This window comes from Carcharhinus amblyrhynchos, chromosome 1 (genome assembly GCF_965287045.1).
Source record: "Carcharhinus amblyrhynchos chromosome 1, sCarAmb.v2.hapA, whole genome shotgun sequence".
NCBI classification, from domain to species: Eukaryota; Metazoa; Chordata; class Chondrichthyes; order Carcharhiniformes; family Carcharhinidae; genus Carcharhinus; species Carcharhinus amblyrhynchos.
Window position 1 is genome coordinate 1,197,654 of NC_137324.1, and position 144,179 is coordinate 1,341,832.

Below are 144,179 nucleotides of genomic sequence, written 5' to 3' on the forward strand. Positions count from 1 at the left end.
GAGTCACAGGGATTACACACTGGACATTCCCACTCTGAGTCACAGGGATTACACACTGGATATTCCCACTCTCCCTGAGTCACAGGGATTACACACTGGACATTCCCACTCTCCCTGAGTCACAGGGATTACACACTGGATATTCCCACTCTCCCTGAGTCACAGGGATTACACACTGGATATTCCCACTCTGAGTCACAGGGATTACACACTGGATATTCCCACTTTCCCTGAGTCACAGGGATTACACACTGGATATTCCCACTCTCCCTGAGTCACAGGGATTACACACTGGATATTCCCACTCTGAGTCACAGGGATTACACACTTGATATTCCCACTCTCCCTGAGTCACAGGGATTACACACTGGACATTCCCACTCTCCCTGAGTCACAGGGATTACACACTGGATATTCCCACTCTCCCTGAGTCACAGGGATTACACACTGGATATTCCCACTCTGAGTCACAGGGATTACACACTGGACATTCCCACTCTCCCTGAGTCACAGGGATTACACACTTGATATTCCCACTCTCCCTGAGTCACAGGGATTACACACTGGATATTCCCACTCTCCCTGAGTCACAGGGATTACACACTGGACATTCCCACTCTCCCTGAGTCACAGGGATTACACACTGGATATTCCCACTCTGAGTCACAGGGATTACACACTGGATATTCCCACTCTGAGTCACAGGGATTACACACTGGACATTCCCACTCTGAGTCACAGGGATTACACACTGGATATTCCCACTCTGAGTCACAGGGATTACACACTGGATATTCCCACTCTGAGTCACAGGGATTACACACTGGATATTCCCACTCTGAGTCACAGGGATTACACACTGGATATTCCCACTCTGAGTCACAGGGATTACACACTGGATATTCCCACTCTCCCTGAGTCACAGGGATTACACACTGGATATTCCCACTCTCCCTGACTCACAGGGATTACACACTGGACATTCCCACTCTCCCTGAGTCACAGGGATTACACACTGGATATTCCCACTCTGAGTCACAGGGATTACACACTGGATATTCCCACTCTGAGTCACAGGGATTACACACTGGATATTCCCACTCTGAGTCACAGGGATTACACACTGGATATTCCCACTTTCCCTGAGCCACAGGGATTACACACTGGATATTCCCACTCTCCCTGAGTCACAGAGATTACACACTGGATATTCCCACTCTCCCTGAGTCACAGGGATTACACACTGGATATTCCCACTCTTCCTGAGTCACAGGGATTACACACTGGACATTCCCACTCTAGGTCACAGGGATTACACACTGGATATTCCCACTCTTCCTGAGTCACAGGGATTACACACTGGATATTCCCACTCTGAGTCACAGGGATTACACACTGGATATTCCCACTCTCCCTGAGTCACAGGGATTACACACTGGATATTCCCACTCTCCCTGAGTCATAGGGATTACACACTGGATATTCCCACTCTCCCTGAGTCATAGGGATTACACACTGGATATTCCCACTCTGAGTCACAGGGATTACACACTGGACATTCCCACTCTGAGTCACAGGGATTACACACTGGATATTCCCACTCTGAGTCACAGGGATTACACACTGGATATTCCCACTCTGAGTCACAGGGATTACACACTGGATATTCCCACTCTCCCTGAGTCACAGGGATTACACACTGGATATTCCCACTCTCCCTGACTCACAGGGATTACACACTGGATATTCCCACTCTGAGTCATAGGGATTACACACTGGACATTCCCACTCTCCCTGAGTCACAGGGATTACACACTGGATATTCCCACTCTCCCTGAGTCACAGGGATTACACACTGGATATTCCCACTCTCCCTGAGTCACAGGGATTACACACTGGATATTCCTACTCTCCCTGACTCACAGGGATTACACACTGGATATTCCCACTCTCCCTGACTCACAGGGATTACACACTGGATATTCCCACTCTGAGTCACAGGGATTACACACTGGATATTCCCACTCTGAGTCACAGGGATTACACACTGGATATTCCCACTCTGAGTCACAGGGATTACACACTGGACATTCCCACTCTCCCTGAGTCACAGGGATTACACACTGGATATTCCCACTCTCCCTGAGTCACAGGGATTACACACTGGATATTCCCACTCTCCCTGACTCACAGGGATTACACACTGGATATTCCCACTCTGAGTCACAGGGATTACACACTGGATATTCCCACTCTGAGTCATAGGGATTACACACTGGACATTCCCACTCTGAGTCACAGGGATTACACACTGGATATTCCCACTCTGAGTCACAGGGATTACACACTGGACATTCCCACTCTGAGTCACAGGGATTACACACTGGATATTCCCACTCTGAGTCACAGGGATTACACACTGGATATTCCCACTCTGAGTCACAGGGATTACACACTGGATATTCCCACTCTGAGTCACAGGGATTACACACTGGACATTCCCACTCTGAGTCACAGGGATTACACACTGGATATTCCCACTCTGAGTCACAGGGATTACACACTGGATATTCCCACTCTGAGTCACAGGGATTACACACTGGATATTCCCACTCTCCCTGAGTCACAGGGATTACACACTGGATATTCCCACTCTTCCTGAGTCACAGGGATTACACACTGGATATTCCCACTCTTCCTGAGTCACAGGGATTACACACTGGATATTCCCACTCTCCCTGAGTCACAGGGATTACACACTGGACATTCCCACTCTCCGTGAGTCACAGAGATTACACACTGGACATTCCCACTCTCCGTGAGTCACAGGGATTACACACTGGATATTCCCACTCTTCCTGAGTCACAGGGATTACACAATGGATATTCCCACTCTGAGTCACAGGGATTACACACTGGATATTCCCACTCTGAGTCACAGGGATTACACACTGGATATTCCCACTCTGAGTCACAGGGATTACACAATGGATATTCCCACTCTGAGTCACAGGGATTACACACTGGATATTCCCACTCTCCCTGAGTCACAGGGATTACACAATGGATATTCCCACTCTGAGTCACAGGGATTACACACTGGATATTCCCACTCTGAGTCACAGGGATTACACACTGGATATTCCCACTTTCCCTGAGCCACAGGGATTACACACTGGATATTCCCACTCTGAGTCACAGGGATTACACACTGGATATTCCCACTCTGAGTCACAGGGATTACACACTGGATATTCCCACTCTGAGTCACAGGGATTACACACTGGATATTCCCACTCTGAGTCACAGGGATTACACACTGGATATTCCCACTTTCCCTGAGCCACAGGGATTACACACTGGATATTCCCACTCTGAGTCACAGGGATTACACACTGGATATTCCCACTCTCCCTGAGTCACAGGGATTACACACTGGATATTCCCACTCTGAGTCACAGGGATTACACACTGGATATTCCCACTCTCCCTGAGTCACAGGGATTACACACTGGATATTCCCACTCTTCCTGAGTCACAGGGATTACACACTGGATATTCCCACTCTCCCTGAGTCACAGGGATTACACACTGGATATTCCCACTCTCCCTGAGTTACAGGGATTACACACTGGATATTCCCACTCTCCGTGAGTCACAGGGATTACACACTGGATATTCCCACTCTCCGTGAGTCACAGAGATTACACACTGGATATTCCCACTATCCCTGAGTCACAGGGATTACACACTGGACATTCCCACTATCCCTGAGTCACAGGGATTACACACTGGACATTCCCACTCTCCGTGAGTCACAGAGATTACACACTGGATATTCCCACTATCCCTGAGTCACAGGGATTACACACTGGACATTCCCACTATCCCTGAGTCACAGGGATTACACACTGGACATTCCCACTCTCCGTGAGTCACAGAGATTACACACTGGATATTCCCACTATCCCTGAGTCACAGGGATTACACACTGGATATTCCCACTCTCCCAGAGTCACAGGGATTACACACTGGATATTCCCACTCTGAGTCACAGGGATTACACACTGGATATTCCCACTCTGAGTCACAGGGATTACACACTGGATATTCCCACTCTCCCTGAGTCACAGGGATTACACACTGGACATTCCCACTCTCCCTGAGTCACAGGGATTACACACTGGATATTCCCACTCTCCCTGAGTCACAGGGATTACACACTGGATATTCCCACTCTGAGTCACAGGGATTACACACTGGACATTCCCACTCTCCCTGAGTCACAGGGATTACACACTGGATATTCCCACTCTGAGTCACAGGGATTACACACTGGATATCCCCACTCTCCCTGAGTCACAGGGATTACACACTGGATATTCCCACTCTGAGTCACAGGGATTACACACTGGATATTCCCACTCTGAGTCACAGGGATTACACACTGGATATTCCCACTCTGAGTCACAGGGATTACACACTGGATATTCCCACTCTGAGTCACAGGGATTACACACTGGACATTCCCACTCTGAGTCACAGGGATTACACACTGGACATTCCCACTCTGAGTCACAGGGATTACACACTGGATATTCCCACTCTGAGTCACAGGGATTACACACTGGATATTCCCACTCTGAGTCACAGGGATTACACACTGGATATTCCCACTCTCCCTGAGTCACAGGGATTACACACTGGATATTCCCACTCTCCCTGAGTCACAGGGATTACACACTGGATATTCCCACTCTGAGTCACAGGGATTACACACTGGATATTCCCACTCTGAGTCACAGGGATTACACACTGGATATTCCCACTCTGAGTCACAGGGATTACACACTGGATATTCCCACTCTCCCTGAGTCACAGGGATTACACACTGGACATTCCCACTCTCCCTGACTCACAGGGATTACACACTGGACATTCCCACTCTCCCTGAGTCACAGGGATTACACACTGGATATTCTCACTCTGAGTCACAGGGATTACACACTGGATATTCCCACTCTCCCTGAGTCACAGGGATTACACACTGGATATTCCCACTCTCCCTGAGTCACAGGGATTACACACTGGACATTCCCACTCTGAGTCACAGGGATTACACACTGGATATTCCCACTGTGAGTCACAGGGATTACACACTGGACATTCCCACTCTGAGTCACAGGGATTACACACTGGATATTCCCACTCTGAGTCACAGGGATTACACACTGGACATTCCCACTCTGAGTCACAGGGATTACACACTGGATATTCCCACTCTGAGTCACAGGGATTACACACTGGACATTCCCACTCTGAGTCACAGGGATTACACACTGGATATTCCCACTGTGAGTCACAGGGATTACACACTGGACATTCCCACTCTGAGTCACAGGGATTACACACTGGATATTCCCACTCTGAGTCACAGGGATTACACACTGGATATTCCCACTCTGAGTCACAGGGATTACACACTGGATATTCCCACTTTCCCTGAGTCACAGGGATTACACACTGGATATTCCCACTCTGAGTCACAGGGATTACACAATGGATATTCCCACTATCCCTGAGTCACAGGGATTACACACTGGATATTCCCACTCTCCCTGAGTCACAGAGATTACACACTGGATATTCCCACTCTCCCTGAGTCACAGGGATTACACACTGGATATTCCCACTCTGAGTCACAGGGATTACAGACTGGATATTCCCACTCTGAGTCACAGGGATTACACACTGGACATTCCCACTCTGAGTCACAGGGATTACACAATGGATATTCCCACTCTCCCTGAGTCACAGGGATTACACACTGGATATTCCCACTCTGAGTCACAGGGATTACACACTGGATATTCCCACTCTCCCTGAGTCACAGGGATTACACACTGGATATTCCCACTCTGAGTCACAGGGATTACACACTGGATATTCCCACTCTCCCTGAGTCACAGGGATTACACACTGGATATTCCCACTCTGAGTCACAGGGATTACACACTGGACATTCCCACTCTGAGTCACAGGGATTACACAATGGATATTCCCACTCTCCCTGAGTCACAGGGATTACACACTGGATATTCCCACTCTGAGTCACAGGGATTACACAATGGATATTCCCACTCTGAGTCACAGGGATTACACACTGGATATTCCCACTATCCCTGAGTCACAGGGATTACACACTGGACATTCCCACTATCCCTGAGTCACAGGGATTACACACTGGATATTCCCACTCTGAGTCACAGGGATTACACACTGGATATTCCCACTCTGAGTCACAGGGATTACACAATGGATATTCCCACTCTGAGTCACAGGGATTACACACTGGATATTCCCACTCTCCCTGAGTCACAGGGATTACACACTGGATATTCCCACTCTCCCTGAGTCACAGGGATTACACACTGGATATTCCAACTCTGAGTCACAGGGATTACACACTGGACATTCCCACTCTGAGTCACAGGGATTACACAGTGGACATTCCCACTCTGAGTCACAGGGATTAAACACTGGACATTCCCACTCTGAGTCACAGGGATTACACACTGGATATTCCCACTCTGAGTCACAGGGATTACACACTGGACATTCCCACTCTGAGTCACAGGGATTACACAGTGGACATTCCCACTCTGAGTCACAGGGATTAAACACTGGACATTCCCACTCTGAGTCACAGGGATTACACACTGGATATTCCCACTCTGAGTCACAGGGATTACACACTGGATATTCCCACTCTGAGTCACAGGGATTACACACTGGATATTCCCACTCTGAGTCACAGGGATTACACACTGGATATTCCCACTCCCCCTGAGTCACAGGGATTACACACTGGACATTCCCACTCCCCCTGAGTCACAGGGATTACACACTGGACATTCCCACTCTGAGTCACAGGGATTACACCATGGATATTCCCACTCTGAGTCACAGGGATTACACACTGGACATTCCCACTCTGAGTCACAGGGATTACACACTGGACATTCCCACTCTGAGTCACAGGGATTACACACTGGATTTTCCCACTCTTCCTGAATCACAGGGATTACACACTGGATATTCCCACTAGCCCTGAGTCACAGGGATTACACATTGGATATTCCCACTAGCCCTGAGTCACAGGGATTACACACTGGATATTCCCACTCTTCCTGAGTCACAGGGATTACACACTGGATATTCCCACTCTAGGTCACAGGGATTACACACTGGATATTCCCACTCTTCCTGAGTCACAGGGATTACACACTGGATATTCCCACTCTGAGTCACAGGGATTACACACTTGGATATTCCCACTCTCCCTGAGTCACAGGGATTACACACTGGATATTCCCACTCTCCCTGAGTCACAGGGATTACACACTTGGATATTCCCACTCTCCCTGAGTCACAGGGATTACACACTGGATATTCCCACTCTCCCTGAGTCACAGGGATTACACAATGGATATCCCCACTCTGAGTCACAGGGATTACACACTGGATATTCCCACTCTGAGTCACAGGGATTACACACTGGATATTCCCACTCTGAGTCACAGGGATTACACACTGGATATTCCCACTCTGAGTCACAGGGATTACACACTGGATATTCCCACTCTCCCTGAGTCACAGGGATTACACACTGGATATTCCCACTCTGAGTCACAGGGATTACACACTGGATATTCCCACTCTTCCTGAGTCACAGGGATTACACACTGGATATTCCCACTCTAGGTCACAGGGATTACACACTGGATATTCCCACTCTTCCTGAGTCACAGGGATTACACACTGGATATTCCCACTCTCCCTGAGTCACAGGGATTACACACTGGATATTCCCACTCTGAGTCACAGGGATTACACACTGGATATTCCCACTCTTCCTGAGTCACAGGGATTACACACTGGATATTCCCACTCTAGGTCACAGGGATTACACACTGGATATTCCCACTCTTCCTGAGTCACAGGGATTACACACTGGATATTCCCACTCTAGGTCACAGGGATTACACACTGGATATTCCCACTCTTCCTGAGTCACAGGGATTACACACTGGATATTCCCACTCTAGGTCACAGGGATTACACACTGGATATTCCCACTCTTCCTGAGTCACAGGGATTACACACTGGATATTCCCACTCTGAGTCACAGGGATTACACACTTGGATATTCCCACTCTCCCTGAGTCACAGGGATTACACACTGGATATTCCCACTCTCCCTGAGTCACAGGGATTACACACTGGATATTCCCACTCTCCCTGAGTCATAGGGATTACACAATGGATATTCCCACTCTCCCTGAGTCACAGGGATTACACACTGGATATTCCCACTCTCCCTGAGTCACAGGGATTACACACTGGATATTCCCACTCTGAGTCACAGGGATTACACACTGGATATTCCCACTCTGAGTCACAGGGATTACACACTGGATATTCCCACTCTGAGTCACAGGGATTACACACTGGATATTCCCACTCTGAGTCACAGGGATTACACACTGGATATTCCCACTCTGAGTCACAGGGATTACACACTGGATATTCCCACTTTCCCTGAGCCACAGGGATTACACACTGGATATTCCCACTCTGAGTCACAGGGATTACACACTGGATATTCCCACTCTCCCTGAGTCACAGGGATTACACACTGGATATTCCCACTCTCCCTGAGTCACAGGGATTACACACTGGATATTCCCACTATCCCTGAGTCACAGGGATTACACACTGGATATTCCCACTCTGAGTCACAGGGATTACACACTGGATATTCCCACTCTGAGTCACAGGGATTACACACTGGATATTCCCACTCTGAGTCACAGGGATTACACACTGGATATTCCCACTTTCCCTGAGCCACAGGGATTACACACTGGACATTCCCACTCTCCCTGAGTCACAGGGATTACACACTGGATATTCCCACTCTCCCTGAGTCACAGGGATTACACAATGGACATTCCCACTCTGAGTCACAGGGATTACACACTGGATATTCCCACTCTGAGTCACAGGGATTACACACTGGATATTCCCACTCTGAGTCACAGGGATTACACACTGGATATTCCCACTCTGAGTCACAGGGATTACACACTGGATATTCCCACTCTCCCTGAGTCACAGGGATTACACACTGGACATTCCCACTCTGAGTCACAGGGATTACACACTGGATATTCCCACTCGGAGTCACAGGGATTACACACTGGATATTCCCACTGTGAGTCACAGGGATTACACACTGGATATTCCCACTCTCCCTGAGTCACAGGGATTACACACTGGATATTCCCACTCTCCGTGAGTCACAGGGATTACACACTGGATATTCCCACTATCCCTGAGTCACAGGGATTACACACTGGATATTCCCACTCTGAGTCACAGGGATTACACACTGGATATTCCCACTCTGAGTCACAGGGATTACACACTGGACATTCCCACTCTGAGTCACAGGGATTACACACTGGACATTCCCACTCTGAGTCACAGGGATTACACACTGGATATTCCCACTCGGAGTCACAGGGATTACACAATGGATATTCCCACTCTGAGTCACAGGGATTACACACTGGATATTCCCACTCTCCCTGAGTCACAGGGATTACACACTGGATATTCCCACTCTTCCTGAGTCACAGGGATTACACACTGGATATTCCCACTCTTCCTGAGTCACAGGGATTACACACTGGACATTCCCACTGTGAGTCACAGGGATTACACAATGGATATTCCCACTATCCCTGAGTCGCAGGGATTACACACTGGATATTCCCACTCTCCCTGAGTCATAGGGATTACACACTGGATATTCCCACTCTGAGTCACAGGGATTACACACTGGATATTCCCACTCTGAGTCACAGGGATTACACACTGGATATTCCCACTCTGAGTCACAGGGATTACACACTGGATATTCCCACTCTCCCTGAGTCACAGGGATTACACAATGGATATTCCCACTCTGAGTCACAGGGATTACACACTGGATATTCCCACTCTGAGTCACAGGGATTACACACTGGATATTCCCACTCTGAGTCACAGGGATTACACACTGGATATTCCCACTCTGAGTCACAGGGATTACACAATGGATATCCCCACTCTCCCTGAGTCACAGGGATTACACAGTAAAAAGTCTGACAACACCAGGTTTTAGTCCAACCTATTTATTTGATAATATTCTCACAATCTTTCGAGGGGACAGCCTCTTCGTCAGGTGAATGGAGAGTTCTGGCCTCAGACAGATCATATAAAGCACAGACAGTTTAGAGATTACTGATTAAAATGCGAATCCTTACACCTAACCTGCTGTTCAAGACCTGAAGTGGTTGATAATGTGAGTGGTAGGAGCACTGATCACAGTTTAAAGAGATGTGTATTGTCTCCAGACAGTACAGTAAGTGAGGTTTTGCAAACCCAGGCAAGTCACAGGGGTTACAGATAGTGCGACATGAACCCAAGATCCCTGTTGAGACCGTCCTCATGTGTGCGGAACTTGGCTATCAGTCTCTGTTCAGCGACTCTGCGCTGTCGTGTGTTGTGAAGGCCGCCTTGGAGAATGCTTACCCGAAGGTCAGAGGCTGAATGCCCGTGACCACTGAAGTGTTCGCCAACAGGAAGGGAACAGTCTTGCCTGGTGACTGTCGAGCGATGTTCATTCATCCGTTGTCGTAGCGTCTGCATGGTCTCCCCAATGTACCATGCTTCGGGACATCCTTTCTTGCAACGTATCAGGTAGACAATGTTGGCCGAGTTGCAAGAGTATTTACCATGTACCTGGTGGATGGTATTCTCACGTGTGATGATGGTATCCATGTCGATGATCCGGCATGTCTTGCAGAGGTTGCTGTGGCAAGGTTGTGTGGTGTTGTGGTCACTGTTCTCCTGAAGGCTGGGTAGTTTGCTGCGAACAATGGTCTGTTTGAGGTTGTGTGGTTGTCTGAAAGCAAGAAGTGGGGGTGTGGGGATGGCATCGACATGGATACCATCATCACACGTGAGAATACCATCCACCAGGTACACGGTAAATACTCTTGCAACTCGTCAACATTGTCTACCTGATACGTTGCAAGAAAGGATGTCCCGAAGCATGGTACATTGGGGAGACCATGCAGACGCTACGACAACGGATGAATGAACATCGCTCGACAGTCACCAGGCAAGACTGTTCCCTTCCTGTTGGTGAACACTTCAGTGGTCACGGGCATTCAGCCTCTGACCTTCGGGTAAGCATTCTCCAAGGCGGCCTTCACGACACACGACAGCGCAGAGTCGCTGAGCAGAGACTGATAGCCAAGTTCCGCACACATGAGGACGGTCTCAACAGGGATCTTGGGTTCATGTCGCACTATCTGTAACCCCCGTGACTTGCCTGGGTTTGCAAAACCTCACTTACTGCACTGTCTGGAGACAATACACATCTCTTTAAACTGTGATCAGTGCTCCTTCCACTCACATTATCAGCCACTTCAGGTCTTGAACAGCAGGCTAGGTGTAAGGATTCGCATTTTAATCAGTAATCTCTAAACTGTCTGTGCTTTATATGCTCTGTCTGAGGCCAGAACTCTCCATTCACCTGACGAAGGGACTAACCTCGAAAGCTTGTGAGTATATTATCAAATAAATAGGTTGGACTAAAACCTGGTGTTGTCAGACTTTTTACTGTGTTTACGCCAGTCCAACGCCGGCATACCCACATCATGACTACTATCGACACCACAAACTGCCGGATCCAAGTGGAGAGGATCTCCAAGAAGATTGCGCATATCGACACAGACATCAAGTTTTTACAGAGATGCAAGAAAGCAGACAAGATACCAAAAGGACTACAGATCACGAACCCACTCAGGGCAACCTATAACACAGACTACGCTGAGAGACTTTGCCGTCGCACCTCTCTCACACTCCTCAACCACCTCATACACCAGCTTTACAGCAAACGTCGCACCCTGGAAACTAAAATGGAATACATTTTCTCAACTTGTACTCAGGATGCAGACCAACTGCGAAACTCTGCCAAGCAGATGAGACAAAGAAACTACACCACCTACATGCACACCAAGAATAGGAAACTTGAGAAACTCGGCATCGCAGCCAGCAACAACCAAGCCTCCCCCGGCACCACAGTAGAAAACAGCACTACCGCAGGGAGGTCTATTGTCAACTTGTCGGACTACACACTTCAACCAGATGAAATCGAAGTTCTCAGCCGAGGGCTCAATTTCTGCCCCACCACCAAAATGGACCCCATCAGTCTTACAGCGGACACAGAGGAATTCATCAGGCGAATGAGGCTGCGGGAGTTTTTCCACAAACCCCAAGAGGCCAGCAACGAACACAATGAGACAGTCGATGAACCAGAACAGCCGACAGAGAGATCCGCAGTGCAACAGCCTAAGAGGAAGGAATCCAATTGGACTCCTCCGGAAGGCTGCTGCCCTCGACTGGACTTGTATGCCCAAACCATCAGGAGGTGCGTTAACACCAGATTCATCAGCCGCACTCACAAGACAGCCCCGAACATCACCCAAGCACAACGCAACGCCATCCACGCTCTCAAGACAAACCGCAACACTGTCATCAAACCAGCAGACAAAGGAGGGGCCATCGTCATACTGAACAGAACGGATTACTGTAAAGAAGTATACCGACAACTAAACAATGAGGAACACTACAGACAATTACCCACAGATCCGACCAAAGAACACACTCGTCAACTCAACAATCTGATCAAGACCTTTGATCCGGACCTTCAGAGCACCCTCCGTGCTCTCATTCCACGTACTCCCGCATTGGAGATCTCTACTGCCTCCCAAAGATACACAAGGCAAACACACCTGGCCGTCCCATCGTATCGGGCAATGGAACTCTGTGTGAGAACCTCTCCGGCTACGTCGAGGGCATCCTGAAACCCATTGTACAAAGAACCCCCAGCTTTTGTCGTGACACTACGGACTTCCTACTGAAACTCAGCACACATGGAGCAGTTGAACCAGGGACACTCCTCGTCACAATGGATGTCTCAGCGCTCTACACCAACATCCCCCACGACGATGGCATTGCTGCGACTGCATCAGTACTTAATGCTGACAACTGCCAGTTTCCAGATGCAATTTTACAACTCATCCGCTTTATCCTGGACCACAATGTCTTCACCTTCAACAACCAGTTTTTCATCCAGACACATGGAACAGCCATGGGGACCAAATTTGCGCCTCAATATGCCAACATCTTCATGCACAGGTTCGAAGAAGACTTCTTCACTGCACAGAATCTTCAACCGATGCTGTACACTAGATACATCGATGACATTTTCTTCCTCTGGCCTCATGGTGAACAATCACTGAAACAACTATATGATGATATCAACAAATTCCACCCCACCATCAGCCTCTCCATGGACTATTCCCCAGAATCAGTTGCATTCTTGGACACACGCATCTCCATTAAGGACGGTCACCTCAGCACCTCACTGTACCGCAAGCCCACAGACAATCTCACAATGCTCCACTTCTCCAGTTTCCACCCTAAACATGTTAAAGAAGCCATTCCCTATGGACAAGCCCTCCGTATACACAGGATTTGCTCAGATGAGGAGGATCGTGACAGACACCTCCAGACCCTGAAAGATGCCCTCGTAAGAACAGGATATGGTGCTTGACTCATAGATCGGCAGTTTCGATGCGCCACAGCGAAAAACCGCACCGATCTCCTCAGAAGACAAACACGGGACACAGTGGACAGAGTTCCCTTCGTCGTCCAGTACTTCCCCGGAGCGGAGAAGCTACGACATCTTCTCCGGAGTCTTCAACATATCATTGATGAAGATGAACATCTCGCCAGGGCCATCCCCACACCCCCACTTCTTGCTTTGAGACAACCACACAACCTCAAACAGACCATTGTTCGCAGCAAACTACCCAGCCTTCAGGAGAACAGTGACCACAATACCACACAACCCTGTCACAGCAGCCTCTGCAAGACATGCCGGATCATCGACATGGATACCATCATCACACGTGAGAATACCATCCACCAGGTACATGGTAAATACTCTTGCAACTCGGCCAACATTGTCTACCTGATACGTTGCAAGAAAGGATGTCCCGAAGCATGGTACATTGGGGAGACCATGCAGACGCTACGACAACGGATGAATGAACATCGCTCGACAGTCACCAGGCAAGACTGTTCCCTTCCTGTTGGCGAACACTTCAGTGGTCACGGGCATTCAGCCTCTGACCTTCGGGTAAGCATTCTCCAAGGCGGCCTTCACAACACACGACAGCGCAGAGTCGCTGAGCAGAGACTGATAGCCAAGTTCCGCACACATGAGGACGGTCTCAACAGGGATCTTGGGTTCATGTCGCACTATCTGTAACCCCCGTGACTTGCCTGGGTTTGCAAAACCTCACTTACTGTACTGTCTGGAGACAATACACATCTCTTTAAACTGTGATCAGTGCTCCTACCACTCACATTGTCAACCACTTCAGGTCTTGAACAGCAGGTTAGGTGTAAGGATTCGCATTTTAATCAGTAATCTCTAAACTGTTTGTGCTTTATATGCTCTGTCTGAGGCCAGAACTCTCCATTCACCTGACGAAGAGGCTGTCCCCTCGAAAGCTTGTGAGAATATTATCAAATAAATAGGTTGGACTAAAACCTGGTGTTGTCAGACTTTTTACTGTGTTTACGCCAGTCCAACGCCGGCATACCCACATCACAGGGATTACACACTGGACATTCCCACTCTGAGTCACAGGGATTACACACTGGATATTCCCACTCTGAGTCACAGGGATTACACACTGGATATTCCCACTCTCCCTGAGTCACAGGGATTACACACTGGATATTCCCACTCTAGGTCACAGGGATTACACACTGGATATTCCCACTCTCCCTGAGTCACAGAGATTACACACTGGATATTCCCACTCTCCCTGAGTCACAGGGATTACACAATGGATATTCCCACTCGGAGTCACAGGGATTACACAATGGATATTCCCACTCTGAGTCACAGGGATTACACACTGGATATTCCCACTCTCCCTGAGTCACAGGGATTACACAATGGATATTCCCACTCTGAGTCACAGGGATTACACACTGGATATTCCCACTCTGAGTCACAGGGATTACACACTGGATATTCCCACTCTGAGTCACAGGGATTACACACTGGATATTCCCACTTTCCCTGAGTCACAGGGATTACACACTGGATATTCCCACTCTCCCTGAGTCACAGAGATTACACACTGGATATTCCCACTCTCCCTGAGTCACAGGGATTACACACTGGACATTCCCACTCTGAGTCACAGGGATTACACACTGGATATTCCCACTCTGAGTCACAGGGATTACACAATGGATATTCCCACTCGGAGTCACAGGGATTACACACTGGACATTCCCACTCTGAGTCACAGGGATTACACACTGGACATTCCCACTCTGAGTCACAGGGATTACACAATGGATATTCCCACTCGGAGTCACAGGGATTACACAATGGATATTCCCACTCTGAGTCACAGGGATTACACAATGGATATTCCCACTCTGAGTCACAGGGATTACACAATGGATATTCCCACTATCCCTGAGTCACAGGGATTACACACTGGATATTCCCACTCTCCCTGAGTCACAGGGATTACACACTGGATATTCCCACTCTGAGTGACAGGGATTACACACTGGATATTCCCACTCTGAGTCACAGGGATTACACACTGGACATTCCCACTCTGAGTCACAGGGATTACACACTGGATATTCCCACTCTCCCTGAGTCACAGGGATTACACACTGGATATTCCCACTCTCCCTGAGTCACAGGGATTACACACTGGATATTCCCACTCTCCCTGAGTCACAGGGATTACACACTGGATATTCCCACTCTGAGTCACAGGGATTACACACTGGATATTCCCACTCTGAGTCACAGGGATTACACACTGGATATTCGGTTTATTTAGTTGTTTTCATTTATTGGTGTCACAAGTCGCCTTATATTAACACTGAAATGAAGTTACTGTGAAAATCCTCTCGTCACTGCAGTGGCTATGGTGCCTGTTCAGGTACACTGAGGGAGAATTTTGCATGCCAGTGCACCTAACCAGTACATCTTTCAGACTATAGGACGGACTGTAGCACCCAGAGGAAACCCACGCAGACATGGGTAGAATGTGCAAACTCCACACAGACAGTGACCCAAGCCGGAATCAAAACTGGGTCCTTGGCACTGTGAGGCAGCAGTGCTAACCCACTGTGCCACCGTTTTAAACAAACAAGGAATTACACACTCGACATTGTCACTCCCTGCTGAGGATTATGCACCCGATATTCCCACTCCCTCTCAGCCACTGGGATTACACAGTGGACATTTACATTCCCTGTGGAGTAACAAGGTGTTACAGAATTGGGGGCCATGGAATCCTTTACCATTGAGAAAGCCAGTCTGTGATGGGAGGAGAGGTCATTTTGTCAAGTGGAATGATGGAAATATGAGAGATAGGAGGGTCAGTAATTGGGGATGAAATGTGGCAGCCCCAGGGCAGGAGAATGGATCAAAGTACAACATTTACTGTAACAAACAAAATTCTCTTTGGTTCAACATCATCTAATAGATAACTTAAGCTTAGTACAAACCATCAATTATACTTCAAGTATCTAATACTGTACTCCTTATACACCAATGATTGTGTGGCCAAAATCCCCTCCAATTCAATTTTCAAGTTTGCTGATAACATCACCGGAGTGGGTCGGATCTCAAACAATGACGAGATAAAGGAATGAGATAGAGAATCTGGTGAACTGGTGCAGCGACAATAATCTCTCCCTCAATTTCAACAAAATGAAGGAGATTGTCATCGATTTCAGGAAGTGTAAAGGAGAACATGCCCCTGCCTACATCCCGGGAGGGAAGTAAGAAGGATTGAGACCTTCACGTTTTTAGGTGTCCAGATCACCAACAACCTGTCCTGGTCCTCCCATGCCGACACTATAATTAAGAAAGCCCACCAATGCCTCTACTTTCTTAGAAGACAAAGGAAATTTGGCATGTCAGCCAAGACTCTCATATAAAGCAAGCACCATAGAAAGCATTCTTTCTGATTGTATCACAGCTTGGTCTGGCTCCTGCTCTGCCCCAGACTGCAAGGAGTTACAAAAGGTCGTGAATGTAGCCCAATCCATCACGCAAACCAATCTCTCATCCATTGACTTTGACTACACTTCCCGCTGCCTCAGCAAAGCAACCAGCATAATTAAGGACCTCACACACCCCGGACATTCTCTCTTCCACCTTCTTCCTTTGGGAAAAAGACACAGAAGTCTGAGGTCACATACCAACCAACTCAAAAACAGCTTCTTCCCTGCTGCTGTCAGACCTTTGAATGGACTTACCTTGCATTTAGTTGATCTTCCTCTGCACCCTAGCTATGACTGCAACACGACATTGTGCAGAGGGATCTGGGTGTCCTTGTGCAGGAATCTCAGGGAGTTGGTTTGCAGGTGCAGCAGGTAATTAAGAAGGCAAATGGAATTTTGTCCTTCATTGCTAGAGGGATGGAGTTTAAAAACAGTGAGGTTATGTTGCAGTGTATAAGGTGCTGGTGAGGCCACACCTGGAGTACTGTGTACAGTTTTGGTCTCCTTGCTTGAGAAAGGATATACTGGCATGTTTGACCAATCTATTAGAGTTTTTCGATGAAGTTACCAGGAAAGTGAATGAAGGGAAGGCGGTGGATGTTGTCTACCTGGATTTCAGCAAAGCCTTTGATAAGGTCCCTCATGGGAGGTTAGTTAGGAAGGTTCAGTTGCTAGGTATAGATGGGGAGGTAGTAAATTGGATTAGACACTGGCTCAATGGAAGAAGCCAGAGAGTGGTTGTGGAGGATTGCTTCTCTGAATGGAGGCTTGTGACGAGTGATGTGCCGCAGGAATCGGTGTTGGGTCCATTGTTTGGTACATTGGCCTTTATAAATCGGAGTATCAAGTATAAAAGTTGGAGTGTTATGGTAAGGTTGTATAAGGCATTGGTGAGGCTGAATTTAGACTATTGTGTACAGTTTTGGTCACCTAGTTACAGGAAGGATGTAAATAAGGTTGAAAGAGTGCAGAGAAGGTTCACGAGGATGTTGCCGTGACTTGAGAAGCTGAGTTACAGAGAGAGATTGAATAGGTTAGGACTTTATTCCCTGGAGCGTAGAAGAATGAGGGGAGATTTGATAGAGGTGTATAAGATTTTGATGGGTATAGATAGAGTGAATGCAAGCAGGCTTTTTCCACTGAGGCTGGAGGAGATCAAAAACAGAGGACATGGGTTAAGGGTGAAAGGAGAAAAGTTTAAAGGGAATATTAGGTGGGGATTCTTCATGCAGAGAGTGGTGGGAGTGTGGAATGAGCTGCCGGATAAAGTGGTAAATGTGGGGTCACTTTTAACATTTAAGAAAAACTTGGACAGGTACATGGATGAGAGGGGTGTGGAGGGATATGGTCCAAGTGCAGGTCAGTGGAACTAGGCAAAAAAAGGCCTGTTTCTGAGCTGTAATTTTCTATGGTTCTATGGCACTGGAAGGGGTGCAGAGGAGATTCACTAGGTTGATTCTGGATGAGAGCATTGGCTTATGAGGAGAAACTGAGTAGACTGCAGTTATACTCATTGGAATTCAGAAGAATGAGGGAAGATGTTATAGAAACATAAGATTATAAAGAGAATAGATAAGATAGAAGCATCTTTGCTGCAGAAGGCTGTGGAGGCCAGGCGTTGACTGTCTTTAAGGCAGAGATAGATAGATTCTTGATTAATAAGGGGATCGGGGTTATGGGGAAAGGCAGGAACAATTTAACTAAGTAATAACAAGCGAAACAAAACACGATTCTAATGGAATGTTTAGATAGATACAATACAGATTCATCAACTAAAACTACATAATATAATTCCGTCCATCTCAAAAAATGTATCACCGGGTTTTTGTGGCTTTCAAAATCTTGCAGAATGTTGTGTGTTTTTCACTATCTTCTGTTGATACCTTTATGATTGAGATGAGACTGTCTTTTAAGACATAAATATGGCTGTTGCACTATTAGTCAGTGACTGTCTATGTCTCTCTCAAGCTGATAACTGGCAGAGACTGGCTGTCTGGCAATTGCTGTCAGGCAGTGGCAGAGGCAGTGGCAGAGGCAGAGGCAGAGGGAGAGGGAGAGGGAGAGGCAGAGGCAGTGGCAGAGGCAGAGGCAGTGGCAGAGGGAGAGGGAGAGGGAGAGGGAGAGGGAGAGGCAGAGGCAGTGGCAGAGGCAGAGGCAGTGGCAGAGGGAGAGGGAGAGGGAGAGGCAGAGGCAGTGGCAGAGGCAGAGGCAGTGGCAGAGGCAGAGGCAGAGGCAGTGGCAGAGGCAGAGGCTGTCTGAAAGTGCCTGTCTAGCTGAGGCAGTGACCGTCTGGCAGTAACTTTCTGGTTCTTATACCCCTGATGACATACCAAAACACCCCACAACAAGATTGGTTTACAGGTTATCAAAACATCAAATTCAAATCTGATAGGCTGCTGCTATTCAAGTGCCGATTTTAAACTGATTAAAATTGAAAACATGTTCTGATCCAAATGCCTGAAGTCTGTTGCCAAGGCAACCCTGCAGCTTTTTGCCTCTGATATATTGTCTCAGGCTGTGTACTGGATGCACCTTCCATTATTCTGTACAAAACAATCTACATTTTCGAATAGAATTTAACAATTCTTAGCATTTTAGTTTTTTTTAAATTTTGCAAACACTAAATTAACAACATTGTGGAAATTTTCACAGGGGATGTTCACAGTATCTTCATTGCAGTATTACTGTCAGCCGACTTGTGACAGTAATAAATAAACTTTGAAAAGTGAGGGAGAGGAAGAAGAAAAAGAATGAATGAGTTTCAATCAGAGGAGTGAAAGACTGTAAATTGCTTTAGCATTAATACTGCTTCCCAATAGCTGAATGGGTTACCTGGCCTTCTCTGCACTTTGTTCCATCTTGAACCAGGAGGTCAGTATGAGAATCATAATAATAAGCATAGTGCCTCCTGCAGGCAGGTCGAAACATAGCAGACTCCAGACGTGCACCCCGCAATCCGGTTTGCGTAACCACGTTACACTGAAGTCTCCCACACAATGAATGCCTGTCGGGAAGAGAGGAGAATTTCACGACCATTATATTCATAATTTAGAGAGGACACATTGCTTCAAGAGGGCTAAGTGTGAATGTGTGTCAGGGCTGTTACGTGGAGAGCAAGTTGGCAGCAGGACGAGGTAAGTGGGAGCAGTGGGTGAGTGTCAGAATGTACCACTATCCCACACAGAGACAGGGCGTCATTCACAGGGACACATTGAAAGCAGGACCAACCCAGAATGCAACTCAAATCAGGGAAGAGTTGGGACGGAGTCAAAAAGAATTTGGCCTGTGCTGGAATCGGAGGAGTGGAGTCAGGAACAACAGTGTCCAAATCCATTTCTGACTCTGTCCCGGTACATTCCAGTTCCTGACTCTGTCCCGGAACATTCCAGTTCCTGACTCTGTCCTGGTACATTCCAGTTCCTGACTCTGTCTCGGTACATTCCAGTTCCTGACTCTGTCCCGGTACATTCCTGTTCCTGACTCTGTCCCAGTTCATTCCAGTTCCTGACTCTGTCCCGGTACATTCCAGTTCCTGACTCTGTCCCGGTACATTCCTGTTCCTGACTTTGTCCCGGTACATTCCTGTTCCTGACTCTGTCCTGGTACATTCCAGTTCCTGACTCTGTCCCGGTACATTCCAGTTCCTGACTCTGTCCCGGTACATTCCAGTTCCTGACTCTGTCCCGGTACATTCCAGTTCCTGACTCTATCCCGGTACATTCCAGTTCCTGACTCTGTCCCGGTACATTCCAGTTCCTGACTCTGTCCCGGTACATTCCAGTTCCTGACTCTGTCCCGGTACATTCCAGTTCTAGACTCTGTCCCGGTACATTCCTGTACCTGAATCTGTCCCGGTACATTCCAGTTCCTGACTCCGTCCCGGTACATTCCAGTTCCTGACTCTGTCCCAGTACATTCCAGTTCCTGACTCTGTCCCGGTACATTCCTGTTCCTGACTCTGTCCCGGTACATTCCTGTTCCTGACTCTGTCCCGGTACATTCCTGTACCTGACTCTGTCCCGGTACATTCCTGTTCCTGACTCTGTCCCGGTACATTCCAGTTCCTGACTCTGTCCCGGTACATTCCTGTTCCTGACTCTGTCCCGGTACATTCCTGTTCCTGACTCTGTCCCGGTACATTCCTGTTCATGACTCTGTCCCGGTACATTCCTGTTCCTGACTATGTCCCGGTACATTCCTGTTCCTGACTTTGTCCCGGTACATTCCAGTTCCTGACTCTGTCTCGGTACATTCCAGTTCCTGACTCCGTCTCGGTGCATTCCTGTACCTGACTCTGTCCCGGTACATTCCAGTTCCTGACTCTGTCCCGGTACATTCCAGTTCCTGACTCTGTCCCGGTACATTCCAGTTCCTGACTCTGTCCCGGTACATTCCAGTTTCTGACTCTGTCCCGGTGCATTCCAGTTCCTGACTCTGTCCCAGTACATTCCAGTTCCTGACTCTGTCCCGGTACATTCCAGTTCCTGACTCTGTCCCGGTGCATTCCAGTTCCTGACTCTGTCCCGGTACATTCCTGTTCCTGACTCTGTCCCGGTACATTCCTGTTCCTGACTCTGTCCCGGTACATTCCAGTTCCTGACTCTGTCCCGGTATATTCCAGTTCCTGACTCTGTCCCGGTGCATTCCAGTTCCTGACTCTGTCCCGGTCCATTCCAGTTCCTGACTCAGTCCCGGTACACTCCAGTTCCTGACTCTGTCCCGGTACATTCCAGTTCCTGACTCTGTCCCGGTACATTCCAGTTCCTGACTCTGTCCCGGTACATTCCAGTTCCTGACTCTGTCCCGGTACATTCCAGTTCCTGACTCTGTCCAGGTACATTCCTGTTCCTGACTCTGTCCCGGTACATTCCAGTTCCTGACTCTGTCCCGGTACATTCCAGTTCCTGACTCTGTCCCGGTACATTCCTGTTCCTGACTCTGTCCCGGTACATTCCTGTTCCTGACTCTGTCCCGGTACATTCCTGTTCCTGACTCTGTCCCGGTACATTCCAGTTCCTGACTCTGTCCCGGTACATTCCAGTTCCTGACTCTGTCCCGGTACATTCCAGTTCCTGACTCTGTCCCGGTACATTCCAGTTCCTGACTCTGTCCCGGTACATTCCAGTTCCTGACTCTGTCCCGGTACATTCCAGTTCCTGACTCTGTCCCGGTACATTCCAGTTCCTGACTCTGTCCCGGTATATTCCAGTTCCTGAGTCTGTCCCGGTACATTCCAGTTCCTGAGTCTGTCCCGGTACATTCCAGTTTCTGACTCTGTCCCGGTGCATTCCTGTTCCTGACTCTGTCCCAGTACATTCCAGTTCCTGACTCTGTCCCGGTACATTCCAGTTCCTGACTCTGTCCCGGTACATTCCAGTTCCTGAATCTGTCCCGGTACATTCCTGTTCCTGACTCTGTCCTGGTACATTCCTGTTCCTGACTCTGTCCCGGTACATTCCAGTTCCTGACTCTGTCCCGGTACATTCCAGTTCCTGACTCTGTCCAGGTACATTCCAGTTCCTGACTCTGTCCCGGTACATTCCTGTTTCTGACTCTGTCCCGGTGCATTCCTGTTCCTGACTCTGTCCCAGTACATTCCAGTTCCTGACTCTGTCCCGGTACATTCCAGTTCCTGACTCTGTCCCGGTACATTCCAGTTCCTGAATCTGTCCCGGTACATTCCTGTTCCTGACTCTGTCCTGGTACATTCCTGTTCCTGACTCTGTCCCGGTACATTCCAGTTCCTGACTCTGTCCCGGTGCATTCCAGTTCCTGACTCTGTCCCGGTCCATTCCAGTTCCTGACTCAGTCCCGGTACACTCCAGTTCCTGACTCTGTCCCGGTACATTCCAGTTCCTGACTCTGTCCAGGTACATTGCAGTTCCTGACTCTGTCCCGGTACATTCCTGTTCCTGACCCTGTCCCGGTACATTCCAGTTCCTGACTCTGTCCCGGTACATTCCAGTTCCTGACTCCGTCTCGGTACATTCCAGTTCCTGACTCTGTCCCGGTACATTCCAGTTCCTGTCCCGGTACATTGCAGTTCCTGACTCTGTCCCGGTACATTCCAGTTCCTGACTCTGTCCCGGTACATTCCTGTTCCTGACTCTGTCCCGGTACATTCCTGTTCCTGACCCTGTCCCGGTACATTCCAGTTCCTGACTCTGTCCCGGTACATTCCAATTCCTGACTCTGTCTCGGTACATTCCAGTTCCTGACTCTGTCCCGGTACATTCCTGTTCCTGACCCTGTCCTGGTACATTCCTGTTCCTGACTCTGTCCCGGTACATTCCAGTTCCTGACTCTGTCCCAGTACATTCCAGTTCCTGACTCTGTCCCAGTACATTCCAGTTCCTGACTCTGTCCCGGTGCATTCCAGTCCGTGACTCTGTCCCGGTACATTCCTGTTCCTGACTCTGTCCCGGTACATTCCAGTTCCTGACTCTGTCCAGGTACATTCCAGTTCCTGACTCTGTCCAGGTACATTCCAGTTCCTGACTCTGTCCCGGTATATTCCAGTTCCTGAGTCTGTCCCGGTACATTCCTGTTCCTGACTCTGTCCCAGTACATTCCTGTTCCTGACTCTGTCCCGGTACATTCCAGTTCCTGAATCTGTCCCGGTGCATTCCAGTTCCTGACTCTGTCCCGGTACATTCCTGTTCCTGACTCTGTCCCAGTACATTCCAGTTCCTGACTCTGTCCCGGTACATTCCAGTTCCTGACTCTGTCCCGGTACATTCCTGTTCCTGCCTCTGTCCTGGTACCTTCCAGTTCCTGGCTCCATCCGGGTACACTCCTGTTCCTGACTCCATGCCGGTACATTCCAGTTCCTGACTCTGTCCCGGTACATTCCAGTTCCTGACTCTGTCTCGGTACACTCCTGTTCCTGACTCTGTCCCGGTACATTCTTGTTCCTGACTGTCGTGGTCCATTCCTGTTCAATGGCCTTTCATTTCACGGTGTCATCAGTGTGTATCTGATGCTGTGCCCTAAGAATGTCACTTCCGCCTTCACAAATTCTGTTTTTGCCAAGCTTATGGCCAATCTTGGCTTCCATAGTCTCTCAAAGAGTCTTCCAAATGTCCATGTGATCTTTCCATTCATGGCTAAACAACACTAAGTCACCTATATAGACAGCATAATTTGTCAATCCTGCAACAACTCTGTTCATAAGTCTTTGGAAGTGTTTTTCATTCCAAAGTGAATTACTTTAAATTGATAGAGCCCATCTGAGTTTACAAAAGCTGAAACTTCTTTTGCTCTCTCTGACAAAGGTACTTGCCAGTAACCGTGAAGTCAGTCCAACTTTATGATGTAAGTAGCTTGTTTGTGTTTTTTCCACACAATCCTCCAGCCTTTTAATTGAGTATGAGTCAGATCTAATCACAGCATCGATATTCCGATAATGTTCGCAGAATCATTGAGTACCATCAGGTTTGGGGCCAACACGATCGGCGAACTCCACTCGCTTTGACAAGGGTCCATGATTTCTTCTCGTACATTGCCTCCACGTCCTTCTGAACCTGCACTGCTTTGAGAGGATTAAGCCAATCGGGATGTTGTTTTAAAACAGCATTCCCTACGTCAACCTCCTGTACTGTATTAGTCCTCCCCACTCTACTTCTACATAGGTCCTCACAGCACTGTAATAAGCTTTTCAATTCAGTGGCTCACTACCTATTCCAGTTTGTAAGGACTTCTTCATTATTTTAGTTTTCGGTCCATCAAAATCCACATCATTGGGATTTGATTTCTCACTCTGAGTGGCAGTAACTCATATTTCTTTCTCCAATTTCTTTTCCCTGTCAAAGTTATCTTTCAGTATGTTCACATGACATGCTCTATCATGTTTTTTCCAACTGGCAACTTTACCAAATAATTTATCTGCCTTAATTCCTTCTCAATCTGATAGGGACCATTAAATCTCACTTTAAAGGAATCTCCTACCACTGGTAATGGCACCAATACTTCAGCCCCACGGGAAAATGTACAAATTTTAGATTTCATATCTTCTTCTTGTTTCATTAAGTGTTGTGCCACCTTCAAATATTGTCCAGCTAATTCTTTCTCTCATCTCAGACACATAATCCAACTGTGAGATCTCTGACTTCAGGCCGACCAACTTTTCTTTAATTAAGTTTAAAGGACCTCTTACTTTGTATCTGAATATCAACTCAAATGGAGTAAACTAGCACACAATCCTGCTGTAAGATCGCAGACTTTTGACCCATTAACTTTTCCTTAATTAATTTTAAAGGTCTTCTTACTTCTATTGGTGCATTCTGGGAGAAGTCCGCTCAGCAACGTCTGCTAAGAAGTGGGAAGTGGAACTGTCAAGGCGCTGTGAGGCTGGACTCTCTCTATGACTCTGTGCTTCGGGGTTTAAAAAAAAGGCAGCATAGACAGGTTGGACTGAAGGGCTTGTTTCCATGTTGTAAACCTCTATGACTCTAAATAGAAAGATAGTCTGGCTCAACTCATAGCTAAACAGGTGGTGTAGAAGGGAACGTTTCCGATATCTGGACCACTGGGGTCTCTTCTGGGGCAGGTGGGGCCTGTACCAGAATGACGGGTTACATCTAAACCGGAAGGTCATAAATACTTTGGCTGGGAGATTTGCTAATGTCACAAGGTCGGATTTAAATTATTTAGCAGGGGGGTGCAAACATAAGCAAAAGTGAATTAACTGAAGGGGAACCAGAGAATAGGGCTCAGAGGAACGGCAGACAGACTTTTGTAATCAAAGAGGGTCTGGTGGACTGAAGTGCATTTGTTTCAGTGTGAGAAGTGTAACAGGTAAGGCAGATGAATTTAAAACTTGGATTAGTACTTGGAACTATGACATTGCTATTACGGAGACTTGGTTAAGGGAAGGACAGGATTGGCAGCTTAACATTCCAGGATACAGGTATTTCAGGCGGGATAGAGGGGGATGTAAAAGGGGTGGGGGAGTTGCTCTACTGGTTAAGGAGAATATCACAGCTGTGCTGCAGGAGGACTCCTCAGAGGGCTCATACAGTGAGGCAATATGGATAGAGTTCAGGAATAGGAAGGGTGCAGTTGCAATGTTGGGAGTTTACTATAGACCACCCAATAGCCAGTGGGAGATAGAGGAGCAGATATGTAGGCAGATTTTGACAAGGTATAAAAGTAATAGAGTTGTTGTGGTGGGAGATTTTAACTTCCCCTACATTGACCGGGACTCACTTAGTGCTAGGGGCATGGATGGGACAGAGTTTGTAAGGAACATCCAGGAGGCTTCCTGAAACAGTATGTAGATTCCCAATTTGGGAAGGGGCTATACTGGGCCTGGTATTGGGGAATGAGCCTGGCCAAGTGGTCGATGTTTCAGTAGAGGAGCAGTTCGGGAACAGGGACCGCAATTCAGTAAGCTTTAAGGTACTGATGGATAAAGATAAGTGTCGTCCTCAAGTTAAGGTGCTAAATTGGGGGAAGGCTAATGACAACAATATTAGGCAGGAACTGAAGAATGTAGATTAGAGGCAGATGTTGAGGGCAAATCAACATCTGGCATGTGGGAGACTTTAAAGTGCAAGTTGACAGGGATTCAGGACTGGCACATTCCTGTAAGGATGAAGGATAAGTTTTGGGACCCTGGGTAACAAGGGATATTGTGAGCCATGCCAAAGAGGAAAAGGAAACATTTGTCAAGGCTCGGAGGCTGGGAACACGTGAAGCAAGTGTGAAATATTAGGAAAGTAGAAAGAAACTGGGTCATGAAAAATCATTGGCCAGCAGGAATAAGGAAAATCCCAAGGCCTTTTATACATATATAAAGAGCAAGAGGGCAGCCAGGGAGAGGGTTGGCTCACTCAAGGACAGGGAGGGAATCTATGCGTGGAACCAGAGGAAATGGGTGAGGTGTTAAATGAGTACTTTGCACCAGTATTCACCAAACAGAAGGACTTGATGGGTGATGAGTCTGGGAAAGAGTGTGTCGATAGTTTGAATCATGTTGAGATCAAAAAGGGGGAGGTTTTGGGGTTCTTGAGAAACATTAAGGTAGACAAGTCTCCAGGGCCTGATGAGATATAAGAACATAAGAACATAAGAAATAGGAGCAGGAGTAGGCCATCCAGCCCTTCGAGCCTGCCCCGCCATTCAATAAGATCATGGCTGATCTGTCGTGGCTCAGTTCCACTTTCCGGCCCTCTCCCCATAACCCTTAATCCCCTCTCTTATCAAAAACCCATCAACCCGCTTCTTAAAAATATTTAGCGAGGTAGCCTCCACCACTTCAACAGGCAGAGAATTCCAGAGATTCACCACCCTTTGAGTGAAGAAGTTCCTCCTCAACTCCGTTCTAAAACGCCCCCCCTTTATCTTGAGGCTGTGCCCCCTAGTCCTACTGTCTTTTTTGAGCGGGAAGAGTCTCTCCACCTCTATCCTATCCATCCCATTCATCATCTTATACGTCTCAATGAGATCTCCCCTCATTCTTCTAAACTCTAACGAGTACAAGCCTAGTGCCAGAATACTGAGACAGACAAGGGAGGAAATTGCTGGGGACTTGAGAGAAATCTTTGTACCCTCACTGGCTACAGGGGAGCTCAGTAAAAAGTCTGACAACACCAGGTTTAAGTCCAACCGATTTATTTGATAATAGGCTCACAAGCTTTTGGGGTTAGTCCCTTTGTCAGGTGAATGGAGAGTTCTGGCCTCAGACAGAGCATATAAAGCACAGACAGTTTAGAGATTACTGATTAGTAATCAGTAATTCTAATCAGTGATTCTCATCAGTAATCTCTAAACTGTCTGTGCTTTATATGCTCTGTCTGAGGCCAGAACTCTCCATTCACCTGACGAAGGGACTAACCCCGAAAGCTTGTGAGTCTATTATCAAATAAATCGGTTGGACTTAAACCTGGTGTTGTCAGACTTTTTACTGTGTTTACGCCAGTCCAACGCCGGCATACCCACATCATTACTACAGGGGAGCTCCCAGAGGATTGGAGAATAGTCAATGTTGCTTCTTTGTTTAAGAAGGGTAGCACAAATAATCCATGTAATTATAGGCCAGTGAATCTTACATCAGTGGTGGGGAAATTATTGGAGAAGATTCTTCTAGGATTTAATCACACTTGGAAATAAGTGGACATATTTCCGAGAGGCACATGGTTTTGTGAAGGGAAGATCATTTCTCACTGACTTGATTGAGCTTTTTGAGAAAGTGACAAAGATGTTTGATGAGGGTAGGGAAGTGGATGTTGTCTACATGGACTTCAGTAAGGCCTTTGACAAGGTCCGTCATGGCACTCTGGTGCAGAAGGTGAAGTCACATGGGATCAGAGGTAAGCTGGCAAGGTGGATACAGAACTGGCTCGATCATAGAAGATTTTGATTTGATTGATTCATTATTGTCACATGTATTAACATACAATGAAAAGTATTGTTTCTTGCGCGCTACACAGACAAACATACCGATCATAGAGAAGGAAATGAGAGAGTGCAGAATGTGGGTTACAGTCAGAGCTCGGGTGTAGAGAAAGATCAACTTAATACAGGCTAAGTCCATTCAAACATTTCACAGCAGCAGTGAAGAACCTATTCTTGAGTTGGTTGGTACATGACCTCAGACTTTTGTATCTTTTGCCCAAAGGAAGAAGGTGGAAGACAGAATGTCTGGGGTGCATGGGATCCTTAATTATGCTGGCTGCTTTGCCAGGCAGCGGGAAGTGTAGACAGAGTCAGTGGATGGGAGGCTGGTTTGCGTGATGGATTGGGTTACATTCATGGCCTTCTGTAGTTTCTCGTGGGTCTTGGGCAGAGCAGGAGCCATACCAAGCCAAAAAGACAGAAGGTAACAGTGGAAGGGTGTATTTCTGAATGGAAGGCTATAACAAGTGGCATTCCTCAGGGATCCATGCTGGGGCCTTTGCTGTTTGTAATATATATAAATGATTTGGAGGAAAATGTAACTGGTTTGATGAGTAAGTTTGCAGATGACACAAAAGTTGGCAGATTTGCAGATAGCAATGAGGACCATCAGAGGATACAGCAGGATATAGATTATAGAATCATAGAGTCAGAGAGGTTTACAGCTTGGAAACAGGACCTTCGACCTAACTTGTCCATGCCACCCTTTTTTTAAAACCCCTAAGCTAATTCCAATTGCCCATATTTGGTCCATATTCCTCTGTACCCATCTTACTCATGTAACTATCTAAATGTTTTTTAAAATACAAAATTGTACCCACTTTTACTATTACCTCTGGCAGCTTGTTCCAGACACTCACCACCCTCAGTGTGAAATAATTGCCCCTCTGGACACTTTTATATCTATCCCCTCTCACCTTAAACCTATGCCCTCTAGCTTCAGACTCCCCTACCTTTGAGAAAAGATATCGACGATCTAGCTGATCTGTGCCTCTCATTATTTTACAGACCTCTACAAGATCACCCCTTGGTCTCCTACACTCCAGATCCCAGTCTATCCAGCCTCTCCTTAACCCAATTCATCAAGTCCTGGTAGCATCCTAATAAATCTTTTCTGCACTCTTTTTAGTTTAATAATAATAATAATTTAATAATAATAATAATAGTTTAATAATAAGAGGGTGACCAAAATTGCACACAGTATTCCAAGTGTGGATTCCAAGATTGGTTGGAGACTTGGGCGGAGAGATGGCAGGTGGAGTTTAGTCCAGCCAAATGTGAGGTGATGCATTTTGGAAGGTCTAATACAGATAGGAAATATACAGTAAATGGAAGAACCCTTAAGAGTATTGATAGGAAGAGGGATCTGGGTGTACAGGTACACAGGTCACTGAAAGTGGCAGTGCAGGTGGAGAAGGTAGTCAAGAAGGCATACGGCATGCTTGCCTTCATGGCCAGGGCACTGAGTTTAAAAATTGGCAAGTCATGTTGCAACCTTAGTTCAATACAGTGTTCAATTCTGATCGCCACACTACCACAAGGATGTGGAGGCTCTGGAGAGGGTACAGAAAAGATTTCCAGGATGTTCCCTGGTAGGGAGAGCATTAGCTGTGAGATGTTGGAGAAACTTGATTTGTTCTCACTGGAACAATGGAGGTTGAGGGGCGATTTGATAAAAGTCTACAAGATTATGAGAAGCATGGACAGAGTGGATAGTCAGAAGCTTTTTCTCAGGGTGGAAAAGTCAATTACTAGGGGGTGCAGGTTTAAGTTGCGAGGGGCAAGTTTTAAAGGTGATGTACGAGACAAGTCTTTTGCACTGAGGGTGGTGGGTGCTTGAAACTTGCTGCCGAGGGAGGCAGTGGAAGCAGATATGATAGTAACTTTTAAGGGGCATCTTGACAAATAATTAGGATAGGAATAGAGGGATATGATCCCCGGAAGAGTAGATGATTCTAGTTCAGTCGGGCAGCATGGTTGGTGCAGGCTTGGAGGGCCGAAGGGCCTGTTCCTGCCTTGTAATTTTCTTTGTTCTTTGTTCTATGTAACTTATGGCTGTGGGATTTTGTCACCACGCAGTACGGAAAAATTCCAGGACATTTTTCTTTTAACTCTTTAGTTCCCTGATTTTCTTTTGGCTTTTCCACTATAATGGGCATCACTTCTACCTGTGATCCAACTATATTGTGTCGAAGGATAAACTGTATTCCTGGAATAGCCAAGTTTTTCATTACTCCCACTATCAATTCTTCAGACTTGATTGGTCTTTCTAGCCTTTATCTTGCACAGGGGAACATTACTCCTCTCGCCAGTTTACCACTTTCTCGGGCGATATTTCAGAATTCATGGAAATATTTTTATCTCTTACTATTAGAGATGGCACAGTAAGAAGTCTCACTACACCAAGATAAAGGTTAATGTGGAATTATGAAATTCCAGACTGCTGCTCCTTTGTCAGGTCACCTGATGAAGGGACTGTAACCTGGTGTTGTGAGACTTCTTACTGCATCTACCCCAGTTCGCTGGAGCGGGCGGAGTGAAGGAGCAGTCAGGTAAGAAATTACCTGTTAAAAAACTGTTTAAATCATTTAAAAGCATTTTTGCGGGCTTTTTGTGTTTACCGCTTTAAGAATTCAAAGGGAGTGGATAGCAGGGAGTTGTGGGGGAGCAGGCTTTAAAACAGCGCCAGGTTTAAAAGGAGGCCTGGTGTAGACAGTGGGCAGCGTCGGAGCGGGCAGCGGAGTGAGAGGGAAGCAGAGTGAGAGGGAAGCAGAGTGAGCTGGTAGGGCTTAGGACCTAAGGGCTCGGGAGAAAAGGGCCCGGTAAGTTTGCGTTGAAATCGGAGTTCAGTAGTAATACAGGGAATAATGGAGGGGTATGTGATGTGCTGTTTCTGTATGATGTGGGAGCTGGTGGACCCCAGGGTCCTTCCCAGTGACCATGTCTGCAGTAAGTGCAGGTTGCTGGAGGAGCTACAGCTCAAAGTAGATGAGCTGGCCTCTGAGCTTCAGATACTGAGGCTCATCAGGGGGAGGGAGGGTGACATTGATAATGGGGTGCAAGAGACATCCATCCCCCCTGGACTGGCTAACTCTAAGGGTCAGGAACAGGAGGGGGCTGCTGAGAGGAGGAAGGAGGGTGGGGACCGGAGGAAGGAGGGTGGGGACCAAATGCCTCAGCCTCTCAATCTGCAGAACAGGTTTGAGGTTCTTGCTTCCAGTGTGGACAAGAACGAGGGCTGTGAGGTTGGTGAGCAAACTGCACACAGTACAGTGATGCAGACACAGGACATAGACAAAGAGAAGGTGAAAAGGAACGTAGTAGTAATTGGGGATAGTGTGGTTAAGGGAATTGACACTGTCCTTTGTCACAATGACAAAGAGCACAGAAGGGTGTGTTGTCTGCCTGGTGCTCGGGTCCAGGATGTCGCATCTGGGCTGCAGAGGAACCTGGAGTGGGAGGGTGAGAATCCGGTCGTTGTGGTACATGTGGGTGCCAACGACGTAGGCAAAATAGGAACAGAGGATCTGGGGAGGGAGTATGAAAAGCTGGGAATGGAATTAAAAAGTAGAACCGACAAGGTGGTTATCTCTGGGCTACTGCCTGAACCGAGTGCAGACGGGCGCAGGGTTGATAAGATTAAGTAAGTGAATGGGTGGCTCAGGGATTGGTGTGGGAGGAATGGGTTTGAATTTATGGGGCATTGGCATCAGTATTGGGGTAGGTGGGACCTGTTCAGGTGGGATGGGGTTGGCCTGAACCGTGCTGGAACCACGTTCCTGGCGAATTGTGTAAATAGGACTGTAGGTAGGGCTTTAAACTAATTGGGGGGGGGGGGCAGGGTGTGAGGGTAGGGTACAGGTAAGGGAAGAGGCCAAGGATGTCCCAATAATAAAAGGAGTAGGGGGCGTGAGTAAGGTTGGTGGCGTTCCGGCAAATAGGGTACAGGTGAAGGCTGGGATGAAGACACTTTATCTGAATGCACGAAGCATTCGGAATAAAGTGAATGAGCTGGTGGCGCAGATCAGCACAAATGGATATGATCTGGCGGCCATTACAGAGACGTGGCTGCAAGGTGACCGGGACTGGGAGCTGAATGTCCAGGGGTATCAAGTGTTTAGGAAGGATTGGCAGGAGGAAAAAGGGGGGTGCGTAGCTCTGCTGATTAAGGATAGCATCAGGGTGGTAGTAAGGGAAGATATAGGAGCCAAAGAGCAGAAAGTGGAATCGTTGTGGGTGGAGATTAGGAACAGAAAAGGGAGGAAGACGCTGGTGGGTGTCGTCTATAGGCCCCCAAATAATGATCTGGAGGTGGGGCGGGCTGTTAACGAGCAAATAAATGCAGCGTGCAGGAATGGGACGGCGATAATTATGGGGGATTTCAATCTACATATTGATTGGTCGACCCATGTTGGACGTGGTGGGCTCGAGGAAGAGTTCTTGGAATGCTGCCGGGATAGTTTCCTTGAACAGTGTGTGTTGGAGCCGACAAGGGAGCGAGCTATCTTGGATCTGGTGTTATGTAATAAGGCAGGTAGAATTAGGGACCTTGTGGTGAAGGATCCTCTTGGGGAGAGTGATCATTGTATGGTGGAGTTTCTGATGCAGATGGAGGAGGAGAAAGTGGGTTCCCGGACACGTGTCCTTTGTTTGAATAGAGGGGAGTACGGTAGGATGAGAGAGGAATTGGCGAATGTTGATTGGGGGAGCACATTGGAAGGTAGGTCTGCTGAGGAACAGTGGAGGATCTTTAAGGAGATCTCTCTTGGTGCTCAGCGGAAATTTATTCCGATGGTTAAAAATGATCGTAGGAGGAGAGATAATCAGCCATGGATAACGAAGGAGGTGAAGGAAAGTGTTAAATTAAAATCGGATGCGTTTAGAGTAGCTAAGAGTAGTGGGCGAGAAGAGGATTGGGAGAGGTTTAAATATCAACAAAGAATGACGAAGAAGTTGATAAAGAAGGGTAGGATAAACTATGAAGCTGGGCTAGCGCTTAATATAAAAAAGGATAGTAAGAGTTTTTATAAATATATAAAAAGGAAGAGGCTGGCTAGGGTGAACGTTGGACCCTTAGAGGATGAGAGGGGGGACTTAGTGGTAGGGGATGGGGAAATGGCTGAGGCCTTGAATAACTTTTTGTTTTGGTCTTCACGGAGGAGGACGTGAATAATTTGCTGGGTGTTAGCGATGGAAAGATGGTAGGAGTGGAGGGCCTGAATGACATTATTGTTACTAGAGAGGCGGTGCTCGACAGACTGGAGGGACTGATTGTGGACAAGTCCCCAGGACTGGATGGAATGCATCCAAGGGTGTTGAAAGAAATGGCGGAGGTGATAGTGGATGCCTTGATGATTATTTTCCAAACATCGCTGGATTCCAGGGAAGAGCCGGAAGACTGGAAAACGGCTAATGTTACGCCGTTGTTTAAGAAGGGTGGCAGGCAAAAGGCAGGGAATTATAGGCCGGTTAGTTTAACGTCTGTTGTAGGTAAAATGTTAGAATCCGTGATCAAGGAGAAAATAGCAAGGCATCTTGAGGAGAATTGTTTGATAGAGCAGACGCAGCACGGTTTCGTTAAGGGGAAGTTGTGTCTGACGAATTTATTGGAGTTCTATGAGGATGTGTCGCGGGCGGTGGATAGAGGAGAGCCGGTGGATGTGGTGTTTCTTGATTTTCAGAAGGCGTTTGATAAGGTGCCGCACAAGAGGTTATTATAGAAGGTTAGGGGGCATGGAGTTGGGGGTAGGGTGTTAGCGTGGATAGGGGATTGGCTGTCAAATAGGAGGCAGAGAGTGGGGGTCAATGGGTGCTATTCGGATTGGCGGTTGGTGACTAGTGGAGTGCCCCAGGGATCGGTGCTGGGGCCTCAGCTATTTACCATTTATATAGATGATCTGGAGGAGGGAACCAAGTGTACGGTGTCGAAATTTGCTGATTGATGGAACGGCAAATTGTGCGGAGGGTGTGGAAAGTCTGCAGAAGGATCTAGATAGGCTGGGCGAATGGGCCAGGAACTGGCAAATGGAATTTAATGTTGGCAAGTGTGAAGTTGTCCACTTTGGAAGGAAGAATGGTAGGAAGGACTATTACTTACGTGGCGAAAAACTGCAGCATGCGACGGTGCAGAGGGACCTCGGGGTCCTTGTGCATGAGTCGCAAAAACTCAGCCTGCAGGTGCAGCAGGTGGTCAGGAAGGCGAATGGGATGCTGGCCTTCATAGCGAGGGGGATTGAATATAAAAGTAGGGAGGTCTTGCTGCAGCTGTATAGGGCATTGGTGAGGCCGCAGCTGGAGTACTGTGTGCAGTTTTGGTTACCGCACTTGCGCAAGGATATTTTGGCCTGCAGAGGAGGTTTACTAGGCTGATACCGGAGTTGAGGGGGTTGAACTATGAGGAGAGGCTGAATAAACTAGGCTTGTACTCGTTAGAGTTTAGAAGAATGAGGGGCGATCTCATTGAGACATATAAGATGATGAATGGGATGGATAGGATAGAGGTGGAGAGGCTCTTCCCGCTCAGAAAGGATAGTAGGACTAGAGGGCACAGCCTCTAGATAAAGGGGGTGCGGTTTAGAACGGAGTTGAGGAGGAACTTCTTCACTCAAAGGGTGGTGAATCTCTGGAATTCTCTGCCCGTTGAAGTGGTGGAGGCTACCTCGATAAATATATTTAAGTCACGGGTAGATGGGTTTTTGGTTGGCAAGGGAATTAAGGGCTATGGGGAGAAAGCGGGGAAGTGGAACTGAGCCACTTCAGATCAGCCATGATCTTATTGAATGGCGGGGCAGGCTCGAGGGGCTAGATGGCCTACTCCTGCTCCTATTTCTTATGTTCTTATGTTATGTTCTTATGTTCATCTTTGTAGCCAATTTCTCAAAGGAAATGAAAAAGGCTTCTATGTCTCTTTTTGTCAAATTTTGGTAATTATTTGGACATATTTGTATGTATCCTTACCAGGGGTTTGTCTATGTTGAGTTTACTCATTACCAATTCTACCTGGTACTCTTCCTTCCGTTATTTGAAGTCTTCTTCTTTCAAATTCCGGACTGTGTCCTACAACCAGAGAACTTCTCAATCCGTTGAGTGGACCATACACTGTCCTCAGGGAAGCTCGGGAAGGTGGTGTCTGCTTCCTAATCAACACCTCGTGGTGCCTAGACATCGCAACATGGGTGAATTTCTGCTCCCCAGACCTAGAATACCTGACGCCAAAATGCCGCCCCTACTACACCCCTATCACTCTATCACCCACCCACATTTTGGCAAATGAGACCACAAGGCTGTGCTCCTGCTCCTGGCTTACATGCAAAAACTAAAGCAGGAGAGTCCATCAAAGAAAGTTGTGCAATGTTGGTCCGAGGAATCGATTGATCTCCTCCGGGGCTGCTTGGAGTCATTGGACTGGTCAGTATTTAAAAACTCTTTAAGAACTCGCTGGGGTCTTTTAAAATACTTCTGGATGAGTATATGGGATCTAATGGCATTGGAAGTTACAGATAGCTCTATGGCTTGATAGGTATAGATGTGATCGGCGCAACTTGTGGGCCGAAGGGCCTGTTTGTGCTGTAGTGTTCTATGTTTTTAGGTGTCCAGCTCACCAACAACCTGTCCGGTCCCTCCATGCTGATGCTATAGTTTCGAAAACCCACTAAAGTGTCTAATTTCTCAGAAGACTTAGGAAATTTGGCATGTCAGCTATGACTCTCACCAACTTTTACAGATACACCACAGAAAGCATTCTTTCTGGCTGTGAATGGTTCTTCAATCATGTTTAGTGATTAATTAACAGAAATACCTGACACACACTCTAAAATGAACACGCAGCAACTGATTTATTTAACTAATGAACATAAGAACATAAGTACATAAGAAATAGGAGCAGGAGTAGGCCATCTAGCCCCTTGAGCCTGCCCCGCCATTCAATAAGATCATGGCTGATCTGTCGTGGCTCAGTTCCACATTCCCGCCCTCTCCCCATTATCCTTAATCCCCTCTCTTATCAAAAACCCATCAACCCGCGTCTTAAAAATATTTAGCGAGGCAGCCTCCACCACTTCAACAGGTAGAGAATTCCAGAGATTCACCACCCTTTAAGTGAAGAAGTTCCTCCTCAACTCCGTTCTAAACCACCCCCCCTTTATCCTGAGGCTGTGCCCTCTAGTCCTACTATCCTTTCTGAGCGGGAAGAGCCTCTCCACCTCTATCCTATCCATTCCATTCATCATCTTATACGTCTCAATGAGATCTCCCCTCATTCTTCTAAACTCTAACGAGCACAAGCCTAGTTTATTCAGCCTCTCCTCATAGTTCAACCCCCTCAACTCCGGAATCAGCCTAGTAAACCTCCCCTGCACTCCCTCCAAGGCCAAAATATCCTTGCGTAAGTACGGCGACCAAAACTGCACACAGTACTCCAGCTGCGGCCTTACCAATGCCCTATACAGCTGCAGCAAGACCTCCCTACTTTTATATTCAATCCCCCTTGCTATAAAGGCCAGCATCCCATTCGCCTTCCTGACCACCTGCTGCACCTGCAGGCTGGGTTTTTGCGACTCATGCACAGGGACCCCCAGGTCCCTCTGCACTGTCGCATGCTGCAGTTTTTCGCCATGTGAGTAATAGTCCTTCCTACCATTCTTCCTACCAAAGTGGACAACTTCACACTTGCCAACATTAAATTCCATTTGCCAGTTCCTGGCCCATTCGCCCAGCCTATCTAGATCCTTCTGCAGACTCTCCACACCCTCCGCACAATTTGCCGTTCCACCAATCTTGGTGTCATCAGCAAATTTCGACACCATACACTTGGTTCCCTCCTCCAGATCATCTATATAAATGATAAATAGCTGAGGCCCCAGCACCGACCCCTGGGGCACTCCACTAGTCACCAACCGCCAATCCGAATAGCACCCATTGACCCCCACTCTCTGCCTCCTATTTGACAACCAATCCTCTATCCACGCTAATGGAACCTTAACTAAATGAGTGACATACCAAGTAAAATAAGATTCTTGTGGAATGCTGTTCAAATAAACACAATATCCATTCATTAACTAAAGAAAAAGTAATTATAGAATTTAGTCACTCTCAAAAAATATACTACAAGGTGTTGTGTCTTTCAGAACCTTCTGGATTTTCTTGGTTGATTTCTCTATCTGTAAGTTCTTTTTGATTTGGTACTTTTCACTGGTCAGATGTACATTCTCTTAAGACATATATGAAGCTGGCAGGATGGAGAGTAGCTTTCTCCTTCTCAAGGCTTAAGGGGTGGCAGTTGTTAACTTCTATTATCCCCCTTGCACTCTCTTTTATACCTGTGATGACCTATCAATTTTCCTACAATAGGATTGCTGATTTATTCAACACCATCAAATTCCAATATTATGGCTCCTGGGAGCTGAGAGCCTGCTTTAGATTGATTGGGCGAAATTCAAAACATTTAAATACCTCAAGTCTGTTACCAAAGCAACCCTGTTCCCTGGCCCTGGGTACAAATGTTTCAGTCTGGGACTCTGGATGTACTTTTCATTTTAAACCTCCAAGCACTGAAAAAAAAACAGCTTTTAGAGGGACCCGCACAATGTTTATTCCACTCTCGTATTTTTAGTTTTTTATGTCTTTACCAACATCACATTCACACTTCACAAACTCAATTTCACAACACATTGTACTTTCCTGTTTCTCTGATATACCCAAATGCCTGGTTAACTCTCTTACAAATTCAGCTTTCTTATGGTTAAACCCAATTTTAGCCTGCTTGCTAATACTACAAGTCTCATCTTTTTCAGCCTTTCTAAACTTTCTTGGCAAATTTGGGAAGCATCTTCGACCCCCAGAATGTTAGCAATGCTGAGAGCTATTTCCCCACTTTTGATTTAACCGACAACATGCCATTGAAATTAAACAGACTTTCCACTTCTCGTTTAAAGTTATTTAAAGATCTGGACTATTCAAATCTCTGACCCACATCCCCAATCTGTTACAATACCCGAGGCTGATTCCACTCCCCTCACCATGAGAACTACCACTGAAACACCCAAAGAGGAGTACTTCACTTTAGAATCTGTAAAAAGTGTGTGTGAAGTGGTGTGACCTGTTCTTCAGCAACTTCAAGTGGTTAAATACAAAATAAATCCCTGACACTCTCTAAAATCAACACGTAACAATGTACTTATCTAATTAACCATGAACAAATTAACTAAACTATTAACAAACCAAATAAATCCCTTCTAACTATGCAATTATTACATAGTCCCTTTAAAAAAGGCATTTATTTTCTGTGCATAGAAAATATTTTAAAAATGCAGGTGCATGAGCATGTAATAAATCCACGGAGGCAAAAGTCCAGTCACCAAAGTTCCTTGATTTATAAGATCCCACACAGAGTGCTCACAGTGTGCTATCTGCATCAGGAGTGTGGAGGGACTGACACTCTTGTTTAAATACAACACATGGGGCTCTTACATTGGACGATCGATTAGCTCTCAATCAGGAACATATTTTGTTGTTCAACCAAATAAATGAAATCAAATTATCTTAATTACCCTTTGACAACTCAAAGGGGCAGCTCCCGGAAAGGAAGGGAACAACTCGAAACAAAAGACAAAGCAGAAAGGAAACTTCAAGCATCAAATTAAGATGTGATTAAAGCATTCAATAATTCACGCCCATCCCCATGGTGCCCAGCAGGCACGGAAGGCATCAATGGTGCTGTCAGACACCCACATGCTCCTTCTCCAGAAACACCGGCTGCGAATGAAGCCATGATCGAGAGGCAGACAGTCAGGCTGGATGATCCCCTCAATTGCCCACTGCCTGGACCTGTTGATGGAATGCCTCGCCAGGCCCAGGAGCACCTGACCCGGGAGCACCTGACCAGGGAGCACCTGACCCGGGAGCACCTGACCCGGGAGGCACCTGACCCGGGAGGTACCTGACCCGGGAGCACCTGACCCGGGAGGTAACTGACCCGGGAGCACCTGACCCGGGAGGTAACTGACCCAGGAGCACCTGACCCAGGAGGTACCTGACCCGGGAGCACCTGACCCAGGAGGTACCTGACCCGGGAGCACCTGACCCAGGAGGTACCTGACCCGGGAGGCACCTGACCCGGGAGGTACCTGACCCGGGAGCACCTGACCCGGGAGGCACCTGACCCAGGAGCACCTGACCCGGGAGGCACCTGACCCGGGAGGCATCTGACCCGGGAGGCACCTGACCCGGGAGGCACCTGACCCGGGAGGTACCTGACCCGGGAGCACCTGACCCGGGAGGCACCTGACCCAGGAGCACCTGACCCGGGAGGCACCTGACCCGGGAGGCACCTGACCCGGGAGCACCTGATCTGGGAGGTACCTGACCCGGGAGCACCTGACCCGGGAGCACCTGACCCGGGAGCACCTGACCCAGGAGCACCTGACCCGGGAGGTACCTGACCCGGGAGGCACCTGACCCGGGAGGCACCTGATCTGGGAGGCACCTGACCCGGGAGCACCTGACCCAGGAGCACCTGACCCGGGAGCACCTGACCCGGGAGCACCTGACCCAGGAGCACCTGACCCAGGAGCACCTGACCCGGGAGCACCTGACCCGGGAGCACCTGACCCGGGAGCACCTGACCCGGGAGCACCTGACCCAGGAGCACCTGACCCAGGAGGTACCTGACCCAGGAGCACCTGACCCGGGAGGCACCTGACTCGGGAGGTACCTGACCGGGAGGCACCTGACCCGGGAGGCACCTGACCCGGGAGCACCTGACCCGGGAGGCACCTGACCCGGGAGGCACCTGACCCGGGAGCACCTGACCCGGGAGGTACCTGACCCGGGAGGCACCTGACCCGGGAGGCACCTGACCCGGGAGCACCTGACCCGGGAGGTACCTGACCCGGGAGGCACCTGACCCGGGAGGCACCTGACCCGGGAGCACCTGACCCGGGAGGCACCTGACCCGGGAGCACCTGACCCGGGAGGCACCTGACCCGGGAGCACCTGACCCGGGAGGTACCTGACCCGGGAGCACCTGACCCGGGAGGTACCTGACCCGGGAGGTACCTGACCCGGGAGGCACCTGACCCGGGAGGCACCTGACCCGGGAGGCACCTGACCCGGGAGGTACCTGACCCGGGAGGTACCTGACCCGGGAGGTTCTGAATCAGGGGTCTCTTTTAAGGTACCATTATAATAAACTAACTCAAATTAACCAAGAGACAAATTAAAAGGGGCAGCTCCCCAAAAGGAGGGGAACAAAAAAACCCGTCTGAACAAAAGACAAAGTCAAAGGGAAACTTAAAACATTAAACATAATGTGATTTTTGGGGTTTATAATACATCCCAGCCCCTGTGATGACCAGTGGGCACGGAAGGCAGCAACCGCGGTTCTCAATCAGGGAACTCATACTCAAGCAGGCCAGCCTGAATTGCCTGAATTAAAGTCATTGCAATGCAGGACATGGGCTGAAACATTTGTATCAAAGATCAAACAGCAGAGTTGCCTTGGTAACAGGCTTCAGGCATTTGGATGTTTTCGATTTAGCCAATCAACTTAAACTAGGTACTTGGACACCAGCAATCTATTGGATTTGAAATTGATGTTTTACTAACCTGAGAACCAATCATATTTTAGGGGATGTGGATATGTCATAACATATATAAAAAACAGAAGTGGGACAAAAAGAAATCATAGAAATCATAAAAACTCTACAGCACAGAAATAGACCATTCGGTCTAATGAATCTGCTCCAACCACAATCCCACCCAGGCCCTATCCCCATATCCCTCCATATTTTACCCACTAATCCCTCTAACCTACGCATCTCAGGACACTAAGGGCAATTTTAGTATGTCCAATCAAACTAGCCCGCACATTTTTGGACTGTGGGAGAAAACTGGCGCACCCGGAGGAAACCCACGCAGACATGGGGAGAGACACATTTGTCCTCTGCCACCACTCTTAGATTTTAGCTGAAAGCCTCATTCAGACAGCAAAGAAGACAGAAGACAGAATATTACAGAAATTGACAGACCTGGTTGTAATTTACAGCGTGACTAAAACTCTGTTTATTTTTGTTAATAAGTGGGAATTGCATTTAGCCACACAGCATTCCATTAGAACTGTGTTTTATTTGGTTTGTTAGTAGTTTAGTTAACCTGTTTACTGTTAGTTAGATAAATAAATTGCTATTTGTTGATTTTAGCGAGTGTCAGGAAGTTATTTTGATTGAATTATTAAAAGCAGATGCTACTACATCTCACACACTTTTAACAGATTATGAGGCAAGGTACTCCTCTTTGAATGGTAAGGTGTTACTTTCTCAGAAGGGAGATCAATCTCCCCTGCGTGACAGACCTGGGGGTTCGTGTCCTGGATTTGAACAGTCCTAGATCTTTAAATAAACCTTAAGTGAGAAGTGGAAGATCTGTTAACTGACAACAAGCTGTGAAATGTAAAGTAGGGAAATGGCTCTTAACGTTGCTAAAGAGGTTCTGTGGTTTTAAGATGCTTCCCAAATTTGCCAGGAAACTTTAGAAAGACAGAAAAAGACGATACCTGTAGAATTGACAAACAGGCTAAAATTGGGCGTAAGCAGGGATAATAGGAAGGCTGAAACTGTAACGGAGTTAGTCAAGCATTTCAGTGGATCAGAGAAACAGTCAAGAGCAGTGGAGTTAGAAAAAATAAATTGCAAAAGAGACAATTGGAGTTAGAAAGTGAACTTAAAAGGCTGGAGTTAGAAAAAGAGAGGAAAGAAAGAGGAAAAAAGAGAGAGAGGAAAAAGAAATGGAAAAAGAGAGGGGGAAAAGAGAGAGAGGAAGGCCATGGCAGAAGAAAGAGAAAGGGAATGATTGTTTGAGTTGGAAAAGATGAAGTTGGAATGGGAAGCAAAAATATTCCAAATGAAAGAAGTGCAAGTACAAGATGGGAGTGATGGTGAGCAAGCTCAGCATTGTCAACTGCCTGGTAGGGATATATACAAACATGTCCAAATATTACCAACATTTGATGAAACAGATGCAGAAGCCTTTTTCATTTCCTTTGAGAAACTGGCTACACAGATGAAGTAGCCAGTGGAGGTGTGGGTAATGTTAATTCAGGCCAAGTTGTTCAGCAGCACTACTGAGATGTTTACAACACTGTCAGAGGTGGTGTCAGGAAAATACTAACAAGTAAAAAGAGCTATTTTGAGTGCCTATGAATTGGTGCCAGAAGCATATTGTTGCAAAGTTGGTATTAATAAAATTGTCTGTTAAAAAGGTGTTTTTTTTTCTGTATTTAGAGGGTTTAACATAAGAGAGATGCAAGTGCATTTGCAGTGCACAGACTGAAACATTAGCTGGAATTTTACCAGCACGCCTGCCCCAAAATAGGGGCGGGGAAGGCTTGCAGAATGGTATTCTCCGTTGGCCTCAGGAGGGCTCTTACGAGCCTCGGGCAGACAATGCAGTAAAATTCCGGCAATTTGTATCAAGAGACCAGGCAGTATTGTTGCCAAGACAACAGGCTGTTTTTGAATACTAACCAATTAATTTAAACTCGGCATTTGAATAGCAACAGCCTGTCACATTTAAATTTGATGTTTTGGAAACCTGAGAACAAATCCTATTCTGGGGATTTTGGAATGTCATCAGGGTATAAGAGACTGCTCTCTGACACAGCTAATAGCTTTTAGCTCAAAGCATCATCTGAGTAGAAAAGAAATGAAAATAAAACAGATTCCAGACAGAAGAAAGAAGACAGCAGATTCCAGAAGATAAAACCTGGTTCCATTCTGAGAGTGACTTCTTTAAAAATTTTGCTGTTAGCTAAATAAGTAAAGTGTTACTTGTTAATTTTACAGAGAGAATCTCAGGGTGTCTCAGGAATTAATCACTAGAAGTTGCTGAAGAGCAAATGGTACTGTTTATCTTTAAGTAAAGTTCGAGGAAGAACTGAAAACAAGCCAATTAAAGCAAAAGTGGGGAAATGTCTCTTAACATTACAAAAGATGTTCTGGGGGTCGAAGATGCTTCCCAAATTTGCCAAGAAAGTTTAGAAAGATAAAAAAAATGATATTGGTAGAATTGTATCAAAGAAAGAGTCAAGTGCAGCACAGTTCGAAAAAATTTAATTACAAATGAAATGATTGGAGTTAGAAAGTGAACATAAAAGGCTGGAGTTGAAAGGAAGACTACACCCCAGCTAGTTGGAAGGAAGCTATGCCCAGCTATGACTGTAATACTACATTCTGCACTTTCTCATTTCCTTCTCTATGAACGGTATGTTTTGTCTGTATAGCGCACAAGAAACAATACTTTTCACTGTATGCTAATACCTGTGATAATAATAAATCAGATCAAATCAAATCAAAAAGAGAACAAAGAGAAAAGGAAAGAGAGAGAGAGAAAAAGAGAAAAGGAGAGGCTGTTTGAGTTGGAAAAGAGAAAGTTGGAAATGGAAAAAAAAAGACTTCAAATGACAGAAGTGCAAGTAATTATTAGTAATTATTTTTAGTAATTATTTATCAAAATTCGCTGGACTCTGGGGAAGTGCCAGAGGATTGGAAAACAGCTAATGTTACGCTGCTGTTTAAAAAAGGTAGCAGAGAAAAGGCAGGGAATTATAGGCCGGTTAGTTTAACGTCCATAGTTGGAAAAATACTAGAATCCATCATCAAAGAAGAAATAGCAAGACACCCAGAAAGGAACAGTTTGATCAAATAGATGCAGCACGGATTCGTGAAGGGGAAGTTGTGTTAAACAAATTTATTGGATTTCTATGAGGATGTGACTCGTGCGGTAGACAGAGGGGAACCAGTGGATGTGCTGTTTTTAGACTTCCAGAAGGCGTTCAATAAGATGTCTCACAAAAGGTTGCTGCAGAAGGTTAGGGTACATGGAGTTGGGGGTAAAGTGTTAGCGTGGATAGAGGATTGGTTGTCTAATAGGAAGCAGAGTGTTGGAATCAATGGATGCTTTTCTGTTTAGCAGTTGCTGACTAGTGGAGTGCCGCAGGGATCAGTGCTGGGGCCTCAACTGTTTACCATTTACATAGAACGATCCGGAGGAGGGGGCTGAGTGTAGGGTAACAAAATTTGCTGATGACACGAAGATGAGTGGAAAAGCGAATTGCGTGGAGGACGCAGAAAGTCTGCAGAGGGATCTGGATAGGCTGAGTGAATGGGCGAGGACCTGGCAGATGGAGTATAATGTTAGTAAATGTGAGGTTATCCACTTTGGTAGAAATAATAGTAGGAGGGATTATTATTTAAAGAGTGAAAAGCTGCAGCATGCTACGGTGCAGAGGGACCTGGGGGTCCTTGTGCACGAGTCGCAAAAACCCAGTCTGCAGGTGCAGCAGGTGATCAAGAAGGTGAATGAAATGTTGGCCTTTATAGCGAGGGGGATAGAATATAAAAGCAGGGAGGTCTTGCTGCAACTGTACAGGGCACTGGTGAGGCCGCAATTGGAGTATTGTGTGCAGTTTTGGTCCTCTTATTTGCGAAAGGATATATTGGCCTTGGAGGGAGTACAGAGAAGGTTCACCAGGCTGATACCGGAAATGAGGGGGTTAGCTTATGAAGAGAGATTGAGTAGACTGGGTCTGTACTTGTTGGAGTTTAGAAGGCTGAGGGGGGATCTTCTAGAGATTTACAAGATAATGAAAGGGATAGATAGGGTAGAGGTAGAGAGATTCTCCCTGCTTAGAAAGGAAAACAGAACTAGAGGGCACAGCCTCAAAATAAGTGGGGGGGGTGCATTTTAGATCAGAGTTGAGGAGGAACTTCTTCACTCAAAGGGTGGTGAATCTCTGGAATTCTCTGCCCGTTGAAGTGGTGGAGGCTACCTCGTTGAATATATTTAAGTCACGGTAGATAGGTTTCTGATAGACAAGGGAATTAAGGGTTATGGGAAGAAATCGGGAAAGTGGAACTGAGCCACTTCAGATCAGCCATGATCTTATTGAATGGCGGGGCAGGCTCGAAGGGCTAGATGGCCTACTCCTGCTCCTATTTCTTATGTTCTTATGTTCTTAAGTGCAAGATGGAAGTGGATGGCGAGCAAGCTCAGCATTACCAACCCCTGGTAGGGATATACACAAATGTGTCCAAACATTACCAAAGTTTGATGAGAAGGACACAGAATTTAGTGGGATTTAATGGGAATTTTATGGGATTTAATGGGATTGGGGGTTATAGATAGGTCTATAGATTGATAGGTGATGATGTGATCGGCGCAACTCGTGGGCCGAAGGGCCTGTTTGTGCTGAAGTGTTCTATGTTCTAAGCCTTTTTCATCTCCTTTGACAAATTGGCTAAGTGAAATGGCCAGAGAGACGTAGTTAATGTTAATTCAAGTTGGTAGGCAGGGCTACTGAGGTGTTTGCAGCGCTGTCAGAGGAGGTGACAGGAAAGTATGAAGAAGGTGGCTGTTTTGAGTACTTACGAATTGATATCAGAAGCATATCGACAACGGTTCAGAAATGTAAGGAAGGAAACAGGTCAGACGTATGTCGAGTATGAAAGAATTAAGCAACTTCGATAGATGGGTGAGAGCATTAAAGGTAGAAAAGAAATATGAGGCTATTAGAGATATTATCCTGCTGAAGGAGTTTAAAAACTGACTTCCAGAAGTGATAAGAACTCATGTTGAGAAACAGGAAGTTAAAACAGCAAGGAGAGCTGCAGAGATGGTAGATGAATACACATTAATGCAAAACTGAAAATCTGGTCTCTGACAGCAATTTCAGCCCATAGGGAATAGAAATTGGGAAAGAGAGAGGTCCTTCAATGAAAAACAAAAGGTAGATAACACTGGGAACAATTTACCACCAATGAAAAAAGAAAACAAAGAGGGTGGGAAAGAGGTGAAAGACCACAGATATTTTCATTGTGATAAGGTGGGACACACACAGGCACTGGTTTAAGAAAGGCACAGGGAAAAAGAATGTGGTAAACGATGCTCAACAGTGGGATCAGTTAAAGCAGTGAAGGAAATCTTGAGAGAAGTTAAGCTGAGGGAGAGTGCACAGCCTAGGCGGGAGCTGGATTGTAGATAGCGCCTGTAGCCAAACAGGCCATCTAAAATGGCGTTTTGTAAAGCACTCTGGGACAACTGGGCAAGAAACTAAACCGACAGGCTGCAGTTTAAAGGCAGACAAACAGGCTGCAACCCTGATGAGTGAATACACAGGATATGGGCCATCTCCAAGATGAAAGAGACTTTCTGGTCACACTGGGTTGTGTGCCAGACGTAAAGGCATCGTGAATCCTCATTTAGGAGGAAGGTATGTGACCTATGTGCCTACAACACATACAGGCATGGCCGCCGGGGACACACCCAGAGATCAGTGTGGTAGCACCTGATTGGACTCTTATCGATCAGGGTGATCAAGTCCTGATCGATTGATTGGCAATGGCCAAAAAAAGGGCGTGAAACCAAACGGGGCATAAAGGATGCTGCACAACCAGGAATCTCTCTCTCTCTCTGACCCCACGAATGAGCTACAACAATGGTGAACATCGCCAGAAAGAGGACAGCCACCACACCCGAGAAGGAAGAAAGAGAGACCACAGCCAGAATGCCAGACCAGAGCAAAGGACCAAACTACACAGACAACTACCAAGACCAGCACACAGATAAAGGCCAGTATCTGCTTGGGTATTTGTCAGTCTCACACAGTTAAGTCAAGGCCTTGTATTGTACTTGAATTCTAGCATTTTCTGTAAGATAACTTATTGTTGGTCGGGTGGGTGATTATTGATTGTGTGGGTTTAATTAAATATTGTTTGTACTAATAAGACGTCTACTCAAAGTCATTTGTCCATCGTATAAGGGTTAAAACAGGCTGATTTTTACAACACGCCCAATCTTTTCAAAGACTTCACCTGTGTGGGAAAGGGTTAATCAGCTAGAACACAGGGAGTAGGTAAAGAAGTTAAAATATTGAGAGATATGGGAGCTAGTATGTCTCTAACAGTAAGAGATGAAAATATTTGCACTCCTGCTGAAATATTACTCGAGTGAGTGGCAATCTGTGGAATAAATGGTGAGAGGTGTTCCATGTGTAAACTATGATGAGAAAGATCAATCCAGTGTGGAGAGGTGTGGGAGTGATGGAAAGCCAAACTATCCCAGCAATACAGTTTATCCTTGGAAACAACATAGCTGAATCACATTGATGCCCATTGTAGTGGATAAGCAAAAAAAACTAGGGAACTGAGGAGTTAAAAGAAAAATTTCCTGGAATTTTTCCAGACTGTGGTGACATATGTTAAAACAGGAGGGGAGAACAAAAGAGAAAGATGAAGGAGTTGAGGTCCAGTGAGCTGACACTCTGGGCCTGAAGTTGGGTGTGAGGCCATTAACGCGATCCGGGCCTGTGTCTGTGCAGCTCCCACTTTACCAAGGCCCGACAATGACTGCGTTCTGAATCGCATCTGAAACAGGCACAACGGCAATTTAAATACATTTACATGCATTTAAATTGAATTAATAGGCTGCCTGCCCAACTTTACCAACATTTCCCATCGCGTCCGCACGCCCAGATTCGGTGCAAAACAGACCTACTCGGCAAAGGTCTGTTTCGGGCGCTCCAGCTTCTGAAGAGGGAAGTTCAGAGCTTCAGGTGGCTCTCTGACTCAAATCGGCAGTGGGGGGAGGGATGGGCCGGGGTGGCGGTGGGGGACGGGGGAGGGGGGGGTGGCGTTGGTGAGAAAGGCCACATCATTTTCTGGTGGGGAGGGAGGGAGGCCCAATCATTTTCTAATGGGGAGGGGAGCGGAGGAGGAGGTGGGTCAGATGTATCTCTGGTAAGATGGGGGGGAGGGAGGGCAGATCGTTGTCTGGTTCAGAGTTGGGGGAGGAGGACAGAGTGAGGCCAAATTGTTGTCTGGGGATTGGCGATGGGTGGGGGGGAGGTGACAGAGAGAGGCCAGATTGTTGTCTGGGGGTGGGGATGGGTGGGGGGGAGGTGACAGAGGGAGGCCAGATTGTTGTCTGGGGATTGGGGATGGGTGGGGGAAAGGACAGAGAGAGGCCAGATTGTTGTCTGGGGATTGGGGATGGGTGGGGGGAGGTGACAGAGAGAGGCCAGATTGTTGTCTGGGGATTGGGGATGGGTGGGGGGGAGGTGACAGAGGGAGGCCAGATTGTTGTCTGGGGATGGGGATGGGTGGGGGGGAGGTGACAGAGAGAGGCCAGATTGTTGTCTGGGGGTGGGGATGGGTGGGGGGGAGGTGACAGAGGGAGGCCGGATTGTTGTCTGGGGATTGGGGATGGGTGGGGGGGAGGTGACAGAGGGAGGCCAGATTGTTGTCTGGGGATTGGGGATGGGTGGGGGGAAAGGACAGAGGGAGGCCAGATTGTTGTCTGGGGGTGGGGATGGGTGGGGGGGAGGTGACAGAGGGAGGCCAGATTGTTGTCTGGGGATTGGGGATGGGTGGGGGGAGGTGACAGAGAGAGGCCAGATTGTTGTCTGGGGGTGGGGATGGGTGGGGGGGAGGTGACAGAGGGAGGCCAGATTGTTGTCTGGGGATTGGGGATGGGTGGGGGGGAGGTGACAGAGGGAGGCCAGATTGTTGTCTGGGGGTGGGGCAGAAAGGGTGGGGAGAGTGAAAACTGCCACTCTGTGGGTGATTGGTGGTGGGGGGCGGAGTGGGTCAGAGGGTCGCGATCGTTCTGGGTAGCAGGGAGGGTGGATGGATAAGGGGGACAGTTATGTTGTGAAGGTGGGCGATGTCTGTGGGGGCCATCGCTCCTGCTTTTCTCTCCTGGGCTGCTTTATCTGCGGCCTGGGAACGATCTGACAGCGGCAGGGTTTCAATTTTTTTCTCACTGCGCATGCGCGGTTCAGAGCTCCGATCGTTTTGGGCACACTAAGCCCCACCCACACAGCGATCCAGGCTTGTGAGTTTTTTTCAGGCTGGGTGCCTGAAAGCAGATTTCCCAGTCAGATCTGAATTGTGCCCAGATTCAGCACTTTGAATGAAAATGGTAAAATCAGGCCCTCTGTTTGATGAGATGGTAAAGGAGAAATCTAAGCAGGTAAAGGATCAGGAAGAGCTGTTTAGTTCTGAAATGGAGCTACAACAGAAAGATGAGATGATAACGAATTTATATCATAAAGCCTATATGGAAAAGGAATCAGAGTGGATTCCAGAATGCTATTACCTTAAAGATAAAATGTTCAGGTGGAAATGCAGACCTTGGCAGGTTAGTGCAGATGAGAAATGGGGGGGAAGTTCACCAGATTGTGTTACCAGTGAAATACAGACAGGAATCATTACAGGTTGCACACAAATTACCTGTAGGTGGTCATCGAGGAGTGAGAAAGACTCAGACTAAGGTACAGAAGCATTTTTATTGGCCTGGATTACATAAAGATGTGGTTGAATAATGTTGTACCTGTTATAGTAAAAAGTCTGACAACACCAGGTTTTAGTCCAACCGATTTATTTGATAATAAATAAATCGGTTGGACTAAAACCTGGTGTTGTCAGACTTTTTACTGTGTTTACGCCAGTCCAACGCCGGCATACCCACATCGTACCTGTTATACACATCAGATGGTCAGAAAGCCACAGGTGGTGATAAAATCAGCACCTTTGATGCCAATTCCCGCATTCAAAGAACCTTTTACACCAATTATAATTGATTGTGTCGGTCCCCTCCCTAAAACCAGAAGTGGGAACTGGTATTTGCTCACCACAATGGATGTCTCCACAGGTTTCCAGAGGCAATCCCTTTACGGAACAACAAGGCAAAAAGATTGTAGAGAAGTTGATCACTTTCTTTACCCATTATGGATTACCCGGGAGATTCGATCAGACCAGGGATCCAATTTTACTGCCAAATTATTTAAGGAGGTCATGGATCGTTCAGGCATCAGATACTTTACAGCGAGTGTGCACCACCCTGAATCCCAGGGAGCATTGGAAAGGTGGCATCAGACCCCAAAGACCATGTCAGGGTATTATTGGCAGGATTATCTAAATGATTGGGATAAAGATATTGCATTTACATTATTTGCTCTTAGAGATGCTCCAAATGAATCAACTTAGTTTAAGCCCTTGAAGAAGGGCTTAAGAGAGCTAGGAGGGGGCTTGAGAAGTTCCTGGCGGGTCAGATAAAAGAAAACCCCAAGGCTTTTTACTCTCATGTGAGAAATAAAAGAATGACCAGGGTGAGGTTAGGGCCGGTCAAGGATAGTAGTGGGAACTTGTGCATGGAGTCAGAAGAGATAGGAGAGGCGTTGAATGAATACTTTTCTTCAGTGTTCACTAAGGAGAGGGGCCACGTTTTTGAGGATGAGAGTGTGATACAGGCTGATAGGATGGAGGAGGTAGATGCTCTGAGGGAAGATAAACCTGAGGATGGATAAGTCCCCAGGGCCAGATGGGATACATCCTAGGATACTTTGGGCGGCAAGGGATGAGGTTGCGGAGCCTTTAGCTTTGATCTTTGGGTCCTCACTGTCCACAGGGATAGTGCCAGAGGACAGGAGAGTGGTGAATGTTGTTCCTCTCTTCAAGAAAGGAAATAGGAATGACCCTGGTAATTATAGGCCAGTTAGTCTTACTTCCGTGGTCAGTAAGTTAATGGAAAGGGTCCTGAGAGATAGGATTTATGACCATTTGGAAAGATTCAGTTTAATCCGTGATAGCACGGTTTCGTGAGGGGTAAGTCCTGCCTCACAAATTTGATTGAATTCTTTGAGGAGGTAACTAAGTGTGTGGACGAAGGTAGAGCAGTTGATGTCGTATACGTGGATTTTAGTGAGCTGTTTGATAAGGTTCCCCATGGTAGGCTCATGAAGAAGATAAGGAGGTGTGGGATAGAAGGAAATTTGGCCAATTGGATAAGTAACTGGCTGTCTCATAGAGGGTGGTGGTGGGGGGAAAATTTTCAGACTGGAGGCCAGTTACCAGTGGTGTACCATAGGGGTCAGTGATGGGTCCTCTGCTATTTGTGATTTTTATCAATGACTTGGAAGAGGGGGCTGAAGGGTGGGTTAGTAAATTTGCTGATGACACCATGATTGGTGGAGCAGTGGATAAGATGGAGGGCTCTTGCAGACTGCAAAGAGACATTGATAGGATGCAGAGCTGGGCAGAAAAGTGGCAGATGGAGTTTAACCCTAATAAGTGCGAGGTGATTCATTCTGGTAGGACAAACTTAAATGCGGATTACAGGGTCAACAGGAGGGTTCTAAGGAATGTGGAGGAACAGAGAGATCTTGGGGTTCATATGCACAGATATGTGAAGGTTGCCACTCAAGTGGATAGAGCCGTGAAGAAGGCTTATAGTGTGTTAGCATTTATTAACAGGGGGTTTGAGTTGAAGAGCCGTGGGGTTAAGCTGCAACTGTACAGGACCTTGGTGAGACCATATTTGGAATATTGTGTTCAGTTCTGGGCACCTCACTATAAGAAGGATGTGGAAGCATTGGAGAAAGTGCAGAGGAGATTTACTAGGATGCTGCCTGGTTTGGAGTCGGTCTTACGAGGAAAGGTTGAGGGAGCTGGGGATTTTCTCTTCGGAGCAGAGGAGCATGAGAGGTGACTTAATAGAGGTTTATAAGATGATGAGAGAGATTGACAGCGTGGATATGCAGAGACTATTTCCTCGGGTGGATGTAGCTGTTACTAGGGGTCATAACTATAAGGTTCATGGTGGGAGATATAGGAGGGATGTCCGAGATAGATTCTTCACTCAGAGTGACTGGGGTGTGGAATGCACTGCCTGCTGTGATAGTGGAGTTGGACACTTTAGGAACTTTCAAGTGGTTATTGGATAGGCACATGGAGCACTCCAGAATGATAGGGAGTGGGATAGCTTGATCTTGGGATTGGACATAGCTCGGCACACAGCCTGTACTGTGCTGTTCTATGTTTCAGTTTACTCCATTTGAGTTGATATGGAAAGGCAATGGCCGAGTGGTATTAGTGTTACACTATTGATCCAGAAACTCAGCTAATGTTCTGGGTTTGAATTCCGCCACAGCAGCTGGTGGAATTTGAAATCAATAAAAAAATCTGGAATTACGAATCTACTGATGACTGCAAAAAGCATTGTCGATTGCCAGAAAAACCCATCTGGTTCACGAATGTCCATTACGGAAGGAAATTAGGCGAGGGGATAGTCGTTAAGGGGGAGCGGGGGGTATAAATCGGATACTCACCCGGGGACCCACCTCATTGTTCTCCGGAGCATTGAACCTGGTGGCTGTGGCTGTGGTGAGTGGCTGATTTGAAGTAAAAACCGCTTTTTTTCTGTACTTCTGGTTCTCGGGGCTTGTTAGAGTGTAGTTTACTTCCGTATCGGAAGTTAGACGAGGGGATTGTCGTTAAGGGGGAGCGGGGGGTATAAAAAAGGGGTAGCAGCATAGAGCGGGCAGCGTCGGGAGCGGGCAGTGGAGTGCAGCGGGGTGCTTGTGCATGAGTCGCAAAAACCCAGCCTGCAGGTGCAGCAGGTGGTCAGGAAGGCAAATGGGATGCTGGCCTTCATAGCGAGGGGGATTGAATATAAAAGTAGGGAGGTCTTGCTGCAGCTGTATAGGGCATTGGTGAGGCCGCAGCTGGAGTACTGTGTGCAGTTTTGGGCGCCGCACTTACGCAAGGATATTTTGGCCTTGGAGGGAGTGCAGAGGAGGTTTACTAGGCTGATATCGGAGTTGAGGGGGTTGAGCTATGAGGAGAGGCTGAATAAACTGGGCTTGTACTCGTTAGAGTTTAGAAGAATGAGGGGAGATCTCATTGAGACGTATAAGATGATGAATGGGATGGATAGGATAGAGGTGGAGAGACTCTTCCCGCTCAGAAAGGATAGTAGGACTAGGGGGCACAGCCTCAAGATAAAGGGGGGGCGGTTTAGAACTGAGTTGAGGAGGAACTTCTTCACTCAAAGGGTGGTGAATCTCTGGAATTCTCTGCCCGTTGAAGTGGTGGAGGCTGCCTCGCTAAATATATTTAAGTCACGGGTTGATGGGTTTTTGATAAGAGAGGGGATTAAGGGTTATGGGGAGAGGGCAGGAATGTGGAACTGAGCCACGACAGATCAGCCATGATCTTATTGAATGGCGGGACAGGCTCGAAGGGCTGGATGGCCTACTCCTGCTCCTATTTCTTATGTTCTTATGTGAGTGGGAACTGAGTGAGAAGGGCTTTGGCTCGCTGGGCTTAGGCGAGAATAGGCTTAGAGAAGGTGAGTGACAGATTTCTACCTTTTGCCACATACAGGAGGTTGGGACATGGCAGGGAATATAGGGAGGAATATAAGTTGTGTCAGGTGCCACATGTGGGAGTTCCTGGTGGTGTCACGTGTCCCCAAGGTCCACATCTGCAGTAAATGTTTAGAACTGCAGCGATTGAGGGCCCGGGTCAGGCAGCTCGAGGGGCGTCTGGAAGATGCGTTTCTAGTCAGGGAGAACGAGGAGATAATGGCTGGGAAACATGAGCAGGAGGAGGTCTCAAGGGCTGAAGAGAAGGGAGGATGGACGACTGTTAGGAGGGGAAAGAGGAAGAAGAAGAGCAGTCAGGGTCCCCCGGCCTCCCCAGAGGCCCCCCAAGGTTCGTCGGCAGGGGCACAGAAAGATAGGCAGGAGGGGGAGACTGAGGGACAGAAGGGGGCTGGCAAGGTGATAGTGGTAGGGGACGGGAGGGTCCGAGGTATTGATAGGAGGTTCTGTGGACAGAGGCCTGACTCCAGGATGGTGGTCTGCCTCCCTGGAGCAGGGGTAAAGGATGTAACAGACAGGGTAGAGGGAATTTTGAAAGGGGAGGGGGCACAGGCTGAGGTCATAGTACACGTAGGGGAGGGGGACATAGGAAGGAGGAGTAGGGGAGAGGTCCATAGGCAATTTAGGGAGTTGGGGGCCAAACTAAAGAGCAGGACCTCCAGGATGGCACTGTCTGGGTTACTGCCCAGTACGAGCAGGGCTAAGAATGACGAGATCATGCAGTTAATGCATGGTTGAGGGATTTGTGTAGGGTAGAGGGGTTTACTTTTGTGGATCACTGGGAGGTGTTTAGGAGAGAAAGGCAATTGTACAGGAGGGGTGGGGAGGATTTGAACGGGAGGGGAAATAATGTCTTAGCGGGGAGGTTAGCTGGGGTGTTTATGAAGGATTTAAACTAATATGGAGGGGGGGTGGGGAGGTGGCTGGGAGAGAGTCGGGTAAAAGGAAAAGTATCAGGGAGAAGGTGGTTCCGAGGGACACTTGTGGGTTGAACTGTGTCTGTTTCAATGCTAGGAGTGTGGCAGGGAAAACGGATGAGCTTAGGGCCTTGATGTTCGTGAGGCAGTTAGATGTGGTGGCTGTAACGGAGACGTGGTTAAAGGAAGGGCAGGACTGGCAGCTGAATGTTCCTGGGTACAAGTGTTTTAGGTGTGACAGAGGAGGGTTGAAGAGAGGTGGAGGGGTGGCACTGTTAGTAAAGGAGAACATCACAGTAGTGCAGAGGGAGGACGATATGGAAGAGACAGGGATTGAGTCACTGTGGGTGGAGTTGAGGAATAAAAAGGGAGAGATCACATTGCTAGGGGTGTATTATAGGCCACCCAACAGCCCGAGGTCAGTGGAGGAAGGCATTTGCAGGGGCATTTTGGACAGGTGCAGGAAGAATAGAGTGGCTGTAGTGGGTGACTTTAATCTTCCTGGAGTGAATTGGAGGGGGCCCAGAGCTGGGGGTACGGAGGGAGAGGAGTTTGTGAAATGTGTTTTGGAAGGGTCTCTAGAGCAGTATGTAACTAGTCCGACTAGGGGAGGGGCTATACTGGATTTAGTGTTGGGTAATGAGCCAGGGCAGGTGGTTGAGGTAGAGGTAGGCGAACATGTGGCTAACAGTGACCACAAGTCCGTCTACTTTAGGATAAAAATGGAAAGGGACGAGTGCCGGCCGAACGGGAGTGTGCTGAACTGGGGAAAGGCGAGCTATGGCAGGATTAGGAGGGAGCTGCAGGACACTGATTGGGAGGGACTGTTAGCTGGCAAGTCCACGGTTGGCAAGTGGGAGGCTTTTAAGGGCAAAATGAAATGGTTGCAGGGGAGGTATGTTCCGGTTAAGCGGAAGGATGGGAAAGGTAGGATTAGAGAGCCGTGGATTACGGGGGATATTGAAGACTTGGTCAGGAAGAAGAGGGAGGCGTATGTTAGGTCGAAACGACTGGGTACGGAGAGTGCGCTGGAGGAATATAGAGAGAGTAGGAGGGAGCTAAAAAGGGGAATTAGAAGGGCGAAGAGAGGGCATGAGATGGCTTTGGCTGGTAGGATTAAGGAAAATCCAAAGGCATTTTATTCCTATATTAGGAGCAAGAGAGTAGTTAGAGGGAAAATTGGTCCTCTTAGGGACAAAAGTGGGGAGATATGTATTGAGTCGGAGGGAATGGGGGAGCTCCTGAATGAATACTTTGCGTCGGTATTCACGAAGGAGAGGGGTTCGGAATCGTGTGGTCTCTTAGAGGGAGCTGAGGATCAGTTGCAGGAAATATCTATTACGAGGGAGGAAGTGCTAGGGCTTTTAGGTAGCGTAAGGACGGATAAAGCTCCGGGGCCTGATAGTATTTATCCCAGGCTGCTTAGGGAGGTGAAAGATGAAATTGCTGGGCCTCTGGCGCAAATCTTTGTCTCTTCTTTGGACACAGGTGAGGTTCCAGAAGACTGGAGGGTAGCAAATGTGGTACCGCTGTTCAAAAAAGGTAGTAGGGATAACCCTGGAAATTATAGGCCGGTGAGTTTGACATCGGTGGTAGGGAAATTAATGGAAAAAATACTTAGGAGTAGGATGTATGAGCATTTGGAGCGTTGCGGTCTGATTAGGGATATGCAACATGGCTTTGTTAGAGGGAGGTCTTGCCTTACGAATCTGGTGGAATTCTTTGAGGAGGTGACAAAAACGGTTGACGATGGGCGAGCCGTTGATGTCATCTATATGGATTTCAGTAAGGCGTTTGACAAAGTCCCTCATGGTAGGCTGGTAGAAAAGGTTAAGGCGCATGGGATACGAGGTCAGGTAGCTAGGTGGATTGAGAACTGGCTGGGTAACAGGAGACAGAGGGTAGTTGTGAAGGGGACCTTGTCGGGCTGGAGGCCAGTGACCAGTGGTGTGCCGCAGGGCTCAGTACTGGGACCTCTCCTCTTTGTAGGACACATAAATGACTTGGAAGAGAGCCTAGGTGGTGTGATCAGCAAGTTTGCTGATGACACCAAGATGGCAGGGTTGGCGGGTACCAAAGTGGATTGTGAGGTGATACAACAGGATATAGATAGGTTGGTGCATTGGGCAGATAGGTGGCAGATGGAATTTAATCCTGACAAATGCGAGGTGATGCATTTTGGAAGGAATAATGTAGAGAGGAGCTATGTGATAAAAGGTAGGCCGATTAGGAGTATAGACATACAGAGGGACCTGGGAGTGCAGGTTCACAAATCCATGAAGGTTGCGACACAAGTGGAGAATGTTGTCAGGAAGGCTTATGGAATGCTAGCCTTTATAGGAAGGGGGATAGAGTTTAAAAGCTGCCGTCTAATGCTTCAGTTGTATAGAACATTGGTTAGACCGCATTTGGAGTACTGCGTCCAGTTCTGGTCACCTTACTACCGGAAGGACGTGGAGTCTCTGGAAAGAGTGCAGAGGAGGTTTACCAGGATGTTGCCTGGCATGGAGGGACTGGGTTACGAGGAAAGGTTGGAGAAACTGGGACTGTTCTCCTTGGAAAGACGGAGATTGAGGGGGGACATGATAGAGGTATATAAGATACTGAAGGGAATAGATGGAGTCAATAGTGAGAGACTGCTTCCTAGACTGGGTACAAATACGAGAGGTCATGATTTAAGGGTGAGGGGGGAGAGGTATAATTTGGATATGAGAGGAAGGTTCTTTACGCAGAGAGTTGTGGGGATATGGAACGCGCTACCAAGTAGGGTGGTGGAGGCAGGAACGTTGGACTTGTTTAAGGTTCAGTTAGATAGACACATGAGTGAAATGAGGATGGAGGGTTATGGTTGGGGCTATTAAATAAGGGTTAGAACCTCGGGAGACACCGGAAAGGCAGGCTTGTGATTAACGTTTTTGTCTTTTTATTCCGCAGGTGGAGGTCCACCTCGTTGTCAAACGAGGGGCATGCACACGGCGGGTCGTGCGTGGGCTGATCTTGGAGGTTCCAGGAGTGGCCTAGTACTTCATGTCGGTGTGTGTGCTTGATCCTGGACCGGTAGACGGGCGCCGCAACAGCTCGGTGACTAGCACTGCTGGCTGTGCAGATACATGGATTTGGGCCTGTGTCTGTGGGAGTTTGCGCATTCTCCCTGCGGATGCGTGGGTTTCCTCCGGGCGCTCCGGTTTCCTCCCACACCCCAAAGATGTGCTCTTAGGCTGATTGGTTTTACCAATTTGACACTATTCTCCCCTGAATCTGACTAAGTTAGGGGTTCTATTTGTAGATACGCAGGGTAGAATAGGTGTAGGGTGATGCGGCGGCGCGGGCTCGTTGGGCCGAAGGGCCTGTTTCCCGTGCTGGGTTGTTCTTTGTTCTTTTGAAATCTGCCATCCTTATCTGGTTTGGCCTACATGTGACTCCAGAACCACAGCAATGTGGTTGACTCTCAACTGCCCCCCAGGGGCAACGAGGGGTGGGCAATAAATGCTGACCAGCCAGTGACGCTCATGTCTCACAGATAAACAAAAAAAATCCGGACATGACGTAGGAGGTCCTTTAAAATTAATTAAGGAAAAGTTGGTAGGTCCGAAGTCAGAGATCTCACAGCTGGGTTATGTATCTGAAGTGAGAGAGAGATTAAACAGAGTGGTGAATTAGCTAGACATTTTTTGAAGCTGGCTCATTACCTAATTGAATAAGAAGCTGACAAGGGGTGGGAATGTATGACCTTGCTTGAGCAAGGTTCAGAAAATCTCACCTGAGGCCAGTAGAAAATTCCATTCAGCTAGTCTCAGTCACCCTGATTTCTGGGTGGTTGAGGTGGTAAAGATCTGACCCAGAAATCTAAAATTCATAAATGTGCCTGTGGGGATAAAGTATTGGTGCTATTGCCAGTGATAGGAGGTTCCATGAAAGCCAGGTTTAGTGTCCCTGTCAAATTGAGAAGAAGTCAGGTGTATTATCTGGTAAAGATGCCATACAGGAAAGAAAATGTATAGGGTGTGTCATGCGAACATGCTAAAACAGTACGATGACAGGAAAAGGGAAGCGGAGAAACAGGAATGAATTACTGTCAGAGTGACAGTATCATTTCAGAGAATAAACTATATTCCTGGAATAGCCTGCCTTTCCATCACTCCCTCCAACACTTCCCCAGACTTGATTGGACTTTCTAGCCTTATTTTACACAGCGGAACATTAATCCTCCCTCCATTTATTCCACAGATTATCACTCTCTTGGGCAATATTTTAGAAGGAGTGCAAATATTTTCATCTCTTACTATTAAAGACAGACTAGTTCCCGTATCTCTCAATATTTTTACTTCTTTATCTACTCCCCCTGCTCTACCTGACTAAACCTTACTGCAGATGATGTGGATTTTGATGTTCCTCAGAATAAATTGAATAATGAAGAAGTCCTTCAGGAGTAGAATAGGGTAGTGAGCAATCTGTCTCAGGAACAAAGAACAAAATTGAAAGAATTGTTACAGTGCCATGAGGTTCTTTGTGGAAATAGAATGGGGAGGACACAGTACATGAGGTTGATGTAGGGAATGCAGTTCCAACAAAATAACACCCCTAATGACATAATCCTCTCAAAGCAGCACAGGTTCAGAAGGAAGTGGAAGTGATGCTACAACAAGACATCATCGAGCTGAGTCAAAGTGATTGGAGTTCACCAATCATGTTGGTTCCCAACCTGATGGTACTCAGCGATCCTGCGTATATTATTGGAAGGTCAACTCTGTGACACCAGCTACTTTTGAAAGGCTTGTGAACAGAGTTGTTGCAGGATTGACTAATTATGCTGTTTACATAGGTAACTTAGTGATCTTTATCCATTAATGGAAAGATCACATGGAGCATTTGGCAGAACTCTTTGAGAGACTGCAGAAGCCAAGATTGGCCGTAAGCTTGGCAAAAACAGAATTTGCGAAGGCGGAAGTGACATTCTTACTCTGATATATACAGATGACACTGAGAACTTGAAGACAAAAGCCATCGACGAACTTCCAAGATTATCCTGAAAGCAGGAAGTGCCACAATTTATGGGATTGAGCAGATAAAGAAAATTTGTACCAAACTTTCGGAGCATTGTGGTGCCGTTGACAGGCTTGTTAGAAAAGAACATGAAATTTGGGTGGGAAGATCAAAGTCAGGAGGCATTTGAAAAATTTGAAAGCAGTGTTAACCACCGTACTCATTTTAGCCACAACAAACTTTTTAAAACATTTTAAAATCGCCATCGATGCCAGCGATGTCGGCTCTGGAGATGTGTTGTGACAGGAGGATGATTGTGGAATTGAAAGGCCAATCAATTATTTTTCAAAAAAATTCAATATCAACCAGAAAAAAAATCCCACAATTGAAAAGGAGTTATTGAGTTTAGTAATGGCCCTACAACATTTTAATGTTTATGTTACAAACAATGCATCAGAGACAATTGTGTATACTGAATATAATCCTTTGGCATTTCTGGAAAGATTCAAGACAAGAATGCCAGACAACTTCATTGGAGTCTTAGTTTCAAGCATTTAATTACAGCTTGAACCTGTTGCAGGTTGTGAAAATGTTATTACGATGCTTTATCGCAAGATTTAAGAAGGAAAAAAAATGAAGAAACCTTTTCCTCATGATGGTTCATTTCTTTTTCTTCAGGAGGGAGTTATTAGAACATAGAACATAGAAAAACTACAGCACAAACAGGCCCTTTGGCCCACAAGTTGCGCCAATCATATCCATACCTACCACGCCTATCTATGACCCTCAATCCCATTAAGTCCCATGTACTCATCCAAAAGTCACTTAAAAGACCCCAACGAGTTCGCCTCCACCACCACCGACGGCAGCCCATTCCACTCACTCACCACCCTCTGAGTGAAAAACTTACCCCTGACATCTCCTCTGTATCTGCTCCCCGGCACCTTAAACCTGTGTCCTCTCGTAGCGACCATTTCAGCCCTGGGAAATAGCCTCCGAGAATCCACCCAATCTATACCTCTCAACATTTTATAAACCTCTATCAGGTCGCCTCTCATCCTTCGTCTCTCCAGGGAGAAAAGACCGAGCTCCCTCAACCTATCCTCATAAGGCATGCCACCCAATCCAGGCAACATCCTTGTAAATCTCCTCTGCACCCTCTCAATAGCTTCCACATCCCTCCTGTAGTGAGGCGACCAGAACTGCGCACTCCAAGTGGGGTCTGACCAGGGTCTTATAAAGTTGCAGCATTCCCTCCTGACTCCTGAACTCAATCCCTCGAATTGAAGACCAGTACACGATACACCTTCTTGACCACATCCTCCACCTGCGAGGCCAATTTAAGAGTCCTATGTACCCGAACCCCAAGATCCTTCTGATTCTCTACACTGCTAAGAGTCTTACCCTTGATATTATACTCCTGCATCCCATTTGACCTGCCAAAATGGACCACTACACACTTATCCGTGTTGAAGTCCATCTGCCACTTCTCCGCCCAGTCTTGCATCCTATCTATGTCATGCTGCAACTTCTGACATCTCTTCAGACTATCCACAACACCACCCACCTTCGTGTCATCGGCAGACTTACTTACCCATCCCTCCACTTCCTCATCCAGGTCATTTATGAAAATGACGAACAGCAAGGGTCCTAGAACAGATCCCTGGGGCACTCCACTGGTGACCGACCTCCATGCGGAAAAAGACCCATCCACAACCACTCTCTGCCTTCTGCAGGCAAGCCAGTTCTGGATCCACAAGGCCAAAGCCCCTTGGATCCCGTTCCCACTCACCTTCTCAAGAAGTCTTGCATGGGGGACCTTATCAAATGCCTTGCTGAAGTCCACGTAAACCACATCCACTGCTCTTCCTTTGTCAATGTGTTCAGTCACATTATCAAAGAACTCAACTGGGCTCATAAGGCACAACCTGCCTTTGACAAAAGCCGTGCTGACTACTTTTGATCATACTAAACTTCTCTAAATGTTCATAAATCCTGTCTCCCAGGATCTTCTCCATCAACTTACCAACCACTGAGGTTAGACTCACCGGTTGGTAATTTCCCGGGCTATCCCTATTCCCCTTCTTGAATATAGGAACTACATCTGCAATCCTCCAATCCTCCTGAACCCCTCTCATCTCCATCGACGACACAAAGATCATCGCCAGGGGCTCTGCAATCACTTCCCTCACCTCCCACAGTAACCTGGGGTACATCCCATCTGGTCCCGGCGACTTATCTATCTTAACACTATTCAAAATTTCCAACACATCCTCTTTCTTAATGTTCACATACTCAATCTTTTCAGTCCGCTGCAAACCTGCAGTACAACGACCGAGATCTTTTTCCACTGTGAATACCGAGGTAAGGTACTCATTAAGAACCTCTGCTATTTCTACCGGTTCTGTACAAACTTTCCCACTGTCTCATTTTATAGGTCCTATTCCTTCACATCTCATCCTTTTACTCTTCACATATTTGTAGAAGGCCTTGGGGTTCTCCTTAATCTTACCCGCCAAGGCCTTCTCATGACCCCTTCTGGCTCTCCTTATTTCCTTTTTAAGTTCCCTCCTACAACCCGTATACTCCTCTAGATCCTTAACATCGCCGAGCTCTCTGAACCTTCTGTACGCCTTTCTTTTCTTTTTAACTAGGTTCGTTACAACCTTCGTGGACCACAGTTCCCATCACCTACCAAAACCTCCCTATCTCATCGGAATGTTGTCGTGCAGAGCTCCAGACAAACATTCCTTGAAATTCTGCCACCTTACTTCAATACTTTTCCCCAAGAACACCTCCTTCCAATTTATTCGTCTAATTTCCTTCCTGATGACTTCATATTTCCCCTTACTCCAGATAAACATTTTCCTAGCCTGCCTGATCCTACCTCTTTCCAATGCTATCGTGAAGGAGATAGAATTATGATCTCCATCCCCGAGATGCTCTCCCACCAAGAGATCCGACACCTGTCCTGGTTCATTAGCCAGCACCAGGTCAAGTACAGCCTCTCCTCTCGTAGGCTTATCCACGTACTGTGTCAGGAAACCCTCCTGAACACACCTAACAAACTCCTCCCCATCCAAACCCCTTACCCTTGGGATATTCCAGTCGATGTTTGGGAAATTAAAGTCTCCCATCACGACAACTCTGTTATTTCTACATCTCTCTAGGATCTGTTTCCCTATCTGCACCTCAACTTCCCTGTCACTATTGGGCGGCCTATAGAAAACACCCAGCAAAGTTATCGACCCTTTGCTGTTCCTAACTTCCACCCACAGAGACTCTGTAGACAGTCCCTCCACAGTGTCCACCTTCTCTACAGCCGTGAGACTATCCCTGATCAACAGTGCCACTCCACCACCTCTTTTGCCCCCCTCCCTGTCCTTCCTGAAGCATCTGAATCCCGGCACTTGAAGTACCCAGTCCTGTCCCTGAGACATCCAAGTCTCTGTGTTGGCCCCCACATCACATTCCCAAGCAGCAATCCACGCCCTAAGCTCATCCACTTTATTCACTACATTCCTGGCGTTAAAATAGATACATCTCAAACCTTCAGTCTGAGCGCTTCCTTTCTCCATCGCCTGTCTATTCTCCCCCTTACACTGTCTACAATCCTTCTCTATTTGCAAGCTAACCTCCTCGCTCCCAGTCACCTCATCTCGATTCCCTCCTCCTAACCTTTCTAGTTTAAAGTCCCCCCAGTAGGCTTAGCCAACCTTCCCAGCAGGATATTGGTCCCCCGGGATTGAAGTGCCACCCATCTTTTTTTGTACAGATCACACCTGCCCCCAAAGAGGTCCCAATGATCCAGGAACCGGAATCCCTGCCTCCTGCTCCAGTCCCTCAGCCACGCATTCACCCTCCACCTCATTCCATTCCTGCCCTCACTTTCTCATGGCACAGGCAGCAATCCTGAGATTACTACCTTTGTGTTCCTCCTTCTCAACTGTCTACCTAACTCCCTATATTCTCTTTTCATGACCCCTTCCCTCTTCCTTTTTATGTCAGCGGTACCTAAATGTACCACGACCTCCGGCTCCTCTCCCTCCTACCTCAGGATTTCTGGGACACGACCAGAGACGTCCCGGATCCGGGCACCAGGGAGGCAAACCACCATCCGAGACTCCCATCTGCCTCCGCAAAATCGCCTGTCCGACCCCCTCACTGTAGACTCTCCGATAAACACTGCCTTCCTCCTCCTTTCCTTACCTTTCTGAGCTACTGGGCTAGACTCTGCTCCAGAGACACGGCCACTGCTGCTTCCCCCAGGTGAGCTGTCCCCCCCAGCAGTACTCAGACAGGAGTACTTATTGTGAAGAGGCACATCCACCGGGGTGCTCTCTATCACCTGAGCTTTCCCCTTCCTGACCATTACCCACTTGTCTTCCTCCCAATGGCCCCAGTGTGACCACCTACCGGTGGCTCCTGTCAATCACCTCCTCATTTTCCCTCACCAGACGAAGATCTTCGAGCTGCAGTTCCAGTTCCCTAACACGGTCCTTTAGGAACCGCAGCTCAACGCACCCAGCACAGATATGGACGTCTAGAAGGCCAGGAGCCTCCAGGACCTCCCACACCCGACACGGGGAGCAACAGACTGGCCTCACACTCATTCATTGCCTTTTTTTTAAGGAACGCAGGAAAAAGTAATTAAGAATTAAACTTACCTTGCCTCGCCCTTTTCGCCGAAGCCCTTTGAGCCAAAGCCCTTGCAGGTCACACTCTACTCCCTGCTCACTCCGCTGCCCCCTCCCGATGCTGCCCGCTGCATACTGCGGCCTTCCTTTTATACTTCGCACACTTAAAAAAATCCCTTCCCAGCTCACCCCACAGCCCACTTCCGCTTAAATCTTAAAGTAACTTTTAAAAACAGAAAAATTTACAAAACAGTTCGTTGCTCACCTTCTCTGTCTCGATCCTCCTCTCAGCTTGTTCCACGAACAATGATGTGTAGTTATCAACAATAACAATCACAATAACAATTATTGTGTAGTTATTCTTTGTAAAATTATAAAAGAAATGTAGAATGTTAAGAGTTGTAAAATTGCATGGTCTGTTAAAAAAGATAGTTCTTTTTCTGTTCTTAGCAAATGTGAGGTTATCCACTTTGGAAGAAATAATAGTCGGATGGAATATTATTTAAATGGTGAAAAGTTGCAGTATGCTACTGTGCAGAGGGACCTTTTCTTACATTCCTTCTTTTTCACTGGAATATATTTTTGTTGAGCACTGAGAAAAATCTCCTTAAAAATCCTTCACTGTTCCTCAACTGTCCCACCAATTAGTCTGCATTCCCAGTCTGCATTAGCCAACTCCACCCTCATCCTATTGTTCTTATGTTCTTAAAACAACATCCCCACAGTAGGATTAGTATACAGGTTACCAACGATCAAATTCAAATCTGACAGGGTGTTGTTATTCAAATACCTCGTTTGGGCAAACTTCAAAAACAGCCTTGTGCACGAATCGCAAAAACCCAGTCTGCAGGTGCAGCAGGTGATCAAGAAGGCGAATGGAATGTTGGCCTTTATAGCGAGGGGGATAGAATATAAAAGCAGGGAGGTCTTGCTGCAACTGTACAGGGCACTGGTGAGGCCGCAGCTGGAGTACTGTGTGCAGTTTTGGTCCCTGTATTTGTGAAAGGATATATTGGCCTTGGAGGGAGTACAGAGAAGGTTCACCAGGCTGATACTGGGGATGAGGGGGTTAGCCTATGAGGAGAGATTAAATAGACTGGGTCTGTACTCGTTGGAGTTTAGAAGGCTGAGGGGGGATCTTATAGAGACTTACAAGATAATGAAGGGGGTGGATAGGGTAGAGGTAGAGAGATTCTTCCCGCTTAGAAAGGACAGCAGAACTAGGGGGCACAGCCTCAAAATAAGGAGGGGGAGGCAGTTTAGAACAGAGTTGAAGAGGAACTTCTTCACTCAAAGGATGGTGAATCTCTGGAATTCTCTGCCCATTGAAGTGGTGGAGGCTATCTTGTTGAAAATATTTAAGTCACGGGTCGATTGATTCCTGACAGACAAGGGAATTAAGGGTTACGGGCAGAAAGCGGGGAAGTGGAACTGATCCAATTCAGTTCTTATTGAATGGTGCTGGGGCCTCAGCTTTTTACCATTTATATAGATGATCTGGAGGAGGGAACCGAGTGTAGGGTGTCGAAATTTGCTGATGACACCAAGATTGGGGGAACGGCAAATTGTGCGGAGGGTGTGGAGAGTCTGCAGAAGGATCTAGATAGGCTGGGCGAATGGGCCAGGAAATGGCAAATGGAATTTAATGTTGGCAAGTGTGAGGTGGTCCACTTTGGTAGGAATAATGGTAGGAAGGACTATTACTTACGTGGCGAAAAACTGCAGCAGGCGACGGTGCAGAGGGGCCTCGGGGTCCTTGTGCATGAGTCGCAAAAACCCAGCCTGCAGGTGCAGCAGGTGGTCAGGAAGGCGAATGGGATGCTGGCCTTCATAGCGAGGGGGATCGAATATAAAAGTAGGGAGGTCTTGCTGCAGCTGTATAGGGCATTGGTGAGGCTGCAGCTGGAGTACTGTGTGCAGTTTTGGGCGCCGCACCTGCACAAAGATATTTTGGCCTTGGAGGGAGTGCAGAGGAGGTTTACTAGGCTGATACCGGAGTTGAGGGGGTTGAGCTATGAGGAGAGGCTGAATAAACTAGGCTTGTACTCGTTAGAGTTTAGAAGAATGAGGGGAGATCTCATTGAGACGTATAAGATGATGAATGGGATGGATAGGATAGAGGTGGAGAGACTCTTCCCGCTCAAAAAAGACAGAAGGACTAGGGGGCACAGCCTCAAGATAAAGGGGGGCGGTTTAGAACGGAGTTGAGGAGGAACTTCTTCACTCAAAGGGTGGTGAATCTCTGGAATTCTCTGCCCGTTGAAGTGGTGGAGGCTGCCTCGCTAAATATTTTTAAGACGCGGGTTGATGGGTTTTTGATAAGAGAGGGGATTAAGGGTTATGGGGAGAGGGCGGGAATGTGGAACTGAGCCACGACAGATCAGCCATGATCTTATTGAATGGCGGGGCAGGCTCGAAGGGCCAGATGGCCTACTCCTGCTCCTATTTCTTATGTAATGTTCGATGCTCATCCCCAGACTCTACCCTTGCTGACCGACTGTTCTGATTCCCACCCCCCTGCCATATTAGTTTAAACCCACCTGAACCATATTAGCAAACCTCCCAGCCCCAGTCATAGATAGGGTGTGGAGAAAGATTAACAAGAAAGATTAACTTAATATAAGGTAGGTCCATTCAAAAGTCTGGTAGCAGCAGGGAAGAAGCTGTTCGTGAGTCGGCTGGTATGTGATCTCAGACTTTTGCATCTTTTTTCTGATGGAGGGAGTTGAACGAGAGAATGTGGGATCCTTGATTATGCTGGCTGTTTTTCTGAGGCAGCAGGAAGTGCAGACATATTCAATGGGAGGCTGGTTTGAATGATGGACTGGGCTTTGTTCACTATGCTTTGTAATTTATTGTAGTCTTGGGCAGAGCTGGAGCCAAATCAAGCTGTGATACAGCTGGAAAGAATGCTCTCTATGGTACAGCTGCAAAAATTAGTGGAGTCTTAGCGGACATTCCAAATTTCCTTAGCTTCCTGAAAAAATAGAGGAGTTGGTGGGCTTTCTTAACTATAGCATCAGTGAGGTGGAAAGGATGTATGTCTATGGGGTATTGGAACAATAAACATAGCTGGCTGACAAGAATAATAATTTGTGGTGTTTAAGCATTTTAATTGGTAAAAGTTATGCTCTTTTTTGTTATATTCTGTGTTCGTAAATAAAGTTTGTTTTGATAAATGCCTCCTGGTGGGTCACTTGACTCATACTTGGAATGAAACATCTTCTGCTCACCCTAATGTCAATATGGTCTAGGCCATCTTCACAAAGTACCTTGGAGTTTCTGATAGGTCCTTAACACAAAACACAGCTTTGTTTACCAAGTCCTGGAGCAGAGAGGCTGACCATTTTGTCCAGTTTCTGATTTGATTGCCTGCTGTCTAAAGTGTGAAATTCCCTGATTGGCCGAGCTTCCTGCTGTCTGGTCAGAGAAGAAAACCATCTTGCACAGAGAGAGAGATATGTCTTTCTAATACTGTTGGAGGACAGGCTGTTTCTGCTCCACCAACAAGTTTAACTGACAGTTACCTAATCCAGTCAATTACACATCAATCAACTGGCTGCCCTGGGACTGACCCACAATTCCCCGGAACTGGGGCTAAACATATATGTACAAAAAACGCACAACCACAAAGAAAGATGCAAAGAGGTGCACACAGAACCATTCATAAAACATGGAAACACATGGTTTCCTCATCATTCATATCTGCAAAGTCAAGCTTCCCAGGTGGTTATCAATAAGCTATTTTGGGAGGAAGAACATAGGCAATATAAATAATGGGTAAAATTCTTAACAAGATTCAGGGGCAGAGAAACCTGAGCATATATCATTGAAAGTGGCAGGACAGAGGGAAAGAGAGCAGTTAATAAAACATTTAGTATCCTGGGCTTTATTAATAGGGACAACAGCAAGGAGGTAATGCTGAACTTATACAAGACACCAGTTAGCATTAGGTTTAAGTTTAAAATTTACTTATTAGTGTCACATAGGCTTACAATAACACTGCAATGAAGTTACTGTGAAAATTGTGGATTGTGGGAGGAAACCCACGCAGGCAAATGTGCGAACTCTGCACCTGACCCAAGCCGGGATTCAATCCCAGGTCCCTGGTGCTGTGAGGAAGCAATTCCAGCCACTGTGTCGCCGTGCGGCCCAGCCAGAATGCTGCGTCCAGCTCGAGGGGCAACCATATAGGAAGGATGCTAAGCCAGTAGGGCATGCATAGAAGAGGTTTGTAACAATGGACAGGGTCTATTCACACTGGAGTCTGGCAATTGCTGAACTCTGCACACGCGCACTGACCCCAAACTGTCAGACTGCAGCTTGATTGCTGGCCAGCCTGGGACACTTGCAGTGCTGTCTCTCCACCGCCCCATGGCCCAATCATAGCCCACGCGACTATTCCCCAGCCAGCTCCAAGCCTCCACCCCATCCCGGAGCATCCCAATATCCAGCAATCCCCCCCCAGCAGATGATTCCCACCCCCTGCACCCCCCCCCCCCCCCCGACTCTTCAGGAGGCAGATCCTCCCCACCCTGGCAGATCCACCCAGGAGACAGACCCACCCCCCCCATCATAGCAGACCCACCCCAAGAGGCAGACCCACCCCGGGAGGCAGACCCCCCCACCACGGAAGACCCACCCGGGAGGCAGACACCCCCCCCCCAACCACAGCAGACCCCCATCCTGGGAGGCAGATAACCACACAGGAGGCAAAACATCCTCCTTCCCCTTCAGGAGACTGACCACCCCCCCGGGAGACAGACCCTCACCCTCCTGGGAGGCAGACCCCCCCCACCTCGGGAGACAGAGGGAGGCAGACCCCACCCCCCCTCCCAGGAGGCAGACTGCTACCTGGGAGGCAGACACTTCCTGCCAGGAGGCAGACTCCACTCTCCCCACCCTCAAGAGGCAGACTCGCCCACGGAAGCCCAATCCTTCAGTCTGTCCCGATCGTTGGCCTCCCTCCAATCCCGACTGATCCCATCTGCAGGATCCAATGCCCATGGGCCCCTAGGCCCCGCCCACAATAGGTCCTCACCTCCCCATTGATCCTGTCCCCTTGATCCTATGGGCTGTGTCAAGGTGACCCCTGGGTATGGGCACTTTGCCCTTTGGGCAGTGCCAGGATGCTCAAGCCCAGGGATCACCACTCCCCCACCCACTCCCCCACCACCCGACCCCCTGGGGGCCCCAAATGCCCTCTGTTCACTCCAGCAGAGTCTCCCACTAGTTCCTAGACTGTGGAGAGCCACTCTGAATCCCTCCGGAGTGAAATACCCCGAGTGGGGTGGGAGATGTCACCGGGTCCCGGGCCCGTTAATCACATTTAAATGATATGTAAAATAGATTAAAATCCCATACCATGTCTTCCCACCGGTTTGCAGCGTGGTCCCGATAGCGCACGCTCCCCAGCTGTGGGAGACACGCATGTGTCAAGAACACATGCGCAAATCCTGCACAATGGCACATCTGTTAACCCGAGGCACCAAAAAGCATGTGTTGTGGATTGGAGAATCAGGCCATGATGTGGAGAAAAAACCTTTTCCTTCAGTGAGTGGGTTGGGGTCTGAAATGCTCTGCTTGGAAGTTGGTGGAGGCAGGTTCAATCTAGGCACTCAAGAGGGCATTAGATGATTACTGAATGGAAACATGTGGAGGTGTACGTGGAAAGGCAGCAGAATGTCCACTTGGAGAGCAATGCAGATATGATGGGCTAAATGTACTGAAACTATCCTATGATCACTGGATGTGTTGACTCATTTTTCCATATAATACGTCATTGCATGAGGTATTAAAATATTGATTTAGAACAATATAAAATAGCACAATCTTTAAATTTATCTGAATATAACACTTCTTGCTGGAAATTCTAAAAAACTAAATGATTCTTTTCAAACTTACTCGAGGGCACACCGTATATAATTTCCATTTCCATCCCTTCCACAGTGGCCAGCATTCGTTCCTAATGCATTTGCTTTTTGATAGCAAGTTAGATCTGTACTATGTACATCTGTCAGAAAGAGATTGGGATCGTTATCAGCATTAATATTCAAGGATTCAAAATGTTCCAAATAGGTAGACAAGGACAACAGGAAATGAGATGGCAGTGTAAATAAGGCAAGACATTGAAATGTTGGAAAGGGAGAAATTTTTTTCTTCTCTTATAGGATGTGGATATCATTAGCAAGGCCAGCATTTATTGCCCATCCCTAATTGTCCTCCAGAAGATGGTGGTGAGCTGCCTTCTTGAACTCCTGTGGTCCACATGGTGTAAGTATATCCACAGTGCTGTTAGAGAGGGAATTCCAGGATTTTGACCCAGTGACAGTGAAGGAATGGCAATATATTTCCAAGAAGTTAGTGTGCAAAATTAAAATGAATAAGATAAGGGGTAAAATATGAGCACAGATTGAAAATTGATTCGCAGACAGGAAATAGAGAGCAGGTAAAAAAAGGTATTTTTTGAACTGGGTTAACACAAGGATCTGGGACCCAGCTATTAACAATATATCAATGGTTGCAATCAGGGAATGAAATTGTAATATTTAAAGTAAAGTTAATTTAGTAGTCACAAGTCAGGTTTACATTAACACTGCAATGGAGTTACTGTGAAATTCCCCTAGTTGCTACACTCCAGCACCTGTTCGGGTCAATGCACCTAACCCGCAAATCTTTGGACTGTGGGAGGAAACCAGAGCACCCGAAGGAAACCCACGCAGACACGAGGAGAATGTGCAAACTCCACAGTGACCCAAGCTGGGATTGGAACCCAGGTCCATAGAACATAGAACATAGAACATTACAGCGCGGAACAGGCCCTTCGGCCCACAGTGTTGCGCCGACCAGTCTTATTTTTAAAAAAAAACATTGACCCACTAATCTAAACCAATCCCTTTTCGTCCATAAACCTATCCACCAATCTCTTAAACGCCCCCAAACTAGGCGCATTTACAACTGCAGCAGGCAGGGCATTCCAGTCCCTCACCACCCTCTGGGTAAAGAACCTGCCCCTGATATCCGTCCTATAACTACCCCCCCTTAATTTAAAGCCATGCCCCCTCGTGCTAGCTTTCTCCATCCGAGGAAAAAGGCTATCACCATCCACCCTATCTAAACCTCTAATCATCTTATATGTTTCTATAAGATCCCCTCTTAGCCGCCTTCTTTCCAGTGAAAACAACCCCAAATCCCTCAGTCTCTCCTCATAGGACCTCCCCTGCATACCAGGCAACATCCTGGTAAACCTCCTCTGCACCCTCTCCAAAGCCTCCACATCCTTCCTGTAATGTGGGGACCAGAACTGCACACAGTACTCCAAGTGCGGCCGCACCAGAGTTGTGTACAGTTGCAACATGACGCTGCGACTCCTAAATTCAATCCCCCTACCAATAAACGCCAAGACACCGTACGCCTTCTTAACAACCTTATCTACTTGATTCCCAACTTTCAGGGATCTATGTACACATACACCTAGATCCCTCTGCTCCTCCACACTATTCAAAGTCCTCCCGTTAGCCCTATACTCAACACATCTGTTATTCCTACCGAAATGGATTACCTCACACTTCTCCGCATTAAACTCCATCCGCCACCTCGCGGCCCAGCTCTGCAACCTGTCCAAGTCACCCTGCAAACTTCGACACCCTTCCTCACAATCTACCACACCTCCGACTTTGGTGTCATCAGCAAACTTACTAATCCACCCAACTATACCCTCATCCAGATCATTAATAAAGATTACAAACAGCAGTGGCCCCAAAACAGATCCCTGAGGCACACCACTCGTAACCGAACTCCATGATGAATAATTACCATCAACCACCACCCTCTGTCTCCTATCTGCTAACCAATTCCTGATCCAAGTACCTAAATTACCACCAATCCCATACATCTGCATTTTCTGCAGAAGCATACCATGGTGAACCTTATCAAACGCCTTACTAAAATCCATATATACCACGTCTACTGCCTTACCCCTATCCACCTCTTTGGTCACCTTCTCAAAGAACTCAATAAGGTTAGTAAGGCACGACCTTCCTGCTACAAAACCATGCTGACTATCTCTAATCAATTCATTACTCTCCAAATAACTATAAATCCTATCCCTAATAATTCTTTCTAAAACCTTGCCCACTACAGAAGTAAGACTCACTGGTCTATAATTCCCAGGGAAGTCTCTGTTCCCCTTCTTAAACAATGGGACAACATTCGCTGTCCTCCAATCTTCCGGTACTATACCAGAGACCAACGACGACCTGAAGATCAGAGCCAGTGGCTCTGCAATCACCTCTCTTGCCTCCCATAGAATCCTAGGATAAATCCCGTCTGGACCAGGGGACTTATCTATTTTCAACCCTTCTAGAATATCCAACACATCCTCTGTATCAACTGCAATACTTTCTATTTTACACCCCTTCACCCCAGTGACCCCCTCAGCTACATTCATATCGTCCTGCGTGAACACCGAAGAGAAATAATGGTTCAATGCCTCTCCAATCTCTTCCGGTGGCACTGTGAGGGAGCAATGCTAACCCTACTGTGCCACCACGCTGCCCACATATTTCTAATATATAAGTTTGCTAACGACATGAAAATTGGTGGGAATATAAGTGGTGAGGAGATGTTAAGAGACTTCAAGGTGATTTAGAGAAGTTGAGTGAGTGGGTTAATAACATGGCAAGTGCAGTATAACATGGATTCATGTGCAATTTTCCACTTCAGATAGAGAAACAGAATGACAGAGATTTATTTAAATGGTGATAGATTTGGAAATGTTGACGTATAGAAGGACCTGTCCTAGTACATCAGTCAATGAAGGGGTGAATATCCTCCTCCTGCTCCTATTTTCCATGTTTCTGTGTTTCTAAGTCAGGATGCTGAGTGACTGTGGAGGGAATCCTCCAGGCGGTGGTATTTTGCTGCTCTGGTCTCTCTAGATGGTAGTGCTCATGGGTTTGGAAGGTGTAAACGAAGGGACCTGGTGAGTTTGTGCAGTGCATCTTGTAGATGCTACACACTGCTGCCACTGTTCAGTGGTGGTGGAGGGACTGAATGTTTGTGGAAGGGTAGCAATCAAATGGGTGCTTTGTCCTGGATGGTTTTTAAGTTGAAGTTTATTTATTAGTGTCACAAGTGGGCTTACATTAACACTGCAATGAAGTTACTGTGAATATACCCTAGTCGCCACACTTTGTCATCGGTTCGGATACACTGAGGGACAATTTAGCATGGCCAATGCACCTAACTAGCACATCTTTTGGACTGTAAGTTGAAACCGGAGCACCCAAAGGAAACCCACATGGGACGATGCGCTGAGTCCACACAGTGACCCATGCCGGTAATTTAACCCAGGTCCCTGGCGCTGTGAGGCAGCAGTGCTAACCCCGGTGTTGAGTTTCTTCAGTGTTGTTGGAACTGCATGACCCTGGCAAGTGGGGAGTATTCCATTACATTCCTGACTTGTGCTTTGTAGATGGTGGATAGGTTTTGGGGAGTCAGGAGGTGAGTTACTTATCACAGAATTCCTAGCCCCTGATCTGCTCTGGTACACACGGTATTAATATGGTTTCAGTTTCTGGTCAATGGTAGCCCCCAGGATGTTGATGGTTGGACATTCAGTGATGGTCATGTCATTGACTGTTAAGAGGTGATGGTTGGATCCTCTATTGTTGGAGATAATCATTGGCTGGCACTTGTGTGGCGCAGATGTTACTTGTCACTTGACTCCAGTTTTGCTCAGGCTCCTTGATGCCACAATCAGTTGAATGCAGCCTTGATGTCAATGTCTGTTACTCACACCTCACCTCTGGAATTCATCACTTTTGTCCATGTTTGAACCAAGGCTGTAATGAGGTCAGGAGCTGAGTGACGCTGGCAAAACCCAAACTGGGCGTCACTGAGCAGGTTATTGCTAAGCAGGTGATGCTTAATAGCACTGTTGATGACCCTTTCCAACTCTTTGTTGTCTCAAACAACTCTTTGAATTATAGAATCATAGAACCCAACAGTGCAGAAAGAGGCCATTCGGCCCATCGAGTTGGCACTGACGACAATCCCACCCAGGCCTTACCCCCATATCCCTACATATTTTACCTGCTAATCCCTCTAACGATTGAACCACCATCATGAAAAGATGGCTTTGTTTTTTTCTTCTTTGAAACTTGCGATAAAGCAACAACATTTTCATGAACTACAACATGTTCAATCTGTAAATTAAATGCTTGTAACATACGGCGCCAAAGAAATAATCTGGCGTTCCTGTCCTTGAATCTTTCCAGAAATGTCAAAGGAATGTAATCGGTATACACAATTGTCTCTGATGCATTGTTTGTAACATAAACATTAAAATGTTGTAAGGCCATCACTAAACTCAATAACTCCTTTTCAATTGTCATTTTTTTTTCTGGTGGATATTGAGTTTTTCTGGAAAATAATGATTGGCCTTTCAATTCCACAATCGTCCTCCTGTCACAACACAGCTCCAACACCTCCATCGCTGGCTTCGATGGCGACTTTGAAGGGTTTCAAAACGTTTGGTGTGGCTAAAATGGGTGTGGTGGTTAACACTGCTGTCAAATTCTCAAATGCCTCCTGGCATTGCTCTGTCCACCAGAATTTCATGTTTTTTTTTAAGAAGCCTGTCAATGGTGGCACATGTGGCGGCGGCACGGTAGCACAGTGGTTAACACTGCTGCTTCACAGCTCCAGGGAACTGGGTTCGATTCCCGGCTTGGGTCACTGTCTGTGTGGAGTTTGCACGTTCTCCTCACTGTGTGGGTTTCCTCTGGGTACTCCGGTTTCGTACCAAAGATATGCGGTTTAGGTTGATTGGCCATGCTATAAATTGCCCCTTAGTGTCTTGAAATGCGCAGGTTAGAGGGATTAGTTGGTAAATATGTCGGGATATAAGGGTAGGGCCTGGATGGGATTGTGCTTGGTGCAGACTCGATGGGCCAAATGGCCTCTTTCTGCACTGTAGGGGTCTCTATGATTCCATGATATACTCCTAAAGTTTGTATCATCCGTCTGTATCTGATGCTGTGCCCTAAGAATGAAACTTCCACTTTTGAAAATTCTGTTTTTGCCAAATTTATGATCAATCTTAACTTCTGTTGTCTCTCAAAGAGCTCTGTCAAATGCTCCATGTGTTCTTTCCATTAATGGTTCAAGATCACTAAATCACCTATATAGACTCTGTTCATAAGCCTTTGGAAAATAGCTAGTGTGTTTATTCATCCCAAAGGTCATTGCTTTAAATTGATAGAGCCCATTTGGGATTACAAAATGCTGAAAGTCCTTTTGCTCTCTCTGACAAAGGTGCTTGCCAGTAACCATCACATTGAATTATAGGAATAGGACCTGGGTGGGATTGTAGTCAGTGCAGACTCGATGGGCTGAATGGCCTCCTTCTGTAGGGTTTTATACCTTCTTGTTGTCACAACGCAAAATGCTTGAGGTCATCATCTTCAGAAGCCTGAGCCTACTCATGGCCAATTTTTTGACGGAAAGGTACTTGCCAGTACCCACGAAGCAAATCCAATTTTGTGATGTAAGTAGCTTGTCTGACTTCCTCCCCACAATCCTCCACTTTTGGAATTGGGTATGGGTCAGATCTAGCCACAGCTCTGACCTTCCGATAATCTACGCAGAATTATTGAGTACCATCAGGTTTGGGGACCAACATGATCGGTGAACTCCACTCATTCTGACTCGTCTCTATGATGTTGTCTTATAGCATTGCTTCCACTTCCTTCTGAACTTGGGCTGCTTTAGAGAGTTAAGCCAATAGGAGTGTTGTTTTATTCCCTACATCAACCTTATGTGCTGTGACATTAGACCTCCCCATTCTATTTCCATATCGAATCTCGTAGCACTGTAACAAGTCTTTCAATTTAGTTCTTTCTTTCTGAGACACATAGCCCACTATGCCATTCCTTAAGGACTTCTTCATAATTCAATTTATTTTTAGGAACATCAAAATCCACATCATCTGGGTGAAATTCCTACTCTGAGTGGCAGTGGGGTGGGATTCCTCATTCTGACTGGCTTTATCATATAAATACTTATGGAATAAATCGCATTCTGGAATACACTCTGATTCCTTTTCCACACAGGCATTATGAAATCCTTTGTCACCTCATGTCTATCGTAACTCCTTTAATCTTCAAGAACTAACATCTCTGCTGATCTGCCATCTGGTTAGGTTTTCCTTTACCTTCTCATCAAACAAGTGTCAGTGAACTGAACGTCTTTCCTTTCTCTTTAACAGAAGAACATAAGAACGAGGAGCAGGAGTTGGTCATCTGGCCCCTCAAGCCTGCTCCGCCATTCAATAAGATCATGGCTGATCTTTTTGTGGACTTTACTGTTCAAAAATGTATCTATCCTTGCCTTAAAAACATTCAATGAGGTTGCCTCAACTGCTCCACTGGGCAGGGAATTCCACAGATTCACAACCCTTTGGTGAAGAAGTTTCTCCTCAACTCAGTCCTAAATCTGCTTCCCCTTATTTTGAGGCTATCCCCCCAGTTCTAGTTTCACCCGCCAGTGGAAACAACTTCCCTGATCCTATCTTATCTATTCACTTCATAATCTTATATGTTTCTATAAGATCTCCCCTCATTCTTCTGAATTCCAATGAGTATAGCCCCTTCTCCCTTCCTATTTTCCTATTTTGGAGTAGCTATGTTTTCCATCACTCCCACTATCACTTCCCCAGTCTTGATTGAACTATCAAGCCTTATTTTACACAGAGGAACACTCCTTTCACCATTTATTCCACAGATCATCACTCTCTTGGGCAATATTTCAGAAGGAGTGCAAATATTTTGATCTCTTACTATTAGAACATAGAACATAGAACATTACAGCGCGGAACAGGCCCTTCGGCCCACAATGTTGCGCCGACCAGTCTTATTTTAAAAAAAAAACATTGACCCACTAATCTAAACCAATCCCTTTTCGTCCATAAACCTATCCACCAATCTCTTAAACGCCCCCAAACTAGGCGCATTTACAACTGCAGCAGGCAGGGCATTCCAGTCCCTCACCACCCTCTGGGTAAAGAACCTGCCCCTGACATCCGTCCTATAACTACCCCCCCTTAATTTAAAGCCATGCCCCCTCGTGCTAGATTTCTCCATCCGAGGAAACAGGCTATCACCATCCACCCTATCTAAACCTCTAATCATCTTATATGTTTCTAGAGACAGATTAGCTTCCTTATCTCTCAATATTTTAACTTCTTTACCTACTCACCTGCTCCACATGAGTTAACATTACCCAGACGGGTGAAGTATTTGAAATGATCAGACCTATCTTACTAACCAACTCCTGCCTCGGCTGTGCATTCTCCTTAGCTCCTCAACTTCTCTCGAGATCTCCTTCACTGTTTTAACTAATCCCATTGGTTGAGCATCTTTTACCACATCCTTTTCCCCAGCTTTCTTAAACCACCAGCACTGTGACTTTGTTTGTCCCAGCTTATCAGTGTGAAAATACCTGAGATTTTCACCTCTTTTCCACCCTCTTGGGCTTCTTTTTTTACAGGTGGTAAACTGTTCCCAACGTGATCTACATTTTATTTTTCATTGAAAGATCTCCCTCTTTCCTAATTTCTACCCCTCATAGAATGAAATTGCTGTTGGAAGCTAGATTTCAATTTATGATCTTATGTATTCACCTGCCATCTCTGCAGCTCTTCTCACTGTTTCAACTTTCTGTTCCTCGACATGAGATCTTTTCATTTCTGGAGGCGAGTTTTGAATTTTGAACTCCTACAGCAGAATAATAGCCTTATATGCCTTTTCTATCTTTAATGTTCTCACCCATCAATTGAAGGTGCTCTGCTTATTCTTTCAAACTCGATATATGTCTGACTTGGTTCCTTCCTTACGTTTCTGAACCGTTGTCCATATGCTTCCGGCACCAATTCGTAAGTACTCAAAACAGCCTTCTTTACTTCTTCATACTTTCCTGTCACCTCCTCTGACAGCACTGCAAACACCTCAGTAGCCCTGCCTACCAACTTGGTCTGAATTAACTTTACCCACACCTCCTCTGGTCATTTCACTTGAGTAGCCAATTGCACAAAGAAGATGAAAAAGGCGTATGTGTCCATTTCATCAAATGTTGGTAATGTTTGGACATATTTGTATATATTCTACCAGGGGGTTGGTAATGCTGAGCTTGCTCACCATCACTTCCATCTTGTACTTGCACTTCTATCATCTGAAGTCTTTTTACTTCAAATTCCAGCTTTATCTTTTCAAATCAAACAATCTTTCTCTTTCTTCTCACTCTCTTTTTCTCTTTTTCTTTCTCCTCTCGCTTTTTCTCTTTCTCTTTCTTCTCTCTCTTTTTCCCCTTTCTTCTGCCAGGGCTCTCCTCTCTCTTTCTTTATCTTCTAACTAATCATCTCATTTGCAATTTAATTATTTTTAATTCTATAGCACTTGTTCCTCTGCTAGACCTAAATGCTTGCCTATCCATATTACAATTTCAGCTTCCTTATTATCCCTGGTTGATCTCAATTTTAATTCTACAAGTATCAACTTTTTCTGCCTTTCTAAAGTTTCTTGGAAAATTTGGCAAGCATCTTAAGCCCCCAGAACTTCTTTAGCAATGTTAAGAGCCGCATCTCACTTCCTGATTTAACCAAGACTAAATCGATTTTCCCACTTTTCATTGAAAATTTGTTTAAATATCTGTAACTGTCCAGATCTGGTCGAGAGGACCTGTTAAATTCCAGGATAAGGGGATCTTGGACTGCTCAAAATCCTGGAACAAGAGGATCTCGGGCTGTTCACATCATAGCAAGAGTTTTTATAAATATATAAAAAGGAAGAGGCTGGCTAGGGTGAACGTTGGTCCTTTAGAGGATGAGAAAGGGGACCTAGTGGTAGGGGATGAGGATATGGCTAAGGTATTGAATAACTTTTTTGTTTCTGTCTTCACGGAGGAGGACGTGAATAATTTGCCGGGTGTTAGCGATGGAAAGGTGGTAGGACTGGAGGGTCTTAATGACATTACTGTTACTAGAGAGGCGGTGCTTGACAGACTGGAGGGGCTGATTGTGGACAAGTCCCCAGGACCGGATGGAATGCATCCGAGGGTTCTGAAAGAAATGGCGGAGGTGATAGTGGATGCCTTGGTGGTTATTATCCAGACGTCGTTGGATTCCGGGGAAGTGCCGGATGATTGGAAAACGGCTAATGTTACACCGTTGTTTAAGAAGGGTGCCAGGCAAAAGGCGGGGAATTATAGGCCGGTTAGTTTAACGTCTGTGGTAGGTAAAATGTTAGAATCTGTCATTAAGGAGGAAATTGCAAGGCATCTTGAAGGGAATTGCTTGATAGAGCAGACGCAGCACGGTTTCATTAAAGGGAAGTCGTGTCTGACAAATTTACTGGAGTTCTATGAGGATGTGTCTAGGGCGGTGGATAGAGGAGAGCCGGTGGATTTTCAGAAGGCGTTTGACAAAGTACCTCACAAGAGGTTATTGCAGAAGGTCGAGGGACATGGAGTTGGGGGTAGGGTGTTAGCATGGATAGAGGATTGGTTGTCAAATAGGAGGCAGAGAGTGGGGGTCAACGGGTGCTATTCGGATTGGCGGATGGTGACTAGTGGAGTGCCCCAGGGGTCGGTGCTGGGGCCTCAGCTTTTTACCATTTATATAGATGATCTGGAGGAGGGAACCGAGTGTAGGGTGTCGAAATTTGCTGATGACACCAAGATTGGGGGAACGGCAAATTGTGCGGAGGGTGTGGAGAGTCTGCAGAAGGATCTAGATAGGCTGGGCGAATGGGCCAGGAAATGGCAAATGGAATTTAATGTTGGCAAGTGTGAGGTGGTCCACTTTGGTAGGAATAATGGTAGGAAGCACTATTACTTACGGGGCGAAAAACTGCAGCAGGCAACGGTGCAGAGGGACCTCGGGGTCCTTGTGCATGAGTCGCAAAAACCCAGCTTGCAGGTGCAGCAGGTGGTCAGGAAGGCGAATGGGATGCTGGCCTTCATAGCGAGGGGGATTGAATATAAAAGCAGGGAGGTCTTGCTGCAGCTGTATAGGGCACTGGTGAGGCCGCAGCTGGAGTACTGTGTGCAGTTTTGGGCGCCGCACCTGCACAAAGATATTTTGGCCTTGGAGGGAGTGCAGAGGAGGTTTACTAGGCTGATACCGGAGTTGAGGGGGTTGAGCTATGAGGAGAGGCTGAATAAACTAGGCTTGTACTCGTTAGAGTTTAGAAGAATGAGGGGAGATCTCATTGAGACGTATAAGATGATGAATGGGATGGATAGGATAGAGGTGGAGAGACTCTTCCCGCTCAAAAAAGACAGTAGGACTAGGGGTCACAGCCTCAAGATAAAGGGGGGGCGGTTTAGAACGGAGTTGAGGAGGAACTTCTTCACTCAAAGGGTGGTGAATCTCTGGAATTCTCTGCCCGTTGAAGTGGTGGAGGCTGCCTCGCTAAATATTTTTAAGACGCGGGTTGATGTGTTTTTGATAAGAGAGGGGATTAAGGGTTATGGGGAGAGGGCGGGAAGGTGGAACTGAGCCGCAACAGATCAGCCGTGATCTTATTGAATGGCGGGGCAGGCTCGAAGGGCTGGATGGCCTACTCCTGCTCCTATTTCTTATGTTCTTATGTTCTTACATCAAGGACAAGACTCCTTAAAATCCCGGGACAAGAGCTCCCAAAAATCTGTTACAAAGGGGAGATTAAAGTCCTCTCTGACAACTAACACTCAACCATTCAAAGTATTTCCCTTCATAATCTATTAAAGAGTTTGTGAGAAATGGTACAATCTGCCTACAGCAATTTTTAGTGGTTAAATCAAAGTAACTCCCTGAGATTCTCTCTTTAAAGGAAACAAATAACTCTATTTTCTAAGCCACAGTGAACAGGTTAACTAAACGATTTTAATGGTGTGCTGTTTAGATAATTACAACTCCCACTTATTAACAAACAAAAAGATAGAACTTCTTAGTCACACTCAAAATACAGTCAGGTTTGTCATCTTCCCAAAATCTCCTTTGTTCTGTGCTTCTGCTGGTCTGTGATAAAATGAGGCTTTCTCTCACGACATAAACTGTGGCACTTTCACGGTTAGAGAACAGTTGCTGTCTATGTTTCTCTCTAGCTCAGAGCTGTGAGCAGGCTGCTGGCAGCCGGTTTTCTTGTGGCTGCGGTTTTTTGGAACTGGGAGCAGTGGCATTTATACTCTCGAAGACATAGCAAAATTCGCACAATAGGATTGATTTACAGGTTATCAAAACATCAAATTCAAATCCAATAGGCCGATGTGATTCAAATCCTTATTTTAAATTGGTTAAGATTCAAAAATACGTTTTGACTCAAATGCTAAAGCCTGTTACCACAGCAACCCTGTTGTTTTGCTTCTCAATGCAATGTTTTAATCTGTACTAGATTCTTGCACTAGCAGCTCCCCAGCACACAGACAAAACTAATCCACCTTTCAAGCAGACAGACAATTTTTACAACTCTTTGCCAGTGCTATAATGTTTATAACTTTACAAACACAACTTCACAACACTGCATACAATATTCCAGGCATGGTCTTACCAAGGCTCTGTTTAATTCCAGTAATCCTTGCTTTTGTACTCCTGCTGATGTCGGGAAAGAAGTGGTTAGAGAGGGGGAAGGAGGGGTGTATTAAAAAGAGAGAAGAGGAAAGAGAGGGAGATGGGAGGAGTACCCAGAGCAACTAAGACTGTGTGACTGAATTCCCCTCCAGATTGATTTTCAAGTTTGCTGATGATACCACCATAGTGGGTTGGATTTCAAACAATGACTAGGCAGAGTACAGGAATGAGATAGAGAATCTGGTGAGCCGGTGCGATCGCAATAATCTTTCTCTCAATGTCAACAAAATGAAGGAGCTTGCCATCAACTTCAGGAAGCGTAAAGGAAGATATGTCTCTATCTACATCAATGGTGATGAAATGGAAATGATCGAGAGCTTCAAGTTTCTAAGTGTCAGATGACCAACAACCTGTCCTGGTCCCTCCATGTCAATGCATAGTTAAGAAAGCCCGCCAACACCTCTACTTTCTCAAGAGACTAAAAGAATTTGGCATGCCCAACTCTCACCAATTTTTACAGACGCACCTTAGAAAGCATTACTTTCCGGATGTATCACAGATTGGTATGGCTCCTGCTCTGCTCAGTATTGCAAGAAACTACAAAGTGTTGTAAATGAAGTCCACTCCATTACCAAACCAGCCCCAGTATAATTCATGCCTCAACCTAATCCTGCAAAATGCATCACCTCTCTTTTTTTTAGTTTATAGAATCTTACAGTGCAGGAGGAGGCCATTTGGCCCATTGAGTCTTCACTGACCAAAATCCCATCCTGGTCCTATCCCCATGACCCCCTGCTTTTATCCTAACTAATCCCCCTGACACTCAGGGTCAATTTAGCATGGTCAATCCACCTAACCCGCACAGCTTTGGGCCGTGGGAGGAAACCAAGAGGAAATCTAACAGACACGGGGAGATCGTGCAAACTCCACACAGACAGTGACCCAAGCTGGGAATAGATCCCTGTGAGTCAGCAGTGCTAACTACTGTGTCACCGTGGCGGATAAAGGGGAATCAGTGGTTTTACTTAACTTAGCTTTCCAGAAGGCATTTAATGAAGAGCCACATCAAACATAAGGTACAAAAAAAGCTCATGGTTGTGGGGTAATATTGGCATGGATAGAAGATTCGCTCGCTAATAGGAAACAGAGTTGGCATAAAAGGGCCTTCTTCTAGTTGGCAGGATGCGATGAGAGGTGTGCCATAGGAATAAATGTTGGGGCCTCAACTCTTTACAATATATATAAATTATTTGGATGAAGGGACATATGTAGGTAAAGTGAATGGGAAAAACTTTATCAAATGAAGTATAATGTGAGCAGATTTGAAATTGTCCAATTTGGTGGAAAGAATAAAGAAGCTGATGATCTAAATGGTGATAGGATGCAGGGGGGTCTGGCTGTCCCAGTGCATGAATCAAAAAAAGGCTAGTATGTAAATGCAGCAAGTAATTCAGAAGTCTAATTGATTGTTATTATTTATTTTGAGGGGAATTGTCGGGAGGTTAAAGTTCTGTTGTGTGAGTTTAGTGAGACCACATCTGGAGTATGAACTAACAAAGTCCAAACAGAAGTAGGCCATGTGAGTCCTCAAACCTGCATTTCGATATAAAATCGATAACCTTTGATTTTTTTTGCCCTGCTAATGCTCTGGGGAACTGGTTTCAAATCCCACCATAGCTGGAGAAGATATTTGAATTCATAGAAATCTGGAATTAAAAAGTCTGATGAAGCTGTTGTTGATTGTAAAAACCCATCTGGTTCAATCATTTCCCATAAGGAAGGAATTGTGCCATTCTTATCCAGTCTTGTTCACATAATTATAGATGCTCAGCAATATGCTTGAGGGAATTAAATGTAATATTTCCACATTTGCTGATGATCTGGAACTTGGTGGGAAAGTGAGTGGTGAGGAGGATGTTAAGAAGCTTCAGGGTGATCTAGACAAATTGAGTGAGTGGGCAAATCCATGACAGATGTAGTTGCGCGAGGTCCTGGGTTCAAATCCCAGATGAGCCCTCTTTCTGTAATAAAGGGATGATTGATCCCCCCTCTGAGAGTTAACATGTAACCACTCATAGAGGAGTACTTCGCTTTATAATCTGTTAAAAACATGTGAGAAATTGTACAATCTGCTCTTCAGCAACTTTTAGTGGTTCAATCAAAATAACTACCAGAGACTGGCTCACTTGTCTTACGTCTGAGCTTCTGGGGATTCCGTGAATGTCTGTACAAGTTGTGCATGTTGATTGATGTCTTTTTTTTTAATCCACAGGTGATTCGGTCCGCCTTTTTGTCCAGCAAGAGGCGTACACGTGGTGGGTTGTGCGAGGGCTGCTCTTGGATGTTGCTTCGAGAGTTGCCTAGTGCTTCATGTCGTTGGTGTACGCTTAAACTGGACCAACTGATGGGCAACACGACAGCTCAGGGACTATCACTGTTTGCTGTGCAGATACATGGATTTGGGCCAGTGTCTGTGGGAGTTTGCGCATTCTCCCCGTGCTTGCATTGGTTTTCTCCGGGTGCTCCGGTTTTCTCCCACACCCCAAAAACATACTCTAAGGCTGACTGGTGTTAACAAGTTGTTCCTAAATTAGGCGTCCCTCAATCTGGTTATGGTTCCTTTATTATGAAGTCCAATAGGCATAGACAAAGGTCATAGGTAGAACAGGGCACTCACAATGTTAAAATGGCGGCGTGGGCTTGTGGGGCTGAAGGGCCTGTTTCCTGTGCTGTGTTGTTCTTTGTAGACTCTCTCTGTAAAATCACTGTAACACTTTATTTATCTAACTAACAATGAACAGGTTAACTAAACTATTAACAAACCGAGTAAAACTCTGTTCTAATGGAATTGTAGCCAAACAGGCCATCTAAAATGGTGTTTTGTAAAGCACTCTGAGACAACTGGGCAAGAAACTAAACTGACAGGCTGCAGTTTAAAGACAGACAAACAGGCTGCAACCCTGATGAGTGAATACACAGGACATGGGCCATCTCCAGGATGAAAGAGACTTTCTGGTCACACTGGGTTGTGTGCCAGACGTAAAGGCACCATGAATCCTTATTTAGGAGGAAGGTATGTGACCTATGTGCCTACAACACCTACAGGCATGGCCGCCGGGGACACACCCAGAGATCAGTGTGGTAGCACCTGATTGGACTCTTATCGATCAGGGTGATCAAGTCCTGATCGATTGATTGGCAATGGCCAAAAATAGGGCGTGAAACCAAACGGGGGATAAAGGATGCTGCACAACCAGGAATCTCGCTCTCTCTCTGATCCCACAAACGAGCTACAACAATGGTGAACATCGCCAGCAAGAGGACAGCCACCACACCCGAGAAGGAAGAAAGAAAGACCACAGCCAGAATGCCAGACCAGAGCAAAGGACTAAACTACACAGACAACTACCAAGACCAGCACACAGATAAAGGCCAGTATCTGCTTGGGTATTTGTCAGTCACACAAAGTTAAGTCAAGGTCTTGTACTTGAATTCTAGTATTTTCTGTAAGATAACTTATTGTTGGTCAGGTGGGTGGTTATTGATTGTGTGGGTTTAATTAAATATTGTTTGTACTAATAAGACGTCTACTCAAAGTTGTTTGTCCATCGTATAAGGGTTAATGGAGTTCTATGAGGATGTGTCTAGGGCGGTGGATAGAGGAGAGCCGGTGGATGTGGTCTTTCTGGATTTTCAGAAGGCGTTTGATAAGGTACCTCACAAGAGGTTACTGCAGAAGGTCAGAGGACATGGAGTTGGGGGTAGGGTGTTAGCGTGGATAGAGGATTGGTTGTCAAATAGGAGGCAGAGAGTGGGGGTCAATGGGTGCTATTCGGATTGGCGGTTGGTGACTAGTGGGGTGCCCCAGGGGTCGGTGCTGGGGCCTCAGCTATTTACCATTTATATAGATGATCTGGAGGAGGGAACCGAGTGTAGGGTGTCGAAATTTGCTGATGACACCAAGATTGGGGGAAAGGCAAATTGTGCGGAGGGTGTGGAGAGTCTGCAGAAGGATCTAGATAGGCTGGGCGAATGGGCCAGGAAATGGCAAATGGAATTTAATGTTGGCAAGTGTGAGGTGGTCCACTTTGGTAGGAAGAATGGTAGGAAGGACTATTACTTACGTGGCGAAAAACTGCAGCAGGCGACGGTGCAGAGGGACCTCGGGGTCCTTGTGCATGAGTCGCAAAAACCCAGCCTGCAGGTGCAGCAGGTGGTCAGGAAGGCGAATGGGATGCTGGCCTTCATAGCGAGGGGGATTGAATATAAAAGTAGGGAGGTCTTGCTGCAGCTGTATAGGGCATTGGTGAGGCCGCAGCTGGAGTACTGTGTGCAGTTTTGGGCGCCGCACCTGCGCAAGGATATTTTGGCCTTGGAGGGAGTGCAGAGGAGGTTTACTAGGCTGATACCGGAGTTGAGGGGGTTGAGCTATGAGGAGAGGCTGAATAAACTAGGCTTGTACTCGTTAGAGTTTAGAAGAATGAGGGGAGATCTCATTGAGACGTATAAGATGATGAATGGGATGGATAGGATAGAGGTGGAAAGACTCTTCCCGCTCAAAAAAGACAGTAGGACTAGGGGGCACAGCCTCAAGATAAAGGGGGGGCGGTTCAGAACGGAGTTGAGGAGGAACTTCTTCACTCAAAGGGTGGTGAATCTCTGGAATTCTCTGCCCGTTGAAGTGGTGGAGGCTGCCTCGCTAAATATTTTTAAGAAGCGGGTTGATGGGTTTTTGATAAGAGAAGGGATTAAGGGTTATGGGGAGAGGGCGGGAAAGTGGAACTGAGCCACGACAGATCAGCCATGATCTTATTGAATGGCGGGGCAGGCTCGAAGGGCCAGATGGCCTACTTCTGCTCCTATTTCTTATGTTCTTATGTTCTTATGTTCTTAAAACAGGCTGATTTTTACAACATTTGGTGTCCCTGGGTGGGCCTCGATAAGAAGTAACTTTGTTGCTCCGATATCGAACCCCACAGAATTTATATTGAATGGTTATTTAAAACTCAGAGCCAACGGGTGTGAACTCCTTATTGGACAAATAACTGCTTTCGGGAAATTGTTTATTGTGCATGTATTGTGACTAACAAGGAGGATAGGGTAAACTCTGTAGGTTTGTATTAGAACCCAGAGGGATTAGGACCGGAACATAGCATAAAGCCGTACCCGCAGTCCGATCGCCTCCCTACCCCTTGTCATTAAATATAAAATGGCAGAGAAGTGTCCCATATGGGAAAAAAAAATCAGGGAATATATTAAGCAGAAAGGGTGGCCCCTCTGGGCAGAATCTTGTGCCAATACTGAGACGGGACCGGGATCCCTCGGGCAGAAGTATTGGGATGATCTAAGGAAAGTTCAGGGAAAACGGGCAAACAAATATGAGAAACAGATTGCTGTTGTGAGCTGCTTCGGACAGCTGCTAGGTACAGAAAAGGAGTTAAACACAGATCGTAAGGAATTGGAGGAATCAAAACAGGCACAGGTGGAAAAGGAGGAGGAGATTAAGAAACTAAAGGAACAGCAGCAGGAGAGGATAGAACAGATAAAAGCCGAAAAGGACAGAGAGATAGATGAATTAAGGCGAACTAACCAGGCAAATTTATTACGTCTGGGCAATTTTCAAACCCAGTATGAGAGAGCCTACCAAGACGCCCAGCGTGCTGTCTTGGCCAGAGACGAAGCTGAGCAGTAGCACGATTGGAAGCTAAGTGCACTGATCTGCAGGCTGCTATAAAAGCTCTACATCAAGCCAGTAAAGAACAGAGACAGGCAACTGCTGACCACTCAAAATGCCAACGAGAAATCTCAAGGCTGGAATCCCTATTATCAGTTCAAAATGGATTTATGTGTGCCTTCGGGACAGAAGAGGAAAAGGGGATAGAGAGTGCAGACTGGGGACAGTTAAAGGAGAATGCTAGACTTTATGTTATGCAAACCGAGGGTTGGGGTCCACCACCATCTTTCCCAGGGGAGGTCATACCCACGGCACCCCCAGATTTACCTCCAGTACCGATGTACCCTGTGACGACTGAACGTCGGACAGGAGGGGGTCAGGACTCAGCTGTTACATACACCACTCCATTTACAGTGGCACAATTGGCTGAGATTGCAAATAAAATCACAACTTTTGAGCCATCGGCTGACCCATACAGTTTCTTTGAGGATGTTAGGCAGTAAAAGATAATGCATGGGCTGGATGAGAGAGAGGAGGTGAAGCTGATAGTCATGTGCTTAAGCAAGTCTGTACGGTCTGCCCTGCCAGCCCCTCAAAATGTTGGGGAAGGGACATTAAACGAAATTAAGGAAGCGATATTGACTGCGATAGGATTTAATAAAGGGGATCCTGTAGATGGGTTAAATAAATGCAGACAGAGGAAAGGGGAACATCCGACTGCCTTTGCCAGTCGTTTGTGGATCCACTTCACAGGAGTATATGGGGAATTAGATCGGACTAGATTAAATGAAGCTGATTCATCCAAATGGGCTAGGACATTAGTGTCGCATGCTACAGAGGAAGGCAAGAAAGCCTGTGCTAATTTTGACCCTGTAGAAACCACACACAATGAAGCGTGGGTTCTCCGACGCTTAGCTCGAATCTGGGAACAGGAAGTTCAGGGAGCCCCAACGTCACGGTCAGAAAAGGAGGCAAAAATGTTTCCGATGAGGGCTCGTCAGGGTCCAGTATGGAGAAACAAAGGTAGAGGGGATCACCAATACCAGAGAGGTACACGTCTACCTTACACAGCAGCCCCAGGGAGAGATAGAGGGACATGTTTTAATTGTGGACAGTCGGGACACTTTGCCCGAAATCGTAGGGCACCAAATTTTAGAAGACCAGCAAACCCTGCACACCCATACAACCCTGCTGATCGCTGACACAGGGGACCACAAGGCCACACAGAACATAGGCCTAATCCCCGACACCGAGAACGATATAGATCTGAGCCCAGAGGCCCACGCCCACAAGTACAGTGTTACACCTGTGGGCAACCCAACCATTTTGCCCGGGACTGTAGGGCACCACCCAACTACCCCACACGACCATCTCAGAGGTTCTGACGATGGACCCCAACCCATGTCCCTCGCAGGACCGGCCCGACAAGCAGCTTCAACCCCCACCCAGTATCCCCAGGACCAACAGATACACCCACGGTCCCCGCTCCAATTTACAGAGCTTCAGGAATAAAACCATGGCCCAGGCACCCCGACGAAAAGGATGGGGAACCCGCAAACCTTACCCCCTACGGCACCCCTGGTACCAGGACTCCCAGAACCGTTTGACCCGGCGCTCACTCCCTGGGATGGTACCTGGCAGCCAAAGCCTGCCCACATAAGTTCTCTTCACTAAGGAAGAACCAGGACATCACAGTCCAGAATGTAAATAGCTTTATCCATCCACTCCACGCATCACCCAATTGACATTTTATTTTCACGCTCTGCAAATTCCTCACCCCACTCAACCCCATTAAACACTGATTGCCAACCAACCCTTCGTATGGCACTATTGGGCCTTTATTATTCATTTACTTATTTCTTTATTTTTTTTTGGAAAAAGTTGGGGGGGAGTCATACGACATTCTTGTAATGAAATTGGAAAGAGAATCAGATATTAATAAGAATTAACAGGTGCTACCTTGATCTCCCCCAGAATGAACAACATACTTCTCTGCTATGTGGGATTCCTCGTCTCAGACCGAACCACAGACACCACCTCAACCAAAGACCAGAAGAGCAGCCTACGATACCCTGGATATATGTGGTTCATCCCACCAGAAGTAGGCAAATGTGAGGATGGCATCCTATGGGTACACCCCAATAAGAGTATCACCGATGGATGTAATATCCAAGGAGTGGTGTACAGGAAAGATAATAGGAGCTCTGATTACTGCTTCCTAAGGACGACCCTGACTAGTGACTGGTGGGCATACACTAACCATGGGTGCATGGAGCTAGCCTGTCTAGCCTATGGTCCAGAAAAAGGGCTGGAATTAGGAAAGAAGGTTATTCAGAACGAGTATAACTACTGTGCAATGACGACTGCAAGGGGACTCCAGGGAAAGCCCTGGGAATGATATTAGGGCTCCCCATAATCACTGACGACCAGGTTGGGCTGAGGGTCTTTGAAGTGGAAAATATAGGAACTATCCATGAGGATATCTGGATAGGGTATGATGGCACTTTACCATACGCAGTGGAAAAAGAAGGGAGACTCATAGGCACTACTCTGGACAGATGTCAGCAAACTGATGAAATAATTGCATGTCCGTACCCAGTTTATTTAAATGAGCATGCACTGTGTGGCTTCAGAACAAACACTAGTCTAAATTGCTCAGTAGAAGCTCGTAACCTGGACACAGCCATAACCCGAGTAGCTTACAAAGGAGCAGGGAGATACTGTCTCACCACCTCCCTGAAACAGTATCAGTATGGAACAACCCATTGTAACATTACTAACACTACATTCTGCATCAAACCAGACATACCAGCCAGAGTGGGCCTCATTCAACTAATAGACATTCATAAGAGGGAGAGGATAGATGTGAACGCCACTGACGAGCTCCAACAAACTCGAGGGGAGGACCATGAGAAATATGATACAAGCTTAAACCTCCTGCCGGAGGAATTGAACCTGATTCGGGCAAAATTGGCTACAGCCCACAGAACCTTCACCAAAGTAGTACAGCAGACCCAAGAGGTAAAAAAGAGGATTAAGGAAATCAAAGTCACCATTAGGTGGGATGACCTTTGGAACTGGGGCTCAAACATCCAAATCCATCCATTTGTTCGCTTAATGTCACACCTGGCTATAGTACTAATTTTGTTCACCCTAGTACATCTGATCATCCTCACAGTCCAATTCAGCCGATGGAAAAAGAGGATGACCCGGAGGCAGAATGTAGGGTTTGCCCTTGAATCATGGCCTCCTCTAATTCAGTAGAACAATGTTTATAGGAAGGCTGCCATTTTACCATTTATATTAATGAGCCATTAGAAATTCTACTACCAAAATGTGTCTCAGATATGCGAATACTTTATTCTAATGTTTGTTTAAATGTTGGTTTATAATTAATTTATTTGTTTGGTGTTTGGAATATCTGATTGTCTGTATTTGTGAGTAACTAGCTTATTGTAATAATGGGGTTTAGAATATGTGGTTGTTTGTATTTGTATTTGTAGACTGTTGTTGTCTGTAGCTTCTGGAATATGTTGTAGGGATGCATTATTACTGTACATGTCAATACCTGGGCCTTGCTTGACTGTGGAGTGACTGGGGAATTCCTGACAGATATTGGTCCTGAATTTGTGATCCAGCACGCTTTGCGTTCAGGATCAAAGGGGGGAATGTATCCAAACAGGCCATCTAAAATGGCGTTTTGTAAAGCACTCTGGGACAACTGGGCAAGAGACTAAACCGACAGGCTGCAGTTTAAAGACAGACAAACAGGCTGCAACCCTGATGAGTGAATACACAGGATATGAGCCATCTCCAGGATGAAAGAGACTTTCTGGTCACACTGGGTTGTGTGCCAGACGTAAAGGCACCGTGAATCCTTATTTAGGAGGAAGGTATGTGACCTATGTGCCTACAACACATACAGGCATGGCCGCCAGGGACACACCCAGAGATCAGGTAGCACCTGATTGGACTCTTATCGATCAGGGTGATCAAGTCCTGATCGATTGATTGGCAATGGCCAAAAAAAGGGCGTGAAACCAAACGGGGGATAAAGGATGCTGCACAACCAGGAATCTCGCTCTCTCTCTGATCCCACGAACGAGCTACAACAATGGTGAACATCGCCAGCAAGAGGACAGCCACCACACCCGAGAAGGAAGAAAGAAAGACCACAGCCAGAATGCCAGACCAGAGCAAAGGACCAAACTACACAGACAACTACCAAGACCAGCACACAGATAAAGGCCAGTATCTGCTTGGGTATTTGTCAGTCACACAAAGTTAAGTCAAGGTCTTGTATTGTACTTGAATTCTAGCATTTTCTGTAAGATAACTTATTGTTGGTCAGGTGGGTGATTATTGATTGTGTGGGTTTAATTAAATATTGTTTGTACTAATAAGACGTCTACTCAAAGTTATTTGTCCATCGTATAAGGGTGAAAACAGGCTGATTTTTACAACAGAATGCTGCTTAGGTAGATACAATTCCCACTGATTACCCAAAATATCGAATGTTTTCTTTTAGTCAGTCTCAAAATACAACCAGCTCAGTTTTCAACACCATTATTCCTACAAATGTCATCTCCAAATTCCAAGGCCTGGGCCTTGGCTCCTCCCTCTGCGACTGGATCCTGAACTTCCAAATTCACAGATTGCAATCAGTAAGGATAGGAAACAACGGGACCGATTTAGCCAAAAGGTTGTGACTGTTTTCGGGCGCAAAAACTTGGTAAAGTCAGGAGTGAGGCAAATAACCTCCATGCCTGTTCCTCCTTTACGTGGTGCCCCAATGGCCGTGATCAGCACCGCGCATTTTTCATTTTTTTTGACTGCGCATGTGTAGTTGAAGATTCTGATCAGAGCAGCAGTATTTCAGGTGTGATCAGCCCCGTCCACAGGTTTCTGCAGCATGATTCAGAATCACTGCTTCTTTTTCAGGCTGAGTGCGTGTGGGGGTGCCTGGGAACAGGATTACAAGTCGGATCTGAATCATGCCCAGATTCAACACTTAGAATCAAAATGCTAAAATTGGGCCCAACACCTCTTCTATGATCATCCTCAACACCGGTGCCCCACAAGGCTGCATTCCTGGTCCCCTACTATATTCCTTATACACCTTGTGAGGAGGGGGGGGGGAGCGAGGTTTAACACAGATGTTAGAGGGACATATTTTACACAGAGGGTGGTGGGGGCCTGGAATGCACTGCCAAGCAAGGTGGTAGAGGGGGACACGCTGGGATCGTTTTAGACTTATCTGGATAGCCATATGAACAGACTGGGAATAGAGGGATACAAACGAATAACCTAGTTGGAAGTATGAGCGGCACAGGCTTGGAGGGCCGAAGGGCCTGTTTCCTGTGCTGTACTGTTTGTTGTTGTACACCTATGTTTGTGGGGCCAAATTCCCCTCCAATTCAATTTTCAAGTTTGCTGACGACACCACCATAGTGGATCTCAAACAATGACGAGACAGAGTACAGGAATAACATAGAGAATCTGGTGAACTGGTGCAGCAAGAATAATCTCTCCCTCAACACAACAGAGATAGATAGGTTCTTGATTAATAAGGGGATCAGGGGTTACGGGGAAAAGGCAGGAGAACGGGGATGAGAAAAAAAATCAGCCATGACTGAATGGTGGAGCAGACTCGAGGGTCCGAGTGGCCTAATTCTGGTCCTATATCTCACGGTCTTATTGTGAGCTTTCTTAACTATAGTGTCAGCATGGGGAGACCAGGACAGGTTGTTGGTGATCTGGACACCTCATCTGTCAACAAAATGAAGGAGATTGTTATCAACTTCAGGAAGCATAGAGGAGAACATGCCCCTATCTACGTCAACAGGGATGAAGTGGAAAGGTTCAAGTTTTTAGGAGTCCAGTTCTAACAACGTGTCCTAGTCCCCCCATGCCGACACCATAGTTAAGAAAGCCCACCATAAGACCATGAGATACAAGAGCAGAATTAGGCCACTCGGCCCCTCGAGTCTGTTCCATCATTCAATCGTGGCTGATTTTTTTTCTCATCCCCATTCTCCTGCCCTTTCCCCATAATCCCTGATCCTCTTATGAATCAAGAACCTATCTATCTCTGTCTTAAAGACATTGAATGACCTGGCCTCCACAGCCTTCTGTGGCAAAGGATTCTACAGATTCACTGGCTGTAAGAGTTCCTCTTCATCTCTGTTTGAAAGGATCATCCCTTTAGCCTGAGGTTGTGCCCTCTGGTTCTGGTTTTTCAAGCTAGTAGGAACCTCCTCTCCATGTCCACTCCATCCTTGCAGTATCCCGTAAGTTTCAATAAGATCCCCCCTCATCCTTCTAAACTCCAACGAGGACAGACCCAGAGTCTGCAACCGTTCCTCACATGACAAGCTCTTCATTCCAGGGATCATTCTTGTGAACCTCCTCTGGACCCTTTCCAAGGCCAGCACATCCTTCCTTCAATATGGGATCCAAAACTGCACACAATATTCCAAATTGAGTTTGACCAGAGCCCTATACATTCTCAGAAGTACATCCTGCTCTTGTATTCAAGCCCTCTTGACACGAATGCTAACATTGCATTTACCTTCCTAACTGCCGACTGAACTGCACATTAACATTACGAGAATCTTGAACAATGACTCCCAAGTCCCTTTGTGTTTCTGATTTCCTAAGCAATTTCCCATTTGGAAAATAGTCTATGCCTCCATTCCTCCTTCCAAAGTGCAGGACCTCACACTTTTCCACATTGTATTCCATCTGCCATTTCTTTGCCTACTCTCCTAACCCGTCCAAGTCCTTCTGCAGGGTCCCTGCTTCCTCAATACTACCTGTCGTTCGGCATATTTTTTCAGCATCTGCAAACTTAGCAACAGTGCTTTCAGTTCCATCCTCTAAATCATTAGTGTATATTGTGAAAATTTGTGGTCCCAGCACTGACCCCTGAGGCACACCACTAGTCTCTGGCTGCCATCCTGAGAAAAACTCCTTTATCCCCACTCTCCCTTCTGCCAGTCGGCCAATCCTCTATCCAGGCCAGGATCTTACCCTTGACACCATGGGCACTTAATTTATTTCACAGTTTCCTATGCCAACACTAACGCCTCTACTTTTTCAGAAGAGTAAGGACGTTTGGCATGTCAGCTACGGCTCTCGCCAACCTTTATAGATGCACCATTGAAAGCATTCTTCCTGGTTGTATCACAGCTTGGTATGGCTCCTGCTCTGACCCAAGACCACAAGAAACTACAAGAGTTGTGAATTTAGCCCAATCCGTCATACAAACCAGCCCCTCATCCATTGACTCTGTCTACACTTCCCACTGCCTCGGCAAAGCAGCCAACATAATTAAGGACCCCATGCACCTCGGACATTCTTTCATTTTCTTCCATCGGGAAAAAGATACAAAAGTCTCAGGTTTGAGGCCATGTACCAAGAATAGCTTCTTCTCTGATGCTGTCAGACTTTTGAATGGACTTACCTTGTATTAAGTTGATCTTCCTCAACACCTAGCTATGACTACAACTACATTCTGTACTCTCTTGTTTCCTTCTCTATGAACAGTATGCCCTGTCTGTATAGTGCGCAAGAAACAATCCTTTTCACTGTCTGTTAATACACACAATAATAAATCACATCAAATCAAACTCAAGGTTTTATCTTCCTGAATCTTTTGTATTTTTTCTTCTTTGCTATCTGCAGTATCGAGATAAGGGTTTCTTTTAAGACATAATTGAGTTGTGGCAGAAGCTGTTGCTGTCTGTCTCTCTTGAGCTGAGAACTATCTCTTATACCCTTAATGACATATCAACATTCCCACAATAGGATTGGTTCTCAGATTACCAAAACATCAAGTTCCTATCTGATAGGCTGCTGTTATTCAATGCCTAGTTTAAATTGATTGGTTAAGATTCAAAAACAGCCTATTGTCCTGGCCTCTTGATACGATGTTTCAGTCTGTGTACAAAGAACAAAGAACAATACAGCACAGGAATAGGCTCTTCAGCCCTCCAAGCCTTCACCTATCATGTATTCCTAACTTGACTATCCGTTTGTATCCCTCTATTCCCAGTCTGCTCATGTGGCTATCTAGATAAGTCTTAAATGATCCCAGCATGTCTACCTCAACCACTTGGCTTCGCAGTGCATTCCAGGCCCCCACCACCCCCTATGTAAAATACATCCCCCGCGTATCTATATTGAACCTTGCCTTATATGCATATGCGCTTGCATCTCCTTTTTTCAAAAAAAACCTCTAAGTATAGAAAAAAAATCATTTTTTAAACAGACAATTTTACAAACACGAACTTTGCAACAGTATAACATGGATAAGTGTGAATTTGTCCACTTAGGACATAGAAACAGAATGGCAGATTATTATTTAAATAAAAAGGGATCTGGGTGTTCTCAGACACCATTCACTGAAAACAAGCATGCAGGGACAGCAAGCAGTTAGGAAGTATGCTGGCCTTCATTGCGAGATGACTTGAGTACAGGAATAAGGATATTTTACTGCAACTGTACAGACCACCTGGAGGGACATTGTCTCCTCTAGCTGGGAATCTTAAACAACAGGTTCCAGTCTCAGGAGATGGGGTAGGCCATTTAGGACTGAGATGGGGAGGGAAAGTGGTGAACTTGTGAAATTCTCTGAAAAGGCCATTTAGCTTAAGGGCAGTGAGGATGGACATTAAATGCTGGCACAGTCTGTCATAAAAAGATCTGATTCAATTAGTTGAGGCAAGGGTGGAAATAGGTGTGATTCGTAGTGCCATGATTATTGCCTCAGCCCAAGACATGACATTGTGTTTCTGGGCAGGTTGATTGAGCCACAGAACATTTTCAAAAGGATAAATTTGGTGGTGTTAGACCAAAGTCCATGAATCATTAAAGTTGACATTAAGAGTGAAGAATTATGGGCACTTTGAGGCTCAGGACATCCATTCAATCAAATTTCTGCACATGATGATGCAGAGTGTGTAAGGAAGAGTGTGAAAGATTCTGAGAGCCAGTACTTACCCTGACCCCAGAAACTCTTGCATTGGCTGTTGATATTTGGACAGATGCTCAGCATACAGGAGTTTCCATTGGAACAAGCAATGCCATCTTTCTTATAGACATTGTCAGGGCAACGGTGGTCGGTGCCTGAACAAAACTCAGGCAAGTCACATTCTCCAAGTGCTTCTCTACAAGCGGTGCCTCTCGGACGGAACTGCCAAAACAAAAGGATCAATTAAAATACACTGACATTTCAGTTGGGCAAATGTTTCGAGCAGTGAACCTGTCAATTCGCAATATCCAGGTGATCTATGGGTGCAAGTTGATAATCTGAGTGGAGGCATGAAGAATGTACAAAGTACAATAAACCCACTGCCCCAGATCATGGAGATGATTGATGCAGTGACATTAGCACCTTCACCAGTCCTCACATCTCTCCTCGTGCCTAATTGCTAATTCAGAAAGATGAGAGACAGAAGTGGCAGCAGGAAGAACAGTTCCATCTGAGTGACCCAAATTGGTAGGATTTCCAAACGCAGACTGAGTGAAATGTTCAAATTTTATTCCCAAGTATTGACTTGGGCAGGGAAAGCGGAGTTTAGCCCATTGGTGCCTTGCTGAATTTTAATACTAAACTTTCAAACAGAAAAGAAACAGGGAGAGGGCGGGACCCATGACTTCATGCAGCTGTGGATGAGTGGGGACGGGGTGGGGATGAGTGGGGACGGGGTGGGGATGAGTGGGGACGGGGGTAGGGATGAGTGGGGATGAGTGGGGACGGGGTGGGGATGAGTGGGGACGGGGGTAGGGATGAGTGGGGATGAGTGGGGACGGGGTGGGGATGAGTGGGGACGGGGGTAGGGATGAGTGGGGATGAGTGGGGATGAGTGGGGACGGGGTGGGGATGAGTGGGGACGGGGGTAGGGATGAGTGGGGACGGGGTGGGGATGAGTGGGGACGGGGTGGGGATGAGTGGGGACGGGGTGGGGATGAGTGGGGACGGGGTGGGGATGAGTGGGGATGAGTGGGGACGGGGTGGGGATGAGTGGGGACGGGGTGGGGATGAGTGGGGATGGGGTGGGGATGAGTGGGGATGAGTGGGGACGGGGTGGGGATGAGTGGGGACGGGGTGGGGATGAGTGGGGACGGGGTGGGGATGATGAGTGGGGACGGGGTGGGGATGAGTGGGGACGGGGTGGGGATGAGTGGGGACGGGGTGGGGATGAGTGGGGACGGGGTGGGGATGATGAGTGGGGACGGGGTGGGGATGAGTGGGGATGAGTGGGGATGAGTGGGGACGGGGTGGGGATGAGTGGGGACGGGGTGGGGATGAGTGGGGACGGGGTGGGGATGAGTGGGGACGGGGTGGGGGTGGGGGGAGCGGGGTGCATGGAATCAGGCCCCCCCGCCCTAAACCTCAATCCTCGGAGATCATGGCAGGGATTCGTCAAAACAAGATGAAAACAGAGAAAGGATGTTCCCATCGAAATGAATCCTCTCCCCAGCCAGGGATACAGGATTCCCCACTCCCATCCCACAGCCAGGGATACAGGATTCCCCACTCCCATCCCACAGCCAGGGATACAGCATTCCCCACTCCCATCCCACAGCCAGGGATACAGGATTCCCCATTCCCATCCCACAGCCAGGGATACAGGATTCCCTCTCACCCAGCCAGGGTTGCGGCGTTCCCAACTCCTACACATCCCAGCCAGGGATACAGCATTCCCCACTCCCACCCTCCAGCCTGGGATACAGCATTCCCCACACTCCCAGCCAGGGATAAGGTGTTCCCCACTCCAACCCACAGACAGGGATACGGGATTCCCACTCCCACTCCCCAGCCAGGGATATGGCATTCCCCACTTCCACCCCAAAACAAGGGATACGTGATTCCCAGCCCAGAACCAGGATACGGGATTCCCCACTCCCGAGCCTGGGATATGGGAATCCTCACCCCAGCCAGGGTTACAGGATTCCCCACTCTCTAGACTGGGATCCCAGCCAGGGATACGGGATTCCCCACTCCACAACCAGTGACACAGACCTTCCCCGACCCCAAACCCCCCGACACCAGCTGGGGATAGTTGACTTCCCGCTCCCACCCCAGCCGGGAGAACTCCCCACTCCCCAGCGTTATAGAGAGGACCCCGATCCCCTCTCTGAGAGCTATCACTTAACCACTCATAGAGAAGTACCTCACTTTACAATCTATTAAAAGTGTGTGAGAAATAGAACATAGAACATTACAGCGCAGAACAGGCCCTTCGGCCCACGATGTTGCGCCGACCAGTTTTTTAAAAAAAAAACACTGACCTACTAATCTAAACCAATCCCTTTTCGTCCATAAACCTATCCACAGATCTCTTAAACGCCCCCAAACTAGGCGCATTTACAACTGCAGCAGGCAGGGCATTCCAATCCCTCACCACCCTCTGGGTAAAGAACCTACCCCTGACATCCGTCCTATAACTACCCCCACTTAATTTAAAGCCATGCCCCCTCGTGCTAGCTTTCTCCATCCGAGGAAAAAGGCTATCACTATCCACCCTATCTAAACCTCTAATCATCTTATATGTTTCAATAAGATCCCCTCTTAGCCTCCTTCTTTCCAGCGAAAATAACCCCAAATCCCTCAGTCTCTCCTCATAGGACCTCCCCTCCATACCAGGCAACATCCTGGTAAACCTCCTCTGTACCCTCTCGAAAGCCTCCACGTCCTTCCTATAATGTGGGGACCAGAACTGCACACAGTACTCCAAGTGCGGCCGCACCAGAGTTGTGTACAGTTGCAACATGACGCTGCGACTCCTAAATTCAATCCCCCTCCCAATAAACGCCAAGACACCGTATGCCTTCTTAACAACCTTATCTACTTGATTCCCAACTTTCAGGGATCTATGTACACATACACCTAGATCCCTCTGCTCCTCCACACTATTCAAAGTCCTCCTGTTAGCCCTATACTCAACACATCTGTTACTCCTACCGAAATGAATTACCTCACACTTCTCCGCATTAAACTCCATCCGCCACCTCGCGGCCCAGCTCTGCAACCTGTCTAAGTCACCCTGCAAACTATGACACCCTTCCTCACAATCTACCACACCTCCGACTTTGGTGTCATCAGCAAACTTACTAATCCACCCAACTATACCCTCATCCAGATCATTAATAAAAATTACAAACAGCAGTGGCCCCAAAACAGATCCCTGAGGCACACCACTCGTAACCGAACTCCATGACGAATATTCACCATCAACCACCACCCTCTGTCTCCTATCTGCCAGCCAATTCCTGATCCAAGTACCTAGATTACCCCCAATCCCATACACCTGCATTTTCTGCAGAAGCCTACCATGGTGAACCTTATCAAACGCCTTACTAAAATCCATATATACCACGTCAACTGCCTTACCCCTATCCACCTCTTTGGTCACATTCTCAAAGAACTCAATAAGGTTAGTAAGGCACGACCTACCTGCTACAAAACCATGCTGACTGTCTCTAATCAATTCATTACTCTCCAAATAACTATAAATCCTATCCCTAATAATTCTTTCTAAAATAGTACCATTTGCTCTACAGCAAACCAGTGGTTTGATCAAAATAACTCCCTGAGCCTCTCTGTAACATCTCTGTCCCTCTATCAAGCTGTGGCAGAAGCAGTTACGGGCTGTGTCTCTCAATCTAGAGGCATTTACGACCAAATAAACCTGTTGGACTTTAAGCTGGTGTTGTGAGATTCTTAGAGTGTTTACCCCAGTCCAACGCTGAAGGAAGTGCCGTGGACGTGGTGTACATGGACTTCAGCAAGGCGTTTGATAAGGTCCCCCATGCAAGACTTCTTGAGAAGGTGAGAGGGCATGGGATCCAAGGGCCTTTGGCCTTGTGGATCAAGAACTGGCTTCCCTGCAGAAGGCAGAGAGTGGTTGTGATGGGTCTTTTTCTGAATGGAGGTCAGTCACCAGTGGAGTGCCCCAGGGATCTGTTCTAGGACCCTTGCTGTTTGTCATTTTCATAAATGACCTGGATGAGGAAGTGGAGGGATGGGTAAGTAAGTTCGCTGATGACACGAAGGTCGGTGATGTTGTGGATAGTCTGGAAGGATGGCAAAAGTTGCAGCAGGATATAAATAGGATGCAGGACTGGGCGGAGAAGTGGCAGATGGACTTCAACGCGGATAAATGCGTAGTCGTCCATTTTGGCAGAACCAACGGGATGAACGAGTACACTATCAAGGGCAGGAGTCTTGGTGGTGTTGAGGAGCAGAAGGATCTCGGGGTCCGGGTCCACAGGACTCTTAAATCGGCCTCGCAGGTGGAAGAGGTGGTCAAGAAGGCGTATGGTGTACTGGCCTTCATTAATCGAGGGATTGAGTTTAGGAGTTGGGAGGTAATGCTGCAACTTTATAAGACCCTTGTCAGGCCTCATTTGGAGTACTGTGCGCAGTTCTGGTCGCCTCACTATAGGAAAGACGTAGAAGCTATTGAAAGGGTACAGAGGAGATTTACAAGGATGTTGCCTGGACTGGGAGGCATGCCTTATGAAGTTAGGTTGAGGGAACTGGGTCACTTTTCCCTGGAGAGACGTAGGTTGAGAGGCGACCTGATAGAGGTTTATAAAATGTTGAGAGGAATAGATAGGGTGGATTCTCAGAGGCTATTTCCTCGGGTTGAAATGGTCGCTACGAGAGGACACAGGTTTAAGGCGCGGGGAGGAAAGTACAGAAGTGATGTTAGGGGTAAGTTTTTCACTCAGAGGGTGGTGAGTGAATGGAATCGGCTGCCGTCAGTGGTGGTGGAGGCGAACTCGCTGGGGTGTTTTAAAAGGCTTCTGGATGAGTATATGGGATTTAATGGGATTGGGGGTTATAGATAGGTGTTCAAGTGATCGGCGCAACTCGTGGGCCGAAGGGCATGTTTGTGCTGTAGTGTTCTGTGTTCTATGTTCTATCTCCACATCATGTCTCTCGATCCATGGCAGAGACAGTTACTGGTTGTCTCTCTCTCTCTCTCAATCTGTGGCAGAGACAGTGACTGGCTGTGTTTCTCTCTCTCAATCTGACCCCAATCACTACTACGTTCCTTTTCCCCCTCTCTTTGCCTTTGTCCTGCTGCATCACCAACCTCACCTGCCTCGTCCTCTTCCAGACTGGAAGCAAGAACCTCAAACCTGTTATGCAGATTAAGAGGCTGAGGCCTCCGCTCCTCACCCCCCTTCCCCCGACCCATGTTGGACGAGGTGGGCTCGAGGAGGAGTTCTTGGAATGCTGCCGGGATAATTTCCTTGAACAGTGTGTGTTGGAGCCGACGAGGGAGCGAGCTATCTTGGATCTGGTGCTATGTAATGAGGCGGGTAGAATTAGGGACCTTGCGGTGAAGGATCCTCTTGGGAAGAGTGATCATTGTATGGTGGAGTTTCTGGTGCAGATGGAGGAGGAGAAAGTGGGTTCCCGGACACGCGTCCTTTGCTTGAATAGAGGGGAGTATGGTAGGATGAGAGAAGAATTGGCGAATGTGGACTGGGGGAGCACATTGGAAGGTAGGTCTGCTGAGGAGCAGAGATGATCTGGAGGAGGGAACCGAGTGTAGGGTGTCGAAATTTGCTGATGACACCAAGATTGGGGGAAAGGCAAATTGTGTGGAGGGTGTGGAGAGTCTGCAGAAGGATCTAGATAGGCTGGGCAAATGGGCCAGGAAATGGCAAATGGAATTTAATGTTGGCAAGTGTGAGGTGGTCCACTTTGGTAGGAAGAATGGTAGGAAGGACTATTACTTACGTGGCGAAAAACTGCAGCAGGCGACGGTGCAGAGGGGCCTCGGGGTCCTTGTGCATGAGTCGCAAAAACCCAGCTTGCAGGTGCAGCAGGTGGTCAGGAAGGCGAATGGGATGCTGGCCTTCATAGCGAGGGGGATTGAATATAAAAGTAGGGAGGTCTTGCTGCAGCTGTATAGGACATTGGTGAGGCCGCAGCTGGAGTACTGTGTGCAGTTTTGGGCACCGCACCTGCGCAAGGATATTTTGGCCCTGGAGGGAGTGCAGAGGAGGTTTACTAGGCTGATACCGGAGTTGAGGGGGTTGAGCTATGAGGAGAGGCTGAATAAACTAGGCTTGTACTCGTTAGAGTTTAGAAGAATGAGGGGAGATCTCATTGAGACGTATAAGATGATGAATGGGATGGATAGGATAGAGGTGGAGAGACTCTTCCCGCTCAAAAAAGACAGTAGGACTAGGGGGCACAGCCTCAAGATAAAGGGGAGGCGGTTTAGAACGGAGTTGAGGAGGAACTTCTTCACTCAAAGGGTGGTGAATCTCTGGAATTCTCTGCCCGTTGAAGTGGTGGAGGCTGCCTCGCTAAATATTTTTAAGAAGCGGGTTGATGGGTTTTTGATAAGAGAGGGGATTAAGGGTTATGGGGAGAGGGCGGGAAAGTGGAACTGAGCCACGACAGATCAGCCATGATCTTATTGAATGGCGGGGCAGGCTTGAAGGGCTAGATGGCCTACTCCTGCTCCTATTTCTTATCTTCTTATCTTCTTATGTTCAATCTGTGGTAGGGACAGTGACTGGCTGTGTTTCTCTCTCTCTCAATCTGTGGTAGAGACAGTGACTGGCTGTGTTTCTCTCTCTCAAACTGTGGCAGACAGTGACTGGCGGTGTTTCTCCCTCTCTCTCAAACTGTGGTAGCGACAGTGACTGGCTCTGTTTCACTCTCTCTCAATCTGTGGTAGGGACAGTGACTGGCTGTGTTTCTCTCTCTCAATCTGTGGTAGGGACAGTGACTGGCTCTGTTACTCTCTCTCTCAAACTGTGGTAGGGACAGTGACTGGCTGTGTTTCTCTCCCTCTCAAACTGTGGCAGAGACAGTGACTGGCTGTGTTTCTCTCCCTCTCAAACTGTGGCAGAGACAGTGACTGGCTGTGTTTCTCTCTCTCTCAAACTGTGATAGAGACAGTGACTGGCTGTGTTTCTCTCTCTCAAACTGTGGTAGGGACAGTGACTGGCTGTGTTTCTCTCTCAATCTGTGGTCGGGACAGTGACTGGCTGTGTTTCTCTCTCTCTCAATCTGTGGTAGAGACAGTGACTGGCTGTGTTTCTCTTTCTCAAACTGTGGCAGAGGCAGTTTGTGGCTACATAGTGTTACAGTCCCACACACCCTGTGCCACACACACATTTTCCAACACGCACTATCCTACACACGCCCTGCCCCGCACACGCCCTGCCCCGCACACACACGGTTCCATATACACACTAAGCCACACTCACTGCCCCACAGACAGTGCCCCACACACACACACTGTCACATAGACACACTGAGCCACACACACTGTCCCATGCATACTATCCTACACACCGTTCCACACACACTGTGCGACACACACTGTGCGACACACTGTGCGACACACACTGTGCGACACACACCGTGCGACACACACCGTGCGACACACACCGTGCCCCACACACACTCGCTGCCCCACATTCGCTGCCCCGCACACACTGTCCCACAGACGCTGCCTGCAATACACAACCACACCCACTGTTCCACACACTATCTCTCATTCACTGTCTGAAATATGGAAAGGGTGAATGTATTTTGTACCTGAAGGGAAAGGGTTATTGGATTTTGTACCTAGAATATGTCACAAACATAACCTTTCATCATGACTGATAGCTTATACTGCTCCTGGCATTAATATAAGTTATTTGTTCATGTTTTACATGCTTCACCTGTCATTTTTATTAAGATAGATTGTTTAATGTGACTGTTATTTTGTAGACTTTGTAAATGTTAGCTATTTGGCATGGTTGGTTGTGGATGGGGCTTTTTCTGAATGGAGGTCAGTCACCAGCGGAGTGCCTCAAGGATCTGTTCTGGGACCCTTGTTGTTTGTCATTTTCATAAATGACCTGGATGAGGAAGTGGAGGGATGGGTAAGTAAGTTCGCTGATGACACGAAGGTCGGTGGTGTTGTGGATGATCTGGAAGGATGGCAAAAGTTGCAGCAGGACATAGATAGGATGCAGGACTGGGCGGAGAAGTGGCAGATGGACTTCAACGCGGATAAATGTGTTGTCGTCCATTTTGGCAGAACCAACGGGATGAACGAGTACACTATCAAGGGCAGAAGTCTGAGTAGTGTTGAGGAGCAGAAGGATCTTGGGGTCCGGGTCCACAGGACTCTTAAATCGGCCTCGCAGGTGGAGGAGGTGGTCAAGAAGGCGTATGGTGTACTGGCCTTCATTAATCGAGGGATTGAGTTTAGGAGTCGGGAGGTAATGCTGGAACTTTATAAGACCCTTGTCAGGCCTCATTTAGAGTATTGTGCGTAGTTCTGGTCGCCTCACTATAGGAAAGATGTAGAAGCTATTGAAAGGGTACAGAGGAGATTTACAAGGATGTTGCCTGGACTGGGAGGCATGCATTATGAAGTTAGGTTGAGGGAGCTGGGACTCTTTTCCCTGGAGAGACGAAGGTTGAGAGGCGACCTGATAGAAGTTTACAAAATGTTGAGAGGAATAGATAGGGTGGACTCTCAGAGGTTATTTCCCCGGGTTGAAATGGTCGCTACGAGAGGACACAGATTTAAGGTGCGGGGAGGGAGGTTCAGAAGTGATGTTAGGGGTAAGTTTTTCACTCAGAGGGTGGTGAGTGAATGGAATCGGCTGCCGTCAGTGGTGGTGGAGGCGAACTCGCTGGGGTCTTTTAAAAGACTTCTGGATGAGTATATGGGGTTTAATGAGATTGAGGGTTATAGATAGGTCTGTAGGTTGGTAGGTGATGATGTGATCGGCGCAACTTGTGGGCCGAAGGGCCTGTTTGTGCTGTAGTGTTCTATGTTCTATGTTCTATGTAGCACAATGGTTAGCATTGCTGCCTCACAACTGCAAGGACCTGGGTTCAATTCCCAGCTCGGGTCACTGTCTGTGTAGAGTTTGCACATTCTCCTCGTGTCTGCGTGGGTTTCCTCCGGGTACTCCGGTTTCCTCCCACAGTTTAAAGATGTGCGGGTTAGGTTGATTGGCCATGCTTAAAAAAATTGCCCCTTAGTATCTAGGGATGCGTAAGTTAGAGGGATTAGTGGGTGTAATGTAGAGATATGGGAGCAGGGCTTCGGTGAGATTGTGGTCGGTGCAGACTCGATGGGCCGAAGGGTCTCATTCTGCACTGTAGGGTTCTATGATTCTATGATTGTGTTAGTTGGACATCGTTACACAGATGGTAGTTTACGATATTGGCTTTTGACAGCTGCTAATGGCAGATCACAATACCGGCTTTTAACAGAAAGAGTCCTGCTGGGACTCTTCGTGCGATCGTGTCCTGTGGGGCAGCCGCGATCGCACAAGTAACTTCAAAGACAGGGATGCCGGTACTACTGCAGAAGGGTTTTGAATCATGACCAGATTGAAGCCTGTGTCATGACTGCAGCTGCCATCTGGACTGTGATTCCTGATTAAATCTGGGGCTGTATCACAACCAAGGAAGACCCGGAGTTCTGGCCGGAATGGGAAACTTGTGTCGTGATTAACACTAAGACTCATGATGTATAAATGCCCACTTGGGCTTGTGTTCTATGAGAAGTCTGACAGTCTTGGAATAAACATCAGAGTTTTGTAATAAAAACCACTGGATTTTTACTCACTAACAGTCTCAGAGGTATTATTTTACCTACAACATTTGGTGCCGAAACCCAGGATCTGTTTGCAAGCTCAGGTTGAATGGCCACAATCTGCGTACTGGAATGTATCACCGAACTTAATAGGGTGAGTCAAACTACAGTGAGGGAATGATCTATAAAGAGAGTCATCTGTGATGAGTGATTGTGAAAGAGGTCTGAATTGAACATATACAGACAAGGAGGCATTTGTCTTTAAAACACCAGCCTTAGACCAGTTGTTAAGAGGGGAAATCCCCCACGCGATGGTCAGGAATTTGAAGTGGGTGTAAAAGACTGGAGATAGGTGCCTGGAGGGTGATGTTCAGATGTGATTGGAAAAGAGACTATCAGTGATCATCAGAGTTGAAGGAAAAGCTGGCTTAAGTTTAATAGTGTAAGCTTAATAGTATAAGTTTACAAGTGTAAGCGGTGGCATGGAGGGCACTGGTCACCCCTGACAGGTATTATCGGACTCTGATAAAAGCAGCCTAGCAGTGGGAGAGCGAGAAGGGAGATTAGAAGACTCCAGGTGGTGAATATAAACTTATCTGTGTTATGGCAGGATCACAAGGACAGTGGGGACCCCCGGGATCCCTGATGAACGAATATATAACTGAGAGGGACAAATTCATTAAACAGATGAAAAAAGGGGCGGGGGGGGTCGGACTCATCTCATCCATTGGACCAACAACAAAAATGGTCGGAAAAAGAAAAGAAAGCCAGAACTAAGAAAATTGGAGTTGACCAATTGCTTGGATTAATTGAACAAGTCTCAGTCTTGGGTAAGAAATGGGCTGACGACAAAGCAAAAATCAAAATGTTGGGATCACGCAATAGATAATTAGAAAAGAGAAACCAAATTTTTAAGAAGCTTCTGAATTTGGGGAGCGACTCTTTAGAGTAATGTTCAGGAATGCCCGAACCTGCCTGAACAGAAGGAGCCTCCTTACAAGTGTTTAAAGATGGGCTGTCGCCAGCTCACCAAAAAATCCTTAAAATGGGAATTCTTAGTACATAGAACTATGATGAATTAGTGGAAAGGGCATCTGGAATTAAAGATGGACCAGATGAGAGACCCTAAGGAGAAATCTTAGGTTTTATATTTTAGTGTGTTTGTGGGATCTGGTTGTTTGTTGAATGTAGGTGGTTGTTGTTGTATTAGATTGAGAGCAAGAGTTGTTTGTTCTTGTGGAGCATTTATTTCAGGCAATAAATGCAATGCTTTACACTTTGGTTTAACTTCAAAGGGCCTGAGGAAGTGTTAGGACTGTTGAAATTTTAAGTACAAGATTTCTTGAATTTACTTCTGTTTTTGAGTTTAATGACAGTTTGGAAGAAAGAAGAATGAAGGTGACTGTCTTAATCTGTTTCCTTTGTTTCTTTCAATGTTTTATTCTCATCCCAGTTTAAAATGTTGGATTTGAGAGAAGGGTAATGTGGGATGAGTGTTGGAAGCTTCCATGTGTGTCTGTGTGTGATTAATAAAGTAGTTGGGACGTTTGTTTTTGTTTTTGTTTTTAATGTTTTAATGTTCTTGCCCTAGTTGTGATTTTACAACAGTGGGTTTGACAGAGTTGAAATAAAATTGGAGAGTAAACTGAAATTTGAATAATCCTGGATTCAAATTTTGTTCAGGAAGGGATTTAAACCTTGGAAGTGTTATCATAGAACATAGAACATTACAGCGCAGAACAGGCCCTTCGGCCCACGATGTTGCACCGACCAGTTAAAAAAAAAACAATGACCCACTAACCTAAACCAATCCCTTTTCGTCCATAAACCTATCCACGGATCTCTTAAACGCCCCCAAACTAGGCGCATTTACAACTGCAGCAGGCAGGGCATTCCAATCCCTCACCACCCTCTGGGTAAAGAACCTACCCCTGACATCCGTCCTATAACTACCCCCCCCTTAATTTAAAGCCATGCCCCCTTGTGCTAGCTTTCTCCATCCGAGGAAAAAGGCTATCACTGTCCACCCTATCTAAACCTCTAATCATCTTATATGTTTCAATAAGATCCCCTCTTAGCCGCCTTCTTTCTAGCGAAAACAACCCCAAATCCCTCAGTCTCTCCTCATAGGACCTCCCCTCCATACCAGGCAACATCCTGGTAAACCTCCTCTGCACCATCTCCAAAGCCTCCACATCCTTCCTATAATGTGGGGACCAGAACTGCACACAGTACTCCAAGTGCGGCCGCACCAGAGTTGTGTACAGTTGCAACATGACGCTGCAACTCCTAAATTCAATCCCCCTACCAATAAACGCCAAGACACCGTATGCCTTCTTAACAACCTTATCTACTTGATTCCCAACTTTCAGGGATCTATGTACACATACACCTAGATCCCTCTGTTCATCCACACTATTCAAAGTCCTCCCGTTAGCCCTATACTCGACGCATCTGTTATTCCTACCAAAGTGAATTACCTCACACTTCTCCGCATTAAACTCCATCCGCCACCTCTCGGCCCAGCTCTGCAACCTGTCTAAGTCTTCCTGCAAACTATGACACCCTTCCTCACAATCTACCACTCCTCCGACTTTGGTGTCATCAGCAAATCAACCACACCTCCGACTTTGGTGTTATCGGACAACAAATTTTATGAAATTGGGCACACAATATGGAAGCAGGCTAAAATTACACTCAGAGCCTCTCCACTAAAAATCACAAAGTAACACACAGATTAGCAGGCAAGAGCATGCTTTTAGAATGCAAATGAGGGCTAGCACCAAGGGAAGCTGGACAGGATGGCACCTACAGGAATTAAATTAAAAAACACATCCCCACCCCACCAAATCAGCACTTCTAAACCAGTTAAACAACCTATGGAGACACCTAAAAATTAGCATAGCTAAGGAAACGTCCCTGGCCCCTCAAACTCTTTGAGATCAATCACACAACCATTGTTCAAACCCCAGAGATTCTAGACAATTAATAACCAATCAGACAAAAATGATTAACACACACTTAAAACAATCATTCTAACACTCGAAAACATCGCGATAGGATGGCTAAAGTTGAATACTGTAAATAAAGTATTAGCATTTGAATCGTATACTACACCGAAGTTCAGGTATAACTGTAGCCCGTTGCGGCGGACCTTTAGAGCGCTTTCGGGACAGTCCGATTGTATGTCCCGACTGCACCTCCGTCGACGTAAAAGAAAATAAAGCTGTGCCGTTATTGAACTTCACCCTGAGTCCGTAGTGGTCGTTTCGCCCACTCGCGCGAACAGAAGGAACCATGTGCTCTTTCCTTTGTCTTGAAGAATTTGTTTGAAACTGAGTTAATTCATTTGGCTCCTAGCCGAAAGTATTTTTTGTGTTTAATTAGATGGTTTGTGAATGACAAGCAAGATTGTTTATCACAACCTAGTGATAATTGAGACTTGAAGAGTTTGGTTTATTCAGATTTTCTCATTGTTAACTTTTGAATTAAAGTGATTGGTTACGCTTAAGTGTTACAGTTTCTGACATTAAATTGATAGAATAGATTGAGTGCACAAAATAACCAATTTATAAATGGGAAGTTGCCTGAAGCTGTAAGAGGTAAATAAGTTTAATTTTGACAAATGGTAATAGAAATAAAGTCTGTATGGGTTTTGTGTTTCAAAGAGGGATGTATTGACACATATTCTCAGTTTATGATGTAACCATTTGAATGTGAGACAATGTTACAAAGTAATATGTTTGTTTTGTGACTTTACTATACTGAATAAATGTATGTGTGGTAATCCTCATGTTCACATGTAAAGTTTGTTGATTCGATATATGTAAATGCTAAAATGTTGGGAGTTAATTTTTCTGAAAAGCTAAGGGCTCTGGGGAGTGACAATGACTTTACAACAGATGACGGGATTTTTCCTTGTACTTGGTTATTTGGGATTATAAAGTTAAAATGCTTAAAGGGGAACAAATAAACCATTTGTGCAAGTTATGTTATTCTTAAATAAATTGGTAAAATAGGCAGAATGATGAAGGAGTTTCCTCTATAATTTGTTAAACTGTTGGAAACATTTGAATTACTTTTAACTTGTACTTTGGTTACATTGTGTTAATTGGGTCATAAAAGAACATAGTATGTATATGCTAGAAGGTAATAGATTTTGAGCTGTGACTGTGGAACTTTAAATCCGAAATGGTAACTGTGACAAAGGGCGTCTATTATGCAAATTTGAATCATTTTTAAATGACAAATACTTTGGAGAGTTAAATCTACCTCTTCAGCACTTTTTGGGTGCATGACCCTCAAATTCAAATTTGAATGTTATAGGGCTGAAAGGAGACGTGAGGTTGCTTTGGCAGACAGGGTGAAGGAAAATTCAAAGAGTTTCTATAGGTATGTTAGGAGCAAAAGGATAGTAAGGGATAGAATTGGTCCTCTTGAAGACCAAAGTGGTAGACTGTGTATGGAACCAAATGAAATGGGGGAGATACTAAATGGGTTTTTTTGTATCCATATTTACTGAGGAAACGGACATGGAGTGTACGGAAATTGGGCAAACAGGTAGGGAGGTCATGGAACCTTTACAGATTAAAGAGGAGGAGGTGCTGGCTGTCTTGAGGCAAATCAGAGTGGATAAATCCCCAGGACCGGACAGAGTATTCCCACGGACCTTGAGGGAAGCTGGTGTTGAACTTGCAGGGGCCCTGGCAGACATATTTAAAATGTCAGTATTCACGGGGGAGGTGCCGGATGATTGGAGGGTGGCTCATGTTGTTCCGCTGTTTAAAAAAGGTTCCAAAAGAAATCCGGGAAATTACAGGCCAGTAAGTTTGACGTCGGTGGTGGGCAAGTTATTGGAAGGTGTGATAAGGGATAGAATCTACAAATATTTGGATAGACAGGGACTTATTAAGGAGAGTCAACATGGCTTTGTGCGTGGTAGGTCATGTTTGACCAATCTATTAGAGATTTTCGAGGAGGTCAGCAGGAAAGTGGATGAAGGGAAGGCGGTGGATGTTGTCTACCTGGATTTCAGCAAGGCCTTTGACAAGGTCCCCCATGGGAGGTTAGTTAGGAAGGTTCAGTCACTAGGTATACATGGGGAGGTAGTAAATTTGATTAGACACTGGCTCAATGGAAGAAGCCAGAGAGTGGTTGTGGAGGATTGCTTCTCTGAGTGGAGGCCTGTGACGAGTGGTGTGCCGCAGGGATCGGTGTTGGGTCCATTGTTGTTTATCCTCTATATCAATGATCTGGATGATAATATGGTAAATTGGATCAGAAAATTTGCTGATGATACAAAGATTGGAGGTGTAGTGGACAATGAGGAAGGTTTTCAAAGCTTGCAGAGGGATTTGGACCAACTAGAAAAATGGGCTGAAAAATGGCAAATGGAATTTAACACAGACAAGTGAGAGGTATTGCAGTTTGGAAGGACAAACGAAAGTAGAACGTACAGGCTAAATGCTGCCGGACAAAGTGGTAAATGCAAGGTCACAACATTTAAGAAAAACTTGGACGGGTTCATGGATGAGAGGGGTGCGGAGGGATATAGTTCAGGTCAGCGGGACGAGGCAAAAAATGGTTCGGCACAGACAAGAAGAGTCAAAAGACCTGTTTCTGAGCTGTAATTTTCTATGGTTCCTTTGCATTTGTATCAATGATTTATTGTTGTCCTGTGCATAACTCCGAACCTAAAATGGTGTTTAGAATATGTGATTATTTGTAGCGTGTTGTTGTCTGTAGCTTCTGGAATATCAATATGTTGTGGGGATGTATTATTACTGTGCATGCCAATGTCTGGGCCTTGCTTGACTGTTGAGTGACTGGGAAATTCCTGATAGATACTGGTCCTGAGTTTATGATCCATCATGCTTCACATTCAGGATCGAAGGAAAGTGTGTGACCTATGTGTCTCCAGGACCTACAGACATGGCCGTTGGGGACATACCCAGAGATCAGTGTGGCAGCATCTGACTGGACTCTTATCGATCGGGGGATCAAGTTCTGATTGATTGGTAATGACCAAAAGGGGCATGAAACTCAACCTGTAACGTGTTACAGCGATGGTGACCATTGCCAGCGATGACCAGCAGTTGGAGAGCCACAACACCCGAGAAGGAAGGAAGGAAAACCAAAGCCAGAGTGCCAGGTCAGACCAGAGAACTAGCCTCACACACTGCCTCACATACTGCCCCACACACACTGAGCCACAGACACTGTCCCATACACACACTGTTTCACACACACTGAGCCACAGACACTGTCCTATACACACACTGTTTCACACACACTGAGCCACAGACACTGTCCCATACACATACTGCCCCACACACACTGAGCCACAGACACTGTCCTATACACACACTGTTTCACACACACTGAGCCACAGACACTGTCCCATACACACACTGTTTCACACACACTGAGCCACAGACACTGTCCTATACACACACTGTTTCACACACACTGAGCCACAGACACTGTCCCATACACACACTGAGCCACAGACACTGTCCCATACACATACTGCCCCACACACACTGAGCCACAGACACTGTCCCATACACACACTGTTTCACACACACTGAGCCACAGACACTGTCCCATACACACACTGTTTCACACACACTGAGCCACAGACACTGTCCCATACACACACTGTTTCACACACACTGAGCCACAGACACTGTCCCATACACACACTGTTTCACACACACTGAGCCACAGACACTGTCCCATACACATACTGCCCCACACACACTGAGCCACAGACACTGTCCCATACACACACTGTTTCACACACACTGAGCCACAGACACTGTCCTATACACACACTGTTTCACACACACTGAGCCACAGACACTGTCCCATACACACACTGTTTCACACACACTGAGCCACAGACACTGTCCCATACACACACTGTTTCACACACACTGAGCCACAGACACTGTCCCATACACACACTGTTTCACACACACTGAGCCACATACATTAACCCATACACATTATCCCACATACACTGTCCCACACACACACACGTCCCACGCACACACTGCCCCCCCCCCCCACCCCCGCAACACCCCCCCCCCACCCCGCCCACACACTGCCATAAGATCATAAGAAATAGGAGCAGGAGGAGGCCATCTAGCCCCTCAAGCCTGCCCCGCCATTCAATAAGATCATGGCTGATCTGAAGTGGCTCAGTTCCACTTTCCCGCTTTCTCCCTATAACCCTTAATTCCCTTGTCTATCAGAAACCTATCTACCCGTGACTTAAATATATTCAGTGAGGTAGCCTTCACCACTTCAACGGGCAGAGATTCACCACCCTTTGAGTGAAGAAGTTCCTCCTCAACTCTGATCTAAACTGCACCCCCCCACTTATTTTGAGGCTGTGCCCTCTAGTCCTGCTATCCTTTCTAAGCGGGAAGAATCTCTCTACCTCTACCCTATCCATCCCCTTCAATATTTGCCCCACACACTCTGCCCCACACACATTGGGACAGCCTTAATGAAGGGTCATCCAGACTTGAAATGTTGGCTCTATTCTCTCTCCATTGATGCTGTCAGAGGTGTTGAGATTTTCCAGCATTTTCTGTTGCTCTTGTCGTCCTGAGACTTTGTGTCCAGTTCTCAGGGAAGTGACATATAGATAGACAGGACAAACCCCAAAAGCTCTTACTTTGCATCTTTCGCAGCAAGGGTCCAGGTTTGAACACTCTGCATCCGGTTTGTATCGACATGTTGTTGCATCACAGCAGTCATCTTTACATGCCTGAGGAGAAACAAATAGAAAATACACATTGGTTAGTGAACCTTTGCTCTGCATTTCACAATTAAGTTTGGTTTATTAATAAGTGTCACAAGTACACTTACATTCACACTGCAATGAAGTTACTGTGAAAATTCTCCAGTTGCCACACTCTGGTGCTGTTCGGGTACATTGAGGGAGAATTTCGCATGGCCAATGCACCTAACCAGCACATCTTTGGACTGTGAGGGAAACTGGAGCACCCAGAGGAAATCCATGCAAACAGGAGGGGGACAAGCAGACCCCACACAGACAGTGAGCCAAACTGAGAATCAAACCTGTGTCCCTGGTGCTGTGAAGTCACTGTGCCACCCTCATTGTCTTTCAATCATTTTGGAAGGTATTTGTAAATAGGAAAACACCTCCATTGAAATAGGGTTTACTGAGGGGGAGGTTGGCAAGAGTTTTAAAATTGCTGGAGCAGGAGCAGGTTTATGAACAGGTGATATTCAGTGAATAAATAAAACGCAACATCACCATGAAACAAGTAAGTGATATATCAGTGGGTATTCCGCTCAATTATCTTCCAACACTTAGGAATTTCCCAATAATTGTGAGTTTTCATTCATATTAATGAAGTTTAGTGGTGGTAATGAAGTTATTGGAAGTTTTAGGGTTATTAATTATAAGTGAACAACGTCAAAATATATGAGGACACATGAGGACGGTCTCAACAGGGATCTTGGGTTCATGTCGCACTATCTGTAACCCCCGTGACTTGCTTGGGTTGCAAAACCTCACTCACTGTACTGTCTGGAGACAATACACATCTCTGTAACCTGTGATCAGTGCTCCTTCCACTCACATTGTCAACCACTTCAGGTCTTGAACAGCAGGTTAGGTGTAAGGATTAGCATTCTAATCAGTAATCTCTAAACTGTCTGTGCTTTATATGCTCTGTCTGAGGCCAGAACTCTCCATTTACCTGACGAAGAGGGTAACCTCGAAAGCTTGTGAGTCTATTATCAAATAAATCAGTTGGACTAAAACCTGGTGTTGTCAGACTTTTTACTGTGCACACTGCTTGTCACAGGCCTCCAGTTTGAAAAACAACACTCTATAACTATGCTCTGACTTCTGCCATCAATAAGAAGTTTCACAATAACCTGGAGTTGTAAGACTTCTTCCTGTGCTTACCCCAGTCCAACACCGGCATCTCCACATCTTCTGCCATCAAGCACTGGGGCAGCCTTCACCTCATCTACATTGGGACCAGTGTTCTGATGTGTGGGGGATTATTGGGTGAGATATCATCTGAACAAGGAGCAGGAGTAGGCCTTTCAGCCCCTCAAAGCTGCTCCAGCATTTAATAAGATCATGGCTGATCTGATAGTAACATCAAATCTGCATTCTGCCTCACCCCAATGACCTATCCTCGCTTTGTTGGTCAAGAATCAATCCTCATCTGTCTCAAAAAATATTCAAAGGTTCTGCTTCCTCTACCTTTTCAAGAAGTTGCACTGATAATAAGGGATCATTGCAGTAGGAAGGGAGGATCTTAGGTTGGAAGAATAATGGGTGGAATCTGTTTGGATGGAACTAAAGGAACAGCAAAGGGCAGTGGACATTGGTTTGATTTGTTTATGGACCACCAAACAAAGTAGGACATGATATCAATCAGGAGATTGGAGAAGAATGTAATATGGGCATAATTGTGATCATGGGTAACTTCAACCTGCACCGAGACTGGTTAATCCAAGTGAATACTAAGGCTGTAGGTGGCAATTTTCTGGAATGTTTTCGGGATTGGTTTCTAAAACATAGGAACAAAGAATCAGGAATAGGCCATTCGGCACTTCAAAGCTGGTCCACCATTCATTTTGATCATCATGGCTGATCATCGAATTCAATATCTTAATTTGCCCTTCCCCCATATCCCTTGATCCCTTTAGCCCCAAGAGATATTTCAGGTTTTTTTTGTTGAAATCAGGCAATGTTTTGACCTCAACTACTTTCTGTGATCGTGAATTCCACACATTCACCACCCTCTGGGTGAAGAAATTTGAGAAGCCAACAAGAGGACAGACTATTCTATATCCACTGTTATGTTATGAAAAATGGCTAATTAATAATCTTGTAAAAGGGACAAATGACCACAACATGATCAAATTTTGCATTATATTTGAAAGTGAGGTGGGTTTCCTCAGGCTGGCATGGAGGAGACGGAATGAAGAGCCTCCTTCAATGCTGTAACCTTTCTATGGTTCTGTGGATCTACGAAGCTCAGGTGTGAGTGTTGAATAAGAAAATTATGAAGGTATGAAGGACAAATTTGTTGAGATGGATTAGGAAAATACATTGCTTAGGCAATGGATAGTTTTATAAAATTATTACATTGCTTATAGCAATTGTACATTCCTTTGATGCACAAAACTCCCAAAAGCTATGCTTAATAAAGGAGGTAATGGGCTGGTATCAGATTAAAAGAAAAAGTTGATAAAATTGCCAGCAATAGTTGTAAACCTGGCATAAATGTAGCTGTGGAGAACACTGGGTTACAGGGTTGTAAACTGGATAGTATTGCAGTTGATAAGGAGGATGTGCTAGATATTCTTGAGGGTTTGAAAATAGATAAGTCCCCTGGGCCGCATGGGATTTACCCTAGGATTCTCTGGGAGGCAAGAGAGGCGATTGTAGAGCCTCTGGCTCTGATTTTCAGGTTGTCGTTGGTCACAGGTATAGTGCCAGAGGATTGGAGGATAGCGAATGTTGTCCCATTGTTTAAGAAGGGGAACAGAGACTTCCCCGGGAATTATAGGCCGGTGAGTCTTACTTCTGTTGTGGGCAAAGTTTTAGAAAAAATTATTAGGGATAGGATTTATAGTTATTTAGAGAGTAATGAATTGATTGGAGATAGTCAGCACGGTTTTGTGGCGGGTAGGTCGTGCCTTACTAACCTTATTGAGTTTTTTGAGAAAGTGACCAAAGAGGTGGATGGGGGTAAGGCAGTTGACGTGGTATATATGGACTTTAGTAAGGCGTTTGATAAGGTTCACCATGGAAGGCTTCTGCAGAAAATGAAGATGTATGGGATTGGGGGTGATTTAGTTAATTGGATCAGGAATTGGCTTGCAGATAGGAGACAGAGGGTGGTGGTTGATGGTAAATATTCGTCATGGAGTTCGGTTACAAGTGGTGTGCCTCAGGGATCTGTTTTGGGGCCACTGCTGTTTGTAATTTTTATAAATGATCTGGATGAGGGTATAGTTGGGTGGATCAGTAAATTTGCTGATGACACCAAAGTCGGAGGAGTGGTAGATAGTGAAGAGGGGTGTCATAGTTTACAGAGAGACTTGGACAAGTTGCAGAGCTGGGCCGAGAGGTGGCCCATCCGCCGATGGAGTTTAATGCGGAAAAGTGTGAGGTAGTTCACTTTGGCAGGAATAACAGATGTGTAGAGTATAGGGCTAACGGTAGGACTCTGAATAGTGTTGATGAACAGAGGGATCTAGGTGTATGTGTACATAGATCCCTGAAAGTTGGGAGTCAAGTAGATAAGGTAGTTAGGAAGGCATACGGTGTCTTGGCGTTTATTGGTAGGGGGATTGAATTTAGGAGCCGCAACGTCATGTTGCAACTGTACAAAACTCTGGTGCGTCCGCACTTGGAGTATTGTGTGCAGTTCTGGTCACCACATTATAGGAAGGATGTGGAGGCATTGGAGAGGGTGCAGAGGAGGTTTACCAGGATGTTGCCTGGTATGGAGGGAAGGTCCTATGAGGAGAGACTGAGGGATTTGGGGTTGTTTTCGTTAGAAAGAAGGCGGCTAAGAGGGGACCTTATTGAAACGTATAAGATGATTAGAGGTTTAGATAGGGTGGACAGTGATAGCCTTTTTCCTCGGATCGAGAAAGCTAGCATGAGGGGGCATAGCTTTAAATTAAAGGGTGGTAGTTATAAGATGGATGTCAGGGGTAGGTTCTTTACCCAGAGGGTGGTGAGGGATTGGAATGCCCTGCCTGCTGCAGTTGTAGACGCGCCTAGTTTGGGGGCGTTTAAGAGATCCGTGGATAGGTTTATGGATGGAAAGGGTTTGGTTTAGGTTAGAGGGTCATTGCTTTTTTAATTGGTCGGCGCAACATTGTGGGCCGAAGGGCCTGTTCTGCGCTGTAATGTTCTATGTTCTATGTTCTATGAAGATTAAGATTTTTAGAATGCAGCAAAGGAAGGCCAAGAAAATAATAAAGAATAGAATAAGAATGTAAACTCGCAAAAAAAATCATAAAAATAGACTGTAAAAGCTTCCATAGGTACATGTCTAAGACATGGGAATACATTAGAGGCAGAGACAGGAGTATATATAATGGTAAGCAGAGAAATGACAGAGAAGCTAAATGACTCTTAACTGCTCTGAGAAAGAGCCTCATAAAATACAGACAGTGAGGACAGAAATAGCAAGACAGGCCAAATGATTGTATGATTGAGGAGTTGCTCAGGGGGCAGGGATTCGGGTTCTCGGGTTCTTGGGATCTCTTCTGGGGCAGAGGTGACTCAGACAAGAGGGACAGGTTGCACCGGAACTGGAGGGTGGGTGTCGGGGGGGCACATATCCTTTTGGGAGATTTGCTACTGCATCCTGGGAGGGTTTAAATTCGTTTGGGGGGGTGGGGTGGGGAACTATGAGCAAGAGAGGGACCAATGAGCAGTCAGGGGAAAATACAAAGAACAAAGATCAGTACATCGTAGGAAAAGGCCCTTCGGCCCACCAAGCCTGCACTGACCAACTGCCTGTAACTCTCTATCCCCTGTCTGTTCATGTGTCCATCCAGATACAGTTGCAAATGAGAGCAAGTTTGGGAGTCAGGATAGCCAGGGGCCGGGTAGAGAAAAGACTTCTGGTTTCAACTGCATTTATTTCAGTGCACGAGGATTAACAGGTAAGGTGGATGCACTCAGAACGGAGATTGGGTCTCGGGACTGGGACATTATCACCACAACTGAAACAAGGCTGAGAAAAGGGCAGGACTGGCAGCTAGCTCAATGTTCCAGTGTACAGATGCTACAGGAATGACAGAGGTGCAGTAAGTGAGGAGGAGCATTGCCTTTTTGATCAGCGAAGGCACAACAACAGCCTTTGGAGGTTCATCTAATGTGGCCAGATGAATAGAACTTAGAAACAAGAAAGGATGGTCACTCTGATGGAGCTGTATTACAAACCCTCCCAATAGCCAGCGGGATCTAGAGGGAGAGATGTGTAGAGAGATGGCAGATCATTGTAAGAATAATAGGGTAGTATTGGTGTGAGATTTTAACTTCCCCAGTATTGACTGGGCTACCCAGAGTGCAAAAGGCCTGGACTGGGTGCAATCTGTTAAACGTGTCCAAGAAAGTTTTCTGAATTAATCTATAGAGTGCCCTATTCAGGAGCATGCACCTCCTCTTCGGAAACAAGATGGAGGAGTGTCAGACAGTCATTTTGGGTCCAGAGACCATAATTTTGATTTTGATTTGATTTATTATTATCACATGTATTAACATACAGTGAAAAGTATTGTTTCTTGCGCGCTATACAGACAAAGCATAGCATTCATAGAGAAGGAAAGGGGAGGGTAGTGTTACAGTCATAGCTAGGCTGTAGGTCAGCGACGGTGCAGAGGGACCTCGGGGTCCTTGTGCATGAATCGCAAAAACCCAGCTTGCAGGTGCAGCAGGTGGTCAGGAAGGCGAATGGGATGCTGGCCTTCATAGCGAGGGGGATTGAATATAAAGGTAGGGAGGTCTTGCTGCAGCTGTATAGGGCATTGGTGAGGCCGCAGCTGGAGTACTGTGTGCAGTTTTGGGCGCCGCACCTGCGCAAGGATATTTTGGCCCTGGAGGGAGTGCAGAGGAGGTTTACTAGGCTGATACCGGAGTTGAGGGGATTGAGCTATGAGGAGAGGCTGAATAAACTAGGCTTGTACTCGTTAGAGTTTAGAAGAATGAGGGGAGATCTCATTGAGACGTATAAGATGATGAATGGGATGGATAGGATAGAGGTGGAGAGACTCTTCCCGCTCAAAAAAGACAGTAGGACTAGGGGGCACAGCCTCAAGATAAAGGGGAGGCGGTTTAGAATGGAGTTGAGGAGGAACTTCTTCACTCAAAGGGTGGTGAATCTCTGGAATTCTCTGCCCGTTGAAGTGGTGGAGGCTGCCTCGCTAAATATTTTTAAGAAGCGGGTTGATGGGTTTTTGATAAGAGAGGGGATTAAGGGTTATGGGGAGAGGGCGGGAAAGTGGAACTGAGCCACGACAGATCAGCCATGATCTTATTGAATGGCGGGGCAGGCTCGAAGGGCTAGATGGCCTACTCCTGCTCCTATTTCTTATGTTCTTATGTTCTTAATGCAAGGTAAGTCCATTCAAAAGTCTGACAGCAGCAGGAAAGAAGCTGTTCTTGAGTCGGTTGGCACATGTCCTCAAATTTTTGTATCTTTTTCCCAACAGAAGAAGGTGGAAGAGAGAATGTCTGGGTTGCTTGGGATCATTAATTATGCTGGCAGCAGGAAGTGTAGACGGAGTAAATGGATGGGAGGCTGCTTTGCATGATGAACTGGGCTTCATTCATGACCTTTTACAGTTTCTTGCAATCTTGGGCAGAGCAGGAGCCATACCAAGCTGTGACACAACCAGAAAGAATGCTTTCTATGATGCATCTGTAAAAATCTAAGAGTCATAGCTGACATGCCAAATTTCATAGTGCATAGAACCCTACAGTGGAGAAAGAGGCCCTTCCACCCATTGAGTCTGCACTGAATACAATCCTACCCAGGCCCTACCCCCATATTCCTACATTACACCCACTAATCCCTCTAACTTACGCATCCCTAGATACTAAGAGGCAATTTTTTAGCATGGCCAATCAACCTAACCTGCGCATCTTTGGACTGTGGGAGGAAACCAGGGTACCCAGAAGAAACACACACAGACACGAGGAGAATGTGCAAACTCCACACACACAGTGACCCAAGCCAGGAATTGAACACAGGACCCTGGAGCTGTGAAGCAGCAGTGCTAACCACTGTGCTACCGTGCCCCATTCCTTAGTCTTCTGAGAAAGTAGAGGCATTGATGGGCTTTCTTAACTACAGTGTCGGCATGGGGGGACGAGTGCAGATTGTTGATGATCTGGTACCTAAAAACTTGAAGCTCTCGACCCTTTCCACTTCGTCTCCATTGATCTAGACAGGAGCAGGTTCTTCATTATGCTTCCTGAAATCTTGCTGAATAAACTAGGCTTGTACTCGTTAGAGTTTAGAAGAATGAGGGGAGATCTCATTGAGACGTATAAGATGTTGAATGGGATGGATAGGATAGAGGTGGAGAGGCTCTTCCCGCTCAGAAAGGACAGTAGGACTAGAGGGCACAGCCTCAAGATAAAGAGGGGCGGTTTAGAACGGAGTTGAGGAGGAACTTCTTCACTCAAAGGGTGGTGAATCTCTGGAATTCTCTGCCCGTTGAAGTGGTGGAGGCTGCCTCGCTAAATATTTTTAAGACGCGGGTTGATGGGTTTTTGATAAGAGAGGGGATTAAGGGTTATGGGGAGAGGGCGGGAAAGTGGAACTGAATCACGACAGATCAGCCATGATCTTATTGAATGGCGGGGCAGGCTCGAAGGGCTGGATGGCCTACTCCTGCTCCTATTTCTTATGTTCTTATATGTAACTGTGTATGAGGAGAAGCTTTTTCTATCAGAGTTTGAAAGTCTCTGGAACTCTCTTCCTCAAAAGGCAGTGGAAACAGAGTTTTTGAACATTTTTAAGGCATAGCGAGATATATGTTTGATTACCAAGGGGGTGAAAGGTTATTGGAAGTGGGCAGGGATGTGGAGTTAAGGTTTCAGTCAGATAACCATACAGAATGGCAGAGCAGGCTTGAGGGAATGAGTGGTCCCCTTATGCTTGTAATTTGTATGTTGGTTTGCTTGTTTATCCCTTACCTGAGGTGTGCCACAGTCGCACTCTTCGCCTGGCTCCACGTACTCGTTTCCACACCTATGGGTCGTAATCGCCTTGTTAATGTCTGGCATATTGAACAGACAGAGCCCTTTACCCTCGTTCAGGAAGATTTCCAAGTCAGTTTTGGAGCAGCTGCTAAATCGGCCCAGCACACCTGAGCTGAAGATAAAGATTAACAAGAGCATGAATGCATTTTTAAAGCACCTCACCTTGGACTATTATTGTTTTGTATATGCATGAATAACTTGAACTGAAAAATATATGGCACAATATCAAAGTTTTTAAATGACACGATACCCTTAAATGTTATAATTAAAATGATAACTCAGCTTCAAGAGGACATGTACAAATAGGGTGGTCTGCGCCTGTATCACACTGGGGCCAGCATCCTTGCAGGTAGGTTTGCGAGTCATGTTGGAAGGAGCTTAAGCTAGTCTGGTAGAGGGAGGGGACACAGAATTTTGATTAAATCAGGACACAGCATGCTGCAGTAAATGAAGCAAGTCATTTCAGTTAAGAGAGCAAAGCAAGATTAGATGCTTTATGAGATTATTTTAATGCTAAGAGTGTTAATAGGTAGGGCTAATAAGTTACAGGTGTGGGTTGACTGATGGAAGTGTGATATCATTGCCATCAGAGAAACATGGTTGAGGGAAAGGCAGGACTGGCAACTCAACATTCTGGGGTTTAGGATCTTTAGGTGAATCAGAGGAGGATATAAAAAGGGAGGTAGTGCAGCACTGTTAATTAAGTTACTGCAATGAGGAGAGATGATATCTTAGAAGGGTCGTAAAACAATGCTTTCTGAGTAGAACTTAGGATATAAAGGGGGTGGCCACATTACTGGGAGCCAAGCAAAGAGTGGGAAATAGAGGAGCCAGTTCACAGAGGTGTGTAACGGTAATAACCAGGGAATTACAGAACATAAAACATAGAAAACTACAGCACGAACAGGCCCTTCGGCCCACAAGTTGCACTGCTCATATCTCTACCTATTAGGACTACCTATAACCCACAATCCCATTAAATCCCATGTCCTCATCCACAAGTCTCTTAAAAGACCCCAACAAGTTCGTCTCCACCACCACCGACGGCAGCCGATTCCACTCACTCACCACCCTCTGAGTGAAAAACTTACCCCTGACGTCTCATCTGTACCTGCTCCCCAGCACCTTAAACCTGTGTCCTCTTGTAGCGACCATTTCAGCCCTGGGAAATATCCTCTAAGAATCCACCCAATCTATACTTCTCAGCATCTTATAAACCTCTATCAGGTCACGTCCCATCCTTCGTCTCTCCAGGGAGAAAAGACCGAGTTCTCTCAACCTATCCTCATAAGGCATGCCTCCCAATCCAGGCAACATCCTTGTAAATCTCCTCTGCACCCTCTCAATAGCTTCCACATCCTTCCTGCAGTGAGGTGACCAGAACTGCGCACAGTACTCCAAGTGGGGTCTGACCAGGGTCTTATAAAGTTGCAGCATTACCTCCCGACTCCTAAACACAATCCCTCGATTAATGAAGACCAGTACACCATACACCTTCTTGACCACATCCTCCATCTGTGAGGCCGATTTAAGAGTCCTATGGACCCGGACCCCAAGGTCCTTCTGATCCTCTACACTGCTAAGAGTCTTACCCTTGATATTGTACTCCTTCATCCCATTTGACCTGCCAAAATGGATCACTACACATTTATCCGCATTGAAGCCCATCTGCCACTTCTCCGCCCAGTCTTGCATCCTATCTGTGTCACGCTGCAGCTTCTGACATCTGTCCAAACTATCCACAACACCACCGGCCTTCGTGTCATCCGTGAACTTACTTACCCATCCCCCCACTTCCTCATCTAGGTCATTTATGAAAATGACAAACAGCAAGGATCCTAGAACAGATCCCTGGGGCACTCCACTGGTGACCGACCTCCATGCAGAAAAAGACCCATCCACAACCACTCTCTGCCTTTTGCAGGCAAGATGTGGAGATGCCGGTGTTGGACTGGGGTAAACACAGTAAGAAACCTGGTGCTGTCAGACTTCTTTCTGCAGGCAAGCCAGTTCCGGATCCACAAGTCAACAGCCCCTTGGATCCTATGCTCTCTCACTTTCTCAAGAAGTCTTGCATGGGGGACCTCAACGAACACTTTAGCGAGTTGCTTTGGCAGGCAGGAGGGTGCTAAGCACCATAATGAAGATCCATGGTGCAATATAGTCTGACTCCTACCTGGGATCCACATGCACACTGGCACCTAGGCCCATATCAGTGTAGTGATACAGGGCCCTGGGGCGGGTGGGGTGGGAGAGGGGAGGGAATCACTTGTGGATTCTGGGGAAACAATGTCTTCATTTTCAAGCATTGAGGGGCCTCCTCAACTGATATGAACATGAAGGATCCCTCCAGCAACTATTAAAGGAAGAGGATTCCTGTTCGAGGCAAATCTGAAACAAATTAGTAACAGGTGGATGGTGAAAAATCATTTATTGTTTACAATGTGTATCAAAATAATAAGTTCTAACATAAAAACATGTGAACAGAAAACATTAAGGTACTCAACAATCTATCTAACTATTGCAGCCCTTCACCCGTGCCATCTTAGTGCAGCTACACCTTCCTAACCTTACATGGCCTATCACATCTTGGTGTCTCCCGAGAATGTACATCAGGAGTGAAGGAGCCAGCGCCTACCTTGCTCTGTTGCCTGTGATGCGCTTGGCGAGTGTCCTTGAGGGTTCTGCTGTCAGGGACATATTCATACCAAACTCTTCATCCCGCTGCCCCTGAGATTCCCCGGTGTCAGGAAGGGAAGAGTCAGGAGGTGTAGCCTATCATGTGAGTTAACCTTTGAGAAAGCTTTTTTTAAAATCATGCGGTTTACAGCTTCAGCGATGTCACGGGGGGTGGCAGTTAGGTAATAGGGTTTTTCCTTTGAGCTTTCAGTTTTGTTTTAGGCAGTATGTTCGAAGCAGTTTAGCAGCAAGCTGAAAAGCAGTCTCTCTTTCTCTCTCTCTCTCCCTGTTCTCTTTGTTTGGTTCTGAAACTATTATCAGTTAGCTGAAGGAGAGGCTTATTGCCATCCTGCCTTTAAGAAGCTGTGTTTTGGGAAACAGATTTGACTACAACCTCCTCTGAGTTTTTCACAAGGGATTTTTAGCATTGAACACAGGAGGGGGATTACTGTGACAAGTGGGCATTAATCAATGCTGTATTGTGATTATTTGGAGGGTTTTGTATATAGGATGTTGGCTTTGGTTGGAATATATTAGAGACATTTCCTTAAGAGTTACACATTATTATGGTTGTTGTGTTTTTTGTTTGTAATTGTTAAAAGTTCCTGCTCGTTGTCTTACTGTACACGTCAACAATATTCTTAATGAAACTTTATTTTTGATAAAAGCTCCCCGTGGGTCAGTTAATCGCACCTGGAGTGAAACCTCTCATGTTCATCCTAGCCAAATTCAATGTAAAATGTTATAGGTCCGATCAGCTTCATAAAGCACCTTGAAGTATCCAACCTGACTTGGAACACTGGGGGCTTGTCTGGATTGAAATCTGTATTTCTGGATTGATTTGGGATTAGAGACAGTGAGTGGTGAGCAGATTTGTGTTTTCTTTTCAAGTGTTATATTCAAGTTTAAATAGGGAGTGCGGTGTGGACTAATGGCTCTTCCAGTGGCTCAGAAGTTTCTGGGGGTGGAGGAAGTCATGCAAGATACCTTACAGACAGTGACTAAAGCAAAACTTTTGGAATTGGTAAACACATTGCAGTTGCTATTGCCTGACAGAGTACAGAAAGGAGAGGTAAATGTGGTGATAGTACAGCATTTGAAATTGCCAGAAACACGTCAGAATCATTGGAAATGGTGAGAATTCAGTTACAATGAAACTGTTTTAATATGAAAAAGAATTAAAACTATTTAAATTGCGAGTAAAAGAAACAGAAAAAGAAAGGGGGGTGAGGGAAAGGGAAAAAGAAACAGAGACTTTGAACTTCAGAAACTTGTTTTGAAAAGTGAACGTTGGGTATGATTGGCGGAGGGAAATGGCAAAGTACTGTCTGAGGTTGTGATGAGGGTAATAAGAAGGAGCAAGACCATCACAGTCAAAGGCTTGGTGGGGATCGATTTAAATATGTCCAAGCATTGCCAAAGTTTGGTGAGAAGGATGTAGAAGTCTTTGGCAGTAAACCTGGCTAAGAGTGAATTTGGAAAAGCCCACGTCATGTTCCTTGGGCAAGGGAAGTAAAATCGAGTTATTGGGAAGTGTTCCTTGGGCAAGGGAAATAAAATCGAGTTATTGGGAAGTGTTCCTTGGGCAAGGGAAATAAAATCGAGTTATTGGGAAGTGCCCAATACCAATGACACAAAGGGAAATAATGAAACTTTTGGGCCTGAGTGGTTTTTACTATAAATTTGTGCTGAATTTTAGCAGCGTGATTGCTCCAATGAGTGACTTGCTGAAGAAGCATAACAAACTTCAGTGGACGGTGGAGTGACAACAGACATTTGACGGCCTGAAAGCTGTGTTAACCATTGCTCTTGTGCTGGCTACACCAAATTACTCAAAACCATTCAAGGTGGCTATTGATGTGAGTGATAGATTCATAGAGTCACAGCAGGGAAACAGACCCTTTGGCCCAACTTGTCCATGCCGCCCCTTTTTTTAACCAATAAGCTAGTCCCAATTGCATGCATTTGGCCCATATCCCTATACACCTATCTCACCCATGCAATTGTCTAAACGCTTTTTAAAAGACAAAATTGTACCCAACTCTCGAACTATCTTTGGCAGCTTGTCCCAGACACTCACCACCCTCTGTGTGAAAAAATTACCCATCTGGACCCTTTTGTACCTCTCCCCTCTCAGCTTAAATGTATGCCCTCTAGTCTTAGACTCCCGTACCTTTGGGAAAAGATACTGACTATCTAGCTGATCTGTGCCTCTCATTATTTTATAGACCTCTCTAAGATCACTCCAAAGCTTCTTATGCTCCAGAGAAAAAAGTCCCAGTCTATCCAGCCTCTCCTTATAATTCAATCCATCGAGTCCTGGTAGCATCCTCGTAAATCTTTTCTAGTTTAATAATATTATTTCTATAATAGAGTGACCAAAACTGTATAAATATTTCAAGTGTGGCCTTACCAATATCTTGTACAACTTCAACAAGATGTCCCAACTCCTGTATTCGATGTTCTGACCAATGAAACCAAGCATGCTGAATGTCTTCTTTACCACACTGTCCGCCTGTGACTCCAGTTTCAAGGAGCTATGAACCTGCATCCTGAGATCTCTTTGTTCTCTAAATCTCCCCAATGCCCTACCATTAACTGAGTAAGTCCTGCCCTGGTCAATCAGCCAAAATGCATCACCTCACATTTGTCTAAATTAAAGTCCATCTGCCAATCGTCAGCCCACTGGCCCAATTGATCAAGATCCCATTGCAATCGGAAATAACCTTCCTCACTGTCCACAATGCCGCCAATCCTGGGGTCATATACAAACTTACGAACCATCTCTCCGAAATTCTCATCCAAATCATCAATATAGATGACAAATAACAGTGGACCCAGCACTGATCCCTGAGGCATATCTCTGGTCACAGGCCTCCAGTTTGAAAAACAACTCTTTACAACCACCCTCTGGCTTCTGTCATCAAATTTTGTATCCATTTAGATACCTCACCCTGGGTCCCGTGAGATTTATCCTTATGCAACAACCTACCATGTGGTACCTTGTTAAAGGCCTTGTTATAAAGTCCATGTAGACAACAACTACACTGCCTTCATCTACCTTCTTAGTTACCCCTTCAAAAACCCAATCACAAATGAAACTGAAAGCCTATCCCCTGACTGCTGCAGCTTATGTCCATCCCCAATGACTTGGCTGAAGCTGTAAGCTGCATGATTGTTTTTCAAACCGGAGGCCTGTGGCCAGCAGCGTGCCTCAGTGATCAGTCCACTGGTCCACTGTTATTTGTCATTTATATTAATGATTTGAATGAGAATATAGGGGGCATGGTTAATAAGTTTGCAGATGGCACCAAGATTGGTGACACAGTGGACAGTGAAGAAAGTTATCTCCAATGGCAACGGGATCTTGATCAATTGCATTAGTGGGCTGACAAATGGCAGATGGAGTTTAATTTAGATAAATGCGAAGTGATGCATTTTGATAGATCGATCTGGGTGTAGGTGCCATGCTCTTGCAAGAAGATAGCGAAGAATAGAGCGACCTATTGGGTATTTTTCCAAAAAATTGAATGATCACCAGAAGAAATATTCAACGATTGAAAAAGAGACCATAAATTTAATGCTGGTTTTGCAACATTTTAACCTTCATGTTGCCAATAATTCATCGGAGACACTGGTGTACACTGATCATAATGCACTGATATTTCTGGAGAAATTTAAAACGAAAAATGTTTCAACAGAGTCTATGATTGCAACCATTTAATTTAAAATTTATATATGTGGCAGGAAGAGAAAATGTGATTGCCGATGCATGGTCACGAATATGATAAAGTGAAGAAAGAATTGATGACAGAAGACAAGGACTAAAAGGGACTATGTTACTGTTATTTTTGCATATTTTGATGTTTTTGTAAAACGTATATATATTGTAGAATACCAGTAATGTCAACAAGAAGTGTTTGAAAAATGAAACCATCCTTGAATGTTGATGGTTCATTTTTTTCCTTAAGGGGAAGATGTCATGTCAGTGTGCCTTTAAGAGAGGTTTTTTTTAAACCAAGCAGCTAATAGCTTCAGCGATGTCATTGAGGGTGAAGATAACCTCTCGCAGTCAGGTGATAGTGTTTTTTTTTCCTTTGAGCTTTCAGTTTTGTTTTGGGCAGTGTGTTGGAAGCAGTTTAGCAGCAAGCTAAGAAGCAATCTCTCTCTCTCTCTCTCTCTCTCTCTCTCCCCCCACTGTTCTACTCTTTGTTCGGTTCTACCTTAAAGAAGCTGTGTTTTGGGGAACAGATTTGACTACAATCTCTTCTGAGCTTCTTCAGAAGGGATTTTCAGCATTGAACCAGGAGGCTGGATTCCTGTAACAAGTGGGCATTAACCTCTGCTGTATTGTGCTTATTTGGAGGATTTTGTGTACTGGACGTTGGCTTTGGTTAGAACACATTAGAGATATTTAATGAGAGTTATACATTATCTTGGCTGTTGTGTTTCTTGTTTGTAATTGTTAAAAGTTCTTGCTCATTGTCTTACTATATATGTCAACAATATTCTTGATTAAACTTTGTTTTTGATAAAAGCTCCTTGTGGGTCAGCTGAATCACACCTGGAGTGAAATCTCTCATGCTCATCCTAGCCAAACTCAACATAAAACATTACATAGAACATAGAACATAGAACACTACAGCACAAACAGGCCCTTCGGCCCACAAGTTGCGCCGACCACATCACCTACCAACCTACAGACCTATCTATAACCCTCAATCTCATTAAACCCCATATACTCATCCAGAAGTCTTTTAAAAGACCCCAGCGAGTTCGCCTCCACCACCACTGACGGCAGCCGATTCCATTCACTCACCACCCTCTGAGTGAAAAACTTACCCCTAACATCACTTCTGAACCTCCCTCCCCGCACCTTAAATCTGTGTCCTCTCGTAGCGACCATTTCAAACCGGGGAAATAGCCTCTGAGAGTCCACCCTATCTATTCCTCTCAACATTTTGTAAACTTCTATCAGGTCGCCTCTCAACCTTCGTCTCTCCAGGGAAAAGAGTCCCAGCTCCCTCAACCTAACTTCATAAGGCATGCCTCCCAGTCCAGGCAACATCCTTGTAAATCTCCTCTGCACCCTTTCAATAGCTTCTACATCTTTCCTATAGTGAGGCGACCAGAACTGCGCACAATACTCCAAATGAGGCCTGACAAGGGTCTTATAAAGTTCCAGCATTACCTCCCGACTCCTAAACTCAATCCCTCGATTAATGAAGGCCAGTACACCATACGCCTTCTTGACCACCTCCTCCACCTGCGAGGCCGATTTAAGAGTCCTGTGGACCCGGACCCCAAGATCCTTCTGCTCCTCAACACTACTCAGACTTCTGCCCTTAATAGTGTACTCGTTCATCCCGTTGGTTCTGCCAAAATGGACGACAACACATTTATCCGCGTTGAAGTCCATCTGCCACTTCTCCGCCCAGTCCTGCATCCTATCTATGTCCTGCTGCAACTTTTGCCATCCTTCCAGATCATCCACAACACCACCGACCTTCGTGTCATCAGCGAACTTACTTACCCATCCCTCCACTTCCTCATCCAGGTCATTTATGAAAATGACAAACAACAAGGGTCCCAGAACAGATCCTTGAGGCACTCCGCTGGTGACTGACCTCCATTCAGAAAAAGCCCCATCCAGGCGCTTCATGGAACAGCTTGAAGTATCCAACCTGGCTTGTAACAAGCCACAGCCACAGTCTCCTGGCTGGAAGGCCCTGGCATGGGCTTGAGCCCTTCCTCCTCCCTCGGAGTTCCTGGGGACGGTGGTGCTTCTGGAGTGAGCTCCAGGAACTCCAGCGTCACCTGCTCCTGCCAGTCCTGGAGGACAACCTGTGTTCTACCTACGCTGGTCGAACCCACAGCGATGGCCACCTGAGTCAGGGCCATGGTGGCAGTAAGTGCGCTTTGGGACTGGGCCATGCTCTGCAGCCCCTCAGCCATAGCCTCCGTGACTGGGCCACATTTTCAACAGCAGCTGCCGTAGTCCATTGTGCCACAGCACTGTCCCACTGGGTCTCCTGCAAGCTCTCAAGCCTCTCAGCCATGGGCCACAGAACCTCAAGAAGCTTATTGCGTCCCCCAGCTGTGGCCCTCTGGAACTCTGCTGTGGCCCGCTGTCACTCAGCCACCACTTGGAACCTGCCACTCATGGTCAGGATTCCCTACCCCACTGCGGGCACCAACCTTGCATTGTTGGCCTGGGAACCATGCAAGACAGGCAATAGCTGGTCTGCCTGAAAGATCTGGGACTTCATCCAACAGTCTCTCAGTTGGTATCATGTGGCCGTCAACCCCTCCCGCATTCCGTGGCTCTGTTGCTGCATCTCCAGCAGCTGAGGGAGAAGTGATCTCAGAGGCCCAGCATGTAGCCTGGGGTCAGCTGAGTCCTCACCTCCGGAACGCCCCTGTGTGCCAGAGGCGTCGGATGTTCCCTCCTCCACCCAATGTACATTATCAGATGTGTCGTGCTCACCAGAGAGTGACCCAGAAACCTGAACATGAACTGCACCCACTGATGTGAAAGTATCTGGGATGGTGAGTTGTGAGGTGGAGGCTGATGCCAGAATGGTGCCACCCTCAGAGGTCCCTTCACCTGCTTTCTCCGAGGAGTCTCCTGAGCTGTCAGCCTCAGGATGGCCGGGAGCTGCAGTTGGAGTCTCAAGTCCAGATGGCCCAGGCATGCCTGGATCCCTTCCTGCAAAACAGGACACAAAGTTAAATGCAAAAGAGGGAGAGGAATCTGGGATGCCAGAATGTGGCTTGACATTTCTCCATTGAACATAGAATCAAGCACAAAGAAGATTACCTTGCAGGAATGACCCTTCGGTCCTCCAAGCCCGCAGCAACCATGTTGCCCATCTGAATTGTAACCTCTTACTCTTCCGGGGACCAGATGCCTCTATTCCCGTCCCATTCATGTATCTGTTAAGACACCCCTCAAAAGTCACGATCGTACCTGCTTCCATGACCTCTCTCAGCAGCGAGTTCCAGCTACCCACCACCCTCAAACATCTCCTTTAAACTCGCACCTTAAATCCACGCCCCTTTGTAATTTCCTCAAATTGAGTGGAGGATTGACGAGTGCTCATTTCTCGACTCTAGCCCGACCAGGCTGTTGCTGATAGCTGGGATGTCCACTTCTCTGGACAGCTCCAGTGTTCAGTCCTCAAAGGAGGTGAGGACCCACAGGTCAGGCTCACCCCCTATCTTCACTCTCTCTCGGGTGTTATAGTCAGTCTTCTCTTGTGGGAACAGTAGGAGCCATGAAAGAAATGATGGCACGACACCAGCAGAGTATCAGGTGGTGACCCTCAGAGGGCACACACAGTGATACTCTTGTGGGGGGTGGGGAGGAGCTTGGGGGTCAGGGGATGGAAGCACACAGGGTGTTGGGGATGGGAGGATCTACGGGTGATTTGGGGGAACTTGGTAGACAAAGTTAAGCACTCACCCTTGCTGTCCGGATGAGGTCATTGATTTTTTTGCAGCATAAGTTCTTTATTCTGGGGGCCAGTGCCATGGCACTAACTGAGGTGGCAACTGCCTCCCAGGCTGCTTTGCTGCCAGCTTCCAACACCTGGGGGGAAAAGGGTGCCCTACCTCACCTCTGCAGCATCCAGCAATGTGCTGAAGTCGCCCTTTGTGAACCTGGGTGCTCAGCTTTTGGACAGTTTTTCCTTCACTGCCTAGCTGCCTGTTGATTCTTGGTGTTTTTATGGAACTAACCTCATTAGGGCAGATCAGCTGAAGGACCAGTGAGATCAGTGAGCCTAACATCGGTACAGGGGCAGTCACGAGAGTCCATTATCAAGGATTTTATAACTCAGCATTTGGAAGGCAGTGTCATCAAGTTACAGAGTCAGGGAGGTTTACAGCATGAAAACAGGCTCTTTGGCCCAACTTGTCCATGCCACCCGTTTTTTTAACCACGAAGCAAGTCCCAATTGCCCACACTTGGCCCATATCATGGGTATAGAGGGATATCATAGAGTCATGACTCGATGATATTCCTCTATGCCCAACTTACCCATTAACTGTCTAAATGCTTTTTAAAAGACAACATTGTATCTGCCTGTACTATTGCCTCAATGGTCTACAGTTCCCTGTTTTCTCTCAAACTCCTTTTTTGAATGGAATCATAGACTCCTACAGCCTATGGCACAGAGACGTCCTTTGGCCCAAACTGCTCCAATCTGACCAAAATGCCCTTCTGAGCTCACCACATTTGTCTGCGTTTGGCCCATATCCCTCTAAACCTTTCCTATCCGTGTATCTGTCCAAAGGCCTTTTAAATGTTGCCAATTTCCCTGTCTCAACCACTCCCACCAGCAGCTCATTCCACACACGTACCATCTTCTGTAAAAAAGTTATCCTCCATCAACTCAACTAGTTACATCCACAAAGAATACCAGTAGATTTGTCAAGCATGATTTCCTTCTGTAATCCCATGTTGACTTTGCCTGATCACACCACTAGGATGCTACTGGGACCTGATGGTTTGAATTATTTAGACTCTTAGAAGGTTTTTGGCAAGATCTCACATATCAGACCACTATGTAAAGTTAAAACTCATGAACATAGAACATAGAACATAGAACATTACAGCGCGGAACAGGCCCTTCGGCCCACAATGTTGCGCCAACCAGTCTTATTTTTTAAAAAAAACATTGACCCACTAATCTAAACCAATCCCTTTTCGTCCATAAACCTATCCACAGATCTCTTAAACGCCCCCAAACTAGGCGCATTTACAACTGCAGCAGGCAGGGCATTCCAGTCCCTCACCACCCTCTGGGTAAAGAACCTGCCCCTGATATCCGTCCTATAACTACCCCCCCTTAATTTAAAGCCATGCCCCCTCGTGCTAGATTTCTCCATCCGAGGAAACAGGCTATCACCATCCACCCTATCTAAACCTCTAATCATCTTATATGTTTCTATAAGATCCCCTCTTAGCCGCCTTCTTTCCAGTGAAAACAACCCCAAATCCCTCAGTCTCTCCTCATAGGACCTCCCCTGCATACCAGGCAACATCCTGGTAAACCTCCTCTGCACCCTCTCCAAAGCCTCCACATCCTTCCTGTAATGTGGGGACCAGAACTGCACACAGTACTCCAAGTGCGGCCGCACCAGAGTTGTGTACAGTTGCAACATGACGCTGCGACTCCTAAATTCAATCCCCCTACCAATAAACGCCAAGACACCGTACGCCTTCTTAACAACCTTATCTACTTGATTCCCAACTTTCAGGGATCTATGTACACATACACCTAGATCCCTCTGCTCCTCCACTCTATTCAAAGTCCTCCCGTTAGCCCTATACTCAACACATCTGTTATTCCTGTTATTACCTGCAATGAGGTTGCAGGTAATGTTTTGAGATGGATAGAAAGCTGGTTAGCAGATAGGAAGCAAAGAGTTGGCATCAATGGGCCGTTTCCTGATTGGCAGCCAATGAATCATGGGTTTTTATTGATTAATTGTTCCTTGGGAGCACATCAGAGAGGGAGAGACTGGTGAGAGGAGAGCTTGTGACTAAGTTGCTGTTTTTTTTTTAAACAAACATCTCGAGCTTTTTTTTAATTTTAAACCGGATATAGGAAATGGTCATGAGGAGGCCTGGGAAGTAGTTTTTTTTTCCCTCTGGACCCCCATAAATTGGAAAGGTGAAGAAACCTGATATTCTCCACGTGTAGAGTATCCCATCCTACCCCCTCCTCTAACCTAAAAAAAAGCGAGTGACTTGGAGTGAGAGCAGGTAAGTTTAAGTTTATTTTTTGTTTCTTGGTAAGGGAAGTAATAGGGATGGCAGTGCAGGCAGTGCCATGTTCCTCCTGTGGGATGTTTGAGGTGACAGACACTGGTAGTGTCCCAGCTGATGACACCTGCAGGAGGTACATCCATTTACAGCTCCTTGAGGACCGTGTTAGGGACCTGAGCTGGAACTGGAGGAACTAAGAATTATTCGGGAAGCAGAGGCAGCTATTGATAAAAGTTACAGGGAGGTAGTTACTCCCAAAAGTGATGCATGGGTGACTGCTAGAAGGGGTAAGAAACAGTCAGAGCAGCGATCCCCCAAGGCTGTTCCTCTCCAAAATAAGTACTCTGTTTTGGATGTTGTTGGGGAGGAAGACTCAACTGGGGTAAGCCATGGAGGACAGGTCTCAGGGGTAGAGCCTGTCCCTGATGCTCAGGTGGGAAGGGGGAAGAAAAGAACAGGATTAGTGACTGGGGATTCCATAGTTAAGGGGACAGATAGGAGAGTCTGCGGGAACGAGCGAGACTCACGGTTGGTATGTTGCCTCCCAGGTGCCAGGGTCCATGATATCTCTGAGCGAGTGTTTGAGATCCTTAAGAGGGAGGGGAAGCAGCCCCAAGTTGTGGTTCATGTAGGCACCCATGACATAGGTCGGAAAAGGGATGGGGATATAAAACAGAAATTCAGGGAGTTGGGGTGGAAGCTCAGGGCTAAAACAAACAGAGTGGTTATCTCTGGTTTGTTACCTGTGCCGCGGGATAGCATGGAGAAGAATAGAGAGAGAGAACATTTGAACTCGTGGCTAAAGGGATGGTGCAGGAGGGAAGGGTTCAGATACTTGGACAATTGGGGCTCATTCTGGGGTAGGTGGGACCTCTACAAGAGGGATGGTCTGCACCTGAACCAGACGGGAACTAATATCTTCGGGGGGAAAATTTGCCAATGCTACTCAGGGGGGTTTAAACTGATTCAGAGGGGGGATGGGAATGTGAACTGTCACTCCAATGTACAGGAGGATGAGAATAGGGAGGTCATGGATAAGGTTTCTAGGTCACAGCAGTGTATTGGCAGGCAGGAGGGTGGTTTGAAGTGTGTATACTTTAATGCGAGGAGCATACGCAATAAGGTGGACAAACTTGCAGCCTGGATTGGTGCCTGGGACTTCGATGTTGTGGCCATTACAGAGACATGGATAGAGCAGGGACAGGAATGGTCGTTGCAGGTTCCGGGGTTCAGATGTTTCAGTCAGAGCAGAGAAGGTGGTAGAAGAGGGGGAGGTGTGGCATTGTTAGTTAAGGACAGTATTACGGTGTCAGAAAGGACGTTTGATGTGGACTCGTCTATTGAGATAGTATGGGATGAGATTAGAAACAGGAAAGGAGAGGTCACACTGTTGGGAGTTTTTTAGAGGCCTCCAAAAAGTTCCAGAGATGTAGAGGAAAGGATTGCAAAGATGATCCTGGATAGGAGCGAAAATAACAGGGTAGTTGTTATGGGGGACTTTAACTTTACAAATATTGATTGGAAAAGCTATAGTTCAAGCACGTTAGAGGGGTCAGTTTTTGTCCAATGTGTGCAGGAAGGTTTCATGACACAGTATGTAGATAGGTCAACAAGAGGTGAGGCTACATTGGATTTGGTACTGGGTAATGAACCAGACCAGGTGTTAGACTTGAAGGTAGGTGAGCACTTTGGTGATAGTGACTACAATTCGGTTACGTTTACCTTAGTGATGGAAAGGGATAGGCATATACCGAAGGGCAGAAGTTATAGCTGGGGGAAAGGTAATTATGAGGCTATTAGGCGAGATTTAGGATACATAGGGTGGAGTAGGAAACTGCAGGGGCTGGGAACATCTGAAATGTGGAGCTTATTCAAGGAGCAGCTACTGCGAGTCCTTGATAAATATCTACCTGTCAGGCAGGGAGGAAGTGGTTGAGTGAGGGAACCGTGATGTACTAAGGAAGTTGAATCTCTGGTGAAGAGGAAGGAGGAGGCTTATGTAAAGATGAGACATGAAGGCTCACTTAGGGCACTGGAGGGTTACAAATTAGCCAGGGAGGATCTAAAGAGAGAGTTAAGAAGAGCTAGAAGAGGACATGAGAAGACTTTGGCGGATAGGATCAAGGAAAATCCTAAAGCATTCTACAGGTATGTTAAGAATAAAAGATTGGTTTGGGCAAGATTAGGGCCAGTCAGAGACGGCAGTGAGAAGTTGTGCGTGGAGCCTGAAGACATAGGAGAGGCACTGAATGAGTATTTTTCGACAGTATTCACACAGGAAAAAGTCAGTGTAGTCGAGGAGAATACTGCGATACCAGGTAGTAGACTAGATGGGATTGAGGTACATAAGGAGGAGGTGTTGGTAATTCTTAAGAGTGTAAAAAATAGATAAGTCCCCTGGGCCAGATGGGATTTACTATAGGATTCTCTGGGAGGCTAGGGAGGAGATTGCAGAGTCTTTGGCTTCAGGTGTAGTGCCGGAAGACTGGAGGTTCACAAATGTTGTCCCCTTGTTCAAGAAGGGGAGTAGAGACCATCTTGGGAATTATAGACCGGTGAGCCTTACTTCTGTTGTCAGCAAAGTTTTGGAAAGAATTATAAGGGATAGGATTTATAATCATCTAGAGGGAAATAAATTGATTAGGGATAGTTTTCTGAAGGGTAGGTCGTGCCTCACAAACCTTATTGAGTTTTTTGAAAAGGTGACCAAAGAGGTGGATAAGGGTAAGGCAGTTGACGTGGCGTATATGGATTTTAGCAAAGCGTTTGATAAGGTTCCCCATGGTCGGCTATTGCAGAAAATGCAGATGCATGGGATTGAGGGTGATTTAGCAGTTTGGATCAGGAATTGGCTAGCTGATAGAAGACAGAGGCTGGTGGTTGATGGGAAATATTCAACCTAGAGTTCAGTTACAAGTGGTGTACCTCAGGGATCTGTTTTGGGGCCACTGCTGTTAGTCATTTTTATAAATGACCTGGATGAGGGTGTAGAAGGATGGATTAGTAAATTTGCTGATGACACCAAAGTTGGAGGAGTTGTAGACAGTGAGGATGGATGTTACAGTTTGCAGAGGGACATTCATAAGCTGCAGAGCTGGGCCAAGATGTGGCAGATGGAGTTTAATACGGAAAAGTGTGAGGTGATTCACTTTGGTAAGAGTAACAGGAGTACTGAATATAGGGCTAATGGAAGGACTCTTAGTAGTGTTGATGAGCAGAGAGATCTCGGGGTACGTGTGCAAAGCTCCCTGAAAGTTGGCACCCAGGTTGATAAGGTTGTTAAGAAGGCGTACGGTGTGTTAGCTTTTATTGGTAGAGGGATTGAATTTCGGAGCCGTGAGGTCATGTTACAACTGTACAAAACTCTGGTGCGGCCGCACTTGGAGTATTGTGTACAGTTCTGGTCGCCGCATTATAAGAAAGATGTGGAGGCATTGGAAAGGGTGCAGAGGAGGTTTACCAGGATGTTGCCTGGTATGGTGGGAAGGTCTTATGAGGAAAGGCTGAGGGACTTGAGGTTATTTTCATTGGAGAGAAGAAGGTTACGAGGTGACTAATTGAGGCATACAAGATGATCAAAGGATTGGACAGCGTGGACAGTGAGAGCCTTTTACCTCGGATGGTGATGGCTAACACAAGGGGACATAGCCTTAAATTAAAGGGTGGGAATTATAGGATGGACGTCAGAGGTAGGTTCTTTACTCAGAGGGTTGTAAGTGCGTGGAATGCCCTGCCTGCAGCAGTTGTGGACTTGCCAACTTTAAGGGCGTTCAAATGGTCAGTGGATAGGCATATGGATAACATTGGAATAGTTTAGGTTAGAGGATCATTAGATTGGTTCCACTGGTTGGCGCAACATCGAGGGCCGAAGGGCCTGTACTGCGCTGGAATGTTCTATGTTCTCCATGGGTGTCGCTGGCTGGCCAGCATTTATTGCCCTTCTCTAGTTGTCTTTGAGAAGGTGGTGATGAGCTGCTTTCTTGAATCGCTGCAGTCCATATTCTGTGAGTTGAACCACAATACCGTAAGGGAGGGAATTCCAGGATTTTGACCAGCGACTGTGAAGGTACGGCGATATATTTCCAAGTGAAGACACTGAGGAGGCTGGAGGGGAAATTGCAGGTGGCAGAGTTCCGGTGTATCTGCTGCTCTTGTCCTTCTAAATGGAAGTGGTCATGGATTTGGAAGGTGTTGTCTCAGGATCATTGGTGAATTGGTGAAGTGCTGCTTCTGGATGACTGGGCACACTACAGTTTGCCTATCACCGCACTAGGTCTACAGTAGATACCATCTCCCTGGCCCTACACTCAACCCTGGAATGCCTAGATAACAAAGACACCAATGTCAGACCCTTATTCATAAACTACAGCTCAGCCTTCAACACCATTCTTACAAGACTCATCTCCAAACTTCATCGCTAGGGGCCTTGGCTCCTTCCTCTGTAATGAATCCTAGACTTCCTAATCCACAGACCGCAGTCAGTAAGAAGAAGCAACAACACCTTATCCTTATAAGCAACAACCCACTTGGAGTACTGTGCTCAGTTCTGGTCGCAGATGTTGAGAGGTATTGATCAGGTGGACTCTCAGAGGCTTTTTCCCAGGGCTGAAATGGCTGCCAAAAGAGGACACAGGTTTAGGGTGCTGGGGAGTAGGTACAGAGGAGATGTCAGGGGTAAGTTTTTCATTCAGAGGGTGGTGGATGAGTGGAATCGGCTGCCGTCGGTGGTGGTGGAGGCAAATTTGATAGGGTCTTTTAAGAGACTTCTGGATGAGTACATGGGACTTAATAGGATTGAGGGTTATAGGTAAGCCTAGTAGGTAGAGACAAGATAGGCGCAACTTGTTGGACAAAGGGCCTGTTTGTGCTGTAGTTTTTCTATGATTCTACGATTCTATCTCATCAACAATCATCCTCAAACTGGTACCCCATAAATCTGTGTCCTCAGCCCCTTACTGTACTCCTTATACACCTATGACTGCATGGCCAAATTCCCTTCCAACTTGATTTTCAAGTTTGCTGATGACACCATATCTCAATAGTGAGTCATATCTCAAACAATAACGAGACGGAGTACAGGAATGAGATAAAGAATCTGGTGAAGTGGTGTGGCGACAATAATCTCTCCCTCAATGTCAATAAAACGAAGGAGATAGTTATTGACTTCAGGAAGTGTAGTGGAGGGCATGCTCCTGTCTATATCAATGGGAATGAAGTAGAAATGGTCGTGAACTTCTAGCTTTTAGGTGTCCAGATCACCAACAACCTGTCCGGATCCCCATACCGACACTACAGTTAAGAAAGCCCACCAATGCCTCTACTTTCTCAGGAGACTAAAGAAAGGCATGTCTGCTACAAACGTACAGATCTCACCAATTTCTACAGAGTAGAGAAGAGCTTAAACAGGGAATTAGGAGGGCAAAAAGGGGTAACAAAATGTCCTTGGCAGGCAGGATCAAGGACAATCTCAAGGCATTTATGCATACATTAGGAACAAGAGGGTAGATAGAGAAAGAGTTGGTCCACTTAAGAACAAAGGAGAGAAACAGCAAAGGGTCGAAAGTGGAAGTTACAAACAGCAAAGGGTCGAAAACTTTGCTGGGTGTATTCTATAGGCCGCCCAATAGTGACAGGGAAGTTGAAGTGCAAATAGGGAAACAGATTCTGGAGAGATGTTTTAATAACAGAGTTGTCGTGATGGGAGACTTCAATTTCCCAAACATCGACTGGAATATCCCTAGGGTATGGGGTTTGGATGGGGAGGAGTTTGTTAGGTGGGTTAAGGAAGGTTTCCTGACACAGTATGTGGATAAGCCTACGAAGGGAGAGGCTGTACTTGACCTGGTACTGGCGAATGAACCAGGGCAGGTGATGGATCTTTCGGTAGGAGAGTATCTTGGAAATGGTGACCATAATTCTATCTCCTTCACAATTGCATTGGAACGAGATAGGATCAGGCAGGCTAGGAAGGTGTTTGTCTGGGGTAAGGGGAGATACGAAGAAGTCAGGAAGTTACTTGGACAAATAAACTGGAAGGAGGCGTTCTTAGGGAAAAGTACCGAAGGAAGGTGGCAGATATTCAAGGAATGTGTGTCTGGAGCTCTGAATGACAACGTTCCGATGAGACAAGGGGGTTTTGGTAGGTCGCGGGAACCGTGGTGCACAAAGGCTGTGTTGAACCTAGTCAGGAGGAAAGGGAAGGTGTATAAGAGGTTCAGGGAATTAGGAGAGGTTAAAGATCTTGAGGAGTATAAGGACTGTAGGAAGGAACTTAAAAGGGAAATTAGGAGAGCCAGAAGGGGTCATGAGAAGACCTTGGCGGGTAAGATTAAGGAGAATCCCAAGGCCTTCTATAAATATGTGAAAGGTAAAAGGATAAGAAGAGAAGGGATAGGACCTATAAAAGGTGAGGGGGGAAAGGTTTGTGTGGAACCAGAAGAAATGGCGGAGGTGCTTAACGAGTACTTCGCCTCAGTATTCACAGTGGAAGCTGATCTGGGAGATTTTGTTATGGATTTGCAGCAGATGGAAAGGATTGAGTACGTGAATATTAAGGAGGAGGATGTGTTGGAACTTTTGAATTATATCAAGGTAGATAAGTCGCCTGGACCAGATGGGATGTACCCCAGGATACTGTGGGAGGCAAGGGAAGAGATTGCAGAGCCCCTGGCGATGATCTTTGCGTCGTCAATGGAGACGGGAGAGGTTCCGGAGGATTGGAGGATTGCGGATGTAGTTCCTATTTTCAAGAAAGGGAACAGAGATAGCCCGGGAAATTACCGACCGGTGAGTCTGACCTCAGTGGTTGGTAAGCTGATGGAGAGGCTTCTGAGGGACAAGATTTACGAACATTTGGAGAGGTTTGACATGATCAGGAATAGTCAGCATGGATTTGTCAAGGGCAGGTCGTGCCTTACAAGCCTAGTTGAGTTCTTCGATAATGTGACTGAACACATTGACGAAGGAAGTGCCGTGGACGTAGTGTACATGGACTTCAGCAAGGCGTTTGATAAGGTCCCCCATGCAAGACTTCTTGAGAAGGTGAGAGGGCATGGGATCCAAGGGCCTTTGGCCTTGTGGATCCAGAACTGGCTTGCCTGTAGAAGGCAGAGAGTGGTTGTGGATGGGGCTTTTTCTGAATGGAGGTCAGTCACCAGCGGAGTGCCTCAACGATCTGTTCTGGGACCCTTGTTGTTTGTCATTTTCATAAATGACCTGGATGAGGAAGTGGAGGGATGGGTAAGTAAGTTCGCTGATGACACTAAGGTCGGTGGTGTTGTGGATGGTCTGGAAGGATGGCAAAAGTTGCAGCAGGACATAGATAGGATGCAGGACTGGGCGGAGAAGTGGCAGATGGACTTCAACGCGGATAAATGCATAGTCGTCCATTTTGGCAGAACCAATGGGATGAACAAGTACACTATCAAGGGCAGAAGTCTGAGTAGTGTTGAAGAGCAGAAGGATCTTGGGGTCCGGGTCCACAGGACTCTTAAATCGGCCTCGCAGGTGGAGGCGGTGGTCAAGAAGGCGTATGGTGTACTGGCCTTCATAAATCGAGGGATTGAGTTTAGGAGTCGGGAGGTAATGCTGCAACTTTATAAGACCCTTGTCAGGCCTCATTTGGAGTACTGTGCGCAGTTCTGGTCGCCTCACTATAGGAAAGACGTAGAAGCTATTGAAAGGGTACAGAGGAGATTTACAAGGATGTTGCCTGGACTGGGAGGCATGCCTTATGAAGTTAGGTTGAGGAAGCTGGGACTCTTTTCCCTGGAGAGACGAAGGTTGAGAGGCGACCTGATAGAAGTTTACAAAATGTTGAGAGGAATAGATAGGGTGGACTCTCAGAGGCTATTTCCCCAGGTTGAAATGGTTGCTACGAGAGGACACAGATTTAAGGTGCAGGGAGGGAAGTTCAGAAGTGATGTTAGGGGTAAGTTTTTCACTCAGAGGGTGGTGAGTGAATGGAATCGGCTGCCGTCAGTGGTGGTGGAGGCGAACTCGCTGGGGTCTTTTAAAAGACTTCTGGATGAGTATATGGGATTTAATGAGATTGAGGGTTATAGATAGGTCTGTAGGTTGGTAGGTGTTGATGTGATCGGCGCAACTCGTGGGCCGAAGGGCCTGTTTGTGCTGTAGTGTTCTATGTTCTAAATTATGCATAGAACCAAAGAAAGTGGGTGAGATCCTTAATGAGTACACAAAGGAGAGGGACATGGAGATTGATGGTGTATCAGAGGAGTGTGTAAACACCCTAGAGCAAGACATCATTATGGGGGAGGAAATGTTAGGAGTTAAGAAGAATTAAGGTAGACAAATTCCCAGGACCAGAAGGCATCTGTGATACTGAGGGAGACAAGTGAGCAGATTACTGGGCCTCTAATAGAAATCTTTGGTTCCTCATTGGCCACAAGTGAGGTCCCAGAGGATTAGAGGATAGCCAATATTGTCCCATTCTTTCAGAAGGGTAGCAAGGATAACCCAGATAAGTATAGGCCAGTGAACTTGATGCCAATGATAGTGAAACTGTTAGAGAAGATTCTTAGGGACAGGATCCATACACGTTTGGAACTGAATGGTCTTAATTGTGATAATGCAGAGATTGGTCCCCGAAAGAAGTAATGGCAAATGCCCCAAAAATGAATACCACACCTCATAATCTGTTAAAAGTGTATGGGAAGGTGTGAACTGTTTTTCAGTAATGTTCAGTGACTAACTAACAGAAATACCTGACATTCACTTTAAGATGAACACTTAAAAACTGATTTATTTAACTAGGAGGGAACTTTAACTAAGCAAGTAATATGCTGAATAAAATAAGATTCTAATGGAGTGCTGTTCAAAAAAATATAACATTAATTCATTGACAAAAAAATAACATTTTGCAACTCTGAAAAAAATACAACCAGGTTTTGTGTCTTTTGGAAACTTCTGGAGTTTCTCGGTTGATTTCTTTGTCTTTGAGTTCATTTTGATTTGGTAACTTTTGCTGGTTCAATGGTGCATTCCATTGAGATATAAACTTGGCTGGGTGAAGAGGTGCTGTCTCCCTCTCGAGACTTGAAAGGAGGCAGTTGCTAACTATCTATTTCCCCCTTGCACTCTCTTTTATACCTGTGATGACCAATCAATTTTCCTGTAATAGGATTGGTCATTTGTTGTGAACAACATCAAATTCAAATCTTACAGGTTTTTGGTAGCTGAGTGCCTGCTTTAAATGGATTGGAAAAAATTCAAACACAAACAAGCTGCTGCCTTTTCAAGATAACCACTTGAATTTTTGATACAAATGTTTCAGTCTGGACTTGGGATGATCTTTGCATTTTAAACCACCAAGCACTGAAACAAAACACCCGCTTTTAAAGGGACCACACAATTTTTTTTTCCCTCTACCATTTTCTTTACATTCTTTACATTTTTACAAACTCAAGTTTGCAACATATTAATGACAGATGGCATGGTTTTGTACGAGGGAGGTCATGTCTCACTAATTTGGTTGAGTTTTTTGAGGAGGAGACAAAAATGATTGACGAGGGAAGTGAAAGGTGTTGAGGGAAGGATGTTGTCTATATAGACTTTAGTAAAGCATTTGACAAGGTCCCTCATGGCAGGCTGGTACAAAAGGTTAAATCACATGGGATTAGGGGTGAACGAGAATGATGG